Below are 144,179 nucleotides of genomic sequence, written 5' to 3' on the forward strand. Positions count from 1 at the left end.
ATTTAGATTGTCAGCTCTTCAGATGAAGGACTGTCTTTTGTTGTGTGTTTGTACAGCCTCTATTACAACTGGGTCCTGATCCTTGACTGGGGTTCTTAGGTACTATCACAAAACAAATAATATAATATCAGCAATGCAAAAATAAATCCTAATTTTTCTGTTTTAAAAATTTAGCCTAAGGAAAGGCTGCAGCCTGCCAGTTACAAACCCCAGCTTTGCCTCATTCCAGATACTTTCTTATCTGAGATTTCAGCATGACTTGTTCCTTACAATGTTTATTTTTGCTCATCTCCTCTCTACAACAATTTTGGCATATGCAAGCAATTCCTACAAAAAAACAGGTGCATGCACTGGCGGCTTTCCTGCTAAAAGGGATTCAGTCAGATGTTTCTCCCACCTGTGAAAAGGCTGCCCAATCTCAGCCAGTTCCCATGAATGTAATTATCATGCTCTATTTCAAAAAGCCAAAACACAATAGTTCAAACTGATTGTGTCTAAAATTCTGATGCCATCATTTTTCTTCCCCTGCAAGGCATCATTATGAATGACATAATTTCTCTAGTTCTCTATTTTACATTGACTCAAGGGGCTAGATTCAGATCTTAGTTACTTTGGTGTAAATTTGGGGTAACTCCTTTAATCTTATTCTTCAGAAACTGAGATTAACATCTGTCCCATAAAGTCTGAAATGCAAATAGGTAATTATTAACTTACGTTTTTGTATCTTTGACCTACTATATTTCTTACTCACTGAAGTTCTCCTCTTGCTCCTTGAGGTGCATTTCAGAGGCAGCCACTTATGGAGAGCACATGGATGTATAGCTTCTGCCATGTGCCATGGGAGAAGGTTTACGGGATGAACTGACCCAGTCCTCCATGGATCAGTCTGAGAGGCCCTCCTCAGTTGTGAAGAGAGAAAACATTTCCTGTAGCAGAGATGGTTACCAGCTATAGCACCGTCTGAAATTGGAAATTGGCGATGAGATGACGGTTATCAGTCCTTTTGTACTGTCTGCAGTTGGAAATTGGTGATGAGATGACCATTATCAGTCCGTCTGCTGCTGTACATGTACCGTCTGCTGCTGTCATGGGTGCTCCTGGCTAGCCTCACTGAGGTCGGCCGGGAGTGCATGGACAAAAAGGGGAATGACTCCCCAGGTCATTTCCTTCTTTATGTTTTGTCTAAAAATAGAGTCAGTCCTGACTAGAATATGGGGCAAGTGTACTAGAGAACCAAAGAGCACAGCCGCTCCAGGTCAGAGCCCCAGAGATCCCGCAGAAATGATGAGCTGCATGCCATTCTAGGGGGTGTTCCTGCAACAACCCCACCCATTGCTTCCCTCTTCTCCCAACCCTCCTGGGCTACCATGGCAGTGTTCCCCCCATTTGTGTGATGAAGTAATAAAGAATGCAGGAATAAGAAACACTGACTTTTTAGTGAGATAAAATGAGGGGGAGGCAGTCTTCCGCTGCTATGATAGTCCAGAATCTTCATTAGACATGAAATAGGGAGTGCTGATGGAGCTCAGCTTTCAGCTGCTATGATGAGGACGGTTACCAAGCCTTTTGTACAGTCTGCTGGGAATGACCTGGAGTCATTCCCATTTTTGCCCAAGCGCCCTCGGCCGACCTCACCGAGGCCAGCCAGGAGCACTCACGGGATGATGATGACAACAGATATCAGTTATTTTGCACCTTCTGCCACCAGGGAGGAGAGGGGAGAGGATACTGCCATTCAGCGCTGCAGCACCCCGTCTACCAGCAGCATGCAGTAGACATAGAGTGACATTGAAAAAAGGCGAGAAACAATTTTTTCCCCATTTCTTTCGGGGGGGGAGGGGGTAAATTGATGATATATACCCTGAACCAGCCAGGAAAATGTTTTTGACCCTTCAGGCATTGGGAGCTCAGCCAAGAATGCAAATGCTTTTCAGAGACTGCAGGGACTGTGGGATAGCTAGAGTCCTCAGTACCCCCCCTTCCTCCCTCCCTGAGCTTCCATTTGATTCTTTGAGTTTCCTTTACGCTTGTCATGCAGCACTGAGGGAGGGTGCCAGTCCAGCCCCAGGACCACAGGGTAAGCCAACCCCTCTATTATCCCCCACCCGCTTCCAGGTAAACTGCCCTTGCACTTCAAGGGGTACTTGGGCCATGGGACAATGTTTCCTATCCCCATGGATGCATTCTATTAACATCTGTTCTCCAGGGATAAGTCAATGCTACTTCACTAATCGCTGCTGTATAAGGGAGCGAGCAGAGGCCGTGTCCACTAGACTCCTCTGGGGCCTTTTTCCCACCTGCACCGGGATAGTGCCCAACCCGCGCCTCTTTTTCTGCCCGCCAATCTTAGTCCATCCACAAAATTCAGCTGCCCCACACTCCATCACTGGGCAGTCCTGGCTTTTATGTCCCATTTGTCCACACTGCCAGCATACGAGCTGCCCCGGGCGGTTAGGGGTCCCTGTGGGTTCTTCCTGTCGCATGTCTACCAGCTTCACCCCAGTGTCGTCACAGGGTTTCCTGCCCCACTCTGTGTCCTGCGGGGCTCGATGCTCCCTTGGTGGGAAGTCAGCCTCTGCATATTCCTCCGTTCTCTGCACAGCGGCTTCTAGGGTGGCCGGCTAATGTCGCCGCGCCCAAACCCACACGCGGTCGGGGAGGCATTGTATAAACTGTTCAAAGATCACTTTGAACAGTCTTAACCACCGTGTTTTCCAGTCTGTTAATTTTTGAGCAAAGGCTTGGGGTCGCACACCCCCTGCACATCAGGCTGCCCGAAACTTTTGCCGATACTTCTCAGCCAAAAGCCCGAGGCAGTTCAAAATTGCTGTCTTCACTGCATCATAGTCCCTGGCTTGGGCATCCATCAGGGCCATATAAGCTGCCTGTGCCTCCCCAGCGAGATAGGGGGCCAGCCGCAGGGCCCAGATTGTCTGGTTCCATCCCGCGCCCAGGGCCATCATCTCGAAGGTACCCAAAAAGGCATCGGGGTCATTGGCTGGGGCCATCTTACAGAGGCTGAGGCCTGGAGCCCAAGTGCCATCTCCCCCAGCAGGACTCACCAGCTTTTGCAGGAGCTGCTGCTGCACTGTCGACTTCTCCTTGATGAAGTCCTGTATGGCCTTCTGCTGCTCTGCCTGCCAAGTGAGTAGGGCCTGCCTCTCTACTTGATGGAACTGCTGGAAGGACTGAAGTGCCTTCTGCATTTCAGTCTGTTGCTCGGTGAGCCACTACAGGGTGTTCTCCATTGCCGGGTCACCAAACTGTGTCTTTGGCGCTAGGATCCTGGATAAGCCCCACTTGTAACAGATCTTATGCCCACCCCTCTTCCTGGGGCCCACTGGATGCCTCAATAAAGCACAGAGAGGTTTCTTCTTCTGCAGCACCCGTGGCTTTATTTACACATGTTCTCCCACCACCAGTCATATACTATATACAAAGCAGGCCTTACAGTCTCCTCTTCTACCCAGAGTCTGCCCTCAGCCTGGAAACTGACCTTCCCCTGGCCATTCCCCCTTCTTCTGGCTGCCAGCCAGTCTTTATAGCCATTCAACCCTCAGGCCCGCAGGTGAAGCCATTTCTAAAGGCCAGGCACCAGACTTCTCCCCAGCCCCAGTCTATTTCCTCTGATTGGGGCTGGTTGAGCAGGGGCTAATTAGGTGCCTTTGCACCAGCACCCTGCTACATGCCCTTTCACAGGACAAAATAAAGAAGACTCATGGAGTTTGTAGGAATAGTCCTGATCCATAGGTTCCTCCAGAGAAAAGGACCATAGTCTGATGAGAAAAAAACCTTTAAAAATGTGAAAAGATTCAAAAATGAAATAAAATGCCATACTGAATGAAATCAGAAAGCTAAAGATGAGATTCATCACATTTCATCTTTATTTCCTCGCCATCTAAACTTAATTGGACACATTTTGTGTTAATGGACTGGAGCTCACAATTTCACGCATTTAACAACTAGACAAATATCACTCAATCCTAATGCACTGAATGAAAGCACATGAGTACAAGATGGAAAGAGTCAAGTGTGGCATTCGCAGCAGTCTGCATACAAAGGCATTCACATACAGATCAGTGTAGTTACAAACTGGGAGGAGAGAAAAACCACGTGAGCACAGTCAGACCCTATAGACTGCATTTCTGGACTGATTAGGTGAGATCAGGTTCTTCTAAATTCATAGCTTGAGATTCCAAAGCTAGAAGGGACCATTGTGATCATCTAGTCTGACCGCCTGTGTAATACAAGCCACAGAACTTCTCCCAAATAATTCATAGACCATATTTTTAAAAAAAACATCCATTCTTGATTTTTAAAATTGCCAGTAACAGAGAATCTACCTTGGTAAATTGTTCTCATGGTTAATTAACCTCATACATTTAAAAATGTATGTCTTTTTCAGACTGAATTTGCCTAGCTTCAACTTCCAGCCATTGGATTGTATTATACCTTTCTCTGTTAGTTTGAAAGCCAATTACCAAATATTCGTTCCCCATGTAGGTACTTATAGACTGTAATGAAGTCATCCCTGAAGCTTGGTTTTGTTAAGCAAAATAATGAGCTCCCTGAATCTGTGACTGTAAGGCAGTGGTTTTCAAACAGTGAGTCAGGACTCAGTTCTGGGTAGTGGAATGTAATGCACTGGGTTGCAGTGGCTGTGGTCAGCACCGCTGACTGGGCCATTAAAAGTCCTGTAGGCAGTGCTGCCTGGCTAATGGAGACGAGTCCCTACCTGTTCCTACACCATGCTGTGCCCCAGGAGCTCCCTTAGGCGGGGAAGGACATGGGGCTCTGCGTGCTGCCCCTACCAATGGCACCAGCTGGGTGGCGGTGCCTGCGCGCGAGAACCATGCGAAGCCATTTCCACACCTTTGCCTAGGAGCCAGACCTGCTGCTGGCTGTTTCCAGGGCACAGCACAGTCTGTGGTGCCAGGAAAGGCAAGAAGCCTGCCTTAGCACCCCTGCTGCACCGCTGACTGGGAGCTGCCTGACTTAAGCCTGTGTCCCAGTCCCCTACCCCAGCCCCGATTCCCCCCAACCCGGATTCCCCTCCTGCAGCCCAAATCCCTCATCCCCACCCCCACCCCAGAACCTGTACCCCCAGCACAGAGCTCTTCCCCCACCCCCTTCCCCCTCGCACACCCCAATCTCCTGTCCCAACCCAGAGTCCCCTACCACACCCTCAACCCTCATTCCCGACCGTAACCTGCAGCCCTCACCCCTGCTCCCTAATCCCCTGCCCCAGCCCTGAGCCCCTCCCATACTCCAAACTCCTCATCCCCAGCTCCTTTGGGTCACAGGCATCAACAATTTTGTTCAACTGTGTCACCAGAAAAAAGTTTGAAAACCACTGCTGTAAGGCATGTTTTCTAATCCTTTGAGCATTCTTGTGGTTCTTCTCTGAACCCTTTCCAGTTTTTCAGCATCTTTCTTGAATTGTGGACATCAAAACTAGACACAGTATTCCATTCCTATAAGTATGGACTACATGACATGGATTAGATTATCCTACTTTAATTGTTTTATGTCGAGGCTGATATGTGACAATAAACAGTAAAACAGTAAAGTGTCCAGGATTGAACACAGACTGTCAGGCCTATGATTACCTGGGTCATCTCCTTTACCCTTTTTAAATATTGGCACAGTGTTAGCCTTCTTCCAGTCTACTGAAATTTCCTCAGCCTTCCAAGCCTTATTGAAAATCAACCTTAACAGTCCAGTGAGTCTGTCAGCCAGCTCTTTTAAAATTCTTGTATTCAAGTTAACTAGACCTGCTGATTTTAATGTGACTACTAGTGGAATGGAAAGAGTGTCATCTTCAAATCATGAGATAACTACATCATTTGTTTTCCCCAAATATAGAACAGACATATTTATTGAACACTTGTGCCATTTCTGCATTTTTACTGGTAATTCTACAATTTCCATCTAATAATAGACAAATAAAGCTTTTGGTATTCAGTTTGTTCCTAATATACTTTTAAAAATCCTCTTTATAGTCCTTACAACTATATATATTTTTCCTTGTGTCCCTTTGCTTCTTAGCTTCATTATTATAATTGCCTTATATCTGATAGTATATATAGCTTCTTTCACTTCCCTTTCTAAATCAGGTCATTCTTTTAACAGGGCAACCCAGAGGATTCAGGGGTCCTGGGGTCTTCAGCAGCGGGGGCTCCCCCCGCTTTGGCTGTAATTTGGTGGCAGGGGGTCCTTCCACTCCAGGACCCACTGCCGAAGTGCCCTGAAGACCCAAGGCAGGAGCCCCCCGCCGCCGAATTACCGCCAAAAACCCTGCACTTCGGGAGTTTTCCGGGGGGCCCCGGAGCGAGTGAAGGACCCCACTCCAGGGGCCCTGAAAAACTCTTGTGGGGGCCCCTGAAGGGCCTGGGACCTGGGGCAAATTGCCCCACTTCCACCCCCCCCCCCCGGGGCGGCCCTGTCTTTTAACCAAGATAGCCTTCATCCTCAGTTGTGAGATTGTGGCTTTTAGGGCATCTATTAAGTGTTCTTAAACCATTTCCAATTATCATTCACATTTTTCTTATTAAATTCTTCCTCCTGCCTGATTTGGCTTATTGTTGTTTACAGCTTTGTGAAACTGAACTTTATAAGGAAACTAAAAGTATTGAGCTTCTTGAGTCTTTCACTGTAAGGCTTGTTTTCCAATCCTTTAATCATTCTTTTGGCTCTTCGCTGAACTTTCTCTAATTTTTCAACATCCTTCTTGAACTGTGGACATCAAGACTGGATATAATATTCCAGGAACAGTCATAGCAGTGCCGATATAACCTTCCTAGTCCTACATGATATTTCCTGTTTATACATCCAAAGTTCATATTAACCCTTTGGGTAACAGTGTTGCACTGGGAGCTCATGTTCAGCTGATTCTTTGCCATAACCCCAAAGTCTTTTGCAGAGTCCCTGCTTCCTAGAATAGAGTCCCCCATCCTGCAGGCGTTGCCTACATTCTTTGTTCCTTAATGTATGATTTTACATTTAGTTGTATTAGAAGCCATAACCTTTACTTGTGTCCTGTTTACCAAGCAATCCAGATCACTCTGTAACAGTGATCTGTCCTCTTCCTTTTTACCACTTCCTCAAATTATGTGTCATATGCAAGCTTTATCAGTAATGATTTTATGTTTTATTTCAGGTATTTGATAAAAATATTAATTAGCATATAACCAAGAACAAATCCCTATATGGGATTCCACCAGAAACACACCCACTTGGACAATTCCCTGTTTACCATTATATTTTTGAGACAATATTTGAGACAATTTTTATTGTTCTAGTTTCTCAATCAAAGTGTCATATGATACCAAGTCAAATGCCTTACAGACGTTTAAGTATATTACGTCACCACTATTACCTTTATTAATGGACCTTGTAATCTCACCAAAATAAAATTGTTAGTTTAACAAGATCTATTTTCTATAAACCAATGTTGATTATACCTTGATTACAGGTTATGCAGACATCACTAATAGAGCAACACAGAAGCAGTCCATGTGGAGAAAAGCAGGGTATATCATTATCGTGGGTGTAGCATACCTTTTATGTGGTAGCGGTGGCAAAGTGATATGGTCCTAGGTGAGCAGAAGAGGAAAATGGACTTAACTGCAAAGTGACATCACTTGAGAAATATTAGTTGTAGCCTGTGCCCGTGATCCAGCATGGAATGGAGAGAAGACAACAATGACTTTATTTCCCAGAAAGGCTGAATCTGTTCTGTGCACTCTGCTCTTTGCTGTGAACCAGCAGGTCAGTGAAATCTCTGTGATTACAGTTCAGGACAGAGAAATAGTCTAAAGAAACTAATGAAGTACTAAGGCTATGTTGCTGCCTCATCTCCAGTGCAACAAAAGAAGGTTGAGGGTAGCAGCAGATGTTATTGCACTGGAAATAAGGATTGTGATTGTGATTACAGCATCAGACTTGGAACAGAGATCAAATGCCTTCCCAATTCTGACACACATTTTGTGACCTTGGACAAGCATGTAACCTCCCAGTGCTTCAGTTTCCTCATGCATAAAATGAGGCTTATAATATTTAACTATATCACAGGGACGTTGTGGTACAACACTGATAATTTGTCTTAAATCACATTGGTATTCTTTGATGGTACCTACTAAACAGCTGCAAAAATATTATGTTCATCTGGTCAACTGAGAGTATTCCTAGTTAAACCACCTTTTTCCTCCCCCACAAAGAGAAATTAAAAAATTAAAGAGGTTACAGGCTTATTAACAGTGACTCATCCTCTGTGGAGAAAAAACAGCAGAAGCAGCAAAACTGAAAAGACTAGTAACAGAGCTGGTTGAATAACTCTTGAGTTTTTTCTTGTCATGAAACATTTGCTAATTCACCCATGTTTCTGCTAATATATTTGTTATTCATAAGTATTCAGCCAATAATTGGCATGAACAAATGTCTTATTGGTGAACTGTTCACTTTGACCATTCACTGTGTGACTGGTTACCCAATCACTTGGTATCACTCTCTGACTGAATGATTTAAATCTTTTAATCAGATGATTAACCAATCATGAATAATAAATAGAGAATAATGCACATGCTGGTATGAATTATTTCAATCATGATGCTAAACCTTGTGAAAGTTTTGGAAATATCTAACATGTCTATGAATACTGTATGGCCATCCCAATCCTTGTAGACAACAAATAATATCGCACCATAAATTATTGTGAGCCCAACATACTGCTTTTATTCAACAAAATATTCACAAATATCTTGTTGTTATTATTCAAGCAGCTCCAGTTAGTAGCGTACTACTGTTGAATTACCAGTGCTCCTGTCTGAAGTTTTCCTATATACTAGTGCTTACAGCTGAGGGAGATTCTCTTGCAATCTAAGTGGTAGGGCAGTTGCTTTTGAGTCCCTTGTTCAGGCCTCAGCAGCTAGTATCAACTGAAGTAGGGTCTTTCCAAATTGCCAAGGAATAAAGACCAGAGGCAATATTCTGGGTCCATTGAAATTAATAGCAAAACTGCCATTGATTTCAATGGGACCAGGATTTCACCCCAAAAGTTATTCAGCCCACCAGGAGTTTGGCTTGTCATATTAATACAAAGGGCATAAGCAAACAATGTCATTTTTGCCATTATCTTATCTGGGTTGGTGGAATTTATCCTGTCTGAGAATCAAAAAGGACTAATATAATAGCACGTATGAAAATAAAAATAACCACAGCTTTAACATTAAAAATAGAATAATAGAAATGTAGGGCTGGAAGGGACCTCGAGAAGGCATAAAGTCCAACCCCCACTCTACAGAGGCAGTCAAGTATACTGATCAAGTATACCTAGACCAGTCCTGACAGGTGTTTGTCCAACCCGTTCTTATAAACCTCCAATGATGGGGATTCCACAACCTTCTTTGGAAGCCTATCCCAGAGTTTAAGTACCCTTATAGTTAGAATTTTTTTTCCTAATATCTAATCTAAATCTCCCTTGCTGCAGATTAAGCCCATTACTTCTTGTCCTACTTTCAGTGGACATAGAGAACAAATGATCAACATCCTCTTTATAAGGCATAAAGTCCAACCCCCACTCTACAGAGGCAGTCAAGTATACTGGTCAAGTATACCTAGACCAGTCCTGACAGGTGTTTGTCCAACCCGTTCTTAAAAACCTCCAATGATGGGGATTCCACAACCTTCTTTGGAAGCCTATCCCAGAGTTTAAGTACCCTTATAGTTAGAATTTTTTTTCCTAATATCTAATCTAAATCTCCCTTGCTGCAGATTAAGCCCATTACTTCTTGTCCTACTTTCAGTGGACATAGAGAACAAATGATCAACATCCTCTTTATAACGGCTCTTAACATATTTGAAAACATTACCAGGGACATTACCAGGGGGGGACATTACCAGGTCCCCCCTCAGTCTTCTCTTCATGAGACCAAATATGCCCAGGTTTTTTCACTTTTCCTCGTAGGTCAAATAATTATATATGATTTGTAATGGATATTTGCAAGTGCTTTCCAGTCTGAAAAGAGGGGATTTATAAGAGCACTCAAGCTTAAAATCATTATAATTTACAGTAAAACATGTTTCTTTATTATAGCCTACAGAAACTCTCTTGCAAGTTATTGTCATAAATTTTCACTGTACTAAATTGATATTGTCTGCTCTTGACTTTTTTATATATAATAAAAGAGGAAGAAAACACATTTGGAAACATTTGATGGCTCTTATTAGATACTAAACCAGTTCCTCAGCTCATGTAAATCAGCCTAACTTGACTTGAATCAATGTAATTGAATTTATTTATGCCAGTTGAGCATCTATGATATTCCAGGGTGCAATCCAGACCAGTGAGGGATTTTCATCCCTGCCCAGCACCCTTGGGTGCCTCTTAAGCTTTGCTGCTATAGCGCCCACCTGGTCTACTCACAAACAAATGCCCAGCATGCAGGTCACACCTTGCATATCTGTGTATAGCCAAAGCCCTGGTCCAGCAACTTTGACCACACATCCTGTCAGCAACATACCATCACACTCTGATTTCCAGAAGCCTTGGTAACTACTTGCAGGGTGACCCCAACACACTCTCAGCCATAAATTTCCCCCCAAAAAATTTGTGTTCTGCACTGTCCAGCCCTCTCCTGCACAGTTCAGGTATTTTAGGTCTGATGCCCTATAAGGAAACAATATCCCAAAAGTTTGCCACTTTAAATGGAGTTTCCATGCAGCCCAGTTCAACCACAGCACTAGATTAGTTTTAATTAAAAAACAAAGTAAATTTATTTAACCACAAAGAGATTTTAAGTGAGTACAAGTATAAGACAAAGTCAGAAATGCAAGAGAAATAAAGATAAAACACTTGTTAGTATGGAAACTTAACAAACTAGACTTGGTTCAAGGTAAAATCCTTACCATGTGTTCCCAGTCACATAGCTGACCAAATTCTCAGACCGGGATCTGTTCCTGAAGTCCAAAGGCTGTTTTTGTTTGGTTGGTTGGTTGGTTTTGTTAGGTTAGGTGAAAGAGAGAGAGATAGATAGGGCTTCCCTTCACTTTTTAAATTCAGTCTCCCTTTGAAATGGGTTCTCCTAAGGCTTACCTATCACAGCAAAGTTTATTCAATCAGTAAAGAAAGTGTCATGTAGTCTGGAGGTGAAGGTTCCCCCATTGTCTGTCTTCTCCTCTGTGTATATTTTCATCAACTGAGCATGCAAAAACCATAGCATAGGATGATGAGGAATCACAAAGGTAGGTACATAGCTAAACATTTCCATGACACCCTGACACAGATTTAGCTATAGGCTCCGAAGCGTCTTGTCTCCCTCTTGCTGTCTCAAGGACCTTGTTTGCTCCATATATGTAAATGGAGATAAACGTTGTTTAAGATAGACCTGCTTGACCACTCGTACCTAATCAGGGCTATGTGGGTTACAACATGTGCTACCAACATCATTCATGGTAAATTCACAGCTTTACATATAATGTTGCTATATACATTTCACCACGATATAGTTGTGAGTCATTAGTTTTCAAATGATACCTCATGACATATTTTGTACAAAGATTATTACAATAGTGTGTAGGATGTGAAGACAGAGGTGCATATTGTCACACTAACTGAATAATGTGTTTTCACCAGCAGAACATTGGAACCTCTTTTTTCCCTAAAGTCTGTTTTGAAGATGGGCTAATGTCAAGTTTAATCTACTGATTGCCAAAAATATCCTGCACAGCAGCCCATAATACATGAAATACTTTGCACTAAGCTGAATTGCACTGTAGTCTATCAGTGTATTAATACCTGCGTTTGTCCATTCTATCCTCTTTGTGCAAAAACAAACAGAATTTATGGTCTGTAGTTTCTTATTTTTAATTGGTTGGTATTAACAATGTGTTCCATTGAATACATGTGAAATGTAAGTAGACATTTATGAGTTTTGTTTTAAAATTCATTTAAAACTGTAGACTAATTTAAACAGCACTTGTAATCATAGAATCATAGAATATTAGGGCTGAAAGAGACCTCAGGAGGTCATCTAGTCCAATTCCCTGCTCAGAGCAGGACCAACACCAACTAAATCATCCCAGCCAGGGCTTTGTCAATCTGAGCCTTATAAACCTCTAAGGATGGAGATTCCACCAACCCATTCCAATGCTTCACCACCCTCCTAGTGAAATAGTTTTTCCTAGTATCCAACTTAGACCTCCCCCACTGCAACCTGAGACCATTGCTTCTTGTTCTGTCATCCGCTACCACTGAGAACAGCTGAGCTCCATCTTCTTTGGAATCCCCCTTCAGGTAGGTTGAAGGCTGCTATCAGCCTCCCCCCCTCACTCTACTCTTCTGCAGACTAAACAAGCCTAGTTCCTTCAGCCTCTCCCCATAAGTCATGTGTGCCAGCCCCCTGATAATTTTTGTTGCCCTCTGCTGGATTCTATCCAATTTGTCCACATCCCTTCTGTAGTGGGGGGACTAAAACTGGACACAAAACTCAAGGTGTGGTCTCACCAATGCCAAATAGAGGGGAATAATCACTTCCCTTGATCTACCGGCAATGCTCCTACTAATACAGCCCAATATGCTGTTGGCCTTCTTGGCAACGAGGGTACACTGCTGACTTATATCCAACTTCTCATCCACTGTAATCCCCAAGTCTTTTTCTGCAGAACTGCTGCTTAGCCAGTAGGTCCCCAACCTGTAGTGATGCATGCGATTCTTCCTTCCTAAATGCAGGACTCTGTACTTGTCCTTGTTGAACCTCATCAGAGAACTTAACCATAGAGAGCCCAAACGTTTCCCCTCTAGATTATGAGTATTGTTAAGTAGGAATGTTCAAGATACAAATAATATGTCTATATCTATCAATGATATTTGCACCCCTCTAAGATCACCTATCTGAAGATCTTGATGTCTTTTACAATCCTTAATTAATTTAGTTTCACAATACCTCTAAGAGAGGCTAGGTATAATTTAGCTCCATTTTACAAATAGAGAAATGAAGATAGAGTGGGCAAGATTATGTATCTGGCTATGCAGCAATGCCAGAGTGGAAGACACTGTCCATGGCTGCATTAGATGTGTCAAGATTGTGGCACCAGGCACAGAGGAGAGTGCAGAGGCTTCCTGCCTAATACACTTCCCTGTGAGCTAGTGGGCACTAACCATGGCAAGGTTATGTAGCCATTCCCAGAGTAAGAAAGAATCAGGAAAGAAATTGTACCTCCTGTGTTGCAGTTTGTAAATCAGACAAACTTAGGTATCATGGCTTAATTTTGTCTGAGCCTAATGACTCGGTCAAACCCAGAGAGATTAAAATATTTGCTTAAAGTTACAGAGAGAGTTTGTGTCAAAAATAGAACCTATGTCCCTTCTATGCAGGATCTATTAACCACAGTCCTCACCAAAATATATCTAACCAGCTTTGATTCCTGGTCCTCTGATCTAACCATCTTTCTTTCTCACTGTAACCACCCTCACGTTTTGATTTCATGGAACTATCATTGATGACTCCTCTACAGACAACAAACCATAACATCAGTAAAAATTAAACAGCAAGCAAACTGTTCATGTAGTTATTTTTTAAATTGATTTTGCTAGTATAAGGGAAGAGCAAATGATTAGGACAGATGGCAGCAAATAAACAGTCCCCCTATAAAATAAAGTAAATAAGACATTCTAGGCTCTGTCTCCTTTCTCTGTGCTGAAGGTCTACAACTTCTTTTCTGGTGCAATGAAGCTGTCTTGACTGAGCAAGTCCAGCTTCTTGTGGTACAAATAACTAAGAAGGAGTTTTGACCTCTCAGTCTGTCTTCCCAGCCTTGAGGTATTCAGACATTATAGGGCTTAGGGCCTTAAAATACCCAGATAGAATCAAAGCTCCCAATCCTGAAATCCACATGCAATCAAAACACTCAATAAAGACAACACTAGTTTTGCTTGTGGAAGGCATAGAGCTGGGCAAATCATTTTTGATATAATTTTTCTGTTTATGAATTGTTGACAAATGTGAATTTTTTAGGTTTTGAGAGCTTAAAAATTATTTGCCAATCAGTTTCTTAGTTTGCAGCTTGTTTGTAAGCAGTTTACTGAATTATTTGATATTTGAAATTCAAGCAGTGTTTATTAGACCAATATCAGTTTGTCACATGGTATGTATCTCTTCTCTGATTGGATGAGCATAATTATTAGAATCAGGTGTCTGGAGCAAATACTCATCATTACATATGCTTTCTGTTCATATTCTGCAATGTTTGCTTAAAATTCAGTATTTCAACAAACATTACATCCAGCAATCTCATTCACTAGTATACACAGATAATTAACTGAAAGGTTGAAGACCTAAAGAAAGTGAATTCATTTTAAAATCTGAACCATAGACAAATATTGTTTGCCATATCCACCCAGCTCTAGAAATGAGTATGGAATTGGAGCCCAAGTCAGTACAGTGAATTGATCAGAAATCAGTCAGTCTTGGCTTTTCCAATATGAAAATATTCAGTCATCTTATACCCACTCAAAAATCATCTTTGCTTCTTCTACGTTCTTTTATGGATTCTGATTGAAACTAGATAGAATCATTATTACCCAATATGTACATTCCTCTTCTTTGAACTAGGTAGTTATCTGGAACATCAGCTAAAATCCTTGGTCTTTCACTTTTGATATTTACCACCCACTTTCGGTCAGTAATTGAGACCAGTCTGTTTCCAGCATGAATAAACTTTTATAAATGAAATAAAGATGTATTGATATTTGTTCATGTTTCATTTGATGGCATGGAGCCATAGAAACCAAGGAAAACAAGACTGAATCCAGCTTCTGATTGTATTTATTTGACACACAGCTCAAAAGGGCCATCCTGAAAAAATAAGCAACAAGGCAGTGCAAGGACTGTGCTTTGGTTGATGGCTATGAAGATAATAGGTTTCCCAAATGTTTCAGACCAGAATGTAAATGTAAAAAGAAAAAGCTATCAATCTCCATCCCTGTGTACCTGTCATAAATTAAAGAACAAACAGCACATCTGCACCTGGCATATTAGGTGATATCTTTTCAAGTGCCAGGCACCTACTGGAGCTAGCCATTTATGTGATGTTACTCAGGTAGGAAGAAGCTCTGGATGCTGCAATTTTGGGCAGTTGTGCTCCAGACCACTTATAGCTAACCAGTCATCCCCTACTCCATTTTACCTGATATATTATGTATACTGATAAGCTAACATTACTGTGATATGTTACCACCACTACCACCTGAAATAAATTTTAGTCAGTTTAATAAATTCAAGTTAACAAGGCAGAAACCACTGCCCAGCAATGTTTTTTTTTCCCCCAGGAATGCAGCCTTTTAGAGCTATTCAGAATATTCCACACTGAAAGAAATAACTGTTGAATTTTACCTTGATGATTTTAAGCCAGGCCAACCCACTGTGGAGGAAGAGGGTTCTGGATCATTACTGGCAGTGTGTAAATCATAGCTCATATTTTGCTTTCTTCAGACCTGACTTGAAGATTGTGATCTGTTAATTTTGTTACTTCGGTGTTTGGCTAAGGTTCAGCTAATAGTCTATTGATTCTATTACATGTGCAGCATTTGGAATGGGTTATTACATGGTGTTTGGTCTTTGATATGCTAGTTCATCATCAGGATTTACTTCTGATTGACAGGATCACTGAATACAGTATTCATCCTTGGGCTTTCAAGTCTTGTTTTTATCAGCCTGGAGTGGCAAAAGTGACGTATGAAATATAAATAAACTATTGTCAGTTGTGTGCTGTTTTTTTCCTACTCATTAAACTCTCCACATTTTAATTTGTTTATTAAGTCTGCAGCCAACAGTAACAAAATTCACATTGCACTCTTACTTAAAGATGGCCTTGTCCACAGACATTGGGCCAAATTCTGCTTTCACTTATACCAATATAAATCAAGAGTAACTCCCTTGGCCCACTCCCTTTTAAAAATTGCACCACAGGCTTAAATGGAGTTACTCCACATATACTCTGATGTACCTGTGTGTAGAATTTGGCTCCAGAGATTAAATTATGCTGTGGTGTAAATAATGATGTAATTTTGTAATTTCCATGTTTGGTGTAAATTAGAAAATAGGATATAGTTCCAAAATAGTTGCACCAATTTGGAATGGTGCAGTAGTGTCTACTCTATTTTGGTGTGTGACATTGCACTCCATATGTTTGTAAATATATGCTTATGAGTGTAAATATAATGTAACTGGAATATGCTTTATGCAAAAGGTCTCTTGTAAAGTATCATTACAAAGGTTATAATCTACTGTGTTCATCCTATTCGTATGAATGTATCATTCTTGTATCTGAAACTAGAAATATGAAGTATTACTCTGAAGTCCTATTGTAACTATGCAAATGTGGGCCATTAAGAGTAGCTTGGAATCTTGATGGCTCCCATTAACTAGGACAATTGGTTATTAATAGCTCTGTTTACTTGTAAGCCTTCCTGTATATCAGGTGCCAGCCAATGAAGTCTCACAGGACACGTGAACATGTCATGATACTGGAATCCACCTTAAACCTGGAGCTTTTCCATTTAGAAGAAAGGGTGGGAACCCAGAGAGAGTCAAAGGATTCTCACTTTGTGCCAAAGATATAAAAGGAGATGGAACAGAACAAATGGGGAAGCCAGTCATGAGAAATCCCCTAGTTACCACCTGAGCTGGAACTAACAAGAACTGTACCAGGGGAAAGGATTGGGCCCAGACTAAGTAGGAGTCTAGTCTGTGAATGAAGCTTATTGGAACATCTCTGAGAGGAAGAGTTACTTGTATTCAGTTTCTTAAAGGTATTAGAATTAGACTTGCATGTTTTGTTTAATTTGCCTGGTAACTTACTTTGTTCTGTCTGTTATTACTTGAAACCACTTAAATCCTGCTTTTTATACTTAATAAAATCACTTTTGTTTATTAGTAAACCCGGGGTAAGTGATTAATACCTGGTGGAGCAAACAGCTGTGCATATCTCTCTATCAGTGTTATAGAAAGCAGACAATTTATGAGTTTACCCTGTATAAGCTTTATACAGAGTAAAATGGATTTATTTGGGGTTTGGATCCCATTGGGAACTGGGTGTCTGGGTCCTGGAGATAAGTGATTTGCTGAGCAGTTTTTGGTTAAAGTCTCCAGCTTTGGGGGCATGGACCAGACTTGGGTCTGTGTTCCAGCAGGCTAGCGTGTCTGGCTCAACAAGGCAGGGTTCCGGAGTCCCAAGCTGTCAGTGGAAAATGGGCTCAGAGGTAAATTCCATGTCAGGTTATGGCCTCAAAGGGGTCTCTGTGACTGAACCTATCACAAGGTGTTCAAAAGCTGTTAGGGAGACACAGCTGCAAATCATGGTGCAAGCTATCAAAAAGAGGTCCTACCATTGGCTTATCAGTGGAATCCTGCAGTGATGCAACCTATCAAAAAGTGACTAACAGGAGGGAGTAAAATAAAGCAACCTTGACACACATACTTTGGGGACAATTCTGCCATTTGTTTCAGAGGAGTAACTCATACTTGGTCTGAATCTCTAGATTTTACACAGATGTAACTCCACTGCCTTACTGGGAGGAATGAGCCTATTGACATCATTGGATAATGCAACTCAGGGAGGAACTGGGCCCTTGTAGTTAAATCTGAATTGTAGCAGCATACCAGCGCTTCCAACAGTGCACATAAAGTATTACATTGGTCCCCAGTGATCCTATGTAACCCAGTTTTGTTCTCTAAGGGGTTTATTTAAATGGTAGCTTGAATAGTTGTAATAGTTGATTTTTTCTTTCTCTGTTTTTAGCTTCTTTCCTCTGGTTTCAGCTGCTTTGCCATGAGTACCATGAACTGTGTCATTTTTGTTGCTGTTATGGGTTGTTGTTTTGCAGATAAGCAATTATTCAGCCAACTCATATCCACAAATAGAAAATTTGTTTCCTGTCTATTCTTTCATGGATTCCACTCATTGACCTTAGACAATATCACACTTATGAATGTGTACATGCCTTTCCTTTTGAGTATGTAGTTATTTGGAATGTTAGTTGGTTGCCTTGGCTTTTCATCTCCAATGCTTGCTGTCCACTTTCTCTTAGTAATTGAACCTTGTCTGTTTCCAGTGTAAATTAGCTTTTAAAAATGAAAGAGTAGAGAGGCATTGATATTTGTGCATGGACTATTTGATGGCATGTGAGGAGGTGAATCATAGCTTTTGAGGAAAGCAAAATTGATGGCCAATCCCGGGGCATAAAGAGAGTTCTTGGCCACGTATCCCAAGTAATATCCCTTAAAGATATCCCAGAATGCATTATTCTGTGCCGTCACTGATAACATAGTTTGCAGAGTTTACATTTCACAAAATATAATATGGATAGAAATATTTTCATTATTTTTGTAATTGAAATAAAAATGATGATGATGATGATGATGTAAAGCTTAAACTGCAAAATTGGAAACCTGAACACAACAGCCTTATGTTAGCCAAGAAATTGTAAGGTGAAATGTGAAAATTATAATATAACAGCAAGAGAAATGTTTAATTTTTATGTTAAACATTTGAAGTTAATTGCTGGTTACGAATCTTTTGTATTTGATGGGAGTTAATTATTACTATATTGTTAATTATTAGTATACTAGACTTGGGGGAGTGTATTTGTGTTCCACACACCTCAAGGCTAGCATACTAATTTTATATATATGAAAATAAAGTTATTTTGCTGATGGGGCTGATTAGCTGTAGCATATTGTGCACTATTTCTTCAGATAAAGTTACCAATTTAACCTACTTCTGAGTTCTTGTTTAGGTAAGTAGTATGTTAATTGAATTGCTGTAGTTTAATGATGTCCCCTGTTGGGATGAGAGAAACCACAGTAAGGTCTCCAGCAGCTGTAGGTTTTTCTTTACATGTGTCTACTCCATACTGTAGGAACATCTACTCTAGAATTGTAATCTCATTCTTTCCCACAGAAAAGAAGAAGACTTGAACACTGGGGACATAAAATATCAGGAAAAGGCTTTTTAAACTGGCTTTGTGGATATGGGGAAAGAAGTGGACATGATATATCTTGTCTTTAGCAAACTTTTGATATGGTCTCCCACAGTATTCTTGCCAACAAGTTAAAGTATGGATTGGATGAATGGACTATAAGGTGGATAGAAAGCTGGCTAGATTGTCAGGCTCATAGACTCATAGACTCTAGGACTGGAAGGGACCTCGAGAGGTCATCGAGTCCAGTCCCCTGCCCTCATGGCAGGACCAAATACTGTCTAGACCATCCCTAATAGACATTTATCTAATCTACTCTTAAATATCTCCAGAGATGGAGATTCCACAACTTCCCTAGGCAATCTATTCCAGTGTTTAACTACCCTGACAGTTAGGAACTTTTTCCTAATGTCCAACCTAAATCTCCCTTGCTGCAGTTTAAGCCCATTGCTTCTTGTTCTATCATTGGAGGCTAAGGTGAATAAGTTTTCTCCCTCCTCCTGATGACACCCTTTTAGATACCTGAAAACTGCTATCATGTCCCCTCTCAGTCTTCTCTTTTCCAAACTAAACAAACCCAATTCCTTCAGCCTTCCTTCATAGGTCATGTTCTCAAGACCTTTAATCATTCTTGTTGTTCTTCTCTGGACCCTCTCCAATTTCTCCACATCTTTCTTGAAATGCGGTGCCCAGAACTGGACACAATACTCCAGTTGAGGCCTAACCAGCGCAGAGTAAAGCAGAAGAATGACTTCTCGTGTCTTGTTTACAACACACCTGTTAATGCATCCCAGATTCATGTTTGCTTTTTTTGCAACAGTATCACACTGTTGACTCATATTAAGCTTGTGGTCTACTATGACCCCTAGAGCTCTTTCTGCCATACTCCTTCCTAGACAGTCTCTTCCCATTCTGTATGTGTGAAACTGATTGTTCCTTCCTAGGTGGAGCACTTTGCATTTATCTTTATTGAACTTCATCCTGTTTACCTCAGACCATTTCTCCAATTTGTCCAGATCATTTTGAATTTTGACCCTGTCCTCCAAAGCAGTTGCAATCCCTCCCAGTTTGGTATCATCCGCAAACTTAATAAGCGTACTTTCTATGCCAACATCTAAATTGTTGATGAAGATATTGAACAGAACCGGTCCCAAAAGAGACCACTACAGAACCCCACTTGTTATACCTTTCCAGCAGGATTGGGAGCAATTAACAACTACTTTCTGAGTACGGTTATCCAGCCAGTTATGCACCCACCTTATAGTAGTCCCATCTAAATTGTACTTTCCTAGTTTATCTAGAAGAATATCATGCGAGACCGTATCAAATGCCTTACTAAAGTCTAGGTATATCACATCCACCGCTTTTCCCTTATCCACAAGGCTCGTTATCCTATCAAAGAACGCTTTCAGATTAGTTTGACACAATTTGTTCTTTACAAATCCATGCTGGCTATTCCCTATCACCTTACCACCTTCCAAGTGTTTGCAGATGATTTCTTTGATTACCTGCTCCATTATCTTCCCTGGCACAGAAGTTAAACTAACCGGTCTGTAGTTTCCTGGGTTGTTTTTATTTCCCTTTTTATAGATGGGCACTATATTTGCCCCCTTCCAGTCTTCTGGAATCTCCCCCGTCTCCCATGATTTCCCAAAGATAATAGCTAGAGGCTCAGATACCTCTTCTATTAACTCCTTGAGTATTCTAGGATGCATTTCATCAGGCCCTGGTGACTTGCAGGCATCTAACTTTTCTAAGTGATTTTTTACTTGCTCTTTTTTTATTTTATCTTCTAAACCTACCCTCTTCCCGTAAGCATTCACTATACTAGACATTCCTTCAGACTTCTCAGTGAAGACCGAAACAAAGAAGTCATTAAGCATCTCTGCCATTTCCAAGTCTCCCGTTACTGTTTCCCCCTCCTCACTGAGCAGTGGGCCTACCCTGTCCTTAGTCTTCCTCTTGCTTCTAATGTATTGATAAAAAGTCTTCTTGTTTCCCTTTATTCCCATAGCTAGTTTGAGTTCATTCTGTGCCTTTGCTTTTCTAATCTTGCCTCTGCATTCCTGTGTTATTTGCCTATATTCATCCTTCGTGATCTGACCTAGTTTCCATTTTTTATATGACTCCTTTTTATTTTGTAGGTCACGCAAGATCTCGTGGTTAAGCCAAGGTGGTCTTTTGCCACATTTTCTATCTTTCCTAACCATCGGAATAACTTGCTTTTGGGCCCTTAATAGTGTCCCTTTGAAAAACTGCCAACTTTCCTCAGTTGTTTTTCCCCTCAGTCTTAATTCCCATGGGACCTTACCTATCAGCTCTCTGAGCTTACCAAAATCCGCCTTCCTGAAATCCATTGTCTCTATTCTGCTGTACTCCCTTCTACCCTTCCTTAGAATTGCAAATTCTATGATTTCATGATCACTTTCACCCAAGCTTCCTTCTACTTTCAAATTCTCAACAAGTTCCTCCCTATTTGTTAAAATCAAGTCTAGAACAGCTTCCCCCCTAGTAGCTTTTTCAACTTTCTGAAATAAAAAGTTGTCTGCTATGCAGTCCAGGAACTTATTGGATAGTCTGTGCCCCGCAGTGTTATTTTCCCAACATATATCTGGATAGTTGAAGTCCCCCATCATCACCAAATCTTGGGCTTTGGATGATTTTGTTAGTTGTTTGAAAAAAGCCTCATCCACCTCTTCCACCTGATTAGGTGGCCTGTAGTAGACTTCCAGCACGACATCACCTGTGTTTTTTACCACTTTTAGCCTAACCCAGAGACTCTCCACACTTCCGTCTCCTATGTCCATCTCCACCTCAGTCCAAGTGTGTACATTTTTAATATAGAAGGCAACACCTCCTCCCTTTTTCCCCTGTCTATCCTTCCTGAGCAAACTGTACCCATCCACACCAACATTCCAGTCGTGTGTATTATCCCACCAAGTTTCAGTAATGCCAATAATGTCATAATTGTATTTATTTATTAGCACTTCCAGTTCCTCCTGCTTATTACCCATACTTCTTGCATTTGTATATAGGCATCTAAGATTCTGGTTTGATCTTGCCTCCCAGCTTTGCTCTGACCCTCCTTTCTCTCTGCCATTATAGCCCGTGCTCCCTCCTGTTTCCAACCCATCTCCCAGGTCTTGTTCCCCACTTACTTGTGGGGTTTGCTCACCTGTCCCCATCGAACCTAGTTTAAAGCCCTTCTTACTAGGTTAGCCAGTCTGTGGGCAAATAAGGCCTTTCCCCTCTTCGAAAGGTGAACGCCATCTGTTCCTAGCAGTCCTTCCTCGAATAGCATCCCGTGGTCGAGGAAGCCAAAGCCCTCCTGGCGACACCATCTTCACAGCCAGGCATTCACCTCCACGATGCATCTGTCTCTGCCCGGACCCCTACCTTCAACAGGAAGAATCGAAGAGAATACCACCTGCGCTTCAAACTCCTTAACCCATACTCCCAGAGCCCTGTAGTCACTCTTGATCTGCTCAGTGTCACACCTCGCAGTATCATTTTTGCCCACATGGATGAGTAGCATGGGGTAGTAGTCAGAAGGCCGGATAATCCTCGACAATGCCTCTGTAACATCTCGGATACGGGCCCCTGGCAGGCAGCATACCTCCCGGGATGAACGGTCAGGGCGATAGATGGGTGTCTCCGTCCCCCTCAGCAGAGAGTCTCCAACCACCACTACCCTATGTTTCTTATGAGTGGTGGCAGCAGACCTCCCAGCCTTAGGGGTACGAGGCTTCACCTCCTTAACTGTTGGGGGTGATTCCTTCTCTCCTGTATCAAGAAGAGCATAACGGTTATCTTTTACCACAGCAGGAGGGTTCGCAGCAGCTGTGGAGCACTGCCTGCTGCTAGAAGTAACCAGCTGGCTGTGTCCACCCTGAGCCTCCTCCTCCACTGGTGTGTCAGACACACCCTGAGGCATCTCCTCCTCCACTGGTGTTTCAGTAGTCCTGTCAACTGGGACAGCTACGTCAGCTGTCTCCACATGGATACTGTCCAGGAATTGCTCATGGATATGGATGTTTCTCAGCCTAGCCATTTCCTCCTGTAGCTCTCCCACCTGCTGCCTGAGAGATTCCACCAGTATGCACCTTTCACATTGGATGCCACCCCCAGCCTGGATATCAGTAAGTGGAAATTGCAAATTACAGTCTTTGCAAGCCCACACCAGAATCTGGGTAAAAGCATCCATACTTTGGTGCTCTGTCTGGCTACAGGCGCAGGTGGAGGAGACAGAAGCAGTGCTGGCACAGGTGTTGCGGGTCCTCCTCACCATTGTAAGCCTCCCTCTGTCAAACTCTGTCAAATTCCCATCTACAGCTCCCTGTCGGCTCTGCTCTGCTGTAAACAGAAAGGTTTTGGATGTGGCTCAGTTTATAGGTTCAGGGGACCAATGGGTCACAGATGAGACCGACAAGGGACCCCCCCTCCCTTCCAAACTCCCTTGCAAAACTCCCTGTTAGCAGCTCCTATTCGCTAATCTCCCTGGTCGCTTGTGCGCAGCTTTATAAAGCCCTGGCCTGAGTGAATGCCCCACCCACTGGTTAAGGCTCAGCCAATTACCAGAGGCTTCTAGCTTTCAAACCTTCCTAGTAGCTCCACCTCCAACTGCCAGCTACAGCACACGGTCCTTCAAACAAACCAACCAAACAGACTGACAAACACAAGCTCAGCACACAGCAAGTAACCCCCAAACACAAACACTGCAGACAGTCACTTACCCCACAGATGCTGTATGTGCTCCTCCTTCACCTGGAGAACTCCCTTGCAAAACTCCCTGTTAGCAGCTCCTGGTCGCTAAGCTCCTGTTTGCTCAATGGGTAGTGATCAATGGCTCGATGTCTAGTTGGCAGTCGGTATCAAGAGGAGTGCTCCAGGGGTCGGTCCTGGGGCCGCTTTTGTTCAACAGCTTTATTAATTATCTAGATGATGGGATGGATTGCACCCTCAGTAAGTTTACAGATAACACTAAACTTGGGGGAGAGGTAGATACACTGGAGGGTAGGGTTAGGGTCCAGAGTGACCTAGACAAATTGGAGGATTGGGCCAAAAGAAATCTGATGAGGTTCAACAAGGGCAAGTGTAGAGTCCTGCACCTATGACAGAAGAATCCCATGCACTGCTACACACTGGGGACTGACTGGCTAAGCAGCAGTTCTGCAGAAAAGGACTTGGGGATTACAGTGGATGAAAAGTTGGATATGAGTCAGCAGTGTGCCCTTGTTGCCAAGAAGGCTAACAGTATATTGGGCTGCATTAGTAGGAGCATTGCCAGCAGATCAAGGGAAGTGATTATTCCACTCTATTTGGCACTGGTGAGACCACACCTGGAATATTGCGTCCAATTTTGGGCCTCTCACTACAGAAAGGAGGTGGACAAATTAGAGACAGTCCAGAGGAGGGCAACGAAAATGATCAAGGGACTGGGGCACATGACTTGTGGGGAGAGGCTGAAGGAACTGGGCTTGTTTATTCCGCAGAAAAGAAGAGTGAGGGGGGATTTGATAGCAGCCTTCAACCTACCTGAAGGGGGATTCCAAAGAGGATGGAGCTCAGCTGTTCTCAGTGGTAGCAGATGACAAAACAAGGAGCAATGGTCTGAAGTTGCAGTGGGGGAAGTCTAGGTTGGATTTTAGGAAACATTATTTCATTAGAAGGGTGATGAAGCACTGGAATGCGTTACCTATGGAGGTAGCAGAATCTTCATCCTTAGAGGTTTTTAAGGCCCGGCTTGACAAAGCCCTGGCTGGGATGCTTTATTTGGTGCTGGTCTGCTTTAAGCAGGGGATTGGACTAGATGAACTCCTGAGGTCTCTTCCAACCCTAATCTTCTATGATTCTAAAGGAAAGGGCCAATATTTTCAAGGGTCACTAGTAAATTTGAATGTTGAATGTAAATGACACATCTGAAAGGGATCTGATTTTCAGAGAGTGTTAATCAACCATCTTCTGAAAAACTGGCTCATTATACATTGGCATCAGACCACTTTAGTGTAGTGCTAAAATATACTCTAGGCAACAATCCTGTACTGTCAATAAGAGCAAGGTATTTGTCCTGATACATCTTTCCCTCTCTTACTTCTGTGACAGAAAACACCAACTGAAGAGTTTCTGGGCCTTATGGTTGTGGAGGAAAATGTGACTCGAGTGCTTCCTGAAAACTCAAAAGCAAACACAAATTTAAAAACCCCAAATATATATTTTTTTAAAATACAATTACACAATTTTATTTTTTTTGTGAGGCTGATCAATTTTTGAAAGGTTGTAGTTGGCAAGATTGAAAACCACTGTTTCTTCCCCTGCTGAGTGTAATTTTAAGATAGAAATATACATTGAGGTACGTACCTAGTAGAAGAGTATATTAGGATGGCTCACCGTGTGGGCTGGAGAGCTTGGGGCTAAAACGAGCCTGATTACTGGATTAGCCCCACCTGAGAGGAATCAGGTGATTTCAGGGTGAAAAGGAGCAGGAAGTTGCAGCGAAAGGGGGAAAGGTCAGGAAGTTGTGGCAGAGTTTGCAGACAGTAAAGAAAGTTCTCTAGACGGAGAAGCCTTGGAGAGAGCCTGACGAAGCAGCAGAGGGACTGCAAAGGTTCCAGGCAGAAGGGCCTGGGAGGAGGAGGAGAAACTTTCTGTTTTGTGGACTTATGAATGGACTTTGCTTTGGTGTTTTAGTGACAGTTTATTTTATATTAATAAACTAGTCCTTATGGAGGGGTATTTTTTGACCAAGAAAAAGTCTGAAGTGAAGCTTATTTTAATGGTCCAAGAGGGGAAACTGAGGGATGCTACCTGTAGCATGACCCTATACAACAGGAACGGTGCATGGGAGATAGCTGGGCCAGTTACAAAGAACATAAGTAGAAAGTGCTTTGCCTGTTCGTTCTCATGCTGTATTGTTTCACAGTACATTCAGAAATCCTTTTTCAATCACTGGGGGCCAGTGCTTTGCATGAGTCACTTTTCCTATGAATTTATTAGTCTGTACTACTTTGATTTGCCATGTGAGTCAGCATGTGTTTATATAAGCAGAGAGCTTTTCCATTATACCCCTTCCAGCGTGTAATGTGCTTCTTAAAGAACAAAGATTGTAGAATCATAGGGAAGGGACCTTGAGAGGTCATCTAGTCCAGCTACCCAGGCTGAGGCAGTACCACGTATACTTAGACCATCTCTGACAGGTGTTTGTCTAACCTGTTCCTTAAAAACCTCTAATGAGAGGGATTCCACAGTCTCCCTTGCAAACCTATTCCAGTACTTAACTATCCCTTTGGTTAGAAGGTTTATCTTAATATCTAATTTAAATCCCTTTGCTGCAGATTAAGTCAATTACTTCTTGTCCTACCTTCAGGGGATGTGGAGAACAATTGATCACTGTCCTTTTATAATAGTTGTAAACATACCTGAAGACTGTAATCAGGTCCTCCCTCTATTTTCTTTTCTAAAGATTAAACATGCCCATTTTTTTTAACCTTTCCTGAGAGATCAGGTTTTCTAAACTTTTTATCATTCTGGTTGCTCTCCTCTGAACTTTCTACAATTTATACATGTCTTTTTGACCCAGTACTCCATCTGAACCCTCACCAGTGCTAAATAGAGTGGGACAATTACATCCTGTGCTTTACATGTGACAGTCCTGTTAATACACTCCAGAATATTGGCTGTTTTCACAACTGCACCACATAGTTCACTCATATCTAACTTGTGATAGTTATAATCTCCAGATCTTTATCAGCCATATTACTGCTGAGACACCTACCCTCCATTTTGTAGTTGTGTATTTGATTTTTTCCTTCCTAAGTTTATTACTTTGTATTTATCTATATAGATGACTTATTGTTTATCATCTGCAATGCTAATATGGAACAAAACTAGGATGTTCATTTCACTGATAACTTTCAAAAAAAAACAAAATATTCACTATTAATATCTGCACCTCTTCTTACCACTGTATATTTCATTCCATTCCTAAATACATTTGTCCTTATATATTTCCCCATGGGAAATGTCATACTAGTTTGAGAGAAGAGTTTGCTGAAAATTTCTATACTAAGTTTTTATTCATTGGAACTGAAATGTTTCATACAAATGTGGCAGTTTCAATGGAATTTTCCTCCAGAAGGTTTCTCAGGTCCAGGATGAGAGAGAGAGAGAGAGACTAGAATAGCCAATAGTGCAGTGATTAGGGCATTGACTGGAGATCTGGGAGACCCAGTTCAAATCCCTTCTCCTAATCAAGGAACCTCCCAGACTAGCACCCTCCCACCAGACCAATGGCTATTCTCAGGCGGTGATGGGGAGTTGTTGTTTTTTTACTCTCCATCCCTGGTTTTTACAAAAACATTCAACAGATCTTGGCTTCCTTCTGTACCAGAATGAACCCAAATTCTGAAACTTGAAATTTTTCACCAAACTCAATTGTTGTTTTCCATTGAGCACTGCAGTCCTACTTGATAGGCCAGTGCAATATATCAGATTGTTACAGGAATGCTGTGTATATTTGAAATGCATACATATGTAAAAAGTTAGATAATAGATAAGGTGCCAGTAGATGATACTCAAGAATATGTGGCATATCTTCTGGGTTTTATAGGACTAATAGAACTTGGTTTTGTGCCCTGCAAAAAGCTTATTTTGTGTAGCTATTTAGATGGAGCTCTTAACACAGATAAGTTAGCTTAAGTCATGTAATACTGCTGTTCTAACTTTTCTAATCTTGTGTATGCAATAAACTGACTATTGTTTCATGCTCTGTTTGGCAATTTCATCCAGAGTAACTCCTATTCATAGACAAGAGTTACTCCACACTCAAGGTAGATCTTGTGGTGCTTTCTACTGGAACATCCAGTTAACTTTTCTAACTGCTTGATAATAACTTCAATGTTCCTATTTATTAATTCCATTTTAACAGGGGAAAATATTATAGCTCAAAACTTTGACGGCTCCCATAATTTTATCATTTATTGGATTGCCAGATATGGTTAACACAAACAAGTGAAGCCACGCATGTCAGCCACCTTCTAGAGATTCTCCAAAGACCAATTCTATACCCGGCTTTATTTCAACATGCAGGAAAGCAAGGAAGTTTTTTAATGCTTCAGTTGGCAGCAGACTAACTGCTTAGAGTAACCAATAACTTATTATTTGTGTATGATGATGAAAGAAAATATTATTTAACAAATGGATACAATTAAGCTTCAGGTTTTGCAACCTTTCAAAAGGATTCAAAAAGTCATTTTCATTTACAAGTCTTATGTCCCTCCCTGAAACTTAAACCTCTATGATTAATAAGGGTGATTTGAAGCCACACCCAAGGTTACAATGTGCTAATTTATACTGGCTCCCAGTAGCACTAAAGCAGCCATTACAGCAGTTTGGGGTTCAGAGGAGTATAAGGGAGCACCAACCATGCCCATACATTAGCTGTTGGAAGGAAGGATGACATGGGAGCTGCTCTGGTGGCTTGATGCCATTCAGGGATTCTCCTATGGTAGGGAAATGTTCCGGGGTTCAGATATAACAGTGTTTGACACAAAGCTACTCCAGTGTATAAAAGAATCAGGCCCATTTATTCTAAAATTGTTTTAGAATATTTTCAATTGCCTTGTGTTTTAATTTGTAGAACAATCAAGTTTGAGCATGATCCCTCTCCCACTGGAGTCAATGGGAGTCTTGCCATAGACTTCATGGAAGTTTTCAGTGTCAGACTTTGTGTTCCAATATTCATCAAGGATTCAACACATGATAAATCTGTCTACTTATAGTATAACAGGAGTAGCTGCCTTTTCTTATTCAGGCTGATAAAATCCAGCACAATGCAAAGCTGCTGAAGTATCAGTCTTATTTTTTCCACTACAAAGAAATAAATTTCAGCCAAAGCAGGCATCAAAAAGTAATTCTTTTTGTATTTCTTGAATAAAAGCCCATTTTTAATCAGAGGAAAGTGCAATCATCCATTATACATGTGCAGGGTGAGACGACCATGGAATTAAATTAAAAGTGGCTTAACATGCAAATGTTTTTCCCTTTAGCCAGTGTTGTCGTATCCTATGGGGAGAAAGTGTGAGACACAGATCCACATGAAAGTAAAGGACATTTCTGATATGCAGCTATAAATCTTCAATAGTTATATAAAATATGTAAGATCTGTAAACACAAGCACATCAGAAGAATAGGAAAAAACCCCTACTAGATCCATTCAAATTTGAGGATTTTTAGACTATGCATTTAATAAATCAATGTGCAGCTTTGGTTAATAGCCAGTATTATGGAGTGTTGGTGATTAATATGGGGACTGTCTGCCTGTTGCCATTTCTTAGCAGTTCATTATTAATGTGTGTTTTTAAAACAATTGTAAATGTGCCCAGAGGCTTATGCACATATTTTGTAGATGTAAGTATAATAAAAAATAATGATAATTTTTCATAATAATACATTTTAGTGCACTACTGTAAAAAGACTTTACTTTGGTCATTGGCTAAACATGTACTGAACAACAAATATTAGTTTCTGCAGCACCTGCATTTTCCTTGAAGGCCTCCCACTCAAGAACTGACCAGTCTACTTCCCACTTAGAGATCAATTAGAATTCAGGTAACTAATACAACCCACTTAGTAACATGATGGTTCTAAGGCAATATTTCAGATGACTGGGTACATTAAATACTATGCTGTGCTTATTCCTCAGGTAGGTACAAAGAAAATCCTTAGGAAAATTTTATTTCATTTTATAGTTGTATTAGTATTTATTAGCTTAGTCACATCATGGATCACATTTCTGTGGCAAAGACCGGGTCTATCTAGGTGTTTGTATAGCGCCTAGCGCAATGAGTTCCTTATCCCCACTCGGGCTTTTTAGCACAACTGCAATACAAACAATAAATATTAACAGTGAATCAATCACTTGCTGAATGTAAATCTTTAAATACAAACTTTTTTGGTGTTAATATATATGCCTAAACTCCCCATCAACTGAATATTTTTAGAATAAGTAACAAATATTGGATTAGGCAAATCAGTCAGGACTGCGCACAGGAGTTAGAGTTTGTGGATCAGGATGCTAAGTATTTTCACACTAAGAAATAGAGTCAGTTTTATAAAACATATGCACACTCTATTTTATTTGCTTGTCCATATGTTTTGTTTCGTTTTTCTTCTGTACTAACTGCAATAATATTCTTTATGTTAAATACATCCATGTGTTTGCTTTCTATTTCTCCACCTACTACTGCAATAGGAAGGCATTTTTTTAGCTCATCAGACTTCTGGTTAGTTATACTGTTCGGTTTTCTTGTTTAATTTTATTGTAACTTTAACTTTTATTTCAACTATTAGAAGCTTAACTACGCCTTGCCCTCTGCAAGCATTTAGAGGGACGAGAGAAGGTGTGTGGAATCTTCCTCCCTTACACCCCGCACATTGGTGGGTCACAGTTGTAATCCTTGAAGTCAGAGAGCACAGTGTCTGTCCTCATCTGGTGCTGCTTCTTGTGTTAGGGGAGACCATATACTTGTTATTCATAAGAAGCACATGGGATCTTTTTCAGGGGAAAGGGCAATATGCTGCATTTATTGGAAATGCAACAATTAGCATATGATTTCAATCACAGACATACACACTGTCCCACCAGTCAATGTTATAGTTACCAGTCCAGAGTCCGGATCAATCTGGTGGCCAGCTAGGCTGATCATGGGTAGGTAGGAGCTAGGTTCTGTCCATCACAACATGATGCTCTGGGGAAGTCTTGGCAGGACAAACCAAAAGTTTCATGGCAAAGCACCCTGTTTATATAGTGATCTTCCTGCAATGGGACTAATGAGTTTTGCACCATCATGCTGCAGTCAATTGCTGTTTGGCGAGTGCTTGTTTTCTTAGATTGTTCTTCTTATCCTTTATCTTGTTCTTTCATCAGTCTCTCAGGGAGTTACGCCATGCTGGTTTTGATTACAGCTATCTTGTCCCCGTTGATGGGTGCCTGCCACACCTTTTAGAGTCGTCAATCTGCCCTCCTCTGACAACTCAATAGGGGCCTGTTGCAATTTCCTGGCACCTTTATGTCCATCTTCAATTCCTCCGTGGAACATCCGGTCCAGTGATAGCCATCACACTTATCTTCTAACACACACATTCCTCATTCACACACAAAACAGGATTGATTTAAGCATTTGAACAGGAACATGAAATTGCAATGCAGGAGAAAACAATCATTCGATTCCCTTACTTATTTCAAAAATATTAAACCTATGACAAAGTGGTGACCCTAAAGGTCTGTCACTGCCTTGAAATCAGCTTCAGACACAATATTCTGGCTGATGCATCTTTACCAATAGCACACTAGGCCATTCCTTTCTGCTTTCAGAAAGGGTGGCTGGCAGGAATTAATTAAATCATACATTGATACATTTAATGCATGCTATTATTCTTTATCCTTCATTCTAAATTATACAAAATACAAACATTAAATCCTACTACTACATACTGACCCATATCAAATAGAGACTCTATAGCCATGCTCACCTTGTGCCTCTGGAGGTACTGGAACAGACTCTCCTCTCATTTGTACTGGAGAAACCACACTGAAATCAGTGACATTCCACTGCTGAAAAAGTGGTCTGAGATCAGAATCCATGTGGTACAATGGGCCAGATTTTTTCCTGTGCTGGCATTGAGACTGGCAAAAAGACTGAGAAGGGAGACAGTGCGCCTCTCCTATTCCAAGCCTGTTTGGCTGCGCCAGCACAGATTAAAGGAGCCTGGAAAGCTGCCCTAAATATCTCCCAAACTGTAAAACTCTCCATAGGCAGTTGCACCACTGCAGAAGAGTAGAGTAAAATCCTTTCAATGTCCACTCCCTCCCAGCATGCCCCCTATGCAGGGGATATTTCGTGAAGACCAACAACTGCTTCATGGCCCCTTTTCACTAGTGCATAGAGGAGAGGGGCTGAATTCCCCCAATGCCTCTGGGATATTCCTGGGGATGGTGTTACACCACAGCCCTGCATTCCCACCCGGGGTTATTCCTTAAAGAGATGAAATAGCTGCATGGCTTTCCTACTTTCTCATGCTCTCTCTCACGCTCTCTCTCTCTCTCTCTCTCTCTCATCTATGTAAGATAAAATCAATCTCAAGCACCTAACCAGAAATTTCTACCTATTGCTCTGATGACAAATACTTCACAAATAAACACCCTAGTCTTGCATTGCTGCTCGGTGTTAGCTATTATGGGATCAGCGTTAAATGTTAACAACAGCTAGAAAATATATATCCTTGGCTTTGTGGGGAATAACAGAGGTTAAAGGACTGTAGTAATTATGGACAGGGAGAAGGAAGTCTAAATTATAAGTTCCTGTAAATCACCTCTGTGAAATATTGTTTTAGTGCACACAGTCACCTAATAACATATCCATTGACATTGCCAACCTGTGTAAAGCTCTGGGCCCTAATTTTTCTTGACTACAAGATTATCTGCAGTAAATTGCAAGAATCATTGTATGACCATTTAGATGATAAATCTTTTTCAAGGTTTATAGATTAATCACAATCCTTTTCAGCGTTGGGATCAAATGGGGTTTGTAATATGGGAAGAAATGTAATGATGATGATTTATTGTTAAGTATTATTTGAAATGCATCACAGTTTGTTAAAAGCAGGTATATCCCCAGGTCCGTTCACACCTCTGCATGAAAACTTGTGGGAGGAGTACATTTAGGAGGAATGCTCAGAGGTTGTCACGGTTGATGGTGCAGATTTGCATCCGCTCTAGATCAAACTCAATCCCCCTTACCCTTTGCTCATCCCTCCTTACACATAGATCTTCATGGGTCTACAGATTGGGGCACATCCACATGAAGGAAGCAAACCTGTGCATGCAGACCTATGGGGCAAGATATGGTCCTTTACTAAGGCTTGATCCAACATCCACTAAAGTCCATACAAGGTTTTCCATTGATTTCAATAGCCTTTGGATCAGTCCCTTAGGGTATGTCCACACATCAAAGAAAAACTTGCAGCTGGCCCATGCTAACCGACTTGGGCTTACAGGTTCACTGGCTGTGGGGACGTTTCATTGCTGTGTAGACTTCCAAGCTGGAGCCTGGGCTCTAAGGCCCTGAAGAGTGGGAGGGTTTTTGCTATATAGACATAAACTTAGTCACCAGTCACCCTGTTCACTAGCATTGGGTAAAATGGGCATTATCTCCTCCCATTAAGCCTATGGAAGTTTAGCATTTGTGTTCCATGGTAGTAGGACTTGACACTGGATGACTAGTGTCATAAACAGATAGCTAAGGGTTAATGTCTCTTTCACCTGAAACACCTGACCAGAGAACCAATCAGGAAACTGGATTTTTTCAACTTTGGGTGGAGGGAAGTGTGTCTCTGAGTCTTTTGGCTGCCTGCCTGCTTCTCTGAGCTTTGGAGAAGTACTTTCTATTTTCTAGTCTTCTGTTTCTAAGTGTAAGGACAAAGAGATCAGATAGTAAGTTCTATGGTTTCTTTTCTTTGGTATTTGCATAAATATAAGTGCTGGAGTGCTTTGATTTGTATTCTTTTTGAATAAGGCTGTTTATTCAATATTCTTAAGCAATTGACCCTGTGTTGTATCATCTTACTACAGAGAGACCATTTGTATTTTTCTTTCTTTTTATATAAAGCTTTCTTTTAAGACCTGTTGGAGTTTTTCTTTACTTCAGGGAAATTGAGTCTGTACTCACCAGGGAATTGGTGGGAGGAAGAAATCAGGGGAGAGCTGTGTGTTGGATTGCTAGCCTGATTTTGCATTTCCTCTGGGTGAATAGGAAAGTCCTTTGTGTTCCCAGGACTGGGGAACGGAGAGGGGGAATCACTCTGTGTAGTTTCACAGAGCTTGTGTCTGTGCATCTCTCCAGGAGCACCTGGAGGGGGGAAGGGAAATAGGATTATTTCCCTTTGTTGTGAGACTCAAGGGATTTGGGTCTTGGGGTCCCCAGGGAAGGTTTTTCAGGGGGACCAGAGTGCCCCAAAACACTCTAATTTTTTGGGTGGTGGCAGCAGGTACCAGGTCCAAGCTGGTGACTAAGCTTGGAGGTTTTCATGCTAACCCCCATATTTTGGACGCTAAGGTCCAGATCTGGGAATAAGGTTATAACTGGTGTGCAGCGTTATTGTGGGGAAAGATACAATCCAGAAGCCAGTAGGAATATTATATTTTTCTTTTCTCTGCTAGGGGCTTTTTAGCAGAGAGAAACAGTTTGGTTTTAAAAGGGAACCAGAGAGAATTTTTTTTTTCTGCTCTCTAGCAGTTTGTGGTTTGCATGTTAAGCGAGAAGCCATTACCAAACTGTTAAGGGTCTTTTGTCATGCAATAGCCCTCCCATTAGGTGGCAAGTACCAGCACTTATATTGCATGCAAATTAACGTGGTTTTCTGGTTTCCCTTATTGACATTAGCTAGAGAGAGAAAGGAAAAAAGCACTGTTGCTAGGCAGACTTCAGGAGGGCAACAGAGCCTGCAGTGCAGAAAGATGAAACACGGAGGCACCCCAACACAAGAAAAACAGGAACCATGTCTACCGGACAAAAATGGAGGCCGAAGCCCAATTCAAAGAAGCTGAACACAGGCGAGAGATGGAAAAACACCAACAGGAACTAGAAATAAAACAAAAAGAGATGGAGATAAAGAAAACGAAGAAGAGAAGCCTCAAACTGGCAGCCTTCCAAAGAGAACAGGCAGCCCAAGAGGCAGCACACAAAAGAAAACTAGAAGAAGAAGAGGTGGCCCACCGCCTGGAGAAAATGGAAAAGCACTCAAAAATAAATGGAAAAACACCATATAAAACAAAAAACACAAAAGAAATGGAAAAAAACAACAAAAAGAGAATGAAGAGAAGGAAAAACAGAGAAAACATGAACTGGAGTGGCAAAAAGCTGGGCTTGCATGTGCCAGCCAACCCTAACAACCCGGCGCCAATTATTACTCCACAGCACAGGAAATTTCCCACCTACAAGGGCAGGTGATGACACCGAGGCCTTCTTGGAAAATTTTGAAAGAGCCTTGTCTTGGGTCTACAGCATCCCCCGAAGACCAGTACATGGTAGAATTAAGGCCACACCTCCGTGGACCTTTAGCAGAGGTGCAGCTGAAATGCCCCAAGCCGCAAATGAAGGACTATAAACTTTTTCAAACCAAGGCCAGATACCGGATGGGGATAACCCAGATCATGCCCCGGTCGGCGCTTCAGAACCCAAAAGTGGAAACCAGAGGTGTCATTTCCCAAACACGCCTACTACATTGCAAAAAACTATGAGGCCTGGTTAACAGGAAACAACATTCAAACCTTGGAAAAAGTGAACTCCTCACTACCAATGGAGCGAGTTTCTTGGATGGTGTTCCTAGGCAATCTAAATGCTAATAATACAGACCCTATTCTGTTGGGACAGGAATCCAAACATTCTGATGCTTATCTGAACTATCCAAATGACTTGGAGCTGCACAATTGAACTGGGAGTCTCATGAGAACAGTCTTTTTGCAGTCTTTTTGCTCTTCTGCTTATGATCCCAACATTTATCCAAGACGGGGAGATTTCGAGAAAAACAAAATTTAAAATGTTCATTTTTTTCAAACTGCAAAAAATGTTCAATTTGGTTTGTGTTTAGGGCAAAAGTTTAAGATGGTTCTCATTTTATTTGAACTTAGGTCTAATCCTGTACCTCTTTACTTAGCTCAATGATTCACCTAAGTCTGGGATGCAGGATCAAGTTGATTCATCCCTTGCTGCTGCTTTATACAAAATGGTCTGGATTTGAAATTTGCAGAAAGAATGGGTTGCCACTCTGTTGCTTCCCATTGCTTGTTATTTGTGTCACAAAAAACAAGATATAAAATGAGTTGGTGATACATTGATTAAGTTCTTTGTTTTGAAAGCTACAGTGGGTTTTATATATACACACACAGAGAGAAAAAGAGAAAAGTATAGATGAGGCAAATAATCAATTGAAAGCAGACACCAGGAGAATTCAAATTTAAAAGTCTTAGTCTCCAGTATTAAACTAGTTTTATGCCAGTGCAACTCCACTTATTTCAGTAACACTGGTGTAAAATTGGGGTAATAGAGAAGACAAGCAGTCTTTGCACCTGATTTTGCACTGCTCCAAATTTTGTGTTATCACTTACACTAGTGCAAAATAAATGTAAAATCACTGTTAAGTGTTAGCATTGTATAAATCACAAGCTACCTGATCAGAATGGTAGCTCTTTTCCCTGTGTACGGGTGTAAATGATGACATAAAGTGCAAGGTAATGAAAAATCAGGCTCATAGACACTAGAAAATTCTGTATTTATTTAATTTCTTTTAACCTAATGCTTCTTTCCCTTGAGCTGAAAGGTAATATATTTCACATATTGTGAATTACAGCAACATTGCTGTAGTGAAATTCACACAACATTAATCCATTCCTTGACAACAATCACAGCAAGAATGAGAAACAGTGCGGTAAACATATGTAACTCATTCGTGTTACAAACTGAAGAATGTCTCCTCAGGGTCCTCCTCAGGTGGCGCAATCCAAAGACACTTCAGTGGTTCTGTTTTATGAAAGACTGCAGGATAAAAAAACTCAACCAAAGTATTTCCATATTTAACTTTAAATGATACCAGTTATTGTATTGCTACAGTTACTCCAAATGATTTGACTAGTAGGAGAACAACAAAGCTTAGTTTAGGCATGCAGCCTGGAAATATCTCTACAATTGCACACAATGCGGTATATCAGAAGATTGTTTTCAAAATGAAGTACTATCCTTGATTATTTTGTTTTTACTTCAGTACCTATAAGGAGACACTGGCTTGGACAGAGGACTGGGAATCAAGACTCCGTCATTCTATTTCCAACTCTGCACTATCTACCTGTGTTATGCTATCTCTCTGTGTGACCGTGGCAAGACACAGAAGGTGAAATCCTTGTGTCAATAATAAAGCTCCCATTGATTTCAATGGGGCCAGATTTTCACCCAACCTCTGTTTACATAGGGATCACAATATTTATGGGTTGATACCTTTTCAGCAAATACTTCTGAGTAGCAAACACTGAATCACAGACATCAGGATTGATCCAAGAATGATTTTCTAACAAATGCATATACTTCACTTTAAGCATGTAAGTTGTCCCACTGACTTCACTGGACTATTCAGTTGCTTATGGTTACACATATGTTTAAGTGTTGTGTTGGCTAGGGCCTAAATACCTCTACCATTTTAAATATCTTTTATGTTACAAACCCAATATATTAAACTTATTTAGCTCAGTTTATTTTTTTAAAGTTAAGCCATGTTACCTACAGTTGAACTTTAACATTAAAAGCATCTAAATATATGTCCATATTATACTGCTATTCTCTTTTTAAGACAGTGGATTTAAACACTTTAGAAAAATTCTAATTAAAATAATTCACATTTGGCTGATGTGAATAACAAGTGCAAGCCTAATTTAATTTAACTTAATTCATGGAAAAGCCAGCTAAACCTTCATTATAATGTTTTTTAGAGTATTCCAAAACATAGATTAAGTGCTATTAATGATAACAATATAGTACAAGTTTGTTTATTACATTTTCCTTATTTCAATCTTCTTTTAAGTGGCATTTAATTTTATTTTTAACAATATAGATAACTTTGTTTTTTCAAATAAATATCCCCTTTAAGAACAAAAACTTTTAAATTACTAATTCACTGGCAGTATTCTTTTTTGACAGATCCCGGAATTAAGACTGGAAGACAATGGAGAATTCTACCTGCATTAGCAGGGAGTCTAATTATCCTGTCTAGATTTTTGAGATTCTAAATGATCAGACAGCAGTTGTTCATTGCAAGTGACTCTGACTAATGCCAGCCTTGGAACATACTTCTTCACCACTGTTATGTATGAATAGTGTCCCTTATTTCTCAGAGGTTTTGTTGCTATTCCAAGTTCTGCTACTTGCTGCTCTAAAAGTGTCAAGGCAGGTAAATGTGACCCTCATAATGACAAGGCAATTTCTATACTACTGCCGGTGGTTATCTTCTTTTGCATACTGGTATGTTTTCCTAAGTTAGGGAGGGAGAATCTGTCTTCCTTTTAATGAAGAAAAGACTTACATATAAATCCCTGTTCACACAAGTGGAAGGATTGCATATAAATGTTCTGAAGAGAGATGTGAACCATTTAGAGACTTATGACTTAGCATTATTATTTGTATTATGGTAGAGTTAGGGGTCCCAGATGAGATCAAGGACCTATTATGCTAGACACTGTAAAAAACAAATGCTGCCACAAAGAATTTACAGTCTAAATAAATGAGACAGACAAAGGGTTAGAGGGGAAACCGAGGCACAGAGAGGTGAAGAGATTTGCCCAGGGTCACATACTAGATCAGTGACTGACTCAGTAATAGAATGCAAGTCACCTGACCCCTAAGCCAGCACCCAATCCACTACTAGACCTTGTTGCCCTTGAAATCCTGTACTCATTAAAATCAGTGGCACTTACTATGGATTTACCCTGGTGCAACTGGAAGAATTTAGCCTCTCCATTAAAATATTATTCTAATGTTATTTAGCTCTTGATAATACCTAAAGGCAGCAGTAAAGTAAACTGCATATCTTGTATATGACATTTCTTGAGTATCATATAAAATATTGTACATGCAACATTTTCCTGATGAATTAAAGAGTTTTTTGTTTACTAAATTTCATTTAAAATTAGGATAAGAGATTTTGAGGACTCTAACCTAGTACATATTATTCCACAGGTAATGAGATCCCATAACTCGCTGATAACAGAGGATGGTGAGGTAATTCCTGTATGAAATCAAATAGACTATTAAGGTAGTATTTTCTAAAAGTGCCTGGTGATTTGAGCACAAATCTCATTGGAATTTATGGGTAAATCCATCCATGCTAGTGTAAATTGGGAGTAACTCCATTTATTCAAGCCAGTGAAGTTACAGCCATATGAAGTTTCTGTAAAATCAGAATCTGGCATCTAACCTTTTGATATTAACCTAGTCCATGAAGCCTGCAGAACAAGTGTCAATTATTAGTGAATATAATTCTGTTTTCAATGGACACTGTAGTGGGATTTTTATATCCTATTAGTCCCACCCATGTGCAAATACACACACTTTGCATTTCTCACCTCACATTTTTGTTTCAGGAGAAGGAAGGTGAAGAAAGGTAGTCTTTCTAAAAGACCTGGCAAGTTCAACCACAAGTGTTTAGGCATGATGTAGAAGTCACTGGATAAAATCTTATGGCCTGTGATATACACAAGGTCAAACTAGTGATCTCAGTTGGTCCCTTGTGTCCTTAAACTCTACAAATCTATTAACCCATTGTGTGTGGGTCTCAGTTTGTGGCTCACAGACAGATTCTTTTCTCACATGATGTACATGAGATCAGAACAGTGCTCTTAGAGTTTGGGTAGCAGTGGGTTAGCAGTCTATTAGCCTTCTGTCTTTGTTCAGAGTCATGAAGAGCAGAGTTTTGATAAGTGGGTGGGTAAAGAATGCCTGATATGGGAAAATCTTCTGAAGTTATTTCAGGATGAAATGGCACTTAAATAGGTCACCTTCTGCCAGCTGAGGCTGTTGTCATTCGGTTTTTGGATTCTGCCTGCAAGGTTATTTCTTGAGGCAGATGGAAACAGCTGGCAGGAACTGGAATATTGCATCTTTTTATTTTTCTGTGACTGCAGGCAAACCATGAGAGAGACCTCGAGGTATGGAAAGTGTTCCCAGAGCAATACAATCGAATATCATCATAAGGATACAGCATACACAGAAGGAAGGGGATTTTAGCATCTGTTTCAGAGGCTCACAGTATACAAGCCAAGAGTCTTAGATTCTGGAAATCAAGTATAAAAGTGGATATCAGTTGCTAGCATCAGTTTTGATTGGAGGACACCATCTGACTAGTAATCAAGTTTTGTTTCCTTCCAGCACTGTAGTGGTGTAAAACACCAATGAATTGGCAGTTATTACAATTGAGTTTGGTGCATGAAATAATGAGGGCTCTTTCACTTTGTTTAACTTGAAAAGTTCACACAAAAGTGTGGTGTAGAGGTTAACTCTGCAATGTGAGCTAGGAGACCTGTATTCTATCATCTGATTTCATCTTTCTGTGCCTCAGTTCCCTATTCATGTTTGTGAGGCACAAAGATACTATGGAATCAGTACCATATAAACATATAAATAAACCTGAATTCATCTCAAACTGGTGTAAACCAGAAGTGACTCAATTGAAGTCAATGGAGTTGTACTAGTGTCAAACCAGTGTGACAACAGAATCACATCCTTTTGTTTGTAATGTTATTTAAGATCCTCAGATGGAAGTCTTTACAAAAGCACATTAAGACACATATATAGAAGGATTATATGGGTATTAATATTTTGGTATAAGTTAGTGAATTTTCCTCTGTTTTACACCAAGTTGTCACTGCATTGAAATCCATGGGATGGCACCAGTGCACAGTGAATTACCTCTGAGGAGCATTTGACCCATTGTACTTACATACCAAACTCATGGAGTGGAAAGGAGTGGACAGTGTCAATTCCAGGCTACATGGGAGTTTGCATGCAGTGTTATAGCTGTATTGGTCCCATGATATTACAGATACAAGGTGAATGAAGTAATATCTTTTATTGGATCAACTTCTGTTGGTGAGGGAGCTCTCACCAACAGAAGCTGGTCCAACAAAAGCTATTACCTCACCCACCTCGTCTCTGTACATGGGAGTTTGGCAGTTAAGTTCCCTTAGAAGTCTGTGATTCACAGCAGTTTTCAGGTACATAAAAATAGTTCAGAAACATTTGCTAGAAGGGCAGATTGTGTGGATTTTGGAGACTGAACAAGCAAGGGTCCTTTTAACTAGCGCTGCTTCATTAATAGGTATTAAAGGCTATTGGCACTTAAGTAATTCATTATTGAGTTTTGAATGAGATAAAGGTCAGACGAATAGGAACAAGGAAGGAGTTGAGCTGAGATGTCTTCCAATATCCATTGTGCTGCAGGAAAATTATCCTGGCTTCTAGCAAGATGCACTTTGTGCTCAAAGTGCTATGAAGTGGAGATTATCCATCCTGATGCTGGAATGGTAAAGACATGTTGAGTTCATCAGTGCATATGCAGACCGGTGTGTTGGCAGAAAGAGGCTACAGTAAGGAGAGATGCTTGCTTGCATATTTCAAACTACAGCTAGAAATTCTCCACAGCATGCAGTTTTAATTATTATATGCTTTATTAATTATTACTTATTAATCAAGTTGTTGCCTGTAAATCTGACTGCTTTACAAAGTACCAACCTTCTGCAGTTGAGATGTGTTGGCGTCAATTAATGGATGTCTGGGGTAAAGATGTAATTTTACAAGAGATGTCGCTTACCTGGACTGACTGCATATGGTTATCTCCTGCTGCTCTTCAGTTCAAAAATAGCAAAGAAAGGCTGATTTGCTTACAACATTCAGAGATGTGTTGTTATCAGCTAATGATTCAGAATTCAATAGAACCCATTGTGTTCCTCCAAGAGACATTAAGAATGCAAAGATGAATTCTATTCTTGCATCAATTTTCTGATAAAAGGCAGATTCAGAAACCAAATAAAAATAACAAATGAATGTAAAGAAAAAATGAAAGAAAATTGAGTGATTAACACATAGCTGCAGATCTAGTAACTTCAAAAGAGGATTAGAGATTTTTATCAGATCTATGATTTTCAAGAAAATAATTAGCAATTAGACAATGCCGCAAGTTGTCAAATTAATCCAGTTATTTCACTGCTTTAGACATTACATTAAAAATAAACAAACAGGATTTACAATTTAGTTGGACAACAATTAATTTATAACATTCAAAATAAGAGAATTTTTGAGATACCCACAGATCCCAGAAAGAATCAATCTATCATCTTTTAGCACTCTGTCACTGCCTGAGCTTCTTAATTCTCTTGTGTCAAATTTTTATTTTGTTTCAATACTGCAGGAATCGTGACTATTGAGTTATATCTTTGACTCTGCTATTGTCTTGCTTAGAGGTCTTCTCCCACTTAATTTCTCTCTGAGTCAATTTCCCTGTCTATAACATACATATAATCCTTACCTATATAAAATAAATGAGTTTTTGTAAGGTGCTTTGAGATCCTCAGATGAAAGGCGCTATAGAAGTGCAAAATATTATTAGTGAAGGATAGAATTTCCACAATGTCCCCAGGCATCATATCAGAGCATCCCAAATGGATGAAATTCTTCCAACATGAACCTCACCCCACTCAAGCTACAGTAGGTACATTTAAAATATTTATTTCGGTTGCAGAGATCTTATTGTTCTAGTGGTATTCCACATTCAAGTATATGGACTATTGCTGAAATAGGAAACATCTCTAACACAGGAATTAATTTCTTAAGTGTGCCCATTGTAAATACAGTATCCAGCTCCCACAATATTACCCAAGCTTCCATACTTTATCTAAAAAAGCCCAAGCCTGCATCTTGTCAACAGGCGAGAGAGAGAGAGAGAGATCATTGCTGTCATTTCTACTTGTGGGAGATGCTCAGCTACTACAGTGATTGATCCATAAGAACCTAGAGAAAGACTAGGCCAAAGAAAACATCAAATAAAATATTACATTTCAAAGTGAAACACAGTGTACAGCTGAAAGACCAGATGATGAAAACACCAATACAGTCTCAAAAGTACTATAGCTGTCATGTTGGATAAAGACCATCATAATTCAGAATAACTGGGCTACATCAACAATGGGCCATATAAATGCTCAGAGAAAACATAGGAATCCTAAACCCTTAACAAACCACAACAATGGTAACTGCAATACTATGGAGTCCATCTGAAACTAGATTCTGTTACCTTTCAAAACTTACATCCCACTCACAAAGTTGGTAATGTATTTTGAATGGTAGGAAAATAACTCAAATGATATGTCCTTGCATGGTAAGGGCCTGATTGTAAACTCCTTATTTTCATTGATGAGATGTTTCTTACATGAGTCATCACACTGATTTCAAGTGAATGGAGGTTAAGAGGGTTTAGCTACCTGACAAGTGTGTGTTAGGATGCATTCACTAATGCAGTGTTTCCCAAACTTTGGACGCCGCTTGTGTGGGGAAAGCCCCTGGTGGGCCGGGCCAATCTGTGTACCTGCTGTGTTCGCAGGTCCAGCCAACAGCGACTTCCACTGGCCATGGATCACTGCTCCAGGACAATGGGGGCAACGGGAACTGGAGGCCAGTACATCCCTCTGCCTGCAGCCCCCATACGCCTAGCACAGCGAACCGCGGCCAGTGGGAGCCGCAATCAGCCGAACCTGCGGATGCGGCAGGCAAACAAACCGGCTCAGCCTGCCAGGGACTTTCCCTACACAAGCAGCGTCCCAAGTTTGGGAAACACTGCACTAATGCAAGGAAAGCGTTAACAAATTGTGCTATATAGTCCACATTCTTATTTGTGTCTTTCTGATCTACCGTATTGCCTGCTACATACTTTTGTGAAGGATTAAATCATGGTTGTACTTAGTTGTAAGTATAGCAACAGAAAACTGCTTGGCTCCAAATCCCCAAATCCAACCCCTACCCCTGAGTGTTTTGTTTCTAGATCGATCCAAATCCAGGAGAATCTAATTTCTAGTTCCTGTTTGATGTAGACAAGATATTATGAGAACAGCACTTGTGACAGAATTTCATCATTAAAAATTACAGAAATAACCCAAACAGCAGTGAGCACTGAAATCTCATGAGCAAAGTTCATGAGATTTCAGTACAACTGAATTTGATCCCATATTCAGTCTGATTTGGTTTCATATCTGAACTTCAAAACCAATCTGAAAATCGCTTCAGCCTATTTCCACTTTTAAGTATTTTCCTTATCAGAATAATCAGAGAGGAAGAAAGAAGAGATTGAAAACATGCACTAACACACCCTAGAATGTGATACTAGAGCAATAAACCTCAGTTATTGCTTGGCTCTCAGGAACTTTTTCCAGCATACTTTTGTTGCCCATTGGATGCTCTCCTATCATGTATAGAAACCCCTGCATACCCTAAAACCTAACATATGCAACAGTGATAACCGACAACAAACTCATCACAACTTCATGCTTAAGTTGATCTTCTTTACACAAGAAAGCTGAGTCCTAAAGACTGGCTGCTTTTGTTTTCTTAAATACTGAGGGTTGATGTCAGTGTTGCTGCACCAATTTACATCAGCAGAAAATGTAGCCCTTTTTTTTATTAATTAACATTTGAAACTGAAGATGTTAGCCTGGTCACATTTTTTTTTTCATTTACAATTGTGTGCCCAAAATTAATTGTACTCATATGTTTTTGTGGTTAATCAATTGGCAGAGATTTTATTGGATGCTGAAGAACTTGTTTTATGCATTTTGCTCTAGTAATTGAAACAATGCAGTCAGCTAGCAGAATGAAGACATTATAGTGTATATACTGTACTATAGTTATCATTAATTGTACCTTACATCAGATGGTTCACTGAGATCCTGACTCACAAAGGCAGATGCTTTCTTTCTATCTTTGAAAATGTTGTCTTGTGTCAGAATCCAAATAATTTCTCACTTGTTACTGGAAATTTCAGAATTTCTTTTCTTACTTTTCTATAGATTGAAGAATGCAGTTGCTGACATAGGGAACATGCAAAGCATTTATTCACAGAGCTCAGGATTAATTTTATGTGTGTTATGCAAAGTCCCTTCTTTTGCAATTTAGCATTTTTGACTGTGTGGCCTACATAAACAAATGTGTCATTTGTTACATTGTCATATGTATTAACTACTGAAGATCCAGATTAGAGGAAAAACAAGAATATCATGTAGGTCTTAGTCAAGACCTCCCTCACATTGGCAGTTTACATCCAGACAATGGCCAAATTTTGTTGGGTTTTCTTTCCCAACATTTTGAAGATCCAAACCTTCTATTCTATCCTGATAGATAACAGTCTTGCACACTTTGATCATCTCCAATCTTGATAACGACAACCACCTTTCTCTCTGACCTCCCTGATGCACATAATGCTTGATTGCTTCTAAATCCCTCTAATCCATCCAAACTGTGGCTGCTAAAACCATCTTCTTAGTCTGCTGATCTGACTACATCAACTCCCCTTTGTATATCTCCACTAGGACTGATTGTGAGACCTGTGAGTAGCTACAACTCCAATGTACTTCATTGGCAGTCACAAGAGGCTCAGCAACTCTGCAGATCAGGCCCAAGGTGCCTCATAGCGGACATCCAAAAACTGAGAAATCCAATGTTAGAGGATGCTTATGAAATTGTATGTCTTATCCTTTCTATATCTCAATTTCACTTTCTGTGAAATTGGTAGTATAATATTTTCATACCTCACAGTCATATTCCAACTCAGAATTAGTATCTGTTAAGTGTTTTGGCATCTTTGGATGCAAAGTATTATTCGCAAAGTATTTAAGTCAAGAATCAGCTATACCCAAACTGTATGTAAAAGTGAGGTGTAACGTTAAAGACTCTCTCCACACTGAGATAGTCTAGTCTTATATAATGAGCAGTGGCACATAGTTCCACAAGGATAATTGGCTGTACTATTCAAAAACAAATACTGAATGCAGCTTCACATAACATATACCCTTATTCATCTCTTATGAAAGCACCAGAGCAAATCCTTCATGTTTAACATTAATATTATTCACAAGAGTTTAATAAGTTAGCAAAGAACATAATGAGAAGCATAACCCAGAAGTGGAACAGGAAACAGCATGGGGTTAGGGTGGGCTAGATAAACTGCAGTAGAACTGGGTCTCTTATTTTTATTTCTCTCTCTCCCCCTCTCTGGGATGTTTTTAGAACAGATAATTCATTAAACTTTCCCTCTTATAACTCTCATCACAGTTAATACACCAGCAACCTCAAAGCAAAGAAATGCACTATATAGCATAAGTGTACACATGCCGTCAAGGTCAAAGCTGTTTAAAATCACTATTCGGTACATTCTTTGGAGCTTGCTTTGTTCTCAGAATTCAAAGGTATTCCAACTCCAGCTTAGGGTTGGCCAGAAAACAAGAATTCTGATTCGTGAAAAATGTTGAGGTGTAGAGATTTGATTTCATTCCACATCAGAATGAAAATTTGATCTTTTGAAATTTTTTATGAGAGAGTCCCTACTCAGAATAGCCTGATTGGGAGTAGATATTCGAGCCTGGGTCTCTGACATCCGAGGTGAGTGCCCTAACCACCAGGCTATTAGATATTCTTGCATAACTTGCTCTTTCTCCCTCCATCCTGTACCCGAGAAAACTTCCTAATGAAAATGATTTTCATAAAAAGTTTCAGTTTTGACAAACTGGCATTTTCTGATTGAAAACAAGTTTTATCAAAAAAATTCCCAACCAGCTCTACTCCAGATGCTTCTTATTTATCCATTTTAGACTCCCGCCTTCCTCTTTATTGAGTAATGCTGCTGTTTTAATATTGATCCTATTCCTGTGAAAAGATCTTCTGTCTAAACTACATATGTCTGACCTGTAGTTGTGGTCAAACCTAAAAAGGAGGGTGAAATGATGACCTGTTAAAATCAATGGGATCAGGATAGGATTTCACCTGAGGTGAATATTTGGCCAGATGCTCAGCTGGTCTATATTTCTGTAGCTCCATTTGCTGAGGATCTGTCCCAATGTTGTTTGCTGAATAGAAAGTCAAGCAACCAGGCTGTCTTTGGTCAACAGTATTTAAGGGCAAATAGGAGCTTGTTGTCATAGCCAGTATCTGGGGTATGACACGTGTGAAACAGTATCAGATAGCACGTGTGAAAAATCGGAACCGGGGAAAAGTAATAGGCACCTATATAAGACAAAATCCTGATTAGCCCTATAAAATCAGAACATCTAGTCACCCTACCAGTATCACAACAGTCAATCAAGACAATTAGCATGAGTCACATTCCTTTTTATTATATGCCTTGATCTTTACCTCTAGAAAATATAGACATGTTTTTGCATTGTTCCCTTTTTATGCATGTATGTGATTTTCCACATATGGTACTAGAAGCTAAAATGTATCAAAGATAACCTTTAATCTCTGACATAAACCTATCCTAATAAGATGGAGGGATGGTCTTCTGGTTTTGACATAAGACCAGGAAGTCAGGAGATCTAGGGTCTATATCTGACTCTGCCACACACACTACCTGTGTGATCTTGCTCAGATTATTTCATCTCTTTGTGAACATAAGGCTAATAATCTCCCACTTAACAGGCCTATTGTGAGGCTTAATACATCAGTCTTTTCAGGGTGTTGCTATCCAATGGAGATGAGTCTCATAGGAAATGAAGTGGATTGAATGCACTGAAAATAAATAATTATCCATGCGCGAAAAACCAAACAAATGCTTCTAGCAGAGATAATTGGAAGCCACAAAGTATGTATCCAGGTCCAATTTTTCCCAGAGTTGAGGGAGTTCATTCAGGTCTGATTTTCAATTTTAATGTTCCAGCAGCACTGAGGTTCTCTTCCTTTGTATGTCTTATGCACCTAAAAGCTCATGCTACAGGGTTTCGGCCTGCCATATGAAGGGTTTGTGAAGGGATTCCCCTCTCCCCCCAATGTATTCTAGGGTTTCTTCATTTGATTGCTTTTGATCTCCTTTGTGTGAAGCATAAGTGGTCGCAGCTGGAGATGGGACATTGGGTTTGGAAGGCCAGGGCTCTGCAGTGGCACTGAACTTTCTCTCTCTCAGGTGGTTGGCTGCTGGTTCTTGCTCACATGCTAAGGGCCTAACTGATCACCATATGTGGCATAGAGAAGGAATTCCGCCCCTCCACCCAGTCCGATTGGCAGGGACTTTGGGCTTTTTTAAAATCTTCCTCTACAATGGGTGCATCCAAGTGACTTGCCAAGATTATCTGTGTATATCTCTCTCAATCATTTCCCTGCTGTTCTGAGGCCTTGGCACCAGTGCACCATAGTCCCACCAGTTCTCTGCCTGTGGAACATAATAGTCTAGTCTCCGAAGGGCTGTAATAATTAGGTCTAATTTTAGTTGTGGGGCTTAGTATTGATGTGCTAGGTGGTGTTTTTGGCCTGTATGCCAAGTCAGACTAGACAATCTGGTAATCCCTTCTGCCCTTAAACTCTATGACCCTCTTACTATGACAATGGATGAAATCCTGGTCACACTGAAATCAATAGCAACTTTTGTCATCAGTGGAGCCAGGATTTCACCCAGTGTCTCTTCTTCTCCCCATTCCTGTATTCTCCAGAAGTGTTGGTTTAACTTGAGTTCCTTCTTTACCTTAAAAACTCCTCTTACTCCTGCTCATAATCATTTTTAATTCCATAGACTGCAGAATTATATCCTTATGATATGGGGCAATGTTCCTGTCATGCCTATGTTAAATTCTATGCAACATTTCATAACAGCATGTCTTTTACCCATTCGTCTGTTTCATTTTGGTCTTTTATCTTCACTTTGTGAATTATGATAATATTACTATTGTGACGGGTTCCCCCTGGAGTGCCACTTGGAACTGGGGTACCACTAAGCCCCCCTGACCCACCAGCCTGGGGTCCCTTAACACTGTACTGCTGTGACCAGCTGCCAAGCTCTCTCCAGACTCCAGCCTTCACTTTTACTGGCACTCATACTGCTAGGGACACACCCAGCTGCAGTTACATACAGACGCTGTGATCAACTCTGCATGGGGAGGCTTCAGCTAAGGCACTTTCCAGCTACTTGGGTACACGCCTCCCTCTGGGGTGTAAACCCAAATTATACCATTTTGCACTGCACAGAGAATTGTACAGCATAAGCTCATGAAATTTGCCCCCTCCCTTAATGTGGAGAGGAATATACGACAGCTTTTTGCCCCAAGTTATGAATCCCACACACATTGGTATTGAACAAAGCAAAAACAAGTTTATTAACTACAAAATATAGATTTTAAGCGACAAGGGACAGCGAACAGATCAAATTCAGATCAATTCTCACCTTAAGAGATGATATAAGCAGGTTGCAGTTTCTAAAGGACAAGCTGCACTAATTTACAGCTTAAAATCCCCAGGTGTTTCATCCACAGGCTTAAAATCCCTTTAGTCTGGGTCCAGCACTTCCCCCCAGTTCAGTCTTTGTTCCTCAGGTATTTCCAGGTGTCTTCTTGGGTGGGGAATCAGTGAAGAAGAACCACGATGATGTCGCTCCCTTGCCTTATACAGCTTTTGCATATGATAGGAACCCTTTGTTTCAAAGCTTGGATCCCATGCCAGCCAGTGGAAAAAACACTGGTACCCCAGCTGGAGTCCAGCACCAGGTGACCTGGTCACATGTCCTTGTAGTGTCACATCAGCCATGAGTCAGAGGCTGTTCCTAGCATCCTCAGGAAGCCCCCACTCTCCCTGGAGATAAGCTTCTTTTAAGGCCTATTGTTTTCTCCTAATGGGTCATTAACCTGAAGGGGCCCTTCCCAGCCAGCCATCTACACTGACAGTCTTTTGTTTAGTAGGCGTTTCCCATGTGTAAACACATTTATTATAGATACATAGACAATATTCCTAACTTCAGAATACAACCTTTCCAATGATATCTTACATGATCTATCTTGCATAAAATAAATCATAGTTGTGCGATAATCAGATAATAATAATATCTCTATGAAGAATGTGGGGTGAGGTGTCACAGCCATGGTGAAAATTCAGTGTTACAGACAAGTTGTATTAATAAACAGACAGTTAAAGGAAAAAAAAAAGTATATGCAGTCTGGTCATATGTAGAATATTAAAACCCTAAGCAGTGAGGAAATGTTAGGAGATAGGGTTATTTTTGCATTTTTTCACCATATCTATATTTTATGAATCTTCAGTTACCATCAGCATTCAGAAATAGTGCCACAGACATGCATTTGCAGGTTGAATGAGATATTCCAACTAAATTAGAATTAGGAGACATATCTAAGAGTGAAAGTATGCATTGAAGTAGTGCTTACATTATAAGATTCAGTTAATTACATATTGTCCAGTGCTTAAGAAGGTAGTATTTGGGAGAGGCTTCTTAGGTCTTTCAAATTATGCTACAGGAATTCAGTGCTGACGCTTTCACTGGATTTCTGACAGGTAGATATTAAGTTCTACGTTAAATCAACTGATGAATCCACATTTGTAATTCATTCACTACTAGTTTTGGTTGCTATATCTGATTTCCTAGCCATTCAAATGGAATCAGAAAAACATCTAAAAGAACAGTGTGAAAGAAAGTATGTGGTTGTTACTGTTCGCCGACAGCAATATCAACTTTTGGGCCATTTCTATAAAATTAAAGATGATTTTTTTTAATAGACAAAACTGGTAGTTTGCTCTCTCTATCCTCACAGACCAAATGTAAACAATGCCCAGTTCCTTTCACAATGAAATTTCACTGCTCTCATTATACAGACAAACAATAGACTCACACAAATAACCCCAAACTGTGGGTCAGATCCCTGAGTGGTGTAAATCAGCATAACTCCATTGGAGCCAAATTTTATTTTTCCATTTTACTCCACTTGAATAAGATGTAGCCTGGAGTTTACTGAAGGCAACAACAAAAATATTCATCCTTTACTAAACTGGTGAATTTCTGTTAAAATTTCTGAAAAAAATATTTGTTTATGTTAAAAATCTCCGGGTGAATAATCGTGCATAGCTCATTACTGACTCTTCTTTGCCAGATGCCATCTCTCCCTTGAGTAATAATTTGCTTTACAAAATACAAGTGAATGAAGAATTTGGGACCCTGGGAGGGAAATTCAAAGCACTGAATTCAATGTCATTTCCAGTTGTTTTACAAGCTCTTCAAAGCATATCTGGCTGCATTTTTTTCTATTTCTTTTCCAAGTCCATTCTGATCACTTTAAAAATAGTGGCCTAGATGCCAATTTGTGCCTGAGTAGTATAAAAGGGGGGCTTCAATCTAATGAAATTATACTCTCCTAATTCTCCATCAATCTGTTTTGGGAAGCAGCAAGCTTCTTACTCTGAAAAAGATGTGGGTGTTGTAGTGAATAATCAGCTGAACATGAGCTCCCAGGATGACACTGTGACCAAAAGTGTTAAGGAGGTCAACACAGGAATATCAAGTATTTATTATTTGTATTATTGTAGTGCCTGTGCACCCCAGCCATGTTATTGGTGATTGTTCTTTAGGAAGTTTCAGTCATCCATCAGAGAGCAAATGTAACCCACACACCTTCTGGGTGTGGTGTTCTGTCCCATCTAGTGACACAGAGACCACTTAGCCAGAGAGTTAAATGAGTCTGCTCTACAGCCTTAGCTAATGGCCAGTTGGCTTTTAGCTCATGTGGTAGAGGCTCATGCACCAGGCTCCAGAGGCCCCAGGTTCCATCCTGCCAGCCAATGAACAGGGTCTGTTGGCATTACACAAACACAATGTCATGTTACTTTAGGTGGCCAATTACGTGCCATGAATTACAAAGTACAAAGAAGTAAAATGAATATACACACCCTTTATGTTGAAATTGTTTACATAAATTTACCGTGAATATCTAGGAATATTTCTGCAAATGTAAGGGCTGCTTCAGAAACAAATAACTGACCAACTCCAGAATTAGTATTTGCAGGTAGCAGCACAACAATAAGGAATGAGCTACAAGATGCAGTTTTCCAATGTGGAGGCTTTATGGGGAATTTATATTTACATATCATAATCACTCCTAATATAGTCCCTATTCTAGCTTCCTCTTTTGAAAGCCTCCCACGAAAAATAACTTGATGCTCTTTTTGTAAAAGTAAACTGCTTCAGAGGCAGAGGCCAACAGTCAGGATAGGTATGTGGATTTACATATTCTGCTTACTTTGATCCAGCAACTACAAAGAAATTCAGCAGACAGGCATGGTGTCTCTTTTTTCTCACATGCCTATCTGTCTCTGCTTGACCTGGGTTTGACTTTGGAGCTGCAGCAGGCCAAAGTAAAGAGATATTAACAGCTGGAACAGGTAGTGCAGAAAGAATTAGAAACAAAATGATTGATTAAACTATTGATCAGCCTCCCTGTTTAAACTAACATACTGTTCCATTTAGAATTAAACCACAGAAACTGCATTCCAGTGAGGTGAAAAGTCTAATTCAAACACACAGTAGCCAAGGAGATTTAGAGTTCAGGAAGAGCTAGGTCAGGGAAGAGAAACTTGAGGCCAAGCCTGGAAGTACGAGATTGTGAAATTGGAGAAGGATCTGTTTGGTCTGGGAGGAGATGAGGTATGTAAAATGTTCAGACACATTTCTGATATATCTTTTATATATTCTGGAGTTCTCCCTTCACTAGAAAACATAAGCAGATTCAGTAGAATTAGGAGTGCTGTGACACCTAGCATTTCCACTGTGGCTTGTACTTATAAAGCAAGATATGTTGATGGTTCCAAGCCTTTATATAGTTAATCCCCTTTCTGGTTCCCCAGCTCATCTTTCCTGTCTATATTCAAATACTTCTTAAAGACTCACTTATTCTGTGATGCCCACAAGAAATGAGTTAATGTTCTTTCTTAAAATGCCAAGTTACCACTACTATTGGGTTTCCCACTGTGTCCTGTCTTTTCTGCATCTGTCTTTTAGACAGTAAGCTCTTTAAGCCTGGGGCTCCCTTGAATCTTGTACAGGGTAAAGCACATTGTTGTCACTTAAAGAAATAATAAGACTTAATAATCACTCCCTGCTGACAACCATTACAGTGCTGAGTTCTGCTATTCCACAGGCTCTCAAACTTTTTCAGTGTGCACCACATCTTAAACATAGAAATCCCATTCACGGTTGTGAAGATCATCTCTTCCAATCGTGTTCAAATGATGCAACTGCTTATATGGAAAAGTAACATTAGGAAAACATTAAATTTACTCTAGCTAGCTTTTAAGATACTTCAGCAGCTGAAATTGGAATAGACCTAGCAACACATGACTAGTGAGTTCACCACAGACTCCCAGGAAGGGGTCCATGGACTACAGTTGGCAACCAGTGTACTATTGCATGTGATTAATAATTTATCTGAGAAGAGTTCTGAGACAGGCTCTTTATTTTCTCTCCACCTCCACACATTATCTGTCCATCAAGGCTACAGAGCTGAACACTGCAGGATACTCTGGAAATCACAAAAATAAATAAATAAATAAATAAATAAATTGCTGCTGTAGCACATGGATGTTGTTCATCTTTGTAATTATGCTAATCAGTTAATGCTGAAGTTGGTCCTCATTAGATGGAAAAATTCAGGAAGAATCACTTTCTATGAATATGAACCTAACCTTACTGAATACATTTCTTAATTAATGTTCCATTAACAGGTTGATGATAACTTGTAAACTAAATTGGCTGATCTGAATGTAATTAAAACTTCAGTAAGTGGTGGGCTCCCATTTACTGTCATGACCTGTGTCCTATGGAGAAAAACAACAACAATGCAAAACAAAATATATTTCAGTCTTACCTCTGTGTTCTCTCAATTGGTGCTCACTTTAATTAATGGAAGGTTAAAATAATGCAGTAATAATCAGTTTATTTGATTTTTAAGCATGTAGCATAGAGGCTTTGTTCATTATGAGGATACTTACTAAAGCAGTTTGATAATAATCTTTTTTGTGCAGAGGACTTAGCAGAGCACTCTATCATCTATAGCATGAAAGACAGAACAAACAGGAACCAGGAATTTTGGGAGAGGAGAGGAACTTTGTTTAGATTCCAGGGGCTTCTTGTTTTTTGGGGGGTCATAAATATGGTGATAAGAGCCACTCTCAAGCCCCATTTGTGTGAAACTCTCAGTACAAACAACTAAAGCAAAGATATTCAAACTTTTTTGGAAGCAAGCATAATTTTGGTTTGGTTCTTAGTGTTTTATCTAACTAATTTAACAAATTCATCCTCTCTGTTTTAAACACCACTGGCATTTTGTCCTTGTTGACTTTGTGGATCTAACTCTTTCACTATTTGACATTAAAAGTTCCATTTGTAACAGAAGTAAGATTCACACCAGAATCTGGAGGTGATTACTGCATTTTGTGTGATCACAGTGATGCAGAAACACTCTGCTTGTCTTGTCTTGTCTTGTCACATCTGATCTGTTTAGTGTCATATGATCTAAATGCAATGCAGAACAAAATGGAGACATAGGCCCTGCCCTCAAGAATTTACAATCTAAACAACAAATGAAATAACAGTTTATCGAGGGCAATATCAAGGGCCTGATGCAAAGTTTACCAAAGTCAGTGGAAAGACTCCCATTAACTTTAGTGAGCATTGGACAGTTCTACACTAGAAGCGCTACAGCGGTGCAGCTGCTCTGCATCTGGTGAAGACACTATGCCAACAGGAGAGCGTTCTCCTATCAGCATAATTATGCCACCTCCAAGAAAGGGAGAAGCTATGTTGCTGGGAGATCACCCATGTGGACAGCCCTTAGATTGCTTTAACTTGGGGGCTGGGGTGTCTTTTTCACACTCTAACATAAGTTAGATCAACTTAAGTGGTAGTGTAGATCTGCTCTTTGACTCAGGGTTTAAGGTGAATGCTGCAAACAACTTTCTGTGAATATTAACTTGATTTTTTTAAGTAAATTTGTTCCAAATATTTATTCCCTTTTAGTGGTTACTGTCTGCAACTATGTAGCCAATATGGTTACAACACAAAGTTTTCAGCAAATACTGAGGAATATTCACAGAAGGCAAATTTTGAACTCATCATAAGAATGAGGACTTGCACCAGGAATCTGACACTCACAGATTCACCCCTCCAATCAGGAAAAAGAAACATACCATCTATACCATGTGTCCAATCAAACAGCTTGCATTTTGAATATCGAATGTTCATGCTCATCTGCTTTAATAAGCTACAGATCAACAATTCTTTGCAGAAATTATTTGGTGAATCATTTTAAATAATAAGTCTGTGAACAATCACGATCTGTCTGTGTATAATTTGCAAATAAAAAAGGAGGGGATATTTGCTGAGAACATAATTTGTTGTGTAAATTATTTGTTTATTTACCCTACTTTACTTAGGACTTTGTTAAATAGGGTCTGCTCCTGTCAAGTACTATAAGTAAGTTGCTGAGAACCCTCTAGCTGTTGAGAATTGAATGGTTTTGGTGTACGTCTATTTATCTATAGTGTTTAAGGAGTGTTATTCTCCCTGGCATCCAGTTGTCATCTAAAATATGGGTCCCTAATTTGCTTGTATTTGGTGCATATAACTGGGCTATATGGTTGCAAGAGACATTGTTTTCTTTCTTTTTCTTGGTGGGAGAAGGGCACAAAAGAACCTATGTCCTGATCCAACATCCACTGAAGCCAGTGGAAAGACTTCCATTGACTTCAGTGAGTGTTGGACCAGGATCCTGGCCATAAAGTGGCTGGATATGGAAACATTTTGGTGACTCCAGACATCTTAATGCCTCCAGAATTACTAACCTCTTCAAAAGTGATGGGATGATGTGGTCTGAGGGTAAGGTGCAGTGATGCCAGGGGAGCTAGGGAAGCTTGGGAAAGGAGAGCAAGGGCTACCCTTCCTTAAAGTGACAGGGCTCTTGCTAAAGCACATCTCATCTGCATATGCCACAGGCCTGATCCTAAGCTCATTAAGGTAAATGGATAGGCTCCTATTTCATTAAGTGGGTTTTGGATCAAACTTATAATGTGGAATTGTTCTGTAAAGCATAATGTTGTCCTGTGTCTGTCCTGTAACTGGATCCACATGTTCTCAAACTCCCAGAGAAACTGGACAGTATTTCATGTAGAAGACAATAAGTCTGTACTAGCTTCTAGCATCAGAACCCCTGGTCTTTAGCTTATTAACTAGCCCATCATTAAACAAAATTAAACATCTTTTTCTCCAAGATCATTGTGTGAATCTCTAACATAAAATTGATGCCTTTTTATTCCAATGCACTAAATTATAAGATCAGTTTAAAGTGTGATGCTCATTCATTGTGTCTTGTGGGACAGAAGTTTATTATTAAAATATTATCCCAAAAGAAGAATATATATTTTCATTTATAAATGGTATTTCCAGCTAAAGGTAATTTTAAATGTGTCTGTGAGTGAGTTAGAAAAGAAAGAGAATGCAAAAACAGTTTGTTTAAGAAACATGGGTAAAATTCTTTGTCACTTTCTTAATTAACATTATTTCCAGACAACAATCATAATTTGGCTGACCATAGCACACCATATTGCCATGTGTTTGTCTCTTCAAGAACATGTAGGTTAGGCCAGAGATCTCAAAAATACTAGGTTATGGGACAGTAGTTCTCAAAATTATATCTTTTTTAATTAACATTTCTATAGCCTTAAAATTCCATTTGCTGCCCTGCAAGATGAACACAATTGAATTACATTCAGTTCCTGCAGCAAAGACAATCTTTTTCTGTACGACTGGTGGAATTTTAAGGCTCCCAGATTATAACTAAGAAAATAAATCATGCATAAATGTTCCATTTTGTAATGTTCGTTCTAAGGCTGGCTGCATACTCAGCGATTGGTCAATATGTGTAGATCATAGCAGGTTCTATTATTAATTGAAAATACAGAGTGTGTGTAACAGGATGGCCTGCCTCTATCATGGTCTGGGGCCAGTCAGCCCTGTTCAATTATCAGACCCAACTGGGAAAGGGGCAGATGTTTTCTATAAAGGACTGACAGAGCACTGTTAGGAGGATAGCTGCAGGAGAGAGGTTGATTCATGTGACTGCCCTTGAGTAAAAAGAAAGGTGCAGAGTGAAAGGCCCCGTGTCCCTATGGCCTGTGGAATAAGCAGTCAGATATTGCTACTCCACCTGAAATAGCACCCCAATTTTGCATATTCATCCCATTAACAAGGCTATTTAAACATAGAATATTAACATTTCTGTACAATGAAAACAATCTGGACCCTGTTTCCATGGAAGATGTAGGTATTGCAACTTTTGGGGGCTTGCCACCTCAAAATCCTGTCTTTTATAGTGAGTTGTAGCATTGATCACCTTAGCAATGATAGTTTAGTTTGAGTTATAGGTTATCTTCCACACACACAAACAAACAAACAAACAAAAAAGGAACTTAGTGTAATAAACTGACTAATGTGAAAGGCCACTGCCCTTTACTGGAAAAATTATGAACTACTTGGTTGTGTTTCACAGAACCTGTATTGCTAGTTGCCGACGGTTTCTCCTTTAGCTAGACCAATAAGGATCCATCCTTTCATTGCAGTAAGATCTGAGTTCCATCCCTTCTGCTGTCATGAAGTTCTGAGTAACTATATTGTGCAGCAGAGCGACAACTATGAAGTGGTAGAGGGCCACGGACTTGTTACAATATGCTGGATGGCAGACTACAAACACATTTATACAAAATAGTAAACTTATGTCAGCAACTGAATGTTGCTGCCTTTGTTTCACAGAACCTCAAGTCATTTGTCCTGCTGTAAGGGTCACAGCACAGTGCTATGAATTTACAAGGGAATACAAACCTACACAATTTCTCACAATGACAGAAGGAATTGTTACACCGTAAGGATTAAGTGCTGGAGTTTTGCAACTGTCTACAGAAAGAGGAAAATGGAGTCACTGGATTGTTCCCTGTATGCACTTTATGATAACTTATTTGTAGGTACCTGATAACGAAAAATATAAATACATTAGCCATTTCTTCATATTAAATCATTTTAAAACCACTATACACTATGTGGCTTTTCAAATGAATCATCCTGGACCATGGCCATCATGTTCTAAGAGTCACAGATTTCTGAGTTTACACCAGGGAGACTCATAGACTCATAGACTCTAGGACTGGAAGGGACCTCGAGAGATCATCGAGTCCAATCCCCTGCTCTCATGGCAGGACCAAATACTGTCTAGACCATCCCTAATAGACATTTATCTAATCTACTCTTAAATATCTCCAGAGATGGAGATTCCACAACTTCCCTAGGCAATCTATTCCAGTGTTTAACTACCCTGACAGTTAGGAACTTTTTCCTAATGTCCAACCTAAATCTCCCTTGCTGCAGTTTAAGCCCATTGCTTCTTGTTCTATCATTGGAGGCTAAGGTGAACAAGTTTTCTCCCTCCTCCTGATGACACCCTTTAGATACCTGAAAACTGCTATCATGTCCCCTTACAGTCTTCTCTTTCCAAACTAAACAAACCCAATTCCTTCAGCCTTCCTTTCATAGGTCATGTTCTCAAGACCTTTAATCATTCTTGTTGCTCTTCTCTGGACCCTTTCCAATTTCTCCACATCTTTCTTGAAATGCGGTGCCCAGAAACTGGACACAATACTCCAGTTGAGGCCTAACCAGCGCAGAGTAAAGCGGAAGAATGACTTCTCGTGTCTTGTTTACAACACACCTGTTAATGCATCCCAGAATCACGTTTGCTTTTTTTGCAACAGTATCACACTGTTGACTCATATTAAGCTTGTGGTCTACTATGACCCCTAGATCTCTTTCTGCCATACTCCTTCCTAGACAGTCTCTTCCCATTCTGTATGGGTGAAACTGATTGTTCCTTCCTAAGTGGAGCACTTTGCATTTATCTTTATTGAACTTCATCCTGTTTACCTCAGACCATTTCTCCAATTTGTCCAGATCATTTTGAATTTTGACCCTGTCCTCCAAAGCAGTTGCAATCCCTCCCAGTTTGGTATCGTCCGCAAACTTAATAAGCGTTCTTTCTATGCCAACATCTAAATTGTTGATGAAGATATTGAACAAAGCCGGTCCCAAAGAGGAACCCTGCGGAACACACTGTATACCTTCCAGAGGATTGGGAGCCATTAATAACTGCTCTCTGAGTACGGTTATCCAGCCAGTTATGCACCCACCTTATAGTAGCCCCATCTAAATTGTACTTTCCTAGTTATCTATAAGAATATCAAGCGAGACCGTATCAAATGCCTTACTAAAGTCTAGGTATATCACATCCACCGCTTCTCCCTTATCCACAAGGCTCGTTATCCTATCAAAGAATGTTATCAGATTAGTTTGACACGATTTGTTCTTTACAAATCCATGCTGGCTATTCCCTATCACCTTACCACCTTCCAAGTGTTTGCAGATGATTTCTTTAATTACCTGCTCCATTATCTTCCCTGGCACAGAAGTTAAACTAACTGGTCTGTAGTTCCTGGGTTGTTTTATTTCCCTTTTTATAGATAGGCACTATATTTGTCCTTTTCCAGTCTTCTGGAATCTCCCCCATCTCCCATGATTTCCCAAAGATAATAGCTAGAGGCTCAGATACCTCTTCTATTAACTCCTTGAGTATTCTAGGATGCATTTCATCAGGCCCTGTTGACTTGCAGGCATCTAACTTTTCTAAGTGATTTTTTACTTGCTCTTTTTTTATTTATCTTCTAAACCTACCCTCTTCCCGTAAGCATTCACTATACTAGACATTCCTTCAGACTTCTCAGTGAAGACTGAAACAAAGAAGTCATTAAGCATCTCTGCCATTTCCAAGTCTCCCGTTACTGTTTCCCCCTCCTCACTGAGCAGTGGGCCTACCCTGTCCTTGGTCTTCCTCTTGCTTCTAATGTATTGATAAAAAAGTCTTCTTGTTTCCCTTTATTCCCATAGCTAGTTTGAGCTCATTTTGTGCCTTTGCCTTTCTAATCTTGCCTCTGCATTCCTGTGTTATTTGCCTATATTCGTCCTTTGTGATCTGACCTAGTTTCCATTTTTGATATGACACCTTTTTATTTTGTATGTCACGCAAGATCTCGTGGTTAAGCCAAGGTGGTCTTTTGCCACATTTTCTATCTTTCCTAACCATCAGAATAGCTTGCTTTTGGGCCCTTAATAGTGTCCCTTTGAAAAACTGCCAACTCTCCTCAGTTGTTTTTCCCCTCAGTCTTGATTCCCATGGGACCTTACCTATCAGCTCTCTGAGCTTACCAAAATCCTCCTTCCTGAAATCCATTGTCTCTATTTTGCTGTACTCCCTTCTACCATTCCTTAGAATTGCAAACTCTATGATTTCATGATCACTTTCACCCAAGCTTCCTTCTACTTTCAAATTCTCAACAAGTTCCTCCCTATTTGTTAAAGTCAAGTCTAGAACAGCTTCCCCCCTAGTAGCTTTTTCAACTTTCTGAAATAAAAAGTTGTGTGCAATGCAATCCAGGAACTTATTGGATAGTCTGTGCCCCGCAGTGTTATTTTCCCAACATATATCTGGATAGTTGAAGTCCCCCATCACCACCAAATCTTGGGCTTTGGATGATTTTGTTAGTTGTTTGAAAAAAGCCTCATCTACCTCTTCCACCTGATTAGGTGGCCTGTAGTAGACTCCGAGAACGACATCACCCATGTTTTTTACCCCTTTTAGCCTAACCCAGAGACTCTCAACACTTCCATCTCCTATGTCCATCTCCACCTCAGTCCAAGTGTGTACATTTTTAATATAGAAGGCAACACCTCCTCCCTTTTTCCCCTGTCTATCCTTCCTGAGCAAACTTTACCCATCCACACCAACATTCCAGTCGTGTGTATTATCCCACCAAGTTTCAGTAATGCCAACATAGTTGTATTTATTTATTAGCACTTCCAGTTCTTCCTGCTTATTACCCATACTTCTTGCATTTGTATACAGGCATCTAAGATACTGGTTTGATCTTGCCTCCCAGCTTTGCCCTGACCCTTCTTTCTCTCTGCCATTATAGATCAGGCTCCCTCCTGTTTCCAACCCATCTCCCAGGTCTTGTTCCCCACTTACCTGTGGGGTTTGCTCACCTGTCCCCGTCGAACCTAGTTTAAAGCCCTCCTTACTAGGTTAGCCAGTCTGTGCACAAATAAGGCTGGCAAATTAGAGCTACTTGCTGGCAAATTAGAAGCATTCTTATGTGTTTTCCCTTTCGTCTTTCTTTTTCTGTGTGGGCACAATGTCTTCTCAGCATTATTGATGGGCTGTGTGACTGACATCTGCTGAGGAAATCAATAGAGACTTGCTTCCTATAAATGACAGGTAAGCACATCAAAAGCTCTGATTGGGCCAAACTCAGCTGTCAGAGGGAAACAAACTCCCATAGTGAATTGTAAACTAAACATGATAGATTTCTGCAGACACTTTTAAGCCAAACTGCTACTACTTTAACATACTAAACAGATTCAGATTTTGATATGAAAACCAGAAACAACTAGGTGTGTGTGTGTGTGTGTGTGTGTGTGTGTGTGTGTGTGTCTTTCTCTTCCACTGACATTGTCAAGCTATATAAAAATTATGAGCCATATTGTGGAATGCACAGGGCAGGGATGGTATATGCAAAAACTGGCTTAAAACTCTTCTTTGTGCTCCATCAATCTCAGAACAACCTCTATTGAAACCTGTCCTCCCTCCCTCCCTGTGTAATTAAAGCAGATGAATTACACTAACAACAAAAAGCCACAAGAAACTGAAAACACATCTGAAGTTTGTCAAGGTAAACAGGCATTCTGGCCACCTTCCCTTTTCTCCAGCCACAATCCCCTTCCTCTGCTATAGCAAGAGGGAGATAGAGTTGCATAAAAGCCTGTATACTGGGCTGTATGTCACCAAAGGATCACACTTTATCCTGGGATGGGTTGATCTCATAACAAACATTCAAAAATCATGACTCAGGGTCTCCAAGTTAATGAAACTACTTTAAAAAAATAACAAGAGTTTTTTAAAAAAAATATGCTTTAGTTTTTTGTTATTATTTATTATTTAAGCCCCTTGTTTCTGGAAGTTCATGGTGCCCTCAGGTTTTTCTCTGCATCCAGGAGGACTAGAAACTCACTTTAAAACAATGTAAGTTAAGATTCTCATGCAATAAATTGCCTCCAGGAGCTGAGGCTTTAAGAAAAATACTGACTAGCATAAGACATGATAAAATCATAAGAGTTGCCCACACTGCTGTTCCAGAACCAATCAAGCCAACTTTAAGACTACCTGAATGTGGTCTGCTGCAAATCAGCCTCCCCGCACCAGAGGTTCTGAGCTTTGGTTTCTTCATTATGTTTACTTCCTCTGTTCCATAAATTTGCAGGCAATGACTAGGTCAGAGACTGACAGATTCCTCAAGACCTTGATACAATAGTCACACAACAGTGTGAGAGATAGAAGCAAGTTGCAAACAGATGTACTGGCATTGTTATTCAACAGAAAATGAGCCAAATTCATCCTTGTTGGTAACTCCATTGGGAGGATCATTTTGAAGAGGAGTAGATATGTTGTTTTCTTACCCTTGTAGTCCTCCTGCTTTTTGAAGAATGGAGGATGATTTCCAAGTTGCCGTGTATTCTTGCAGCTGGTATGTGCTGTGCTCTTAGGAAGTTATTCTAAGATGTATGGAGTTTATTGTATTAGAAAGCAAGCAAGTTATGACAGTTGCCAAATGAAAATGTTCTCTGGGGCTCACAGGGTTCACATGTCCAGTTAGTTTCATACACTGTTTCACACAACAGCGAAGCCCAGCAAGGCAGAGAATATCTGAAAATCACTTACCATCTCTCCCAGACATGGATTTAGATTTCCTGCGAAACACGACATCTTTGCTTGGGAAAGAAAGTCTGAAAATAAAATGGCAATTTTCAGTATAGGCTAAGGGTCTGATTCTGTAAACACTTAATAATAGATATTGAGCCAGATCCTCAGTTGGTGTAAATTGCTGTAGTTCCATTGAGTAAATAGAGCTATGACAATTTACACCAGCTGAGGATTTGGCCCAGAATGCTTGCTACTGCAAATAGTCTACATTGAGGCCAATCGGAGCTATGGGTTCTCAGCACCTCTGAAAATCAGTCATCTCCATTCATACCTAAGAGCTCAACAATATCTTAAATGACCACATTTGAAGATGTGTCTTTGGTGACTAGACAGTGGTCCCTGAGTAATGAGGGCCCTAACTGGACTAACACCTACCTGTTAAATCTCCTCTCCTTTACTTCTTTAAACAAACAAAACCTCAGCTTGACAGCTGCCTTTCTTTCCCTTCTTCTCTCCAGCTCCACAATGGAGAAAACAGCAGGGGTGAGAGGAAGGAAGGGGCAGAGGCATCTAGTTTCTTCAGACTGCAGTCAAGAGAGGGAGAGAGCAGAAGTGTCTGGCACCTTCAGTACAGCAGCATCACAGAGTGCAGGCAGGGGAAAGGAGCAGGTGAGCTTGGTAGCCTTCAGCCCATAAGAAAACTTCTTTTGCTGAAAGTATACAGCAGCCCTGAGATCAGTGCATACTCACAGGCTGCCTTTTCAGTCCTCTTTGAAGCTAAAGAAAGTTAACTCCATAGAGTATGAGCACAGGAGCAGCCTCAGTGCAGAATTCAGTCCCCTCCTCAAGTAGAACCCAACTGGGGGATAGTGAAGGCAGAGGAGTGAGAAGCTGGCCAGGGAGGCAGCAGTTACAGGTCTGTGACCTGGAGAAAGGATGGGAAATGAGGAGGGGGAAGCAGAGCTCACGGGCAGCTGCCTTCTGCTTTTTGGAGAAGCAGAGGGAGCAATGTGGAAGCCACAGAAGAGGAGTATTGTGGGGATGGCCCCAGATCAGCTAGCGTGATGGCTGATTTTATTGGAAGATCTTTTTGTGTGAGAAGGAGCATCAAAAAAAGCATTGTGGTGGAGTATCTAAATATCTATTTGCTAATCCCAGGCCCAACACTTATTTGGGGCATCAGCCATTGCTGTGATCAGGATCCATTTAGCAAATTCAAGAAAGCAGGCAAAGATTTACTGAAGTGTCACAGGGGAACTGTTCAAAACTAAGTCTATGAAACTAATGTCAGGCAGACGTAGGGAAACCCAGCACCAGCTCCAAATAAATTATTAGGTGAGCATTCTGCAATTTGACCAGTTGGTGCTCAGAGCATGATTGGAAGCAGGATCAGATTAAGATGCTCTAGCCTTGTGTATTTCAAGGACCCCAGCTTCTGGAGATATGATTATTTTACATTAAAATCTCAACTTTCATTTTTTAAAAGTAGGTTTCTATGCCTGATCTTTGGGAAGAAAAGCCTTAAAATATGACCCATGTGTACCACCATCAGTGACGGTTGCCTGATACAATAGCTCTGAGGGGAACTGCCCCATACATCTCAATGGGGTGTTAACTCTAAGACCCACTACTTTGGGATCTTCACCAGTACCACCCAGCAGAGGATTCTATGTAGCAAGAGGAGAAGAGAGCAGTGGGTCTGTCCCACCCACCCAAACAGACACAGTCTAGCTACCTGGAAGTGGGGAGGAGGCAAAACCACCCCTGCCTTTCTGAGGCTCTCTGTTGCCACCTCTGCTACTCCTGATGGGAAGAGATGCCCCTGATTTCACTTCTAGGGGAAGAAAAGGGCCTTTTCCTCCACCTCTGCTTCTCTTTCAAGAGAAAGCAGGCCCATTGCCACGACCTCTTCAAATAGTACATGGGGTCGTGGAGCAGTAGGGCACCCTGTGTCTTGGTGTGCACAGGGCCTCAGATTGCCTTCATAGTAGGGGAGAAATGATTCTAGTATGCCTTTGTAGACTCCTGTTCTTCATCTGACTCAATACCAACTGGGTCTTCTCTCACAGATAATAACAGCTTTAAGGTTGCTCTAAACTGCACCATCTACAACTGTCCCATGACCCATTCTAATGGCTTGAGTCACTGGGGCACAGGAAAGTACCTGACTTTTCTCCAGACAATACCCCTTTCATGTTGGGCAAAGAGGAGAGGTTGTGTAGGAGTCCTAAACCTAAATCCCCAGTGATTCTCCTACCCAGGAAGTTTCCTTCATCAGCTGGACCACAACAAGAGACCTAACATCTGTCCAATAGAGAAAGGAATCTGGCCTTTGATTTTCAGTATGTTTGGGGTGGACTGTTAAAAAATGAGGTTGCTTTCTTAAAGCTCTCTCATACAATTGTTATGAAATGTATTATAAATAGAAGATATAGGGACAGATCCTTAGCTGGGGAAAACCAACTGGGTGAAGCTGTGCCAGTGTGCAACATCAGACCTATATTCCCATCTTGGGAGACAAGAAAAGACGTTTTACCAGTTAAAAAGCCATCTCAAAATAGCAGATATTCTTCTTGGCTTTCTAAATGGATTGCAGTCACTCCTCAGCTTGTATTTAGGTAGCACACTCCCTCTCTGTTAATGGCAATCTTGGTTCCTCAACTCCATGCTATGGATGTTCAGTACAAGAGTACACCAAAATAATCCACTTAGTATTCACCAGCCCACTGCAATTATGCCATTGCTTTGCTAATTATGCTGGCAGAGTGCTTGCTAATGTCTCCTCCATCTCTATTTGAGTATTTAAACATTTTAATGAATATGTTATGTACTATAATAAAGCCAGAGTCTGCTATTAAATTAATAGAGCAGTGCAACCAAGAATCCCATAAAAGCAATTTATTCTTGCTTTCCATGCAACTGATCTCCAAGTACCACCAGTCTGGCCATTTGAATTCCATACTGTCCCATGGATACTGTATACCTACTATTCAGTTACAAATGATTATCATATTAAAGTTAATTTGATTGTTTTTCTTCTTTCAACCAATCACTTCAAACAACAGTTGGTAATTGGATGTCTGTTGATTTCATTCCTGGATTTATTTTCCTTGAGGTTATTACTTTTCATTTTTTAATACAGACGTGAGATGTGTCAATGTGTTTTCAGTGCCGCTGTAAATAATCTTATCAGGGAGCCAAGTTCTTTCCCAAATGCTAAGCTTGAGTAAACAGGCTTACAGTGTTTCTCCAATGGGCATGGAATCCTCCCCACTGGGCTGTGAAGAGTCTAAAATTCAGCTGTTAATACAGTAGCCTCCCCTGCACCTGCTCCAACCACCATAACATTCCTCTGAGCTGATGCAAATAGAATCCTGGGTGTGATCCTGCAAGTTGCTGAGAATCTGAGTGAAGTCAATGGGAATGGTAGGTATTGATCCTCTCCCAGGAGATGATGCACACTTTGCAGCATCAGGTCTCTGCATAGCACATGTGTGAACTCACTATATGGACCCCTGCATACTGTCCTCTACCCTATCCCAGTGGAATTGCACCATTTCACTGCTTGTTTGGTATTCTCACGTATGCAAGAAGAGACATAAGTTTCCACCATAGGAAAAGAAAGAAAACAACTCCCTCCTCCCCCAGTGTTGTGTATAACTGGTGTAAAATTTCCATCAAAATTTGTACTATTTTGTTTCTGTGTTGATTTTGTGCCCCTTAGATTTCATTTTTCACTATAAAATGAAATGGCTATTTTCAAACTGCAAAGATGGACAAATGCAAATGCTGAATTTCAAATGAGAGATTCTGAAGCCCTCATTTGCTCATAATGGGCTGGTTTTCACTGGGAAAGATGTGTGTGTGGAAAAGGAGGGGTCATCTTCAAGCAAAGAATTTAAGAAACCTAGCAAAATTCTCAGAAAAACAGACTCATATTTGAGTTTGTAAATAATGAAAAATGCCTCCACTTTTGGGGGGTAATTTCTATGTTTAAACACTTACTGCGTCTCAGCTGAGAACTAATAATACCAACTCTGCAATAACTTTCAAAGCTTCCTCCTGCTTTGTGGTGAAATAAAAATGAATATTATGAATGTTATGTCTGGAGTCTAGGGATCTGAAGTCTTTGGCCCAGACGCACCTTCAAGTCTGGCTTTTGCCTAAACAGATCCTGCTGGGAAATCAGCTGGAGTGAGGAAGATGCTGTGAAGAAAGGCAAACACACCCTCTTTTATGGCACTTACAGGAGGGTCCAAACTACATCTAAGGTGAGTGGTGTAATTGTTGGTATCTTATCATTGAAAGTTGCTTCACCAGTGGAAATCCTAATGGAGATCAGGTGGCTGCAACAGCCCTTTTGTGTGTATCTGAAAAGCAGACTACTTCTATTTTGGTGATTAAATATGGATATTGGTACCTAACTTTAGATCCAAATTTGGAAATTGTTGGCCTTATTTGATTCTATTCACTATGGTGTCATGAGTGTTTTTCTACCTACAACACCGCTGGACTAGTTTTGTGATCTGGAGACATTATCCCTAGGGTCTAGGCTGAGAACAAGTGTTTAATTCTCTGCCCTGTGCAAAGCTCTGAGAACATGGTCTATTTTCCAGGGAATTCCACAGAAAGGGATGGACAGAATCCTACTCTCCTCTAAGCTATAGGCTGCTGTCAGAACCGATCCATGGCAGTGGTAACCTCCACAGATGCCACACACCTCTAATCCAGGAAAGTGTTTGTCTAGTGGATATGCTGTGTTCCAGCTCCACTGGCTATGTCCCCACCTTATCACTGACATTCTGGTCCTCAGCATGCGGATAGTTCAACTACCTCAGAAGTGGGTTTTCCACACCTTGTTGTTCATATGCAGCAGAAATGCTCCAGCTCCTCTGCTTTCAGGCCATTCTACAGACCTCATTTTGTGCTGGAAGATTTCTCCCCAAGATTGGACCTAACTTCATTGTGCTGCAGATCAGATTTGAATGCTTAGTGCTACTCTCTGAGAAGAAGGTAGAACCCAGAGGCAGTTTCCACTTCAAATTAAATTTGTTATCTTCCATTGTTGGGTACAGTATTAGCTATCATAAATGGAAACTCCGCGACATGAAAAAAAAAGGAAGCAAAATTTAAAGCAACATCTACTTTCTGAGCCAATGCAAGAAACAAAAAACTATATGTTCCACCTTGCATATTGCTGTTGCATTGGGAGTACCTTTCCCAGGCCTGAATAAGAGTTCTGTGTGGCTCGAAAGCTTGTCTTGCTCACCAACAGAAGTTGGTCCAATAAAAAAGATCTGTCTCCCAAGATCTGTGAGAGTGAGGGATCATCTTTCAGGGTAGGTTGTAGATCTTTGATGATGCGCTGGAGAGGTTTTAGTTGGGGGCTGATGGTAACAGCTGGTGGCATTCTGTTATTTTCTTTGTTGGGCCTGTCTTGTAGTAGGTGACTTCTGGGTACTCTTCTGGCTCTGTCAATCTGTTTTTTCACTTCAGCAGGTGGGTATTGTAGTTTTAAGAATGCTTGACAGAGATCTTGTAGGTGTTTATCTGAGGGATTGGAGCAAATGTGGTTGTATCTTGGAGCTTGGCTATAGACAATGGATCATGTGGTGTGTCCTGAATGGAAACTGGAGGCATGTAGGTAAGTATAGCGGTCAGTAGTTTCTGGTATAGGGCAGTGTTTATGTGACCATTGCTTATTAGCACAATAATGTCAAGGAAATGGGCCATTTGTGTGGATTGGTCTAGGCTGAGGTTGATGGTGGGATGGAAATTGTTGAAATCGTGGTGGAATTCCTCAAGGGCTTCTTTTTCATGGGTCCAGATGATGAAGATGTCATGAATGTAGCGCAAGTAGAGCAGGGGTATTAGGGGACGAGAGCTAAGGAAGCGTTGTTCTAAGTCAGCCATAAAAATATTGGCATACTGTAGGGCCATGCAGGTACTCATAGAAGTGCCACTGGCTTGAAGGTATATATTGTCCCTAAATGTGAAATAGTTGTGGGTGAGAACAAAGTCGCAACATTCAGCCACCAGGTTCCATTCTATGCGTCCGATGAAGTGGGCTGTAGCCCACGAAAGCTTATGCTCAAATAAATTTGTTAGTCTCTAAGATGCCACAAGTACTCCTGTTCTTTTTGTGGATACAGACTAACACGGCTGCTACTCTGAAACCTGTCATTAAAATTCTTGTTTCTATCATTCCAGCTTTCTATCCTGAATGAACAAATGCAATGAACAAAACTCTGAGTTAAACCCTCATTTACTCACTGATATATTTGTGAAGCGTGTGTCTATGCACATTTGAAATAGAGCCCCTAGTGGATGATTTACAACCAGTGTGTCCATATACATAAATTTTACTATCATCTGAATCAATACGCAATCCAGTCTACTGCTAAATCCTTTCCACTTTTATTTTGTCTAAGTTTATTACTCTTCACACAGTGCTCTGAAGTGTAAGTCAGGGGCTGCATCTTGATTACTCTAATTACTCTGCATTCTGATAGTGGTATGTTTGCACCAACAGAGCTAAACGTGCATCAGAGTTACTATTTTAAATCCCCCTACTTTAAGGGGTTTACAGGCACTATCCCATTATAACCTGCTCCTAGCTGATTTTCAATAAACAGGGAGCCTGCTTTTCTACCTAATTTTTCATCTATTAATACTCAGTGACTTCAATGGGAATATTAGACATGCAAGGAATGCAGGCATCAACCTGAGAATGATTTTTTTTTCCAGTGGGTTTGAAGGTTTTTGTTTTGTTGTTTTTCCTTTGCTTTTTTAAGTTACAAGACTGCAAATAAAACCAGATGTTTAGATGTTTTCTCCACCACTCTGGAGACGAAGGCAAGTGATTAATTCAAAACATGACAATATCTTATATTTCTATAGTCCACGTTTCATCTCAGAAAGCACCTATCCCAAAGCACTTTATAACCTAAATAAAGTAGACATCATTATAATTCAGCATTTGCCATTCATCAGGGATTGTAATACTATAGCTCCAGTTTTAAGAATAGGATAATTATTGCAGATACCTAAAATGATGAATGTTGAGTTTTCACTGACTGAAACATAGCCACCTGGGGTGGAACACATCATCTGTTCAACAGCAGACAGGAAAACTATGCAGCAGTTTAAAAGAGGCATTGAAAATTACCACATTCATTTGAAACTGAAAGATAAATTTTAAGTAAGTCTGAACTGGAACTAGGCCAGAAATGCTGACATTAACAACCTCTCCTCTAATGAAAAGCCATATGGCTTCTTTAATAGTTGCAAGTAATCAGGATTTTGTTTTAAATATTATCTGAAAAAATTATTTTGTCCAATGCCCCTTCTGGTGCCCTACTAAGGCACTGACTCCAATCTGAGTCAGTGGATGAAGTGCCCCTTAATAAGTCACTAAAGCAACACCCTCAGTTATCTTTAGAGATTTCCATCTCCTAGTAGTGACAGGTCAGCTCCTGCTTAGCTTGGGAGATCTAACGAGACTACAGTCCATGGTATGGCTGCCAAATATATTAGAATCATTTGATGTTTTTATAAAAAGTGAGCGTGCTGAGGTAGGCAATGTTTCTTAAAAGTTACAGTGAGTTCTTGTCAAAGACATTTATCAGCACTTGTAAAAATGGATAAATGTGCATTTACACGATGGAGTGAAATATAGTAGCTTCAGAAAGAATAATTGTCTTGAACAGTGCCTTAAAAATTGTCTGAAAATGCATATACTTACCTGAGAGACTAGAATAACATTTTAGAAATCTGCAGCAATATATCTATGCTTTAAATGCTCAAACGTAAAGGGGGAGTACGTTGAACCTGAGTGTGAGTCTAGCACAATGATGCTCGATGGGTCCATGATAAAAACCATAAGAGCTAGTTTACCAAAACTTCTGAATCATCCTCCTCTTTCTCTCATTGCTGGAGCTTGGAGAAGCAAGAACAATAGCTACCTGAATGATCAACTAGCATCAGCAGTGAAAGATAAAAATCTGGTATCTATTTTAACTACAAGAGATTCAGGAGAGAGATTCCATGAGTCACTATGATAATGTTTAGGATGGGATTACAATGCAGAACAAAAAGATGGAAGAAGAGGTGCAATTTCAGCTATCTTGCCAGTATTATCAAGTATCAAATATTCATGCTAGCTGTCCTGTATTTTTCTGTAGGCTGCAAGTGGGTGCTGTCATGTAGCATCCCTACTCATAGAACATTTGATCCTTACATCAGGCTACTCTAAATGGCTGCTAACTTCTGCTGTTTGTTCTGCAGGACAAATTTACTGTGATGTAAGTCTCTGGGTCAGATCCTTAGGTACACACACAATTCAGGTCAGGAAGTGCCATGATAATGGTGCTGCTTGGTTACTTCCATCATGCACAATGCATTAGAACAGTTTCAGGGCTCCTTCGAATTCACATCACAAGACACTGAATAACCAGACCAGGATCAGGGAAGCACAATGCCATCTCAACCACACCAGCTTCCCTTCTACACTGGCAGCAAAGATGTAGGTGACATATGACTCCTTGTATGTCACTGAATGATCGCACTTCTTGAGTGATCTTTCCAAGACCTCTTAGCAAGTGTTTGTAGCCAGAAAACACTGGCAGTGTGGCACATAGTGATTATGGTATGACACCACATGACACCAATGTGATGCTGTAGCATATTATTTTATTTAAAGTGGATTTAGTAATGTTGTATTACTAACACTTCAGCTCTGGTGGCTGCAGTTTAAAGCTCAACAGAATTAAAGTCACCTCCCCTACTTGCTTCAGATTTAGAGCCTCTAGGAACACACAGAGACCAAGGATATTGACACACATACATTTACAAGTACAAGATCCAGTCTGTTTTACAAGTTTTATTAAAGTTACAATTAAAGTTATGGTTACCCATGCATACAGAAATCCTATAAAGACCTACGCACAAGTTACAAATATAGTCATACTCACATTCTTAATGATATTATTAGGATCTGATGGATGCATTGCCAAATGGTCATCAGTAGAGGGTGGGTTCCTGCTGAAGCTTTCCCATAGGGAACTCATTTTACTTAATTTGAGAGCCCTCTTTTATTTTGTGATTCTGACTACACCTAACACTTTGCACATGTGTGGGAAGGTGTACACCCTCTTTTTCCTTATTTGTATTGTGTTTGGCAAGAATATTGAGGTACCCTGTTTTTCTTAAGTTGTGTATAGTTTTTTATTCTCATTAACATTGACACACAACCTGTACCCTGTGGTTAAGGTGTGTGTTAAAAAAAAAAAGTGCCCCTAGGGCATTTTGTGATAAAAAATTAATCTTTCACAATACCACCCATTGGTATATCTTTTCCCATAATCTTGTGGTATGAAGTTATTCTTTGGTCACTTACTAATTTCAAGCATTTCTTAACTCTAAGGCCTAGTATGACTAAATTAAAATCTTACGGGCCTCAGCCTGTGAGATATTTAATGCATACTTCAGTATTTGCTTACTTATTCCTTCTAACTACTGATCAATCTCATATTTTGATAATCCTACAATTTAAATCTATTCAACACACAATGATTATATCTGACATGACATATTAGTTAATAATAACATCACACAATAAATGAATTATAAAATGAAATTATTGGCTACATGCCAACACTTTCTGGTCATGACTCCACATCAAGTTGTGGTGGCAATGCACAAGCCTCAAGTAATTTTGGGGATACCAATGTCCCTGAAAACCAAACAATAATGCAAGTTGAAAACTGGAATTTCTTTCTGGGAAAAAGTTATCTTGTTTTTCATGAAAATTTTGAAATTCAGAAAATTTCTGAGAGCTTTAAAGCTGGTTGAAAAACACCCTTTAGTTTTAATTAAGTCAACCTATCAATGATGTATTTAACACTGAAAATATGGCATACTTTGGTTGCCCAGCTCTTATATTAATTTCTGCCCTGTAACAAATTTTAATAGGCTTGAGGGTAAAATGGGTGGGAATTAGAGAAAGGATAGTGCTTCAGAAATGAATAATGCAATTTACACAAAGTACCAACTTTGGCCAAAATAGAGAAGAGAAATGGAAGGAAAAAAATAGCAATTAGCAGTCCAATTAATACTCATAACTATATTAATCATCCTTCCAATAGAGCAAGCAAGAAATGAATAAGATGAATTACTGTTTGTAACATATGAAATGTGTTAATATCTGTTTTGGCTGAGTTTGGAGCTTAAGCCTTAATTCCACCAGTCAGGCCAAATTCTGACAGTCATCGGTGTAATGAATTATCATGCAGATTGGCTGTTATAATTCTTGCTCGGTATTCAGTAGATGTTTCAATAAAGGATGGAAAACTGCCAAAAATTCTCTGGAGTTGGGTTTTAAAAAAATTCTGAATCTACAAGCAATTATTTTAAATACATTTGAATTGAAATACTGCAGCTTGTTGGAAGAACATGCTTTGCTCACACCTAAACTCAATGACAACAGACCCACAGCCTAGAAAGAAATCTGTTTAGCTGGCGTTCTCTAAGCACTTGAAAACCTCTTTGCTCTTTGCTCTGTTGTCTTGACTCTTGTTTTCAGAAATGAGGTTAGCAAGAAGAAAGATTATTACTTTCACATGATCTTTGGCTCTGGTTTTAGAGAACTCAAAAAAGAATAAATCTTTGTCATTAATAGAGCAAACAAAAGATTAAAGGTAAGCTGATTACTGCTGCTGCCAATGAGATATTGTTAAATTCTTAAAGGAGCACAGATAAGCTTCTTCCTGCGCTGAAAGGTCATTGTTTGGCTATGCCGAAAGAATGACAGAAGACCTTAGATATGGGTTTATCAGGCCGCAACTTTATTATTAAATAGATGTTTGGGACTAAACCAGCAGATAAAATGTGCAGTGCAGGTGCAAAATTTATGTCCCTCCAGCAGATCCACAGCCAGGACCCTCCAATTCCAGCCAATCTGGGGGGGAGGCCTTCCACCAGTTCCACCCCCCTTCCTTTTCATCCACATCCCTCCAGCAATTCCCTTGCCAGGACTTTACTAATTCCAGCCAATTTGGGGAGGTAGGGGTTCCATAACTCCCTCACTATTCATCCAGGTCCCTCCAGCTATTCCTTGCTGGGACCTTACGACCACATCCCCTCATAGGAGGGGTTCAGGTGGACTATAATGATGAGGGTTTGGCTCCCTGCTGTACAAATCATAGAAGTCCCCAACTGCCCCCAGCTTGCTCAGTTACCAAGCACTTCTCCTTAATTCCTTTTCCAAGCCATTTTTTCTGTTCTTTTGTGCCTTAATTTATGGAATACCTGCACTGAACGTCCCCCACAAGCAGGCGCGAGCCATTAGCTTGGCTGCCTCCTCCCCATACCCAGCTGGATTCCCAGACATCTCCCAATTCCCTTTTTATATCAGCCAAAAATATGGCAGCACCTGAGTCTGACAGGTGCATCCCAGCCTCCTGAAATAATTCCAGTGCCCCATAGAATATACCAGGATGTGAAATTACTTCTGCCCCACCGCCCCTGCTGCCCCCCTAAGGGCAACAAGAATGTAGCTACTTCCCTATTTACATACTTTCTGGTTTTGTCCACTCTGGCAAGGTTCATGGCTCCCTGCCAGACCCTGTGCTGAAACATATCCAACCAGACAACATTAACACCTGGAAAAATTGCCAGGATGAGCATCAGGTTCCTCCTAATTCAAAGCATAACTCCATCCCTTTAAGTGTTCCCAGATCATTTTCTCCCAGGTGTATCACCAATATATCTGATGGCCGCTACTGTGCCAGTACAGCATACAACAGCAGTATCAGTTGATCCCATAACATGCCCCTCCGTGCATGCCAGCTGAGTAACGCTTCACCACCGAATCCCAGCTGGGAGCCCTTGGGCAACCTGGGTGTGTGCCTATGCACTCAAAACACAATACTATGCCTTCATGTGCATAGCCAGCTGTCCCATATCTGAAATGAGAACACAACCAATTATTGTTGATTTTGGTCTTACACCTGTGGTCTTACACACGTTCGGTATGCATTAGACTGCCAGTGCCCAATTGCCTGAATAGCCTCTGCTTCCATACCTATCTGCACTGCTGCCATAGCCGCCCTTAGTCTGAATGAGTGTGAACCAAATTCATAGGCTGGCAGCCCCAACCTCATTAGTCCCTGTCTTAAGATGGTAATCAATTGATATGCCGTGAGGGGACTCCCATCTCCATGTACAAAAGGGGGGCCTTCTCCCTTCCATGGTATTGCCAAGTAGGGCCTCAATACCCGAATGGGGAAGACCCCAGGCTCGCCACTCTCCCATAGGGTAACGAATGCACCCCAGCCGACTTGATCAGTCTTTGACCTTCACAAGTGTAATATCACTGTAGGTTTGTGTCAGCTTATGTCACAAAATTGTAAAGCCTTTCCTGTAGAATCTCTGACACCAGCTCATTGGTCCTGAAAGCACCAAAAAATACTGTGAAGAATGCTGCCCTGAATAGGGACACCTCCAGTGCACTATTACATATGACACCGAGGAAGTGAAGGAAGTCCCTGAGCGTGAAAACCCTGATGGGATGACAGGAGTCCTCCCTAGGTCCACCTCTACGTAGCCATCTCACCAAAAAACCTTTGAACTAAGAAACTCTTGCAAGGATCTGGGTAGCCATTTAGCCTACTGATAAATGTAATGGCCGAAAGGTGATTCAAAACTGTGGAGGACACCAGTTGATAGGTTGCCAATGACAGTATGTACCGCAGCACCTGTTCCTACAGTGTGAACTGGCCCTCCTGCTTCTGAAATTGTATGAATTCATAAAAAATTTTCTCATAGCTATGCCACGGGCATGGTGCCACCAATCTGTGGACACATTGACAACTGTCCTATGCCAAGGTTCCCTACCGTGAACAGCATTTGTCTGGGTTCATGGATGGCAATCCCTGCCCTGTGTATCTACCGTTGCTCCTGAAATCATCTGAGTGGGATGTCCTGGATCTGCCTAACCTGTTCTGCTTTGTACAGTCTGTAGTGGTGTGGAAACAACCTCATATGCAATACCCTTAATTAATGGTATCAGCTCCATGCTAACTGCCCCCTCATCAGAAGCCACTAGGTCAGTTGGGTGAGCGAGAGCTGCACCTGGATCCCCCACTTCCCCAAGCCCCATAGACTGGCTTTGACACTCTGGTGCACTATCCCAGGCTCTCCCAGTCGCTTGCCTTTGCTGTGTGGACTCTGCCCCTGGCTTGCCCTGGGGCCAACAAACTGCACTGGGTCCATCCTGTGTGTGATCTGATTGCTTTCTGGGTTCCTGTGGTAACAAAAATAACTGAGAGGGTGATGCAAATTCCCTCCCGCCTCCATCCCATTGTGTTCTGGCTCCAGCAGGGAAAAACTGCACCATGATTCCCTAAACATTCATGTACACTGCAGCTGTTATGAGAGGGGCCCCCTCCCTCCCTCCTTTTCCTTCCTGTACCTATATCCCCGTGCCTGTACCTATACACCCTGTACCTATACCCCCTGTAAAGAACTCTACTTCCCTTTGTGAATCTGTTCTCCTATTGCTATCTCTCTCCACTGGTGCCAGAGAAAAAGGAGAATGAAGCCTTCCCTTTTGTGCACTCCTTTTTCCCCCTTTTTGTGTTCCCCTGGAGCCATGCAGAGACTGCTTACCAGGTTTTGTCCCTTCTGCCTCCTTGACTTAAACAGGGAATGGCTTGTCGCCCCCTATGCACTTCCTATTCCCCAGTGCAGCCCAACCTCTGCTTTCCCAGAGAGTGGGTGCCCCCCACCACCATCACTGTATGGACTATATGCGGTTCCTGCCTTTCCCTACCCAACACTGTCTGACTGTATGTGAGAGTGGCCTGAGCACTATTTTGCCCCTCCCTACTGCCTCACATGGAGTTTCTGCTGCCCCTTGCCACCGTATCCCTACTAAACTCTGTTTATATGGCCTGAACTGGGAAAGGGGCTACTCCCCACTTGCTGTTCATGTTCACCATCCGGACTGAGTGCCTGCTCTCCCTCCCCCCCCCCCCGCCATGTTCCGAATTGCTGCCCGCTTTTATGCCCTGCAATGGGGGAAGGTCTTGTTTCCCCCACCTCATGCCCCGCTGATCATCTGGACTGCTTCTACCTGCGGGGTTCTATGGAGCACTTGCTACCTGTTCTTATGTCCTGAAATGCCCCCTGGCTATCCCTGTTCACCATTTAACTGCACGTGGTCCTGCAGCAAGCCATGCACTGGAGTCTGCTGCCCAACCTGTTCCTAGTGAATGAGGGGAATGGCCAAGCCCAGGCTGACTTCTTTAAACCCCTTATTCCTAGATGGTGAGTCATCCACCACACTGACTGCTCTTCCAGCAGTTTTACGTCTCCCCTTCTCCTCCAAGCCAGAAAGCATTGCCCTCTTCTCCCAGCCAGTCAGACAAACCCCTCCCTGCTTAAAGTACAGGGCTGTGAGTGTAACAAGATATCTTGTTTACCTCCCAGAGTGGTGGAAGCTGGTGCTTGGCTGTAGTCATTTGTCTTGAGAAAGATGATGTGTACTGGTATTCAAAACATAATTCAGAATTTTAATAGTGCACCAAGCACCGGACTTCTCTCTTAATAAAAAATCAGATTGCTTCTTAAATTATGAGTACAAAAGGAAATGTGCCACCTTCTAATGACACCCCTGCTTGTCTAATTACTCCTTGGTTACCCAGTCTGCAAAATTAACACTGATATGCGTCATGCCTCCGGGCAAACGTAGTACACTCCATCAACTATTCTTCACAAGAGTATAGTACTTAAGTGGATGTATCATGCTGGGCACCCTTCTGAGTTCTGCAAATCGTAGAGAGGTTTCTAATTTGGTTTCCTTGGATTCCTTTAGGCTATAGCCCTTTTCAGTTTTATTTTGTGAAGTACTTCACAAGGTTGTTTGCTCTGCTTTCCTTATAAATAGAAAACAATTTGTTAGAATATAGATGTCAGGCCTGTCTGTAACTGCTTATACTTTAAGATTTAGGTATATGTTTATCACTTAGCTAGGTTACAGAGGTATAAAACAAAGAATCAAATCCCAGTCCACTTGTGTATGGGTCTTCTCCCACTGGGATAGTCTGAGGCCTGGTTCTTAGATTAAGGCCTTTGGCTAAGCAGCAGAGGCAACCACAAACTGGGAAGCGTATGGTCACATCCTCACAATCCAAACCAGTCACATTGAAATAAGGTGGTGTGGGGCTGTTAGGAATACAATCCTGTCCTGATAATGCCTATCACCACCAGATAAAGATTGTTAAAGAAAACTTAGTTTGATAGCATCCTGTCTGGCAAGAAATCATTTCTCAATGGTTGTGGATGTGAAACCCTCATTTCTGTATGCTTTATCTTTATGGCCCCCACTTTCCTATAGTTAATCTGTCTGGTTCTCTATTGTTTCTGTCTGCTGTATAAGTAATTTTGGAAGGTGTAAGTTAGTTAGGGTAGTGGAATATAATTGGTAAAGAATTATATTACATATGTTAGGATTGGTGGATAGACTTCAGTAAAATGATTGATTGAGGTATAGCTGAGAATATTACTATATAAATTAGGGGCAAACAGGAAGTAAGCTGGGATTTGAAAATAGAAAAAAGGAACTTGGATTTAAGCTGTACGTTTACCCCAATAAACATCTAATTGTTTGCACCTTTGGACTTTGGGATTTTTGCTCTCTGTTCATGTGAAAAGAACCAGGGAAGTGGGAGGGTGAAGGAATAAGCCTTCTAACACAATTGTTTCCCTGTCAGTGGCTAGAGTAGAGAATGTTGCCACAATATTCACACAGACACACATTTATAGTTTCATTAAATTTTGAGAATGTTCATTTTTCCAACTTCTACAGTGTCTGGATTTGTGTGTTTTAAATAACAGCTTGTCAGTTATACTTCCCTGAATAAAAAACAGATAACACGGTATTTATTTGAGATGTTAATTGGACCCTGCCAAATAGGTGGGCTTGAAATTTGATCTATTGTACCATAAGGCTCAATCCTGTACTGATTTACACTTACTGCACACATGGTGTATAAAGGATGGAAAAAATAGGCCATAACTGTTAAAATTATGTGAGACATGTCTCTGGGATTCTAACATCTTTTTTAATTGACCCTTTTTCTACTTAGAAATGTTTTAAACTTAGCAACAACTGGCACTTTGCAATCCAGAACTACAACCTTGCAATATTTTTTGTCATTAGGATTGGAATATAGCTAGTGAGCAGAAGGAGCAGAAGTTGACTAAAAAAACACAACCTCCAGATATGTGTTGATACAACTAATAATGACATTTTAAGAGGTGATTCATAGATGTAAGGCAAGAAGAACTATCATCTATTTATTAAATCATCTATTCTGAGCTCTGTATAATACAGCTTATTGAATTTCAGCCTTGCTGAACTGAGCCGAATAACTTGGCTGAAGCATATCATCCATGGAGACATCTATCTGCACAAAGGTACAAATCGTATAGTAAAGATGTATCCTTACCCTGTGAATAATTGCTCTGTGAATAAATAACAATTAAAGAAATTTTAAAATTTTTCTAAACCATGCTTTGTGCTGATTCTTTGCTGCACTTCACTCAACTTGGACAGTTAAGTAGATTGATTAGTTTTGCTTTTATTTCCAGTCAGCTTCACTTTCTCAATATCATTAGTTGGACCATGTTATTGTGTTGGGTTGCAGAGACTGAAGAGAAATCTTTATTATTTAAATCTATTAAAATTTTAAAAACATTCATGAAAACCTCCTTTTTTTTTTACTAGATTGTAAAATTATTTCTAACAAAAACAAACAAACTTGCGCTACATTTTGGATTCAGTGTAATTTGACATTTGTCCCTTTAATGAAGCTTTTCTGAAACAAGGCAATAAATAGTCTTTTGCCAGGTTGACATTTTCCCAGAATAGAAAGTGTGGAGGGAAATAAGGTGTTTTGCAAATACAAAGGCCAAAACTGGTTTGGAAAGAAATGTACTTCCACGATTTTTAGAGAGTGTTATAAATAATAGAGACCAAAAAATATATTGTATTCAAAATGTTCTTAACAATGTCCTATTACACTGGCTCATGCTGAAGACAATTAGAGACACCTTTGGCCTGGCCATTACCTGCATACAGCAGGGTGGGTTGTCCATGTGGCTTTGTTCAACTCCTGGGCCCAGTCTCCTACTCATCAAGACAGCAAGGCCAAAGAGCGGTAAGGAAACAATGGGGAGATTCTGCTTTTAGCTACGCAAGTGTAAATCTGGAATAACTGGACTGAATTTGTTGGATTTACTCACATTTAGCCTGATGTCACTGAGTTTGGATTTTATCCAATTAGGTCCGGCGCTTCCATTTAGGCAACCTAGGCAGTCACCTAGGGCTCCAGGATTTGGGAGGGCGGCATTTTGCCACCACTCCACTGCAATTCGGCGGCAGGGGTCCTTCCACGCTCTGGATAGGTGGCGGCAATTTTGCAGTGGGTCCTTCACTCTCTCCGGGGACCCATTGCCAAAGACTGGGAGTGGGGAAGGACCCCCCAGCAGCAGAATTGCCGCCAACGACAGGGAGCACGGAAGAACCCCCGCCTGAGGCACCAAAAACCCTGGCGCCGCTCCTGGGTCCAATGTACTCAGCCTGTAGGAGGCAAAGAGCAAAAGGCTTGCCTTCAAGGTCCAGGCAGAGGTGGGCGTAAGGTTTTCCCTAGGTACTACTTGGCTATTTGAAGGTCTATGGTTTTTGATGGCCTGACAAGATGTGTCCTTTCTGAGAGGGTCTGCCTAGGACAGGGATTATAGAGCAATGAACTACAAGTCCTGAGTATACACTGGTAACTTCTCTGCAATCAGAATCCTTACGTCAACAAAGCATTAAGCACATGCTTAATTCCTCTCCCGCTCCCCTACACCTTCATGGACTGCCCTGGGTGACTGCATAGGGGAAGGCTGCCATGCTTGTGTGTGGTGCTCACTAGACTCAGGCGGAAGCAGTCAAACTGCTGTCGTTTTTGCCCATGTGGCAGGGAAACCAGCAAAGGAGTAACTGGAGCTACTCTATCCTCCCGCCCTGTGTTGCAGCAGGCAACCAGTAGAGTTGCTGATGATGAGGCTGCAGAAGGGAAGGAACAGCGGCAGCTTCTCAAAGCATTCCTGGCTCAGACCAAAGCCTGTGGCTTTCTGGGGAAGCTGTGGGAAGTATTGGGTAGGAAGTGCCCTTTACCTCCTCCTCCTTGTAGACAATGAGGCTGAATCAAATACTCTGTTTAAAAAACTGCCGAAGTAGGTTCAGGGGAGTTCATTTTCAATTCATAATCAAATACAGATGTTCTTAAATGATTTGCCCCTGAGGGCCACCATTTAAAGCGTTGAGGGCCACAAGTGGCCTCCGAGCAGCAGATTGGACACCACTGTTTTATTCATTGCTGTGTTATGCTACACGGTTCTAAATCATCATCACAAACTGAGATCTCTTGGCAGGATACAAATTCCCAAATGTCCACTACTTTAAATTCAGCACATGAATAGCCTTAGTGCTAAACCAATTTTTAAAAAAGAGAGAGAAAAGCAACACTTATATCCCATTCCTCCTCTGACCACTTCTGGCAGGTTGTTTATATTGCTTCACGGTGTTCAATACTGATCACAACATAGACCTGTAGGAAATATCTGTCTGTCTGTCTGATTCTATCTGTGTGTGTTTATGTTGCATTAATCACTGTTGCAATGCACATACAGCTGCATGCCACAGCCACATCCACATGGACTAGCAGAGGGATGCAGCTCAATCCATCAGAACATACCAATGCAATATTGAAAGCTATTGTATAGTAAATTGGTATCACATATAAAATGAATTAAACCTTTAAGCAGGGTCTGCTGTTACTGATCTATAAGATGTTGCAAATACTGACAGACAACTTTGCTGCAACAAAAGCCTCTGCTACTAAGGTACTTACTGATCATGGAAACTCTATATCTAAGAGCCAGATTGTCAGCCTCTTTCACCACTTCAGCAAATGAAAAATTCCTCCCACAGCAGGGGAATTCTCAAATCTCCTCAACTGCCCCTACCTCGCAGCATACAGGTAAAAACAAGTGGAAAAGGAGCTCTGCTCTGCTCCAATACGCCAGTTTTCATCCGAAGTGTGGTCTCAAGAGACCATAGCCAGCTCTCATAAATTAGAGCAGCCTTGTGTTTATGGATGTCAATAAACTGCATTTCTAAACACAGACAATGAGATTGTCAGTGGTCACACTACTATGCTGGGGAATGTCTGTCTGGTCAAGAATGTAAACATTTGAAAGGAAGTTAATTTAACACCCAAAGACCAGTTTTCCCACAGTGGACAATCACGGAGAATGTCACCAAGGCACATTTACTGACACTTGGGACCAAATTCTCTTTGGGTTTAAAGGGGAGCAACACCATTTCAGTTAAGTATTTTCTATTTATAGTAACAAAGAATTTGGCCTATATTATGTTTTTATACTTTCAAAGACTAGTTGGGGGGCTAGAGTGAGGAGGAGGAAAGTTCTAGAAATGGGGGATAATTATCACCGTATATAGAAGAGGAACTATTTTAGATAGATCCAGCGGTATTTGTTGAAAAGCAGATGTAACTTCCTCCCGTGTAACAATGGACTCTCATACCTTCAAGATGAAACAAAGTAGAGAGAATAGTTTAGGATAGGAGTGGAAGTTCCTTGGGCCCAAATTTTTGGGCACCTAACTCCCATTGAAATCCATGGGAGTTAGGCACCCGATACCTTTGAGAATCTGGGCCAAGATCCTTGAAGAAACAAAGGGAAATAGGTGTTTCGGGCTTCTTAGCAAAGAGGGTAAGGGAGGAATCCTGGATTTTCTAGAAATGGAAAGTATTTTTTATTTTTATTTTACACTGGAATTAAGCAGCGGTTCTTTATCTAGATTAGTTTCCACAGTGTTTAAAAGTAGATACTTTATTCAAACCATTTCTTTGTTTAAATCATCTTTAATGAGACTGTTGAATTCTTAAAACTATTGTTTGGACTGTTTCTCAAATGACACTCCAAAGAGAGAAAATAACTCTCAAACATTAGAACCCCATGAATGGTATTCTCCCAGAAGTGTGTCGTGTATAGGATTATGGTTTGAATAATTGCATGAGAGATACATAAGGGCCATATAGGAGACATGAATTTAAGGGGGAAACAGATGATACCAATGTCATCCTACATTATCATGCACAAACTATCATCGAAAAGGCATATTGGGTACATAGATACCTCATTGTAGCTGTAATTATCCAGAGGTTGGCTACATATGGGTATTTTGACATTTTAATATTACTGGTTGTGATGGGGGTCTATCAGGCCTTCTCTACACCCTGCTGGAGGTGTTAACCCCCAGACACCCCATCTTGAGGGAAACCTCTTTAAGACCAGGATACCAACAAAATTAGTTCTCCAAGAAGGGAAGGGACAACCAACCAGATTCAGAGCCAGTAGGCCAGTTGAAAAGAGTTGCCTGCTTCATCTCTGAGGGAGCACTGGGTGAAAACTGGGTCAGAAGAACCTAGCCCAGAACCTTGGGGCTGGGTCAAGGCTTGTGCTTAGGTACTGCAATCATGTAGGTTCCTTTGTTTTGTGTTTATTTGCAAATTTCAAGGCACAGAGAGCCAAATTTTGAGTTCAACCTTAATCAACCCTTAAAGAACTGGCAGTGCTTGCTGCAAGACTTGCCTTTCTGTGGACAGGTTATCATACTGATATTTAAAAATTCCCCTTCAAGGATTTCAAATGTTTTGTAAATAATTAATTAACATTCTCTGTGAAGTAGACAAGTTCCCATATTACAAATGAGAAATCTCAGAAATGGGCGAGTAAAAGTGATTTACTCAAAGTTACTTAGGAAGTTTGGGCAGAGCCAGGAATAGAACCCAAATCACCTATGTTTGTATCAATGGGAATTACAGACATGTAACAATGAGTCAATTCCATTGGTATATCAATGTTCCTAAAGTGCATGGACATTGTAATAGCTAATTGGTATGATTCGCTAGTAAGAAGAGTAGTTAAATCTACTATCATGAGAGACTTAGTTGACATTTCACATCATATACACACTTTTCACATCTCAAAATGATGAAATTAGCATGCAGAGTGGATGATTAATATTTTCTGCAGTGACACAACCATCAGGACCCTGAAATAGTCACCTAACTGGATTTCCTCAAATGGCTCTGCAGCGACTGCATTAAAAATGCAAGTTATTAAAACACACATGCATTAATGGAGACCACTGTGTAAACTGCAAAGCTACATTTACCGCAGAGTACAATTAGACTCCTATTTAATTCATTTACATCTCCCTTGTTCTGCACATCAAGCATTTTTGGAATTAATTGGCATGAAAGGCAGAGTAAACTATGCACAACAAATTGAGTGTGAAACAATGTTAATTAGATAATGCCCATTCTGCAAAAGTGCTATTTCAGCAATACAGTATTTGCAAAGTGACAAGAAGAGAAGTCGCTGGCTTTATTTTAATGTCATTGACTGTGCTGCATCATAGCTGAGTTTTCATGAGTTTATCATGTTAGCGTTTGGCATTTTAACACCAGCTTTGTTTGCATTTATTTCCAGTAGGGGCCAGTTCCAGTGCATCATGATATCAAAAGTCATAGGTTAAGCTACAAAATATAATGTATCTATTCCAAAATTACCCTTGCCTGGAAAGAACAAGGTTTGTATAGTCATACTGGTCCTCATTACAGTGAGTTGTCAATAACACAGTGACTGAGTATTAGAAAAACCTCAAAGCAGATGGTTTGCACTTAGCCCAAAAAAGTAGAGGGGCTGATTCTGATAATAAATAACAAATGGCAAATGTTAAAATGGCTTTTTTGAGAAAGAAATTTAAAATGGATGGTAAATCTTGGCTTGGTTCAAAATCTGTAACATTGGTTCCCATTGATTTCAATGGAACTTAGGAGCCTCGCTATCTTTTTTTTGGCTCTGGGCCTATATGCCTAAATGGATAAATAACCACCTTTTAATGCAGAGTAGTACACACTTAATGCATAGGAGTATAGGAAACATCTTAACATAGAAATAACAAGTAATTTTATGTTCTTTTGCAAATATTTTACATGAGATCTAAACTAATTCATTTGAACGAACTTCTAAAAAACTAATCTCAAAGCAGCATTGTTGAAATCCTGGCCCTACGGACATCAATGACAATTTTGCCATTGACTTTTATGGGGCCAATATTTCATCCCGGATATTTTAACATAACATTGTCTGGAAAAGACGCTCTAGAGAACTGGAGACAATGCAACACAGGGTGCTGAAAATGGGAACTGAGATAAACTTTTTAATGTCATATGGAAGAAAGTCCTGAAAGCACCAGTGACTTGAGCAGAGTGGGAAGGCAACAGATTCTGTAAATAATGTCACACGTGGTAATAATGTAAGACGTACACTTATTTACACATTATTATAGAATAGAGGGAACTGGTTCAGAAACAGTTAAGATATATAAGCTAGATTCTCATTAGAAGGTTGGGTGAGAGAAGTAAATTGGAAAGGATGCTAGTGAGAGATGAAGGATTACATGGCAATAGAGAACCAGCTGGACCCCATAACTTCATTTTTAGTGATTTTACAGTTTCTTTTAAGGTACAGAATTTTGTAAAGAAAGTAAAATATTGTGGTTTGGATGTTAGCTGGAATCCATGTAAACACACTTCCAACTGTAACATATATATACCTTTCACCATATTATTCAGAGAGCAAAATATGAAAATCAGGAAAGCTAACTTTTATGCATGACTATTGGAAATGTATCCAAATGTACTTAGACTAAAATTGATACTAACATAGGCAAAATATTTGATATTGTCCTTCCAATAGATTTGAAGATATGCTTATTAGAAATAAAAATGGATAAGAAGATTACCAAAGTTAGCCTGAAATGAACTACATTTATGTTAGTCATAGATAAAATTGTATTTTAAACTACTGGACTGCAAAAGTTAACTCTACATACACTATGTGGATCGTCATTATTAAAAACCAACTTCTACTAGAATAAATTATAGTATACACTGGATTTCATAAGGCAAAGACATATTTGATAGTAAATCAGTGCACATAATGATACTGAAGAAATTTTTGTCTTTACACTATAGGAAAGAGAGAAAGGAAACGCGTTCATGTTGTACACTATTTTATAGTTATTAATGCACTGAAATGTATGGGGTCAGATCAACTGTTATGCTCTAGCTGCTTTGTACTGTCCTGGTGATTTTTTTGCAGCTGGATGATGGATCTCAAGTACAACACCGCATCTCTGAGAAACTAAGTGAAAATGGGTAAAGACATTGCAAAAAAACCCACGTGACTGTGAATGTCAAATCCTGGGTCAACTGGGTTGGGCTCATGCTATGAGACTAAAAATAGCAGTATAGATATTCTGGCTTGAGCTGGACCCTGGGCTCCAAGACCCTCCCACCTCACCAGATTTCAAAGCTCAGGCTAAATACCCTGAGCTGGCATGATTCTCCTTTATCATATGAGATCAAGTTAGCCAATCTGAGACACAGAAGAAATATCATGCACCTTCCATTATATGATTTACTACATATAATTTCTCCTAGTTAATTAGGTATTAGCTTGAACCACCATCTGATGAATGGCCAGATCCTGTGAGATACAGAACACTTCCTGAAAGGCACTAAGAGCTCATATCACCGCAGAGAATCAGGCCCAAAATTCCTGGATATCCAGATAACGTCAAATGTTCTCAAAAAGCTACTAAAGTTGGTTCATAGACCCTAACAATGAATGAGCAAATTACAGCTGGTTCACACATACAGGTTGAACTCAAACCAAAGCTGATTTTGAGTATTTTAATGCTTTGAGTCAGTTTACACATTTCTTCTCAATCTCTTCATTCAGTAGTTGGTAGAATTCTGAAGGATTTCGGTTGGTAGAAATTAAGTTCCTCTCATCTGTTACTGAAAGATTGCTTATCAAGATGCTGCAGATGAATTAATGTAATCCTTATCTCCTAACGTAGCCTGGCTTGATACCTTTACTGAAATTAGTTCTCAGAATTAAGAAGCTTAAGAAATGTTAAAGAAGAGAAATGTGAGCTATTAATTTGCAGTTGCAAAAAAAAAAATCACATCTAACAGAGAAAAAATATGAAGGAAATAGCTTCTGTGTACAAATAGAATCCTATGATTCCTGTCTGCAAAGCAAATGTCAGCCTCCAAATTTTAAATATAATGCAGAAGGTATATGAACTGGATTGTTTTCAACCATGGTTTTGCTTTGGTATAAGGTAATATGTTGTGGCAGAACCTTTTGTGTGTGTGTGTGAGAGAGAGAGAGGGAGAGAGAGAGAGAGAGGGAGAGAGAGAGAGAGCTTTGGACTATGCCCCGTGCCTTCTGCTTTGAAACACTGATACTCTTTTTGAAGAAGTTGTGGTAAATCAGACTATCCAGAAAGGTATTAACTTCAAATGTTTGGATTTCATTAAACTTTTAGACAAACTACAAAGTAGCAGCCTCTGGTTCCAGTGGAGTTTTAAATTGTGCCATATTTCATCTGCTGGAGATACGGGTTTGAGTGTGTCACACTGCTTATGCGCCTTCAAAAGATTTTGCTAATGTATTTTCCAAAAGATTACTTTTCAATTCAGAAATGTGCTGGGATGTAAAGAACAGCCATGTCAAACTCATAATCAGAATCAAGAGTGGAGAAGGAGTGAAATGGGGTAGAAACAGATGTTTATAAAACTTTCCCTTTTTAGCTCACTGCTAAACAGAGCAGCTAATTCACAACTTTACTGTACTGAAAGAAAGAATAATATTAATTAATATTCAGGCTTTTGCTTTCTCTCTCCTCATATTTTGCACTTTGAAATCTCCCCCCACCCTCCTTTTTAATACCAGCATGAAAAGACGCATGCCAAAAGTGAACCTGATTTGTATATTGCTGGTGAAACTTGAAGGTTCATTGAAGGACTGAATCACAGCCCATTGAGAGTTTTTGAATTGACTATCGTAAGAGAGGAGATAGCTGAAAGGCCTCAGTATCATATAAACAAGCCATACCAGTTCAGACTTGCCATCTAGTTCATTGAGTTTCCTGTCTTTGATCAGCTGCTTCAGAGAAATGTGCAGGAAACCCTGCTGTAGGCAGTTTTGGAATAACCTAATATGGGGAAAAATTCCTCCTACCTCCATCACTTTGCAATTGATTTATGCCCTGAAGCCTAAGGTTTACATACTTGTCTGAACTCATGCATTAGTTTTGTTTCTTTGTTTTTAACCCTTATTATTCTTACTATTGAATATTCAGTATCCATATAAACATCCATTTGTATTTTTTAATCCAGTTAAACTCTTGTTACTTTTTCAGACAACTACCAAACTGGTAGTACCTGAGTCTCCTTTTACAGACACCAGGTTTACCCAGATGTAACTCCAGTGACAGTGGAGGAGGAAGAACTTCTGATTTACCCTGAGTGGGGAGTTAGGCCCCACCCTTTTATAGTGTACTTGATTAAAAATATGATCAAACTGTTCCAGGCAAGCACACCTGTATGTTGTTTCTTGCCTCCATAACTATTCACTGTCCTATATGCACCCACTTAACCTTGTGGCTGAGATTTTCAAAGCCATCTAAAGTATTAGGACATCCTAATCCTATTAAACATAATTGGAACTGGGCATCCAAATTCCCTGGGCAGTTTTAAAAATCTCAGCCTATATAGATATATGTATATATATATATATAACAATTAATAATAATGTTAATTTTGGTAGTGCCTAAAGACTAAAAAAGAATGAGGCTCCATCTTTCAGTAGAAAGACCCTGAACTAAAACCCTAAGTCCAAACATTGGCATGTTCTGAGAGAGTTCAGATCTGGAGCACCATCCATCCTCTTTTATAAGGGGGAGGAACAAAACCCCAGATGCAAACACCCTTACATTTGTGGAAGTTTGGATCTAAAATATGAAATATGTGGCTCAGGTCCATCTATGGAGTTGAATTTTCAAAAGCACTCAGCATAGGGAGTTACTGTTGACTTTAATGGAAGCAGAATTAAAACCAATAATGATTATTTTTGAAAAATCACACCCTGAATTTTTAGTATAATTAATTACCTATTATTTTCTATGTTTTCACTTGTATATTTGAATAGTCACTTTAAACTGATTCCTTGCTGTATTTATTTTGTCACTGTGTTATTTCATTCACATTTTCTCAGTACACTTGTGGCCATTAAAAGTTATACCAACCTGTTTTTGTGGTATCCTAGCAGGAACTCAGCTAGTGCAGACCTACTACCCAGCTGGATAATAGACAGCCATGTGGAATCGGTGTTCTTCTCCTGGAAGGAGTGGTTCTAGCTGCACACAGGGCAGGGACAGAGGTGAATCAAGTAAGAATGGAGATAGCTGAGGGCCTCCTTTTCATGTTCAAAGGCAAGCTGCAATAGTAGGAGAAAATCCACCCGCAGTAAGCTTTGAGCTCAAGTTGCATCACTGTATTTACGCAGCTGGCCGAGTTAGTGTATAGAAAAGTTGTATGCCAGTGTCGTTGTAGCTGTGTTTGGTCCTCTCTGTAGAAAGTTGTGATGTATTAATTTTGAAGTACTGGTAGAACACAAAGCTCTTTATCAAGAGTAGAGGGATAGCCACAGTAATGAAATGTTCTTAAACAGATTCATTTCCCTTCCACGTCCAATCCCCAGATAGAATCTCTTGGAGTTTTGTCCCAGCAAGATGAGGACAGAAAAATACCAGCAATAATGTCTTAGTGATACATAGTGAAAGCGTCTCTATTTTCTCAAATTAACAATCAGACCGATGAGTGCAGCATTAACAAAGAAGTTTATTTGCCCCCTGTCCAATCCACTGTACCTGTAATTTCTGAAGGACACCTCAAGATGATTTTCCCCCTATCCTGTTAACCCAGTGTAATATGACTATATATCTGACCTAGTGTAGTCTGCCTGTATTAGCAGTCATTGTGTCCTCAATTTAGTGAAATGATTTTAATCATCCTGTGGTATGTTTACTTGGAGACATAGAAATAGAAGAGCAGGAGAAATTCTAGCAAATATTTGAGCTCAACTATTTTCCTCCTCTGTTTTTAGAGATGTGTCCACTTGCCTATGGGAGGCTTAGTACATACTGTCCAGAATGAAAAAGAAGCACTGCAGTAAGTAGGGCATCCAGTCCGTCTCCCTTCTGGTGCAAGATTGTTCCCTCTTATACACCTAGCAGTATTTTGACCAGCCCAGTTTTAAACCTGCCAGGCTATGGAGTTTGCATTCCTTCCTGTGGGAGACTATTGCACAGGCTAATATATTTCAGTATCAGGAGGGTATGAACACACCATAACCATTTTTGTAGCTCTTCTGTGAACTCCTTTCAGTTTGTCAATAGCCTCCTGCTAATGAAATATTCAGAAAATAAACACAATATTCTAAGTGAGCTCACACTAGAGAGAAAGTGAATTCAGCGCTAACTGTGTTAGCATTTTTTTTACTGAATGATCATATTTTAAATACGTGGTCAGAACTAGCATTCAGAATTACTTTTAGTTCTTTCAGCATTTCTTTGTCCATTTCTCCATCCCAGTCTATTGGAAAACTCAAGATCTCTCAAAGTAGATCTGATTATGGGGTACTTGAGCTATTAGTTATCATGATTTTTTTTACGAGTGTGGTAGACATTTCTTTAAGTAATTATCAAGTACACAGCAAAACAAAATTATGTAATCTGGAATTTGGTCAAGTCATCTGCTTGATTGACTTAGGTGTTGAGAAAAATTTCATGAGATACTTCATAATTATATGTCCATCAGCGTCTTTGGTGTTGCTTCAGAAGCAGACCCATTCCACTAACACCAACTGAGGGCAAAGTTTCAATACTGACTCAGTGGGTTTTCATTTTTCTCATGGTGGTATGCACTACCTCTTGTTTATAGCCACCAATGATACATTAAGTTACTTTCAAAACCTTAGTGCCTTACAGTTCAATTTCTCCATATGCTTGCAGATTTGGGACTCAGAAAATTAACAGAAATGTTAAGATTGCATAATATAATTCATTATTTATATATTGGATTTTGTATGCTGTACCTTAAAAAGACAATCATAATATTTTTTAACTTTCAAATTATCCTACACTGAAACATATGCTATTTGCCTGGTGATTCCAACTTCCTGCTGCCATAATATAGGGGGAGATTTTGGCAACCAGTAAAATTACTGAAACCGCTATGGCTTTTGCTAAAAGCACCTAGTCAGCAGTCTCAGCTTGACCAAGGCAGGAGGTGAGGGGAGGTTAGTGCCACAGAAAGGGCAGCTTGACCCCACGTCCCTTCTGATAAGAACTGTGTTGAAGGTGCTGATACTTGCATTTTAGAATATCAGGATGGCCCCAGGAGTGTCTATTGGGGCCTCAAGGCTGCAAACTCTGAAAAAAACCCACACTTGATTAATCAATAATCAGAAGAAACCTCTTGCTTGACCGTTGAAACTGCTTACTTAACAAAAGCAACAAAGAGTCCTGTGGCACCTTATAGACTAACAGATGTATTAGAGCATAAGCTTTCATGGGTGAATACCCACTTTATCAGATGTCATATGCATCTGACAAAGAGGGTATTCACCCATGAAAGTTTATGCTCCAATACCTCTGTTAGTCTATAAGGTGCCACAGGACTCTTTGTCACTTTTTACAGATCCAGACTAACATGGCTACCTCTCTGATACTTACTTAACAAGTTCTCTTTAAGGAACATGTCATTCTATTACTAATGTATAAATAAGGGGGAAAAGCTTGAGATAGCTGGACTCGTTTGGGGACTCTTTTGGACTCTCCCTCTGGATACATCCCAGTCCCCACCGGCAGTTGGAAGATTTGGCCACCGGAAGCCTGCTGCTGTGTCACTCAAGAGCCACACTCAGCTTTGGTAATTATCAAGGGTTGGGGGTGTTTTACTAATCTGTTGCGGATGTGTGTAAGTGCTTGAGGACTAAGTAAAGTTAGTTGTTAAGTGAAAGCACTCTTGTGTTGTTTTGTTTGTGCCAGCCATCTATCGGTCGGACGGGCCGTGTCTCCCGATTTATTTCCTGACATCACTAGCACAGAGTAAAAGTTACCAAGAACTTTGGGTTGAAAGAACCCCGGGTAACAATAAGAGTTAATAAATGATTGGGCATATTGTATTTTGGCTTCAGGGGTTGTTTTCTCAGTTTGATTAAAAAGTCCTATTGGAAGTTTTATAATTTTATCTGTAAATTACAAGATTTAGGCAGATAATATATGTTGACTGTATGCGGTCATAAGGATATGCAAATCACAAAAGGATTTATGTGGCACATAACACATCTCTGCTTGGAATAATTTTCCAAATGAAACAAGCTCTGACCATCAATTAATGACTTCAGAGACACCTTCAGTACCTGCATAATCTCTCTGTGACTCTGAGTGAGGCATTAATTCTGAATGATGCTGCCAAGGCTTTGAATTGCTGGCATCAGAATAAGTAGAATCCCTGAGAGAGAAAAAAAGGTGGAAGTTGCTCCAAAATAGGGATGCTAGATTTCTGAGACCTTTCAAAGTGGAATATTGATACCATCAGAATAAGAGAGTTTGACAGCCAATCTTATTTTTTGCATTTATTTATTTATACTGTCCTTAATGTTTCTTATGTCAAGGTAACAATAATAATGAACCTGATCCTTAGCTGGTATAAATCAGCTTAGCTTCGTTGACTAATCTAAAGCTAAATCAAGTGATCCACTAATTGGAACAACCACGTATATCATTCCTTTCTTCCAAGGACTTGCCAAAGCACAATAGATTGTGCATGTATTTTGTACACATGAGCAAAAGACAGCCACCAATTAACAGCACACAGCGACATTATATAGCAATTGACAAATACCTAATTGATTAACAGGTATAAATTTTGGTCAACAGCATAAATTATCCACTTGAAATTTGGTCAAGATGTTGGGGACCATCTATAATTTGTATAAAGTGCCTTCTGATCTTTAATAACCACAAGTAGTCCGGACTTAATTTTCCATTTCAGGTGAAAGACAGTACCTCCAAAGTCTCTAGTGCTACAGTACAATGTTGGTTCACTGCTAGCTCAGAAAGAAGAATGGCACTTATATTAATTTATTGACCACAATTCCTGGGAATATCTGGGTTTGCCTCAAAGCTCTCTCATGAAAGTACCAGCAACTACTATTTTTCACTGATGAAATCACCAGCGCCATATCAGCATACACTGTTCTGAGTCCTAAAGAATAAAGTAAAGAATGGAAGGAGATATAGAATTTCACTGTGTTTTGTGGGTTTGTCAAAAAAAAGCAAATTAAAATCCCTATCAGTCTGATGCTGTTTTCAAGACCCACTGATTTACTGTGGCTCTTGTTGGCATCTGAAATTAACTTCTATTCAGTCAGGTTCACAGCTTTGCCCTCACTAGACCAGATAACACCAAGTTCACATTAGAGTATCACTCATAAATCCTAACCTTAACCTCTCTTTGATCCTCTGTTTGCACTGCAAATATCCCTTTGGCAGCATATTCTATTCTGTGCTTGTAATTACGGTGTCATAGCAGCCAGCTACTATAGTCTACCCAGAGTGTATGTTGTTATTCAGTGGGTCTGACTTATGTACAGTGACCTGCACTGAAAGGGCATACCCCACGTCAATTCAATGTTCCATCAATTTTCTGTTCAATTTCTCCAGTTTAATTCCCTCGCTGTTGCACATTTGCCTTAATTCAATTGGATGCATGATCTCTCCATCGCAGGATGCCACTGAATGACCGTGAGCCCCATTGCAATTATAAGTAATCCTAGAAAGAAATGAATAAAGACTCAATTATGGAGTGTGTTAAATGCAGGCTGCACTGTGACTCTGTTAATACATTACCCCCTACCAGCTCTATTCAATGAGAATGGAGATTGGGTCTCTAATATGAATTAGATTTCCACAAGCTCACTTCAGAGTCCATTCCCTCCTCCCCTCAAACCCACTCCAGAGGCAATTATCTGTTTTTTCCCCCATTTAATTTAATTTACTATAAATTCCTAGGTGTCTTTGCAAGTTTCCGTAGATTGCTCCTTGACAAACTGAAGAGGTCATTTTAGTTTCTGGCTGACTTATATTAGTAACATTTCATTATTAAAGAAAATAAAATCCTGTCCATTGGTCTGAACTATACTCACTGGTAATTTGGATAGCAATAACCATGATAGGGACTGAAATGTTGCAGCAGTTATTTTGGTTGGGACCAGTATGTGGATATCCCTATGTACCACATAAACTGGAGGAAAGGACTCAGGTGCCACCCTCCTCTGCCTGCCCTGGCTTCCCTGTCTGGGAAGGAAGGATGTTCTTGGGTTAAGACATTAGTCTAGATCTGTGTTCAATTCCTTGTTCCAACATACATTTTTTGTGTGAACTGGGATCAACAAATCTATATAATGTGGACCAGAGGAGCATAGAGCAACACAATGACTTGTGAATCTTGAGATGCACTCCCAGATAGCTTGTAGCAATCCCTCCCTCTCCAGTGGGGAGGAAGGCCACTCTGCCTCGTTGTATGGGGCAGTAGTCCTCAGGCTTGGGTCACTCTGGCAGGGCAGAGCCATAAGTACAGTAGTTTATAGTTCTGGGCCCATCTAACAGAGACAAACAAACAACAATAATCTGGTGCTCTTGTCCTCACTCTTGGGCAGGGCAGCACACTGATTAGTCTTTAGCTTGCAACTGTCAAGCTGGGGCTGACAGTAATTAACAGTCGGGGTCCTCGCCTCTAGGCAGGGCCAAGCTGGGAGCAGGCTGTAGCCTAAGCCTACTGGCCAAGGCAGCCAGCAACACACACAGTCTATGGCTCTAGCACTTGGGGCAGGGCAGAGCAGGCTTTAGCGTAAGTTTGTGGGCCAAGGCAGCCAGAAAACACACAATCTTGATGTTCATGCAGGGATGAGCACTCACACAGTCTAGGGGCTCTGGAAGGGGTGAGCACCCACACAGTCTAGCGTCCTAGTTTGATGGACAGCAGATCCACAGCCCTCCTGGCCTATAGTGGGAGTTCAGCCACCCCAGGAATGGGTGTTAGGGTTAGGAGGACACGGGCCCATCCATCTCCACCATGTCCCAGCCCAGGATCCTAACAGCAGCTGAGTGCGCCACCACTGGGTCAGCGGGGATCCAGCCACAACATGCTGACCTAGAAGTAGCCCACCATATAGCCATACCGTCATTGGCAGCCCTTAGGCTACTTGCTACCTCCCTGAGGTTTGGTATTGCTGGAATCCACAGGTCCTTTTGCTCCTCTGGATACACAGTGGACAGTAGTGCCAGCAATTTCCCTTCTGGGTCCATCTCCTCCATGGGCAGGGTGCTGCAGGGTGCATATTCAGCTCCTGGTTGCCGCAGCAGCAGCATGGAGGCATCCATTTCCTTCCCTTCCTCCCACTCAGCTGAGCTTCAGAACTCTCCCTTTATACTTCCTGTCTCGCGCTGGTTCTTCTGGCAAGGGAGGGTGGGCAGGTTTGGCTCCACCCACCAGGGGGAGTGTAGTGATCCCTCACTCTTCCATCAGGAGGGAGGCCACTCTGCCATAGCTGTATTGAACTATTGTAATGTAAACAATCAGGGTAGCACAGCTATTGCACTAAATTAGAGCCGCTGGCAACAACAGCCTCGTCAACAAAGGGTGGAGAAAAACTGTAAAAAAAACAATTTTTTTTCGTTACTGTTTTTTTTCAAAATCAAAATGAAAAGTGTTTTTTAGGTGAAGATACTGCTACTATGGCTGATATCACCTACCATATTTCAGCCGCATTCCAACTGAGCTGGGTGATTAATTCCACATGAATAATATACTCACCAAACATCACATCTTTTCCTGTTCATAAATTATCTATGAACATGGCACAATTTATTTAAACTTGTTTATTATTTAAAAGTAGTTGCTGCTAATTTGTATTGGTCTGTAGCTCATTTGCAAGGTATGTATCTGATATTTGAATTACAAAATTTTCAGCTGTTTTGACTGAACACATAGATCACATGTCAAATTTATCTTTTCTGATTGGTCATTTGTTTATGTTCTCAGTTTACTTTCATTAGAAGTAAGTTTCCAGTGCAAATACTCATTATCGCAAAACTGAAATTGAATTTCGGTGAATTTTCTGCAGTATTCACTTATAACTCGTTGTTGCAATGAACAGTCTGGCCACTTAATTTGTGAACACAAACTAACCACAAAATCAGTTAAGATTAACTTGTTTTAAAATCCAAATCAATATTAGTTCACATTTTTATGTATTTTATTTTTTATGCATTTGGTTTTTAAAAATGTGTTTGTCCTATTATATTTGCCAACAGTGTAGTTTTTTAAATGGTAAAGCTTTTTTAAGTATTAAGTTTAAAAAATGGATGAGCTAGACACTGAACTGGTGTAAATCAAAATAGTTTCATTGACATCAGTGGAGCTACATCAGTTTACACAGCTGAGTACTCATCCCACAGTTCCATTCCACTTTTCTGTCCCCAGTTCATCTAGACTGAGCTTACAAACGTTTGAGGTTAGGTTTCACTGGAAATATTGCAGATCGCTGGGATTAAAAGTGATTTATGAGTAGTATTTTTAATACAAATGTGTTCTAGTCCTTTCCTTTATCCAATTCCAATATCGCTGCTCTATTTACAGAAGTAGACAATTAATAGTGTGACAGAAATTTCTACGCAAATGAGAAAAAATGTTTATTACATCTTATATTATAATCATGCTGAGATATGGGATAACAACTCCCTGGCAAGAAGTGTTTCATTATTTTCTGCCTAGAGTGCCCCCATCCCTGATGAACTTGTCTTCAACTCCGAAAGAAACAAATGCAATTAGTCCTTTACAGATGTAGATCAAGTGACAGATATAATTTGTTTAAAAAGATCCAAAATGCAGGGCCGGCTCCAAGTTTTTTGCTGCCTCAAGCAAAAAAATTTCCCACCCCCCCCAGCCCCACCCCATTCCAACCCCTTCACCAAATCCCGACCCCACCTCCTGCCCCAGGCGCACTGCATTTCCCCTCCTACTCCTCCCTTCCTCCCAGGAAAGCCTGGGAGGGAGAAGGGAGAAGCAGAGTGGCAGCACACTCGGGGGAGGAGGCAGAGGTGAGCTGTAGGGGGAACGGTTCCTTTTTCATCCCAGGTTACTTCCTGTGGCCCTCCCCACGCCCCCACCACTGCAGCTCACCTCTGCTCCGCTTGCTCCCCTGAGTGCGCCTCTCTGCTTCTTCCCCCTCCCTCCCAGGCTTGCCACAAAACAGCTGATTCATGCAGCAACCCTGGGAAGGATAGAGGAGAAGTGGAGAGGCGGCATGCTTGGGGGAGCAGGCGGCAGTGGAGTGGAGGTGAGCTGGGGGAGGGACCTGTTCCCCTGCCCCCCCTGGGTTTCTTCCTGTGGCCCTCCCCATGCCCCCACCGCCTCAGCTCACCTCCACTCAGGGCCGACTCCTGACTTTTTGTGCCCCAAGCAAAAAAATATAAAAATGGACCCAGAGTGCCATCCCTTGGAAAGTACCACCCCAAGCACATGCGTTAAGTGCTGGTGCCTAGAGCCGGCCCTGCAAAATGGAATTGAATTTCTATATGATTTCCAAAGCTTTCTGGCTAAAACTTACTTCTTTACCTTGGCACAAACCCTCCAGTAAGTTTATCTAGTAAAAAGGTTCACAACTATTTTTTCTAGTGGATCTCCCTCTTGCGATGGACTGCTAGATGAGTACTTTTCTACTATGTTGCCTCATATAATGTCCCAGAGCAATGGCCACCACCTTCTTTTTTACAGCCATTCTCTTTTTGCTTTCCTTTTCTGCCTTTCATTTTTCTCCTTCTCACTTATTTTTCTTTTTTTTTTCCTATTTCTTTTGCTATTTTTGTTAGGATGTATAAGGAATAGAAAGGAATATAATATTGAAAATACTATTATTATCTAAATCGATAGCATGCCCTCACCTGGGGTACTGTTTTTCAAGTCTTTATTTCTGCCTTAAAAAAAAAAAAGAAAGAAAGAAAAGAAAAGAAAAAAGGAAGGTATCAGAGTTGGGAGACAAAAATTATTAGAGGAATAGAAAGATTTCTGGATGAGGTGAGAGTGAAAGATTAGTTTAGTGTGGAGAAAAATAAGATGGGACATGAGAAAGGTATAACAAATAACCAGTGACATAGGGACAGTAGATAAGGCGCTCCTACTTACAATACAAGAACAGAAGGACATTCACTGGGGTGACCAGATGTCCCGATTTTATAGGGACAACCGCATCTGCTCTAACCCCTCAGACAGAGATCAACACCTACAAAATCTCCACCAAGCATTCTCAAAACTACAATACCCGCACGAGGAAATAAGGAAACAGATCAACAGAGCCAGACGTGTACCCAGAAGCCTCCTACTGCAAGACAAACCCAAGAAAGAAACCAACAGGACTCCACTGGCCATCACATACAGCCCCCAGCTAAAACCCCTCCAACGCATCATCAAGGATCTACAACCCATCCTGGACAATGATCCCACACTTTCACAGGCCTTGGGTGGCAGGCCAGTCCTTGCCCACAGACAACCTGCCAACTTGAAACATATTCTCACCAGTAACTGCACACCGCACCATAATAACTCTAGCTCAGGAACCAATCCATGCAACAAACCTCGATGCCAACTCTGCCCACATATCTACACACAGCGACACCTAACCAGATCAGCCACACCATCACTGGTTCATTCACCCACACATCCACCAATGTAATATACGCCATCATATGCCAGCAATGCCCCTCTGCTATGTACATCGGCCAAACTGGACAGTCTCTACTGAAAAGGATAAATGGACACAAATCAGACATTAGGAATGGCAATATACAAAAACCTGTAGGAGAGCACTTCAACCTCCCTGGCCACACTATAGCAGACTTTAAGGTGGCCATCCTGCAGCAAAAAAACTTCAGGACCAGACTTCAAAGAGAAACTGCTGAGCTTCAGTTCATCTGCAAATTTGACACCATCAGCTCAGGATTGAACAAAGACTGTGAATGGCTTGCCAACTACAGAACCAGTTTCTCCTCTCTTGGTTTTCACACCTCAACTGCTAGAACAGGGCCTCATCCTCCCTGATTGAACTGACCTCGTTATCTCTAACTTGCTTGCTAGCATATATATACCTGCCCCTGGATATTTCCACCACATGCATCTGAAGAAGTGGATATTCACCCACGAAAGCTCATGCTCCAAAACGCCTGTTAGTCTATAAGGTGCCACAGGATTCTTTGCTGCTTTTACAGATCCAGACTAACACGGCTACCCCTCTGATATGATTTTATAGGGACAGTCTCAATTTTGAGGTCTTTTTCTTATACAAGCTACTATTATCCTCCACTCCCTGTCCTGATTTTTACATTTGCTGTCTGGTCACCCTAACATTCATTAAAATGAAAGGCAACACATTTAAAACTGATAAGATGCACTACTTATGTACACAATACATAAGGAGTCACAGTTACAAGGAAACTATTAAACTAAGATTATAAAAAAAGATTTTTTTAAAAAGGATTAGACATGTATATGTGTAATGAGAACATCCACAGTTGCATTACATAGAAGGGTTATAATTAGAAGGGGTAGAAAACCTCAGGATAGAGTATGTAAGCCAGTATCTAATTGACAGGGGCTAGGAACAAACTTTCTTTATGGGCAGATTATTCTATAATTGTCTAAAACTAGGTTTGTCTCATCTTTCTCTGAAGCATCTGATACTGGCCACTGCAAGAGACAAGATCCTGGACTTCACAGAATGTTAGTCCGATTTCTATGTTCAAAACACTAGACTCGACTTCCTTCACCTTCCTTTTGCCCTTCTGTAAAAATAGGCATAACACCATTTTCTTCTTGTGTTGTTATGCTTATTATTGGCTTCACTGAAATCTTGGCTCCACTGAAGTCAATGGGAGCATTGTCATTAACTTCAGTGAAGCCAGGATTTCAGCTCTGAGATGAAAGATTGTATGGGGAGAATGTTTTATGAAATTGCCACTGAACACTAATATTTAAGCAATGAATAATCGTTAAGATGGGAATAAGGGACAATACCAGCAATTGAGAAACTTTAGCCACCTCCTGGTGGAGAATACTTAATTCCATAAATGGAGAATATTATTAAGGAAGATATAAATACTGTCATTATAGTAAGTAAGTGCTTTTCATTGCCATATTTAATCTATGCAGCAGAAATACCCCTTTTCAGATCTCTTTCTCATGCTGTATGTATTTTAAATATCAAAATTAATTATTGCCATCCAGGTAAACTAAATTTTGTCATTATTTTTAAAAAAGTAATTAACCTGAAACAGCCTCTGAAGCAAACATCCTAATTATTAATCAAGAATAAAATAGGTTAGCAAAATAAATCCACAGAAACAGAAACTGGGATTGGACACAGTGTTTAGGCCATAAGTCTTTCTGTGGGCTGAGGAAGAAAGAACAAGACTATGTACTGCTAATTTTCTTCTACCGCCAGAAGAAGCCCTGACAGCTAAACATCAGCTTTAATCTTTTATTTCTTGTGTTAACTTTAGTTAACCTCCTTTTAACTTTCAGCCCATGCATTCAAAGAGAATTAGCCAATTTTTCCAGCCACAGCCATCCAACAAAAGCTGGTAAAGCATAGGTGGAGTGGCTGTTCCATTGCCAGGGTTCTTGATTAGCTGCTGTTCCCACACTCTAATGCTCGGGATTTTTATCATACTTTTTGCTACCTTTGGAACTTTCTACCTCATCTTGGGCATCAAATGTCCTTCATACCCACTGTCAAATCTCTTCCGAAGACACATTTTTGTATAAGATCCTGATCTTGCTGTGCCTCTTTCTGATTTAAGTAGTGTGTTCCAGCCAATCGGGGAGGATGAATATCTCCCCCAGTCAGGAGCTTCATGAGGAAGGCCCTTTCTGAGCTTTAGTTTTGTTAATGCCCTTCTCCAGCAGTTTAGGTGAGTTGCTGGGTAGCAGCCATGGTCTGAACACCGCCTAGAGACCTACAGTCCTGGATTCTCATATTATCAGGCCTGACTGACTACAGCTTTGCTCCTTTCATTGTCTGTGTATTCTGTCCAACTAGCTGAAATTGTAAACTACCTGAGTGGAGATTTATCCATTCTAAACTAAGGCCTAAAGCTCTTTTCACTTACAATACACTGGTGTAAATGAGGAATAACACCAATGCAGATACACCGTAAAATTGGTGTGAGTTGACAATTGGGCTCCTTCACATTTTGAGGAGTCCTTTGCACATCTTGCTGGCATATGAATAATAAATAATATATATTCAGACCTGCGCAAAGGTAAAAACAAATTTCCACAAAATATTAGTTCCATGAATATGAAATAGTTTAATTTCATCTGTCCATAAGTGGCCACTCATTCAAAGCCCCATTGAAGTTAATGATGCTCTGCCCAGGCTCAGAGGCCCATTCACACAGATCAGATTGCAGGAATAGGACCTACATGCACAGTATTTTCATAAAAGCAGCAAAGAATCCTGTGGCACCTTATAGACTAACAGACATTTTGGAGCATGAGCTTTCGTGGGTGAATACCCACTTCGTCGGATGCATGACACCTTTGAATGACATGCATCTGACGAAGTGGGTATTCACCCACAAAAGCTCATGCTTCAAAACCTCTGTTAGTCTATAACGTGCCACAGGACTCTTTGCTGCTTTTACAGATCCAGACTAACTCGGCTACCCTTCTGATACAGTATTTTCATAGCAGATTTATATATTTGTATACCAAATATCATTCAGAATTTTCTGAATAGTGTTAGAGCCTTCATAAAGTTATTTCAACAGAGTTCAGAAATTTCCATTTAACTATACAACCTTAAGTAACGAGGATAATGGACCAAATTCTCTGCTAGTGTAAGTTAATGGAGGTAATATCAGCTGAGAATTTGGACCAGTGCTGACTCACTTTAATGCCTTGCCCTATTGTATCTCCTAGAGCTCTCAGAGGTGCAGTCTTCATGAATCTTCATGCATTTGTTATTTAGTGTCCTCCTTTTATTAATGCTGATTTTGTACATGCTTTGTCATCAATAAAATGTTCTCCTCTTTCAAGTAGTTCCAATCTTTGCACATTTGCGCATTTAGTAAGACTTTCATTAAAGGCAAAATGGCGGAAGCAGATGTTAAAAGGTGTCTGTGAATAAATTTTAGTTCTTTTCATCACATCTCTTGGACTCGCTTAGGCTATGTCTACACTATGCAGCTTTTAGCACAAGGGCTGTTTTGCTGCATCCGTGTCACTAAAAAGTGCGCAGTGCGTCTGCTGTTATCGGCTCTCCTGCCAATAAAAAACTTCCACCCCCAACGAGAGGCATTAGCATTGTCATTAGGAGTGCACTCCTGCCAACAAAGAGCTGTTCACACCAGCACTTGTCGTCAGCAAAACTTTTGTCTTTTGGAGTATGTGTATATGTGTGTGTTTTAACTCCTCTGAAAGACGAAAGTTTTGTCATTCAGCTACCAGTGTAGATATAGCCCTAGAATCTCATTGCTAAACAAGCCTTTCATTTTTCTTCCTTCAACCCCTGCACTTTTCAACAACTGTTCACCTAGGATCACAAGGGCTCCAAATGTGGCCTGGCAGTTCACTCTCCTTTTGTGCAGCTATGCTGCAACACAAAGGAATTTAAACAGAAAGGATTTAGCTGTCCATCTAGAGAGCACTCTACCCTCTAAATGTCCCTTTAATGATTGCCTGGATATGGGGACTGTATGGTTACTTTAACACTTTTTATAGAGAGGTTTATCCTACATCAGTGGCCTATAATGTGCATCATTATCACCTGCTGCCATAACAATGTAAAGAAAATACTATATTTACCAAATGTCCTATTTCCACTCAGCCCCCATTTGATCCTGAAACCAACTCACTTACAGGAATAAGCTCTATTTATGTTAGCAAGGCTTTGCAGCTTCCAGGATCCTAACTTTATAAATTTTAGGGCCCGATCCGGATGCTGTCAGTTTCTGTTCTTTTCAATGGATGCTGAAGTTAAGGGAGCACTGCCTCGGCAGTGAAGCTAAGTGTTCAGCATCTTGCAGAATCAGTTCTTTAGTAAATGAAGGCCAATTCAGTGAACAGAAATAGAATCAGATAAAAGAAATTGTGGTGTGGGAACAGGAAGTAGATTACAGGGGAACCAGTCAGACTTTAGGTTGACTGACTTGTACCCATTCCAGGCCCTGGAAGTTTTGGGAACATTGTTGTTTACTGAGTGGTTCACATAACCATGTGGTCATTCTCATCACTTTGGACCTACTTTCCACTCGCTGGACCAGAGCCTCAATGCACTAGAGGTCTGCTCAGCAAAACTGAGACTAGTGAAAAACAAAAAGGCAGGAAGGCTTGCTCAGTGGTTTGAGCATTGGTCTGCTTAAACCCAGGCTTGTGAGTTCAGTCCTTGAGGGGGCTATTTAGGGAACTAGGGTAAAAATCTGTCTGGGAATTGGTCCTGCTTTGAGCAGGGGGTTGAACTAGATGACCTTCCAACCCTAATCTTCTATGAAAGATGGCTTCACCATCTTTTGACTCTACTGATTTGGCTGTCTTCCAGAGGCTGGGTTGGAAGCCCTAGGATTACTCCAAGTTTAGGTCCCAGGAGGGAATTGAAGTAGCTGGAGTCACCAGAGCGTAACAGTGCTCTAACTATGCCTCCTTCCATTGACCTGCCTCTGACATTTCCCCAGTGCCAGAAGTGCTTAGATTGTAGAGCACAGAGTCTTCTATGGCCCTGTATCAGCCAGTGAAGCTCCACAGAAGAGTAATTCTCAGCTGTAGGTCAACTGTCTAATCCCTTTGGACCACCAGAGTGGCGAAAGTGGCTGGAATGGCAGTCAGACTCTAATCTTTTGAAAAATCTATGAAACTCTAATATGATATGTTGGGTCTTTCTCCTAAGCAAACCCCTTTGTTTAGAATTTTATGCTTTTAGAGTGACCAGACAGCAAGTATGAAAAATCAGGACAGAAGGTGGGGGGTAATAGGAGCCTATATAAGAAAAAGACCCCAAAATCGGGACTGTCCCTATAAAATCGGGACATCAGGTCACTCTGTTTGCTTTGTGCCTCGAGATGTGAAAGATTTAGCATTTAGCTTCTGTGAGTTGTGTTGGGTAAGTGGATTACAATACCTCACACACCACCTACTATGATACTTCATGATTCTTCACAACAGACAGGGAGTTTGGAGAGCATAACAACCCAATAGTTTGCCAAAAAATGTTGATGGAGAAGTTTCAGAACTGAAGAAATCTTGGAAGAATTTAGTTTTGTTTTACTCATAAAACTGAAAAGCCTAATTTCCTTGCAAAAATCTTTAGGACAGGAAGACTGATAATAGCTACTAAATAGAATGAATAATAATAAAAAAGAAGCTGTAATAATATAGCATCTTCCAAATGAGGATCTTACAAAACTCTACAGACTTTGAATGAAGCCTTACCCAATATACATTGTAGCCAATAACTTATTTTTGTTTAACTATTGATCTAGGTGATTTCTATTTGGTATTTTATAACTCAGTTCAACTTTCATTAAAGTCAACAGGAGTTTTTTTCATTTACTTCAGTGGGAGCTGTACTGGCTCCTTAATACCATACATTGCATATGTCATGCCAAATTGGGTCCTAACTCCTGGAATCTAGAAAGCAAACATTCTACTAAATCTAGAAGGACATTCTCCTGAGGAAAGTGCAGGAACAAGACCAAAGAGGATAAAGAATTGCAAAGAATAAGAATTTCAAAACTGGTCTCAGGAGAGGCTCAATGTCCTTGTTTATTTAGTTTTGCTTGGTGACTTTTGATAACCCTGCAATTGGCACAGACATATCCACAGAGATGTGCTGGGGCTATCACAGTCTGGGTGGAGCTATCTAATTTAATAGCCACAATTTCTATACGATAAATTTTGCTTTTGCATTAAATTCTTGCAGGGTGCATTGTGATATGCTCCATTTAGCACCACATCACACAATTTCAGCTAATTGGACTTCATTTCTGACATAATAAGGCTGCTCTGTTATAAATTATTACTGCAGGCATTTTTGCTATTTAAAACATCTAAGATCCTCTAATGATTTTCATTATTTAGAAACCTGGTGGTTCAAAATAGAGACGGTGCGGTTATTGTTCTTGAAGATGCATTGGAATAAATCCAGTTATTACCATCTGATACATGCTTCAGACATTTATACAATCTCAGTTATCCAGAATTGGTAACGGTATATTAAAAAAAAACAAAAATGGCTCTGATCTTTCTTACTGAGGATTGATAAGACAAAGAGGGCCTGATCAAATCATTACTTCTTCTAAAGTTATTGAATTGCATGGATAAAAGATAGAAAACAATGGGCTATATCCTCAGCTGTGGCCAAAATAGGCTTAACACATCTGAGGAAAGGCCAAGGTGCCTTAAAACACCCATGGCTGGTCCATCTCTGCTGACTTCGACTTGCAAGGCTCAGGCTCTGGGACTAATATTGTGGTGTAAATTTTGGGGCTCAGGCTGGAGCCCAGGATCTGAAATCAGGCCAAAGTGGGTGAATCTCAGGCACAGGCTTACTGCAGTGTAGATGTACCCTAAATCATCTTTGTTGTTCTCAACCTCTGGGGCTCAGTCTAGTTCCCAGTGTAATTCAGAGCAGCAATTCAGGGTTGATTTAAATTATGCACTGCTGTCTATCAGCTGGGGATTGCCAGCACATAGGAAAGTCTTTCTCCTAGCAGCAGGCTAAGAAGGGAGATAGCTTTAAGTTCCTTCAGTATTCCACTTGAATATATATAAATTAAGTAGGCAGTTGTCTACTCAAAGTACACTGGCAGTTATACATGCTATTGCTATCATAGTCACACTATATTGTTTTCTAATTATACTTTTATTATTCTATTCAGAAGGTCTGATTCAATTCATAGTAATAATTAGTTAGTATGTGATTTGTTTGTAACAGTCTCCTCTTTTACAATCAACAAGCCATATGCACAAGTAGAAACTACACTTTTAAAGGTGACTGTCACTCTGGATTTGATTCACCACTCTCCTTGTACCTTGTATGGTCATTTATACTTGTGTAAAATGGGCCAAATGTTATCATTCTGAATTGTGGAGGTGGTCAAAATATTGGGGGCAAAAATGTTTTCCTACTGAAAAACGGGATTTATTCAAAAATCATCTTTTTTCACTGGGGAAATTGTGATTTTTGAGTTAATGTTTCAATTTTTTAATGAGAAATGCCAAAATGAAACCAAATAACACATTTCTTTAGTTTCACTTAGGTCTATATTTTCATTTTATTTTTCTAATCCCAAATTGGATCAACATTAAAATTTCATTTCAAACTAAAATGAAATGAAACATTTTGATTTGATTCATTTTGAAATTTTCCTACAAAAAATATGGTATTGTAGCCCAGTCAGTCCCAGGATCTTAGAGAGACAAAGAGAGTGAGGCAATATCTTTTATTAGACCAATTTCTGTTGGTGAGAAAGACACGTTTTCGAACTTACACAGAGCTCTTCTTCAGGTCACAAGCTCTAACATTTGTTTCTATCACCAACAGAAGTTGGTCCAATAAAAGATATTAAGTCACCCACCTTCATGCTCTACAAAAAAAGAATATTGATAAAGGAACAATTTTTGTTTATAATTTTTTTAAGCATCTATGCTGATTTTGGGAGATTCTAAGCCACTTTGCACTTACTTTGCTCGGGTGTAAATGACTGCAAGGTTCAAGACAGGAGAGAATTAGGTTCACTGTCAGGTATGAAGCTCTTGTCTTTTGCTGTGATGAATGAGGTGTGAAGGATCTATGATATGGTGTCTATGGCAGATCACATGCCCACAAATGTATACAGAAGGGTAGATCATGACTCAGGTCTTGTCTACACTGCCACTTTCCAGTGCTGAAATGTTCTTGCTCAGGGGTGTGTTTTTTCACACTGCAAGTTTCAGAGTTGTAAAGTGGCAGTGTAGACAGTGCACCAGCATTGAGAGCTGCACTCCTGGTGCTGGTTGCTACTCCTCTTGTGGGGTGCTCTCCCAGCGCTGGTGCTGCAACTACACAGCCACTTTAAAGCACTGCCGCAGTTGCGCTTTAAAGTTGCTGGTGAAGACATACCCTAACACTGCACAGGTGTATGAGCTGAGGTAAAGACCACCTTCCCTCTCACAGAGGAGCTAGTCAAATTCACAGTCCTTGTGCTCCCTGAAAACTTTCAAAGGGTACAACAGAGGATGCAACTCCCAAAGCCCCAAGAGGCATTATTCCTGAAACAGGCACATTACCTCTGTGTATTTTATCAGAGCAGGAGAAAGTTGGCTTTATTAAAGAAATGGTGAATCGTAGTGTCTTGGATGAAGGATTCCTGTGCATATGATTTTTTTAACATAGTGTGCAATATGCTTCAGATGACGCAGAAAGGAAAAGGCAAAGACTGCATACTGAGGGAATGCATCAAACAAACAATGATTTCCAAATCTGTCAGGAATAACCTCATGTAAGCATAGATGCTGCTTCCTCTCTTTCCCCTGGTGCTCAGCCCCCTCTTCTGCCCCTGCTCCCACTCCATCTCTTCCATGAGGCCCCCCTACCCCACCCCCATTCCAACCCCTTTCTCAAAGTCCCCGCCCTAACTCCGCTCCCTCCCTGATAGTATTCCAACTCCTTCCCCAAATTCCCACTCTGGCCTCACCTCTTCCTCTCCTCCTCCCCCAAGCACGCCACATTCCTCCTCCTCCGCCCTCTCCCAGAGCATTCTTAGTGCCACCAAACAGCCTGGCAGGAAGCGCTAGAAGGTAGGCAGAGGAGCGGGGATGCGGCGCACTCAGGGGAGGATGAAGAGGAGGAGGTGAGGTAGAGGATGAGGGGAGCTTGGCTCCAGCCCCAGAACACTTACGGAGTCAATGCCTATACATGTAAGAACAGTTACCCTCATCAAGATTCCAGCTTATGGAAATGCTCAGGGAATGTAATAGATATTGTTATACTGTAAGCCCTGCCACATACTCTACACAGAACAAGAAAGACCTGGGACCGACATGGCTACAACAACACTTCATATACAGTACACAGAACTATCATTCTCTGTGACTGTTTTATGGGTAAAAGCTAGATTTAAGTACAAAATTGAGCTTTAACCAAGGAGTCACAACCAGTATCATAATGCATGTGACACATTTAAATTCAAAGGGGGATTGCCTTGCCCAAAACATTGGTAATAGAACATACACACTTAAGCTGCCTCTTAAAATTTAGCCCAGACGTGTACTGACTGAAGCTGTCACTATGTGATGGCTATTCAGCAGCCTGCTGCATGTGAGATGAGGTTTGCTCTTGTCCCTAGTGGGCAGGTGCCCATCTAACAAAAAAAAGAAACACCTCAGTTGGCATTAAGTGGCACGCTGGTCAAGAATGGAGATGAAGGGCATGGACATTCACTCCCTTCTCATATCTACAGGCAGTTCCTTCAGGACAGAGTTGACCTTGAGAAATATGAGTGCAGCAGTGTGAGGATGCTGTCAATGCTACTACCTGTTTTGTGAATAAAGGATTTCAGTCTCCAGGGCTGTCAACTCGATACTGTTCACAAACAGTAAATTCACTGAAAGAATAAACAATAGGTGGAAAATCTTTAGAGTACTGAGTTCTTCAGTCTTATGTTATTTTCTTTCCTGTTCCCTTGTAACATTACAAGCCCCTCAAACCTACTGACAAAGAGTTCACTGACATGTAACAGCAACTCTAATCAGCCCGACAAACTCACTACTCCTAACACATTGCTGTCATGGCTTTTGTACAAGAAAGTAGTGTAAGATATCAAATGAAAACTTACAATACACTGGCCATTAATATCATTATGAAATGTATGTATTACCACGACAGGAGGAATTATGGACACTCACTGGTATCATGCATTAAACTCTGTAACCAAACAAAAGGAGAACAGGTTTTCTTCCAGACAGGAGGGGAGGCAGTTATCTCCTTGTCTCTATTGTAACTTAATTAGGGTTAGCCAAAGACAATGGGGACTATATTTGCATACTGAGGCAACAGGAAAAGAAATTAACAGAAGAACAATATAGACAGCATGTTGGCTACACCCCAAAGAACAAACAATGTGGGAGACGAACTTTGGCTGCTGGTACTCATCAAAGGATAAGTTTCAAAGATGTGCTGGGCTATAAAGGGGATGTGGGGGGGACATGATGTTTATCGATTTACTGCAGAAATCCTTTGTAGGGTGTGGGGATGAAAATCTGGATCCCGGTAGGACTGAATACCAGCAAGCTCTACAGAAAAGCTTTTAGGTGAAAAACTGTTTTAAATAAGATTAACTTGTTAGAGTTAAGTTCTGGTCTTGTAGCAGTGTGTTATCTTTTTGTTTTATTTGTAATCCTATCTGTTTCTTAGCTTCTTCTATTATCTTTGCTTAGTATCACTTAATTCTCTATTCTTCATTAATAATCTTATTCTTGATTTTACTATAAATTCTTTTTGGTCTTATAATACTAAAGTATGACTCCTCTGCTGATTGTGTATGCTGGTGTGCATACAATTTCTTTGGAGAAAGCAGACATGGTAATTTCTGTGAGTGTCCAATGACAGGGGCTGGATATGCAGGGGAATGATCTTCCAGGGGATTTGGGGATTGGGATATATCAAGTGTTATCTGCAAGGCAAACCTGGCAGAGCTTTGGAGGAGATTGTTTGGCTAACAGATTGAGGTCACAGGGAGCTGTCACCTAGGTTAGCTCTAGCACATCTCTCATTTGCTATAATAGAGGGGTTGCAAGGTCGTTTTGGGTTCCCTGAAAGTGTCACATCTTGTGGCATGTTTTTTTTTATTATTATTATTCAGTAATGGAGATGGCATCAACAGCTACACTTTCTATTGTTGCCATAGATTTGTACAGCCTGTCACAATAACTCAGACATAGGTTAGGGGTTTGTTATAGAAGTGGATGGGTAGGGTTCTGTGGCCTGCTTTGTGCAGGGGGTCAGACTAGATGATCACATTGGTCCCTTCTGACCCTAGAATCTCTGAATCTATTGTATGGTCCCAATACAAGGCTGCACAGTCCTTCCTAAACTAACTCTGTGGTCTGCCAGGACTTGAAGTAGTTTGCTTTCAAGCCAACATCATTATGTTACCGTGACCACCACTACTCACACTTTTCCAAACAGCGAGAAATGCTGTTGAATTATCCCATTGATATTATGCTCCATAGAGCAGCTGGAGCATAGAGCCATGCCATAAAATTGTCAAATTATGTCTTGCAGGTGCTGGAAAATGGTAGGCACAGAGTGAGCCTCTGACTCTACTAGAAAACCTTTAAACTGCAGACATGGTTAGTGTGGGAGGGTGAGGGGGGCAGTAAAGCAACAGGATGGTCAGTTTATAAGTTGAATTATAAGGAATATAATTCACCTCCTTACTGAGAACACAGACAAAGCAATGCATGCCAGCAAACCACTGTAGTACTCCTGCATAGGGGACAGGCCAGGATACCAGCTGCACTGGAAGGATTGTGCACCATGGAGGTGTGGTGAATGTCAGCCCTGAAGGAATGCAGAATGGAGTACTGGAGGGCGTGAACTAGGGAAGAGGTAATTGAATCCTTCTATTTACACAAACCGAGTGGCTGGGAATTCCCATACAGAGGGTGAAAATGGTAACAATGCCTGAGCTCCATGACCTGGCACAGCCTGGGAAGCTGGATTTTGTTCCCTTCAGCATAATTTGGATTGCAATATGACTCTACTAATTATTTCTTTGTGCATGCAACGGCAAAGTGAGTACAAATGAATAAAGCATTTGTCCTTGATGAATTAACATAATCATAAAAATACAGGGCTGGAAGGAATTTCAAGATGTCACATAATGCATCCAGTATATTTAGACCATCCCTGATTGGTGTTTGTTTAACCTGTTCTTAAAAACCTCCAATCTGAAGATTCCACAACCTCACTTGTAAACCTGTTCCAGAGCTTAACTATTCTTATACTTAGAATGTTTTTTCTTAATAGCTAACCTAAATCTCCCTTGCTGCATAGTATCTCATTACTTCTTCTCCTACTTTCAGTGGACATGGAGAACAACTGATCACCATCCTCTTTATAATAGCCCTTAACATATTTAAACGATGTTTTCAGGTTCCTCCCTCACCTCCATTCTTGCTTTCTCAACACTAAACATATTCGGTTTTCTTACCCTTTCCTAACAACTCAGATTTTCTAAACCTATTATCATTTTGATTGCTCTGTGTTGAGACACTCCAATTTATCCATATCTTTCTAAAAGGGTGGTATCCAAAACTGGACACACTATTCCTACTGAGGCCTCACCAGTACTCAGTAGAGTGAAACTCTACTAGCTATGTTGTCTGTAAATATACCTCAGAATTTTACGTATCTTTTTTGAAGCTTCATCACATTGTTGGCTCATGTTCAATTAGTGATCCACTACAACCCCCAGAACTTTTTCAGCAGTAATATCCCCTAGGCAGTTATTTCCCATTTTGTAGTAATGCATTTGATTTTTTCCTTTCTCAATGAAGAAAGTTCCGCTTTTCTTTATTAAATGTCATCTTGTTGATTTAATACCAATTCTCCAATTTATCAAGGTCATTCTGAATTCTAAACCAAAGTCCCTGCAGCCTCTCCCAGCTTGGTGTCATCCACAAATTTTATAAGCATGCTCTCATTTCTGTTATCCAAGTCACCAGTGAAAATATTGAATAGTACTGGATCCAAGACAGACCCTGTGGGACTCCACTAGATACATCCTTCCTAATTGACAGGGAACCACTGATAACTACTCTTTGAGTACAGTTTTTCAATCGGTTGTGTATCCACCTTATAGTAATTTACTGTACACCACATTTCCCTAGTTTGCTTATGAGAATATCATGTGGGACAGTGTCAAAAGCTTTACTGAAATCAAGATAAATCATGCCTACAGCTTTCTCCCTGTCAGAGAAGGAATTAGGTTCATTTGGCAAATCCATGTTGGCTATTCTTTATAACACTATTATCCTATCCTAAACAGAGCATTTAATGCTTTGTTCTAGTATCTTCCAGGTATCAGAGTTAGGCTGACTGGTCCATCTAGTCTGGTGTTCTGTCTTCTGTCAATGCCAAAACTCAAAGGCAGGGAAATCCCACTGTGGAGCCCACACTCCACAGTTCAGCAATAGTCCTGTGAAGGTTGGCCCTGTCCCTGGACCCTTGATTGGCTGAAGATGGGCAAACAGGGCCTATCCATCCCACTAGAGCCCTTTTTAGCTACAGAATTGGCAGGAAATCCCACCTCTACTTCCTACTGTCAGCTCTCCTTTGATTGGAATAGGAAGGGAATGCACAGGCTGCAGCAGATAGGGCACATGCTGCTGCTGCAGAGCCACAATGCATTCAAATGGAGTCAGAGTTCAGGTTGGGGGTGCAGCCTGAGTGTGTTTCCCTGTGACAGGTATGGTAAAAGCGTTCAATATCTTTGGGGACTATGTTCTATTAAGTTTATGAATGGCTTAGGTGTCACCATTGGCCAGGGATTTTATGCAACTCCTGCAGGGGAGGGATACCACAGCTCCACCAGGAATTAGGTACAGTGTGGAATGATTAAGGTGAATCACCCAGGTTGTAAATACTCCAGAGAGGCACTACCCCCTAGGAAGGTTTGAATGTACTGGACAGACAGAAAAAGGGCTATTGGCATAAAGGGATTTCATTTAAACTGAGTCAGAGTCTTCTGTCTCATACAAGACAAACAAGAAACAGATAAAACCTTGTGTCCAAGAGCCCCTACCCTTGCAGAAGAGATGGAAAAACTTTGGCTTAGTAAGGCCTGATAAGACTGATGGGTGACCTCTGCTAAGCAATCAGTAGGTATAAAGGAACTTTTATTATTTTTTATATGTTTGTTCTCTCTAATGCTTTTGCCATAAGAATAAATGCAGTTTCCTGGGTGAAGACTAGTTGATAACTGGTGTGCAGTGTTGTCAGGGTTCCTTCCCCACTCTGAATTCTGGGGTACAGATGTGGGGACCCACATGAAAACCCCCCTAAGCTTATTTTTACCAGCTTAGGTTAAAACTTTCCCAAGGCACAAGTTCCCCCTTGTCCTTGATCGCTGCCACCACCAAGTGATTTAAACAAACATTCAGGGAGGGCCACTTGGAGCCCTACCTCCCCCCAAAATATCCCCCTAAACCCCTACACCCCCTTTCCTGGGTAGGCTTGAGAATAATATCCTAACAAATTGGTTACAAAGTGAGCACAGATCAACCTCTCTGGATCTTTAGGACATTGAAAAACAATCAGGTTGTTCGAAAGAATATGAGTACTTGTGGCACTTCATCGGATGCATAGAATGGAACATATAGTGAAGATATATATACACATACAGAGAACATGAAAAGGTAGGAATTCCCCTACAAACTCCAAGAGGATAATTAATTAAGAGGAGCTATTGTCAGCAGGAGAAAAAAACTTCTGTAGTGATAATCAAGATGGCCCATTTAAGACAGCTTTACAAGAAGGTGTGAGGATACTTAACGTGGGGGAAATAGATTCAATGTGTGTAATGGCTCAGCATTCCCACTCCCTATTTAAGCCCAAATTGATAGTATCTAGTTTGCATATTAATTCGAGTTCAGCAGTTTCTCATTGGAGTCTGTTTTTAAAGCTTTTCTGTTGCAAAATTGTCACCTTTAAACTGTTACTGAGTGGTTAGAGAAGTTGAAGTGTTCTCCTACTGGTTTTTGAATATTATGATTCCTGATTTCAGATTTGTGTCCATTTATTCTTTTGCGTAGAGACTGTCCAGTTTGGCCAATGTACATGGCAGAGGGGCATTGCTGGCACATGATGGCATATATCACATTGGTAGATGTGCAGGTGAATGAGCTCCTGATGGCATGGCTGATGTGATTAGGTCCTATGATGGTGTCACTTGAATAGATATGTGGACAGAGTTGGCATTGGGCTTTGTTGCAAAGATAGGTTCGTGGGTTAGTGTTTTTGTTCTGTGGTGTGTGGTTGCTGGTGAGTATTTGCTTCAGGTTGGGAGGCTGTCTGTAAGCAAAGATAAGTCTGTCTCCCAAGATCTGTGCCACAAGTACTCCTGTCCTTTTTGCGGATTTAGACTAACATAGCTGTGACTCTGAAACCTATCAGTTTCTTAAAAGAAGTTTAGTTTAAAAAAAGATAAAAGAATCACCTCTATAAAATCAGGATGGAAGATAACTTTACAGGGTAACAAAAAAATTCCAAACACAGAGGATTTCCCCTCTAGGCAAAACTTTAAAGTTACAAAAACAGGGATAAACCTCACTCTTAGCACAGGGAAAATTCACAAGCTAAAACAAAAGATAATCTAATGCATATCTTTGCTATTATTTACTATTTCTGCAATACTAGATGCTTAGTCCAGATATGGCTTAGGGAGATGTATTTACCCTGCCCCGGTTCCTTTGCTGACTCCGAGAGAACAAAATAAAGATACAAACAAGAACCTTCTCCACAGATTTGAAAGTATCTTCTCCCCTTATTGGTCCTTCTGGTCAGGTGCCAACCATGTTATCTGAGCTTCTTAACCCTTTACAGGTAAAAGAGGAATTAACCCTTTACAGGGTAAAGAGGGATTGTATGCTACCCTTAGCTATAAGTTTATGACAATTGTTCTGGCTCCAAGAGAAAGAGTTAACCACAGATGCTGGACTATGGTCAGACCTGTTGGGAAATCACAGTGCAGAGGGACTGCAAACATAAATCCCTGGCCTGAAGGAAGAGAGATGTGAGTCTGTGCTCCAAGAGAAGTGACAGGAAAGAGGCCTAAAACCTTAAGTGGGTGCTCTCAAGGAGGCAGGTCAAAGATGCAGTTATCCCTGAAAATGTGACAGTCCTTAAGAGCCATCACTGCATATAAAAATAGACGATTTTTCAAAAGGAAGGAAATGCCTTAATCAGAATCCAAGAATTCTTCTGTAAACCTAGCATTGTCTATATGGAAAACTTAGATCAGCTTTACTAAGCCACTCAGGGGTATGGATTTTTCAACCCCTTGACCAAAGTAATTAAACTGAGCTAATTTTCTAGTGTAGACCAGGCCCAAGGAGCCAAGGCTGGAGGGGCCACCAAAACTGTGACTGGTGCAGGCAGAGTTCCTTTTAGACATTTTGCATTTACGTCATGTTCGCACTGCCTGGCCATTCTTTTCAATGACATGGGAGTTCTTTCAATGCTAATAAAGGCATTGGGATAGATCTGTGTATAGGAGTGATTCCTGGGTGAATTCCTATTTCCTCAAAGGTTGTAAGATTTTGGAACACGTAGCAGGAAGAAGAGCCACCCCAGAGATAATTCACTTAACTGTCCCCTGAGGAAGAAACATTTGTTCCTGACTCCATCTGGTTATTGGCTTATGCTCTGAAACCTGATAGCTCTTGTTATCTGAATCTTACCTCTTGTAACTGCAGATGCGGTATCATTTTGAATATAAAGTTCTCTATAAAATGGTATCAATAAATTCCATAGTGATTTCCAGATGGCCTTTCACTTATTCATTGTTAGTGTCTGAATACATACTAATATCATCCTTATTTTGTTTTATATAGCTCAGTTTATGAGCAATGTGCTATCCCAATTAAACTTACATACAGCAAAGCTATTGTAAAGATGAGCCAACAATGAAGACATAGTAATGAAGGCAGCACTATAAATAAGGTCTTGGGTCTTCAGCTAAAGATGATTCTTGCAGTCTGGATTGCCTGAGTGAGTTTAGGAGCAGGACAGTGAAAACTCACTTATAGCATTTTAAATCGAGAGGAGGCAGCACAAGAGAATCCAAACTGGATGACTTGAGAGAAAGATATGGAGAACATGCAGTGTTTTTACAATTCAGTCAGAATAAAGTGGAAGCAAGACCAGGTAGACTTTGAAATGTCCAAGTGAGAATTGTAAAATCGGTGCAATGTTGCACAAATATCCAATGTAATGAATAAAGAGAAGAGGAAATATGATCCCAGAGTTTGCAACAAAGACCCAGCAATAAGGGCCGGTGAACATGCTACATTCTTGCAGTATGAATTTAAAAGGGATTATATTAGACCATGCTAGTCAAAACTGGAAGGATACCAATGCATATCTCAGCCTCTCTATTATATTGGAGAGATATCAACAGCTCCAGCCATGAGCGTTATTAGTTACATACATGCAGAATGACTGTCCTGACAGTGTGATTGATGTAAGCACCAAGAAGGGAATCAAATAAATAAAAAACTGTGTTATGTACAGCTAACTTGGAGACAAAAGTAATACAATCAAAGTTTAAAGTAGTGTGTGGACAAAGATGAACAATTTTTGAAGAACAATCCTCCTGGAAATCAGCCAGACATAAAGGGCCAGAGCCTCAGCTTATGTAAATCAAACTAGCTTAATTGACTTGAATGAATCTATGCTGATTTATAGCACCCAAGGATCTGGCCCTCTAGTTTGGTCTACAACACCTACTAAGGGGTTTTTTATTGTTTTATTTTGCTGTTTCTCTAGCCAGGGCAGAATGCTTTCCTCCATTGAAAATATCTCTTCAAAATTAGTATGCCCAACATCATAGCTAAAAAAAATAGAGCTAGTCAAAAACTTTCTGACAGAAAAATGCCATTTCATTGAAACTGAAACTTCCTGCAGGAATGTATAGATTCTGAGAAAAAAAATGTTTAAAAAACATTGGGGGAGAGCGAGGTTTCCAAGAGGGTCAAAATGTTCCATTTTGATATCTTTGGAATGGAAAATGTTTTTTTTGTTTCAGAATGAGGACAGAACTACACACTGTCAATAAGGTTTGTAAAATCTGGCCCTGAATGTTTCTAAAGAATTAAACCCTGCCCCTTTCACCACACACCTAGATTGGTTGCTGGAACTGAACTTCAAAATTAAGGCAGCCAATGGACTTCCAAGATTGGCCTTTTTTCAGTGTAGTATCACACCAATGGGACGGTTAGAGGATTTTTAGGTTATTCCCTTCCAAAACTCTACTCACAAATTCTCTCTGAGCTACAAGATAGAGATGAGTGTATACACTGGATTAAGATGGATATTTGGTCAAACTGCTACATAAATTCACTTTGACTGTTTTTGCACACCTTTTGTGCTTGCTTTTGGCAGGTATTTGTGCACTTGAACTTCACTAGTAATCATATTCAAAGAAAGTAATTATTAAATTAAAGTCAATGAAGTTATGGGTGAGATGACTTTGGCCCTACATGTTTAATTAGGTCAGACTTGCACTGCTGCAATTTTAAACACAAAGTGAACCTAATGACCATTGCGTTACAGAAATGTGGTGGATTTATCTCTTGGCATTTTCCTTGAGAATCTTTTTGAGTGGAGTCGGAGCTATAATGCTAATATGTCATCAAGGAAGAGGACAGAAGTCAGGAAGAAAGAATGGGCACTTAAAATGGAGTAGTAGTACATTTAGAATTAATAAAAGGAAATACTTCTGTATGCAGTATGTAGACAACCTTTGGAATACTACACATCAGGTGATTCAGTTTTATTACTTTTAATATGAATGGTAGCTACTGAAGCTAAAGCCAGGACATAAACAGTCAAATCCCATGCTTCAGGGGTTAGCTAATGAGTCAGGAAGGAAACATCCATACTCTTGTACCAGGTACAGTGCTCAATATTTCATCTTCTCTGAATCATCAGGTGCTTGCTGCCTGAGACAGCTACCTCCCAATATGAAAGTATTGGTTCCTCTACTCTGGTATCCTATTACAAATATCCTTAGGACATTTTTTATCCACTGAGGTACTAAATTGCCACCTGATTGCCAAATTTACTGTGTTTCATGAATACCCTTCCCTTAATCATAATGGGCCCAGTTCAACTCCAGTTGACAGCCATGAAAATTACCATTCACTGCAAGGGAAGTTGAATCAGGCCAACAGAAAGAAATAGAGATGCCACTTCATTAACTTTGTGTGGAGAATTGCAATCATCCTTTAAAAATGAATGGTATCCCATCTCCTAACCGATAAGATGTCAGTTAATTTCTGTTGGCATTCCTACTTGTCCTGAAGATATTGTAGAGACAATATCTTCAGGAATGAATAATATTTAGAATAAAGACAAAGGCAGAATACTGGTAAGAAAATTGATATGGGTCTCATACTGACTGGAGTAATTTGGGTGAGCACTGCTGTGAATTAGATGAATGATGGCTGGAAAAGGAGAATCCTTGCAGCAACAAAAAAAAAAATCTATTTGTGATGGGCTGGACCCCCGGGGGTGTCACCTGGTGTGCTGGGACGCCACTGATCAGACTATTCTGCCTGCCTGTGCTCCTTTTGACCTGACGTTGCTTGGCTAGGCTCCCCATCCTTTTCCAATCAAGTACACAGGCAGGGCCACATCCAGATGCACAGCGAGACAGAAATCCACTCTGTGAAGGCTCAAGTTAAAGGGCTTGTCACAGCCCCCAGATGTCCATCCCTCCCCCCCTTGGGGTACAAACCCAAAATTAAATGAAATTTGCATCTTCCCTCAATACGGAGAAGGGTGTACACAACTTGTCTCCCTCCCCTGCTCCAGTTAGTAATCACATAAACTGGGTTATATAATAAACCAGAAATAAAGACAGACAGAGCAAGGTAGATTACTAAGGGTATGTCTACACTACCTGCCGGATCGGTGGGACAGCAATCGATCTAGCTGGGATAAATTTATTGAATCTAGTCTAAATCAACCCCTGAGCACTCGCCCATCGACTCCTGTATTCCAGCGCCCCAAGAGGCGCAGGCGGAGTCAACGGGGGGAACGGCAGCGTTGACTCACCATGGTGAAGACACCACAGTAAGTCGATCCAAGTATGTTGACTTCAGCTTTGTTATTCACGTAATGGAAGTTGCATAACTTAGATCCAACCACCCTCCCCAGTGTAGACCAGGGCTAAGAAAATAAAACAGAGCATGCAACTAAGCTAGAATCACTAAAGAAACTGGTTACAAATAATAATTCCTCACCCTAGATATTGGTTCAGGTAGAGTCCTTCAGAGCCCTTTTCTAGCCTAGGTCCAGCAGTTCTTCCCCTAATGCAGTCTTAGCTGTTTCCAGCAGTCATCTTGGGTGGGGAAGCAGGGGAGAACTGACCGTCCGGATTATCTCACTCCCCACCCTTAAATTAGATTTGCATAAGGCAGGAGTCCTTTGTTTCCTAGTCTGATCCCCCCTCCCCAGCTTCTCATGGAAAAGTACAGAATTCACTATGGGTTCCAGTATCAGGTGACATGGTTACATGTCTCTGTAGGGCCCTTGTAGCCATTCTTCACAGGCTGACACACATGTTCACAGGAGGATTAAGCTCTTTTACAGTTCATTGTCCTTGTTGATGGGCCATCTGCCCTGTCTGGCTTTTACATTGTTGTACCTGAACTGTTAGCAGTCGGCATCACTATAAGAAGCATAGTTGAAATACAGATACATAGTCAATATTCCTAATTTCAGATATAGAAATGACACATGCATACAAATAAGATAATCACATTCAGTTAATCATAACCTTTCCAATGATATCTCGCATGAGCCATCTCACATAAAGTATATCTCAGTTATGCCATATTCATATCATAAGCATATTTTCACAAAGAATATGGAATAACATGTCACACTATCTGAGAATCATGTATAAAGAAAAAAAAATTAAAGTATGATTAGCTTTCTGTGGTTACCTGTGTAGCAAGATCTCCCATACAAAGAACACACTAAAAAATTTCCAGGGAATATACCTGAACCTGTTATGTTTCCCTTTTTCTAGCTGCAGTACATGTACCACCAAATACACCACAAGCACAAGCAGGTGAAACTCTAACGGCAGGTTCATTGATTGGCTGTGAGCCAGTCATCAATGAAACATAGAAAGAGAAAAATACAGTTCCTCAGCTTGGTATGCTGCCTGAAACTCAAGGCTCAGGAAAACAAGCTTGATCAAAAGAATTTTTTTGGAACAGGCAACATTTATTATATTAGCCACCTTCATTTCCCCCCGGATTTTTACATAGAATGGAAAGCACATTTTGGGCACCCAGTGGTGGAAATTTGACCTGATAGGAGCACAATGGTGTATGCTCTGCCTTATCCTCATTCTGCTAGATGCCCAGAGATAACCAGTGCTGCCCAGAAAGTGGTTGGGGCAGGGATGGGACCAAGTCACCTGGGAGATGTGCTTGTGTATCTCCTATGGAACCCAGGTCATAAATTAAAGTGATTTCCTCCAATGGAATTATCCAAGGGAAGGTGGTATAGTGGTGGAAATACCAAAGTAGACTTTACCTAGGGGTGAATCCTCCTCCAAACCAGTAGCCCTGTGCTTTGGGAAGCACCCACTTGAGTCTGAGTCTACAGAGTGAATCACATCCTTTCTCGGGGGAAAAAAAAATCTCTTCATATTTAGCTGGATTTCAAGCTAGGTTTCTGTAACAAGAGGAAGATTTGAGCAAGAGGAAGAACTACCTCAGTTCAGTTTGTAAAAGCAGCAAAGAATCCTGTGGCACCTTATAGACTAACAGACATTTTGGATCATGAGCTTTTGTGGGTGAATACCCACTTCGTCGGATGCATGTAGTGGAAATTTCAGGGGCAGGTATATATATATGCAAGCAAGAAGCAAGCTAGAGATAATGAGGTTAGTTCAATCAGGGAGGATGAGGCCCTGTTCTAGCAGTTGAGGTGTGAAAATCAAGGGAGGAGAAACTGGTTTTGTAGTTGGCAAGCCATTCACAGTCTTTGTTTAATCCTTAGCCGATGGTGTCAAATTTGGAGATGAACTGAAGCTCAGCAGTTTCTCTTTGAAGTCTGGTCCTGAAGTTTTTTTGCTGCAGGATGGCCACCTTAAGATCTGCTATTGTGTGGCCAGGGAGGTTTGAAGTGTTCTCCTACAGGTTTTTGTATATTGCTGTTCCTAATATCTGATTTGTGTCCATTTATCCTTTTCCGTAGAGACTATCCAGTTTGGCTGATGTACATAGCAGAGGGGCATTGCTGGCATATGATGGCGTATATTACATTGGTGGACATGCAAGTGAATGAACTGGTGATTGTGTGTCTGATCTGGTTAGGTCCTGTAATGGTATCGCTGGTGTAGATATGTGGGCATTAAGATTTGTTGCATGGATTGGTTCCTGAGCTACAGTTACTATGGTGCAGTGTGCAGTTACTGGTGAGAATATGCTTCAGGTTGGCAGGTTGTCTGTGGGCGAGGACTGGCCTGCCACCCAAGGCCTGTGAAAGTGTGGGATCGTTGTCCAGGATGGGTTGTAGATCCCTGATGATGTGTTGGAGGGGTTTTAGCTGGGGACTGTATGTGATGGCCAGTGGAGTCCTGTTGGTTTCTTTCTTGGGTTTGTCTTGCAGTAGAAGGCTTCTGGGTACATGTCTGGCTCTGTTGATCTGTTTCCTTATTTCCTTGTGCGGGTATTGTAGTTTTGAGAATGCTTGGTGGAGATTTTGTAGGTGTTGATCTCTGTCTGAGGGGTTAGAGCAGATGCGGTTGTACCTCAGTGCTTGGCTCTAGACAATGGATATTGTGGTGTGCTCAGTTCAGTTTGATATTTATGAAGCTCTGGCTTTCTACAAATATAGAAATCCTCATTCCAGATAGTGATGAGCTGGGGCCCATGTGCAAGTCTCAAAAATCATCAGTGTAGTGGTTGCCTCTCTTATGAGTCTAGAGACTGAGAACTATACCTCTCATACACATAAAGTGGTCACTCCCAGTCACATGGTAGGGTGATCCAAAGCAAGCTGTCATTGTTGCTTCATGTGCCGTATCTGGGGTGACCTAGTGAATCAGCAGCAAAACTTCCATTGATTTCAAGGGGGTCAGGATTTCACCCTGATCTGTAGTTCCCTGTCCCCATGTTGCCAATCTTGTTCTTTTCAAGGACATGAATTTAAAATACATTTGTTAATTTGCAGTGCAATAGTCTGACCAAAAATACCCTTTTTTTAAAATCTCTCTGCATTCAGCCCAGCCATTCAACATTTGAAATAAAAAAGACAAATATTATTAAATGTGATTTACTTAAATCAGGAAATGGATGAAATATCACTCTTTCTAGCCCTAATTCAGGACAGCACCTCTTTGGGACATCCTTAAGCACATTCTGAATACAGAAGGACTTCAGCAGCATGCTTTCCTGAATCAGGGCCCCATTGAGAGGAAGTGTCATCTAGTCTAGTTGCTAGAACAATTAACTTGGAGTCAGGTCACCTGGGTTCTATCCTCTGCTTTTTTATAGATTTTTTATATGACATTGGGAAGGCCACTTAACTTCTCAGGGCCTCGCCTCTCATCTGTAAAATGAATAGAGCTGATCATTTTGGCATAATGTTTCTTCATTAGATATCACTAATTCAACAAAACTGGAACATTATGTAGAGATGAATCAATTCTATAGAAGATTTTCAAAGAAAAATTTCATAAATGTTTCATATTGACAAGGTCAAAACATTTTGTTTCAGCCTTTGTAAAATATTTTGTTTCACAAATGCTGAAGCATTTCATTTTCGTAAGGTTAAAGCTGTTCATTTAAGCTTTGCTTTTTGACATTTATATTATCATTATATTATTTATAAAAAATAATTGAATATAAAAGTCAGAATGATATAGTCTAAAAGGAAGCACTTTGACCTTACCAAAACAAAATGTTTCAATAAGGTCATTTCAATATTTCTGAAATATTTTTTTTTTCAGAAATTTTATTTTATGAGAAATTTTGAAAAATTGCTCTTTGGTTCTGATTTGGGCCGAATGGATAATTTGAAATGTTGGAATATCCCATGGAATAGAAATTCTGTGTTTGAACCAGCTCTAAAAATGAGTTTAATACTCCTGTTTACCTGCTGTGAGATTTTATTAGATAATGTTTTTAAAGTGCTTTGAGACTGCCTAATGAAAGGTGATCTGTTATGTCAGTATGAAGAGTTATTATTGTATTGGCTCATAGAGCTAACACTGAGAGCAACTCCCATTCCAACAGAGGCAATTTGTGATCTTCATCTAGGCAACCAACTTACATACATAGTTCTCCACTTCAGGGAATATATTTTCTCTAAGTATTTTACTGCAGTTAGATTTTTGTTTAGTTTTGTTCTGTTTCTTGCCAGTAAAAGGTAAAGTGCTTCTGTGCAACAAGAAGTAAGAATGACACTTGAAAAAGTCTGAATTGTTCAAGCTTCACTCAGTTTCTTCAAAAACAAAGCACTCACAATGGTACATAATGAGTTTTCATCTCTGGGGGTCAAAAGTTGCCATGTTATTTACTTCAGTATTTGGAGAGTAGGGGAGTGTTTTATTCCAAGTATATAGATAGAATCAGTAAAGCTGGATTCACCCAATTGCAAGTAACAAAGGACAAGATCCCCTCTTCTTTGATTCTGCATCCCAGTGCTACTCTCCAAGCTGCCTCATTACAGTGAGGACAAAATATCAAGTAAATAGATCTTCCTTTTTTAATATAATTTCATTGGCTGCACTCATGGGAATGGGCAGATGGGTCAATTGCAATTCTTGAATGAGAAGAAGCAGAGAAAAGGTACGGATTTTATATATATATATATATAGGGGTGACTTTATCACTAATTAAAATAAGGAACTGAAAGCACAGGTTACTGTCAGCAGCAGACCACGGGATGATTACATTTAAGCTTCCTATGTATAGCTCTGCCAATGTATTTCAGTCCTGCACTTACCTTCACATTTCCAATCTGTGCTGGGTCTACCTCATGTTATCAGCCCCCAATTTACATCTGGACTAGAACCATATACATCAGTGTACAGTGAGGCAGACTTTTAAAAGACATCAGTTCCTGTTTAGGCATCTATAAAGTGGATAGTTTTCCAAAAATGCTGAGCATCCAGCAACTCCCAAAATTTGGGCCAATATGCAAGGCTAGTAGTTTTAAGCAGGACTCTGGTCTGTGTATTTCAACTCCAACCTTTCTCCAGTATCTCTGTCTCTAATCTAAGAGTAGAGATAATTGGATGTTCCACTGCAAGTGGGTGTTCCGCTATTCATTACTTATACTGTTCAACAAAAAAAAAAATGTCAATTATTCATGAATACATTTTTCCATTATTTGACCAGGTCTACATTCTCTGATACTAAGGATATTTATTCATATTCCTTCTTTCCACTTCCACCAGAACTTTTAACCTAATGAAAAACAAACTAACAAACAAACAAAACCCAAACAGGTGAAACATCCCAGACAGTTATTTTCTCTAGAACACAGCGGAGATAATGGTATCATTCTGATACATGACCAGGAATGGATATAGTGTATTATTTTCTGGAAAGCAATGTCCACCCCCATGTAACTTGAATGGCATACAGATAAAGTAATAAACAGCAAGCTAAAAAAATGTACAGAATGCTTTTCTTCTAAGAATGGTTAGTTGGGGACCTATCAGTACCATTAGTGTTGGTCCTATGGTGATAAAAAGTGTATGTATGCCAAAGTCATCTTCCTTCATACTCTTTTCAGAAACAATTGGATGGAAATGGAAAAAGTGGATGAGGATGCCAATATCTTGGTCTAGACCAAGAATAGCTCCAATCTGGGCTGACATAAAGTAGGAAGATTTGAAAGACGCTTCCAAGCCCCTTAGGATTAGATCATCATTTGTTGTAAAACAAACATACAACACAAGGCATTTATTTGCTAAAATGACACAATCAAAAAAGCACAGAGAAAAAATTGTGCATGGAATTTCAAACAACTCCACAAAAAAGCTGTTCAGCACTCTTTCCAGAGCTGCACTAATGGGGAGGATTTGTTGATTGCAGATGATAAAACAGGTTATTCTTTTTCACTGTATTGTCAAAAGAAAGAGTTCTCATCCTGAAAGAAAGAGTTCTCATCCTGTTCCTCAACATCCAACAATTCTTAAAATACCCAGGGAATAAGGGCTGGTACAGAGGAAAAAGCTATTGGTTTTCTTTTTATCTTTTTGCAATAATAGGTGATTATATACCTAACAGAAGGAAAACAACTGTACTCAAGTACTGCAGCACTTAGTGGGTTTTATGTTGACCTTTTTTGTATAATATCACTTTGCCTTCAGAATGATATAGCTCAAGCAAGAGTAATAGTGGACTCAGTTGGATAGGGTAATTATCTACATGTCCAGGATTTGAAAGTGGGTGAGGAAATATTCTGAGGAATGATCTTGTTTACATTCAGTGTTTCAACTACAAACACATTCTGTAAAACAAGTGTAGAGTTGCTGAAGGACCTGATCCTGTGAAATACTGCTTGCTTCCTGTGAAATGCTGAGAAACCTCAACTCCCACTGATTTGAATGGGAGTCAAGGGCAACATAGCAGCTGGCATGATGGGTTAAACCTGAGCTTTGACGTGATTCAGTCAGACTATATTTCATATCAGAAAGGTGTTTTTCAACAAGAGATTTTCTTGCCTGCGAAGGCAGAGGTGATTGGTCCCACAAGGTTTTGGAAATCAAACCTACCAGCCAACCAACCAAAAACAGATGCTGACTGGTTATATTACAAGATAAAGAAAAACTCTGCTCACACTGATGTTAGTGGAGCAGTTTTCAATTTCACACTCCCTCTGAGAAGGGATTGCAATCATCAGCATTTAGTCAACTGCCCCAAACAAATGTTTAGTATATAGAAGATGATGGCAATCCCTTGCAATGCAAATCTTACAGAAAGGCAAAAAAAAAAAATGAAAGTTTTGTAAATCACAAGCTTTCTGGAAGATAGGACCTGAGTATGTATTCACACATAATTAACTGCTTTGTCTTTCATTTGAAGATCCCAAGACACTTCATAAGCATTGATTAATTCTCACAGCTTCACCCCTTTAATATGGGAAGTATTATCCCTATTTTAAAGATGTACAACAGAAAGGTTAAGTGATTTGTAAACTTTCACATAGTGAAGCAGTGGCAGGACTAGGAATGACACCTAGTTCTCCTGACTGCCACTGGTATCTCTTAACCACCAAGGGTAACATGTGGATCTTTTTAACCTTGTCGTTTCTGCTCCTTTCCTTGTGGGTTGTAATCATATCGGTAAGAAAAAGTCCAGTGTTTGAGGTAACCAAATAGTCTCTGGTCATTTCTGCTTCTTACAGAGGAATGCACTGCAGAGAAACATGATTTGTTCATTCTGGACTTGCAGGTTGCACCTCATGCAGCTCTTTCAATTAAACTAATCTGTGCTTTAAATAATATCCTGAAAGAAGAGAAATTAAGAGAGATAGAGGTCTCTTTCCTATAGTCATAACTAGCATCATCTGGAAGCAATGCCTAATAAAATCTCCAGGAAGATGTACAGTAATATTTCTACCCACACAATATATTTTAATTTGTTTTTAAAAAATTGTTATTACTACTATACAAAGAAAGGACCAGATATTGCCACTTAAGGGAGGAATAATGTTGTCTGAATGTCTGCCTGTCTGTTAGATCCATTCAGGTAGATAGATAAATAATCTGTTCATAAGATAGATAGCCAGTCAGTCAGTGGATGGAGGAAGAATGTTCTTTGTCTCTGTCTTCCTATCAAGTGGATAGAATAGACTATCAATTTAATCATTTCAAATTTATTTGCACTCAGAATGGGAAGGGCTTGTGAATCCATTTTATGCGTATTTTGATCTCCTGCTTAACAATCCACCTGAGGCTTGTATGTGTGCACTGTTTTTTCCCTACACACCATATAGGGTGTACCACTAACACTCTATGTAGTTTGCTCATTTGGTACATATTTTTAAAAATATCTGGGTGGGCACCATAACTGCTTTATAAAATTGTAGATTAAAATGGAGCTAGTGTTTTGCAATACAAATGAAATCATTAGAATGCAGCATTCTCATTTCATGTCAAATGATGTGACTCAATGATGCTTTCAGCTCACTGTAGGCTGGAATCTTGCACAGAAACGTAGCAGAAAGGCTAACTCATTTGGGTTGCATTGTCACAGTTTAAAAGCTAAAACCTTGTAATATTATTTCAATGAGACCTGAAGAAAACAATAAAGAGTTTTAATGTAATTTAAATTAACTGGACACATGCTTGCACTGACAATTATGCAAACATGCTCAAGACCCCGTGGAGCTAACAAGGAAATTAGGGCTCTGAATGAGCAGTGCCTGAAATCCCTTGAAAAATTACATGTTCTGCAAACAAGTAGTCATTTGCTTCCTAATCTGTTTTAACAGTAATATCAAAAGGGAAGATTTTCCAAAAACAGTGATGCAAATTTATCCCGGTGTAACTCCACTTACTTCAGTGGAGATATCTCAGTGATGTATTTGACTAACATGCTTAAGATATTTTCCTTGCAAATTGTCTTGTTTAGTAAATAATTTTAGATCTAATCCTAAATATCGATCCTAATATTGAGAGCCTTCTGCTGGCTATGATCTGATGCTGAGTATTTTGATTCCTGAATTTGGACCCTAAATATTCTAGAGCTTAGCCCAGTGTAAACAAATGGCCATATAAATACTGTACACTATTAGAAAAAATGAAAAGTATCTTATTCTCCAATGATGCGCTCAGTCCACATTAAACACTTCGTTAGCCATTGATTAGTGTTTGCATTGTATATTCTTTACACTGGTTTGTTTCATGTTGTAGAATTTTCTGCCTAGTTATAATGCCATTTGTTCTAATCCTGTAGTCACTACACAAGCAAAACTCCATTGGGGTTCATGGATGATAAATTACTTTGAAAATACACAAAAGCCACATGAAGGCTGAGAAATCAAAGAAGGTCACACTCAAGAATGAAAGTATAAGGATAGTTTTGAGGTTCCAAGCTTCTCTGAACTTCTTTGAATTAATTCTTCTTATGTACAAGGATTCATCCATACCGTCTTGTTAGTTTAGAAATATACTGCAGGGGGGCACTGGTACTATTATACAGAACTGAACAAAGAATTGCCATCTAAGATAGATACAGATAGATATATTAATTAAAGAAAGAACCTGGGCTGTTCACTGTATAAGTGAAGTCTTTTTCTAAAACTCAAGATGAACTTTATAGATCGCTATAGACCTCTATGAATATTACACCCTGTGTCTGATCAAATACTTTAAAAAATAAGTCTTTGGGATAACAAAGAATGTAGTTCAAAAAAAGAACTAGATAAATTCATGGAAGATAGGTCCATCAATGGCTATTAGCCAGGATGGGCAGGGATGGTGTCCCTAGCCTCTGTTTGCTAGAAGCTGGGAATGGGCAACAAGGAATGGGTCACTTGATGATTACCTGCTCTGTTCATTCCCTCTGGGGCACCTGGGATTGACCACTGTTGGAAGACAGGCTACTGGGCTAGATGGACCTTTGATCTAACCCAGTATAGCCTTTCTTATGTAGGCAATTTTTATCCTTTAGCCAGAGTGTTCTGTAGTTGGTGATAAAAACACAACAACCCACAACATCACCACCTACCTGAAATGGGCAGGTCGCCCAAATCACCAAGAGTTAATAATATCCATACATATTTTCAAAGAACCCAATTCAAGTATGTATTACAGTACATATATGGTTATTTTTCATTATTCACTATCTCCCATGTACCCATCACCATGGAATCCAGGTGCCAAGTACAAGAATTAAAATCTTATCATTATTCAAATATGGATCAGTTCCTCCCTTGATGAGAGTCCCTTTATAAATATTATAGGTAGATCATATTATTCCAAAGACAATCCTATGAGGAGGTTGTCTAGGAGCGGGAAGGGAACTTCCTGACCTTACACTGCTGTCTTTATTGAAGAAATGTCTTTACTATGAGGTGTGGCTTGCACTGTGCTCTAAAGAGGCAAGACAGGAATACAATCTGATCTTTCAACAAGGCAAAATCTCTGCTGTAGCTCCCAGCATGCAAGGTCTGCATACCCACCATACCACCCTGTATGAAAATGAGGCATAACCCCTCCTACATGTCTACCCATTCTCTAATGGTAGGTGTAGAAGTCATCCTCCTAGAATGCTAGGAGGGACCAGTCCCTGCTTTGAGGAGACCTCAGCATCTGTAGTTGGGCCTGGCCCTTTACAGGGAATACAAACTGGGGTGAAGCCTCCTGTCACCCTCCTCTTGCTCTGCAAAGCCATTCATGGACCAGACTTAATCTTGCCATAATCAGTTAATTCCACATTTCTTAATTTATTCCTTGATGCAGGGCTCTGTTGCTTTTGGTTTTATCCTTATTTCAATGACATACATGCAATCTGCCACAGGCATTTGGAACAGGCCTGGCTATCATCGATATAAATAGGATTAGAGAGCATAACGTTACTGATGTAAAGGCAAAAAAGGGGTCATATGGCAACTTGTGAAAACATCTGTCTTACTAGTTTGGGAAAGCTGTGTCTTTCACAGACAGCCAAGCTCTTCTCCTTTTGGTCTTCTCAAAAGTGATACCATTCAGAATCAGAGCATTACATTAAGAAGTCAACTGGCAGGCAAACAATGCAGGAACTCATGCCAAGAGAAGAAGTGCAGCACATTATTTCTAGGACAACTACAGTAGCAGAAATGTTGTCTGAGCAAAAATAACAAAAAACTCTAAACTAGTGGGGAGAGGAGCAGAGAACAAAATAAAAGACGCTGGAGAGAATCTGACACAGTTGTTTCTTTTTTCTAACTTCTTTGTGGTGTGCATTAGGGCATCTCCAGAAACAGTTAAAAGAACTCTTTCTGATTTGAATAGGATTTCAACCAGAGAATTACTGATGTCGACAGATACTAAATTGAATTACTAACAGACAAGAAGGATAAATTCATCAGACAAGTTTCTTTTTGGTTGATTCACTGCTGGCAGTCTATTAGGCATTATCAAGTACATCTCAGAAGCTGTCTTATTTCCATGGCTACTGACTTACCAATCTCCCTGAATTTCCAGTGTCCCGTCGTATTAGTGAAAGAAAGCATGTCATAAATAGGCTTAGAAGAATTACTTTTGTTTCTGTAAATGTTGTTTTCAATGTACACACACAAACCAATGAAAAAATATTTCTATAGAAAATAATTGAACAGGCAATGTAAGAAAAATGCTCCTTGAGAACTAGAGTTTGATTTAAGGATATTTATTTTATATTTTGACATGTCCGGTTGATTATAATAGTTATAAAGCTTAACTTCTTAAATTTCAACACCTACTGTCATTAAATTATTATTGTTTCACCTTCCCCCATAATTTACCTCAACTGTAAACATTGAAATCAATGAAAATTGAAAAAAATGCTTAAAACCCATTATGTCACACAGCTGTCAAAATTTAGATCAATAAAAAATACTTTAAAATAACCATTGATATTAGTCATCAAAATTCTGTCAAGCATAACTGTACCAATGCCGCAGGTTGATGGCGCCAGAGGCACTGTGCTGCTTTTTGCATGAGATATAAAAGAGAAGTGGGGTTATTGACAATCCCATGGCACTTTTCAGAACAGTGAGGGTGTGTTTACCCTAGTTTACTGGCTGAACTCCAAGTTGCTTAATTATATTCTGCCTCCCTAAAGTTCACCCTCCAGTTTCAATTAAGGAAGTTATTAATTATTTCCTCTCCTAAAAACTGTTAGTAGCACTGCTGACCCAGAAAGACTGCTACATTCCAGCAGTGCTGTGTTTACACAGCAAAGTGTTTTAGGATCCTTATGATGAAAGTCTCTATATAAGTGTAAAGTATTATTAGTTTTATTATTACCAGTGTGTCAACAGCAATGCTACAGGATTGTTGTTTCTTTTAGCAATTAATAGATTTTATTTTTATGGCAACCTGGGCACCTTACAATCAAAGAATGCAGCTCATATTCTAATTAAAAGTCCACATCTTAAACATAATAGGTAATATTATTAACTATCAGGCTGAAATACCAAGGTTTGTTGTTGTTTTTTGTTTTGTTGTTGTTTGTTTTGTTGTTGTTTTTGTTTTGTTGTTGTTTGCTTTGGGTTTGGGGTTTTGTTGTTTTGTCAAATTAAAGAGTCTGGATTTAAAAGTTCTAAACAATGGACTTGAAATCACTTGCTTGTGGAGACTATTCTGAAATCTAACACATTCCACTGGCTGTAATTCTGCAGTGAGCTCTGAACTCTTCGTGAAGAGGTAATTTCAGGATCAGACACATTGTTAGGAAATTTCCCCTTTTAAATTATTTTTAATTACTCTTAGTCATACCTCCTTGTATCACATTAAAGGCTTGTATACACGGCGAAGTAATGAACTCTACACAGGTGTTATTTCTAAAGCACACTAATGTGTTGTGCATTCATTGGTCCATGTAGACCCTGCTGGTGAGAACCAAAGGTTGCCTAGAGTGCTGTGATGTACTACTGTTTCAAACAGCACTACATTAAAGTGCACCAGAGGGATCATCACTCAGGCATAGGTTAGCTCTTTAATTGTTTCTCCTAACGTGATCCCTGCAGGACCTTATCATTTCTTCTGTTCTTCTCTCTGTCAGGATAAAGGCCTCTCAGCCCTGAAATCCCACCACCCTCTGACCTGAGAAAACACAATAGCAAAGGGTACTTGAAGTCAGTGAGGTACTTGGCAGGAATTCAAGTATGCCAGTTGACATATTCAATCAAACCATTGGGAACAGGGAGTTTGGAACTCATGCAGTTAATACATAATATGTTAGACATAGTAACTGGAACCTTATTGGTTCAGCATGGAGTCCCTACTAGTAACTGAGTAAATTGGTTCCATAAAGTTTAAAGCTCACTGTAGCAAAGTCCCTCCTTTTCTGCCTTATAAGTTTCATAAATAAGTAAATGTTCAGATCACTATAGCTCTATTCTTTCTTTCCAAAGAAATAATCAATATAATATTTTAGAATTATTGTGCAACTTTTTTTTCTCCCTGAATATAGATAGAGCAAACTAAAGAAGCTCAGAGATTTGGGTAAATATATGGAACTAACTGTAGCTAAATAAGCACTCAATCCCATACAAATGATCTGGACTTCCTGCTAATGGCCTAGAAATGTAACTAGAAAATGCTTCCTCAGAGTTCCTAGGCATACTGTTCCTGGTGATGCTTGAAAATACTAGTGTGAGACAGCAAATATGCAATGAAAAATAATTTCAAGGAAAAGAGAAATATTTAAGAATTTTGTGGAAAATGTTCACATTTTCTAATCAACCTTAGAAAACACTATGGGCCAAACATAGAAGCATGTGCCACAAAATAAAACAAAACAAATGGTTATAAAACCCATAATCTATCCAAGCAGTTTTCTCCTATCCACAGGAAAGTAAGAAAAATAAATATTGTTATTGTCCCTAAACACTCAGTAAATGGCTCAGGGTGTAATATAAATAAGGAATATATTTTTCAGGGTTATTAATTTTGTTTTGGGGTTTTCTTTTTCGTAATTGTTAAGCTTTGTGTAGATGACAAAAAAATCAACATTTCTGGATGACTTTCTACATACTGTAATGACTAATGTATACTATATCTGCTTCTTATTATATGACATCTCCACTACTGAAGATTTGCAACCATGGTAGCTCATTCTGTACAATCCTCTGCTAATCTCTTTGTAGACGAATAGTCCATTTGATCCACCCAGGATACTACCTTGTCCATCCAAGATCTTCTTTTTTCTGCCTCATGTTCTTCTGCCATCAGCTTTCCCTTCCAATGCCTGTAAACATGCAGAATACCATTAAAAATGCCCTGTAAATCAAATCTTTGTTTTCATAAGATTTCTGACTAGCATTTGCTGAGGTCCCATATTTTTTTTCACTGGTTATGAAGTCTACACAGGATATTTTCAGAATTCTTCTATAACACCATAATTTGAAGGATTGTCGTTTCTTTATTATTGATTGCTTGAATGTCAGTGTTTCACAACCGCAATTTAACACAGACCAAATATAAGTTTTTAAGAGTTGGAATTTAGTCATCAGATTTATGTCCTTTCACATTGGATGTTTATTCTTCCATTCCCTGGGGTTAAGTCTATGACTACAGTGTATTAGGTGTTGGGATTCCTTCCAGGACTTCTTTCCACTTGGATTCCCAAGAAGTCAGTTTGACTCAAGACTTCATCAATCAGGCATCTTTATCTGGCATATAGTATATGCTATGCTGAGTTGATCAGATTCAAACACAGATTCCATTTACTATATCAGGGGTCGGCAACCTTTCAGAAGTGCTGTGCCAAGTCTTCATTTATTCACTCTAATTTAAGGTTTCATGTACCAGTAATACATTTTAACGTTTTTAGAAGGTCTCTTTCTATAAGTGTATAATATATAACTAAACGATTGTTGTATGTAAAGTAAATAAGGTTTATAAAATGTTTAAGAAGCTTCATTTAAAATTAAATTAAAATGTAGAGCCCCCCGGACCGGTGGCCAGGATCTGGGCAATGTGAGTGCCACAGAAAACCAGCTCGCGTGCCACCTTCGGCACCCATGCCATAGGTTGCCTACCCCTGTACTATATATTACGTCACAAGTTTTTTGGATTGGGTTGGTTACTTTGCAGGAACCAATCCTTGTGCAGCATGCTCTGTCCACAAATTGTCCATGTTTTATTTACTCTTCAGCCCATCTTTACATTCCTAACTTATTTTATCCGTTGTTATCTTGTTCATAGTGATTGATTCCCTGGGTTTTCTCCCTCTTATCTTAGCTGGCTTAGACATTCTGTCTCTTTACCCTACTAACCTACTTACTTATTTTTGCTAGCACAAATGTTCTGTTTTCAGTCTGATGATTTATTTACCTCCCTAATTCTATCTTTCAAGGAATAAGGCCGCCCGTCACGTGTTTAATTATTCATGTCAAGCCAGGCAACCTATCTTCCATTGATTTTCCTTTTTTTTTTTTAATGTTACCATTACTTTCAATTGCTTCATATTCCTGTCTTTCTGTGCTTTCTTTTTCAAGTTTATTACCCAGCAACACATCTCCAAGCCCACAGTAGTTGTAATCCTTTGAACCACCATTAAAATTAAGCTCAAAGTACAAAGAGAGTGCAGGCTCACTTCTCTTGGTATAGGTTGCTAAGGTGTCTCCACTGCCTGTACAATACTGTCCGCCATTTCCTGTTGCTCAGCTATTAGTTGGGCAATGGGCTCCAATTGCTCTAGTTTTCTTTGTACCAAATCAATGATATTAATGGACAAGGGAGGTATGGGCGCAGAGAGACTGGCACCAGTAACTCCCATTCATTGTTATCTGTCACAGCCTCTGTCACATTCTTCTTCCTCTGTTCACTTGGCCAGAGGAAAGAGGTCCTGATCTGAGTCAGAGAGCTGAGGTTCAGACAAAATCTATCCAGGCACCCTTGGTATGTTGTTATCCCACCAAAAAGTTGTGGTGTCCCAGAGCAGATAGTGTGTCTGTGAGCCATACCACCTCCTTCATAAAATCATAGAATATCAGGTTGGAAGGGACCTCAGGAGGTCATCTAATCCAAGCCCCTGCTCAAAGCAGGACCAATCCCAGACAGATTTTTGCCCCTGATCCCTAGCTGACCCCTTCAAGAAGTGAACTCACAACCCTGAGTTTAGCAGTCTAATGCCTAACCACTGAGCTATCCCTCCCCCATGCTTTCTTTAATGACTAGTTAGGCCTGAACCTCCCTCACTTGTGCTCAGGTTTCTTCATGCTGAGCACTCACAGAACCATCTATTCTTTGAAAGAGCAGCAGAGAGTCCTGTGGCACCTTATAGACTAACAGACGTATTGGAGCATGAGCTCTCATGGGTGAATATCCACTTTGTCAGATGCATCTAGTCTTTGATTTATTTACATTAGGCTGTGTTGATTTCTAATTTTTTCCAAATGGAATCTGGCCCCAGGCTCAAAAGATTCTGGTAGAAAGGACAGGAAGATCAGGAATGAGAAAAACTGTAAAGGCTGTTTTAGCAGCTTTAGAAAAAAAAGAAAAAATGGAAGAAAAAGCACTGCAGGAGGGCCAGCCCAATGAGTACACTCACCCAGTAAACTCCCAATAGGACTGCCAGACCCCCTCACCACAGCTCTCTTTTGTAGTGCCCCTTTCACAGGACAGCTGGGGAAACTCCATGACAAAAACCACAATAGCAGGGGTGGTAAATAAAAAGTATTTAGACAGCAGGGCAGCAACAACTATGACAGGATGCTTGTCAAAAGGGACAAGGGAGGACAGAACATGCCTGCATGGGTACCCCAACTAATGAAGACTTTTTCGAAGGTGTGGGCAAAGTCCAAATTGAAATGTGGTCAGATGGACACCAAAATTTTACTTGAAGGAGAGGAACCACCCGCTCCAGCAGCTTGTAGCTGAAGTCACAGAATGAGTTATCTTAGATTCTTTATGGTAACAACATAGTCACAGATGAAGCACCTAGTCCAACTCACATTGAATTTAATTAAAGTTAGATATTGACTTCACTGGGAGAAGAATTGAACCCTAATTTTTATTTGATTTTTGGAGGTGCTGAGCATCTATAGCTCCCACAGATTTCAATCAGAATTACAGGTGCTCAGCACCTTAGAAATCAGCATGAGGCTCTTTGGATTCAGTACATGATGACATTGCAACCATGATCACTAGGGGAATCTGTCTGTACAATTTATTAATTCTATTTGAGATTATAAACTCTGTATATGTAATGCAAATTCCATGGACAAACAAGATAAATGATCTGAAGTTAATAGGATAAAATTCAATACCGACAAATGAAAAGTATAAACTTAGGAAGGAACAATTGGTTGGATGCATACAAAATGGGAAATGACTGCCTAGGTAGGAGTACTGTGGAAAGGGATCTGGGGGTCATAGTGAATCACAAGCTAAATATTAGCCAACTGCCGTAACACTGTTGCAAAAAAAAAAAAGCAAACATCATTCTGGACTATATTAGCAGGAGTGTTGTAAGCAAGACACGAAAAGTAATTCTTCCACTCCATTCCACAGTGATTAGGCCTACAGTGAAGTATTGTGTCCAGTTCTGGGCACCACATTTCAGGAAAGATGTGTACAAATTGGAGAAAGTCCAGAGGAGAGCAACAAAAATTATTTAAGGTCTAGAAAACATAACCTATGAGGAAAGATTGACAAAATTGGGTTTGTTCAGTCTGGAGAAGAGACTAGTGAAGAGGGACTTGATAATTGTTTTCAAGTACGTAAAAGGATGTTACAAGGAGGAGGGAGAAAAATTATTCTTGTTAACCTCTGAGAATAGGACAAGAAGCAATGGCCTTAAATTGCAGCAAGGGCAGTTTAGATTGGACATTAGGAAAAGCTTCCTGTCAGGGTGGTTAAGCACTGGAATAAATTGTTTAGGGTGGTTGTGGAATCTCCATCATTCAAGGTTTTTAGGAGCAGGTTAGACAAACACCTGTCAGGGATAGTCTAGAAGATAATACTTAATCCTACCCTAGGTGCAGAGAACTGGACTAGATAACCTCTTGAGTCCTATGATTCTGTGATTCTTATTGTGAGTCTGGTCTTCACCATCTTACTATTTTTTGACCTGCATCTCAAACTAGACTTCCAGAAGGCTCACAAAAGAGGATTGTTAAATTTTGAAGATTGGGTACCAAGTAACAAAGAGATGGCTGCTACCCAGGACAAACCAGGAACAATCTCAGTTCTTATATTCCACACTGAGAAGAACTCTAACACCAAAACTGATACTAGGAATCATAGGTGATCAGAAGGAAAAAGAGCATGCCCCTTCCCCTGCTCCCTCTCCATTGGTCCAGAGTGAAGGGAGAACATTCTTCACCCTGTAAAAGGGAGTAACAGATGCTGTAATTCTTTTTAATGCACCTGCACTCTTAGAAGCACTGAGCTTGATCCTCTGATGGCTGCCATTGAAAGTAATTCCATTAACTTCCCCTGCCTTAGACAAAAAACTGCTATCTGGGCAGTGCATCTCTGCTCTCCATCCCCTCCCCTTTGGCTTAACACTGTAGTCTAACCTGTTATATAAATGATGCATAGTTCACACCTGTATTTCTTTAGAACAGGTCCATGTTTGCTGAACTAGAAGCAGGATGGCTTTGATATGTTCTGCATTGTTAAAGCAATGTAGAATATGTGTCAAAATAATAAACCAAACAACAATGCTGGACCGTACATAAGTGGTTTTTGTCTTCCTATGAAGCTTGATTAAAGAAGAGAGGCCTAGAAATGTGCTGCTTCAAATAGATTTTAACACGATTTGTTGAACTTATGCTGGCTTTGGAAAGAAAATTCTCATCAGAATCTAAACAAGCCTCATTAGCTGCAAGGTAGTAGTAGAATTGGAGTTGGGCAGATTAGCTTTGGGTTGCTTTAAATAGTGCTGATCAAGTATAGCCAAAACCTTGCAGTTTAAATGTTAACTTTAAACTGGACATGTGGTGAAGAATTTGGTGCTATACAATGTTTAAGTTTAGATAACCCTGCACTCTGGCAGTATTATGATCCAGCTGTTGTCTCCCTCTTCCCCTTCTTCCTAATCCCAGTGTGACTTTAGGATTAAAATGCAGGGAGGTGCTAGTCAGAGACTCTAGCCAGGAGGAGGGTAGCAAAGGAAGCAGCTAAAGCAGGGACTGCTGCACTGAGAGAAGAGGGTAATAAAAAGGGTTCAGCTGGAGCTACCTTCCCTCCAGGACCTGCTTGCACCCACAGTTGTGATGTGAGATCCTGCCCTTAAGAATTTACAATCTAATTTGAGACAAGATGCAACAAAACAGTGTAACAAAAAGTAGGAGTAGAGGAAGAAATGTGGGGTCACAGACTAGAACTGTACATACTTAGATTGGGTAAAATTTCATTTCTTTCAAGATATAGTTAAACAAAGCATGTTAATGATAGCTGTAATTTCTACAGGATACCTTCCTATTTATTTCTGTTTCTCATACACTAGGTAATCCAAGTACCTTTCAAGATTCATCTAATCCCATAGCACCTCCTTCAGTTGACTAAATCTTTTGTCCTTAATTGTTGCATGGTCCATCCGATTAGACTACTTCTGCTATTATTGCAATTGGTTGGATTAAAACTCCCTTAATCTCAGTGGAATATTACTGGATAACAGAAGTAAGGCAAGATATGTTGAAAGGGAGATTGTGAAAGGGTTAACAGCATGCTGGATTGTAGCATTGCTAATCTTTCTGAATTTGAATGCCTACTGCAAGAGCACTGATAGCAAAAAGGTGAAATAAAAGGTGTTCAGAAGCTCCTGGGATCATAAAACAACAAAACTAATTTTGCCACTAAGTGATTTCTGCTCCACCAAAGATGGATTTTGGTGACTAGAAGGAAAAGGTCGAACATCCTTATAATTCTCCACATCACTATATTTATCATTTTGTTTACAATCTAAAGGACTTTACCAGCAATAATAGTTCAGACTGCTATCTTAGAAGCACATCTAATAACTTTAATGAACTTCTGCCAGATGTGAAAAAATACCCTTTTATGACTAATTTAGCCTTAAGATATAAACTCGACCAACTCTCTCCAATGAACTGCCTGGTCTAGTAACCGCCATCATCTTCAAAAATCTCCTTATAATGAGAAAAAATTGAATTAGACTTTAGAGCCTGAGGCCATTATAATAGTTAAATCCTATTTCTCTATTTTGAAGCCAAGCATCTATATTTCTGCTACATAAAGGCACCAGAATTCAATGATGAGATAGGTAATAAATGAGAGAATATTGTAAGGTAATAACTACAATTCTCTATAAAGGTCATTGATAGATGAGAAATTATTATGTTCTGTTAACGTTACTTCTCATGGTCTGACTGGGCTTCATCCCTTGTCAAAATGTACCCTGGAAAGCTGTTCATTCTCCTATTTAAAACAAAAACTAAAAAAAACTAGATTAGTATCTGACAAAACATTCATAGCAAAGAATGCCTTGCTTTGTAAAGTAGTTCTTTAAAAGGAACAGAGAAATTGCTGAGCACAGTGACATTTCTCTCCTCCAGAGGATGGAGAATGGAGTCCAACTTGAGTTTTCTTTGCATGCTCCTGGAGGGAAATCCAGAAACGCCTCCTGAGAATGCTGACCATCTTGACAATGGTGCTGTGGCACGGTTATGCTTCACTCTGTTCCTGCTCCCTAGGCCATTAGAAACTACTCAGACTTCACTGGTTAGTTATCCCACTGTGCTGTTTATTTCAGATCTCATAACCAGTGAGCTCCATGCTTCAATACTGTTTACAGTATCTCATGTAACACACTATCAGCCCTTTCCCCAGGGCTCATTAAGGGAAGAGATCTCCCTTTCTTGAAATCTTTTCATATCTGGGCTCAGTCAGCCCTGTGCCTCTCCCCTGCATGTCCTTCCTGTAACTTTTAAGCAGTCCTCAGCCAAGGGGCTAATTAATCCTTTATCTCAACCAGCTTTCTAGTTTGATTACCTCATTACACTCCATTCCCCAAACAGGCCTCTCTAGGGAAACAAATTAGTGCCAGAGTAATCAGAGTGCTGGCTCACCTGCTAGTTCCCAGCACTCTGTCACAGGTGCCCTTCATATAGGTTGTATCCTCAAAATGTTTCCTGTTAAATAGTACAGTTACAAAATTAACTAATAAAGGACAGCAGAGGGAAAGTAATTAAGAGGAATAAGCAAAGGAGGAAAGATATGTGATCAGATGTCTCCTGAAAAGCAATGGAGAATCAGTAATAATACATGCATTTTAATTTGGCAGAACTTTATTTTCCCTAACAATTGAAAAGCACTTTCCAAACATGAAATAATGAAGCAAAGAAAAATTCCTCTGAGATAGACAGGTTTTTCTGTTTTCAGTTTTACAGGGGTAGACTGAGGGACCATAAGTCACTGATGGAGTCTAAGGTCCCTGAATAGTGGATTCTTTTTTCTAACCACTAGATAACACTTCCTTCTGGAGTCTCTAGATGCTAGGAGTTGCATAGGAGAAGACTCCCATATGAACTTTGGTAATATTGTTTAGAAGGACAGAGACATGCTCAGTGCTATACAAGTATAATGCTGAAACAGTATGAGATAAGGTCCATGAGACAGGCAGGATGAATTAGAACAAGAAGAAACATTTAGGCTATAATCAGCATCTCTGAAAATCAAACCACTTATTTAGGTCCCTAACCTTTGACACACATGTTGGAAAAAAATCAGCTTAGGGACTTATGTGGCTCTTAGTGAACATGTCTAGCTCTCATGGCTGCCAGTTAAGAACTGAATGTGTGGGAAAAAGTTAAGTTTAACTCTGTGATGCTTGGAAAGTATCAAAATAATAATTAAGGTCCAGATTGTGCCTATGCCAGAAGTACGGGGTTTGTAACAATTTGGGGAATCTGTCTGCACAATTTATGAATTTTAGTTGCTATTGTGAGGTTGTTCTTATGAAAATTTCTATATCATGGAATGCCTGACAAGCCTAAAAGCATGTCTCTCCCAGTCAAGGTACAATGGAGAGTAATTAACCTTGACAAACTGTACTCTGACTGGTCAATAAGCATGATAGCGAGGCTGGCTGGAGCTGGAAGAAGCCACTTCCTTCAGCGTGTCAATAGGAGGCTGGGGTTTGGAGAGTGAAAAATTACAAAAAGCAGGACAAAGAAACCAGGTGGTGGTGATGGGACACACAGACTCAAGCAACTCACAGACAGAGACAGGAAAGTTTGGGCATGAGAGAGAGAGAGAGAGAAAAAGATGGGCACATTTTTCTAGCATGGGGGGTGGGGTCTGTGAGTTTAGCTGTGGACCAATAACATCAGAAAAAGCAAGTTGATCTAGAGTGCGAGGCTCCATGGAAGTCTCACCATGGCCTGCAGCAGAAGAGTCCTAGACACCTCCAGAGGACCCAGACCCCAGTCCAGAGTATGCTCCTGAAGAAACTGAAGTAGTAAAATGAGTGTATGGTTTTGTATAGATCTCTGCATTTCTCATGCTGTTAGAGAGCAGTGGGGTTTTAGAATGCTGTGCAAAGTCTACCTGTGTATGTGTTTTATATATTATGTCTGTCACATGCCCCTTAGCCTCATAGACTTTAAAGCCAGAAGGGACCATAGTGATCATCTAGTCTGACCTCCTGCACATTACAGGCCACAGAACCTCACCCATCCACCCCTGTAATAGACCCTTAACCTCTGGCTAAGTTATTGAAGTCCTCAATCATGATTTGAAGATGTCAAGTTATAGAGAAACCATCATTTACTCTAGTTCAAACCAGCAAATGACCTGTGCCCCACCCTGCAGATAATGTGGATAAGACCCCTGCCAATCTGACATGGGGGAAACTCCTCCTGATCCCAAATATAGCAACAGTTAGACCCTGAGTATGCTGATGTGACCTACCATCCATACACCAGGGAAATAATTTGATGTAGTAACTCAGAGCCCTCCCCATCTAGTGTCCTATCTCCAGCCATTGGAGATATTTGCTACTAGCAGTCGCAGATGGGCACATGCTATTGTAGGCAATTTCATCATACTATCTGAATTCTTACCAAACTCAGTCCTGAAACCAATTAAGTTTCAAACCCATGAATAGTGAACCTGTGGACCCAGAACACCCACAAGATGGAGTTTAAACTTCAGGGGATCCTGAGGGGTCAGCACTAGTAACACAGGCCAGTGGGGTGTACAAGACATGTTGCTCAGCCCCAAGATATGGCACAACAACAAAGGGGAACGAGTTGCCTGATGCCCTTATCCAAACTTGCAAGGGTTAACCATGACCTGGTGCTAAATAATACCTTTCACTTATATACCACTTTTCATTGGTGAGTTTCAAGGTATGTTACAAAATCGATTGGTATCATTACACTCGTAGGTACAGGTGTAACTCTGTAGGTAAGAGGAATGCCCAAGGTCACACAGTCAAGTCACAGACAGAAAGGATGGTCCAGTGATTAGGCTTCCACTCCAACTTCCTGTGTGACCCTGGGAAATCACTTAGGCTTTCTGTGCCTCAATTCCCCATCTGTGAAATGGGGTAGTAGCACTTCTCCACTTCAAAGGGGATTATGAGTAAAGGGCCAAAATCCATTTGTTGTGGACGTAAAATCTTAACTACAGTTTCTGCTAAGAGCTTTTCATATAGGCCCGTATGAGGACTAGCTAACAAAAAACAATACATAGCTAAGAGAAAGCTGGGGTAAACAGATAGCCTTGTGTGTTTCAAGACAGTGAGCGGAGTCAGCATAACTCCGAATGTAATTGGTTGTCCTTATCGCAAGTTATAGACACATGAAGCCCTGAGAAAGACCTCATGGTTACTCCCTAATGCAGGGAGGACATAGTGGTACAACACCCTTCAGATTCCAGACAGAGTTTGGGGAGAGGCCCAATATGATTGTCATGAGTTATGACACTCTTCCCTCACAGATGTTTGCCAATCCTAGCCCACAGAAATACAAGGGTAAACTTATAAACAATTGTTATTGATAAGTACTAATTAACACTTTTTGCTTAAATCTTCAGGAATGTACCTGTTGGTCACCCTGGAGAGCTGCTACCTCAGTCTCCTGGACCCCAAAATTAGGATTTAACCTATACACGTTAATAGACATCGTTTGGGGGTAATTACCTGTGTGTCAGCAATAGGTTAATTTGAGCCTTGGGAGGAGCCATTATGTAATCTTTTAGACCATTGGCTTATTGTGCTTGTCTTGTTTTGCTACTAGAACCTATCCAGGAGCTTGAGAAACCCATCTTCATTGCTATTCTCTGCCCAATGAGCACCCTATATAATCTATTGTAATTAATTGTTCTGCAGTGTCTCTAATAAGCAAAGTGATACTCTGTAAGCGCTGTGCGTAATAAACTCCTGTGCTTGGCTCTACATGGTGTGGATTACTGTTCCTTCAATGAGGGTAAAAGCATTAAAGATTATGAGTTGCTCAGACACTGGTGGTGATGGGGGCATGTAAGTACTATAGATAGGAGAGGGGATGGTCTATTCTGACTCCTATCCTTTGGATAATGCTGCTCCCCCATGAAGAAAATTCACTTTTTGCTACAAGATAGTACCATGTAGGCATGAATAGATTCAAATGAAATGATATTCAAAACACACACACAAAATAGTTAAAGATCAAGTATTCACAATCATTTCTATGTCTACCTGTTAGTACTTTCCAAGTGAAAACTTGTATATAGAGCTTTAACAATCATCGATGGAACTTTGTCCATCTCTTTACTTTATTTTCAGTCCATGCTGTGTCTTATTTACCCATGTTCTCTTTGATTTCTAAATAAAAAAACTACAGCTTCAGTCAATTAGAGTGAAATTCACCCTGTGTGACATGGCCTATGTCCCACTTCAATGCTCAAAACAGCACTTAAGCGATGTGAACGTTTTTTGCTGGCTCCTCTGTACAGGGATGAATTTCACCCTAGGAGAAGTTTCCATTTCCTGAAATTAAAGTTCCAGCCTTGTTGCATTGCCTATTTTTACTCCTTTGCTTAAGAGAGTGGCAAGTTTAACCACAAAAGACATAAAGCTGCCAGTAATGACATCTGGTTAATTACAGCCCTCAGGAAATATAGCACACCTTAACTAATTCTGTGAGAGAAGAACTATGTTTTTCTCATTTTATGTTCCAAGAGCAGAGAGATCCGGAGAAACATTTGGTATTGTGCAGCCCAAAGGGTGCTATAGGCTGAATGAGAATATATCTGCCACTTACTCAAGCAGGAACCTGGAAGCCTAAAGAACAGAAAGGATGCAATGTTGGCCTGTTTGCTCCTGTAGTGGGATTTCCAGTCCCAAAATCCACATTACATTAAAACCAGGAACAACCTTAGGGTACCCCTTGTCATTTTCTCAGTTCCTGTCCTCTCGCAAGCCCACAGTCTCTTCTCTGGCCTCGTCCAGACTAGGGGAGGAAAATCGATCTTAGATACGCAACTTCAGCTACGTGAATAACGTAGCTGAAGTCGAATATCTAAGATCGAATTACTCACCCATCCAGACGGCGCGGGATCGATGTCCGCGGCTCTCCTGTGTGATTCCGGAACTCCGTTTCGGGTTGATGGAGTTCCGGAATCGATGTAAGCGCGCTCGGGGATCGATATATGGCGTCTAGACTAGATGCGATATATCGATCCCCGAGCAATCGATTTTAACCCGCCTATACGGCGGGGTAGTCTGGACGTGGGATCTATTTCATTTCCTCTTCCAAAAGGGTACACATGTTTTTGTGGGCAGTAGGGGGTCTTTAGGTGCCCAACACCCCTTTGATTCTCTGCAACATAAGAGTGGTGATATATACCTTGAGGTAACAACACATGTATCACAGTTGCCAGGTCTTTGTCTACTCTTCCTCCCAACTGCATAGCCACAAAGGACTTGTTCAAAGTTTTGTACATGGTTGCTTCAGTATCACAGTCGAAGAACCTCTCTGTTATCTGCATCAGTAAAGTAAACTTCAGATAAGGACAATTAACTCTGCCAAGCCTTTTCATCTGTTTGTAAACTCCTTGGCTGCTAGCTACAAATTGAAAATAAGCACTACTTACATCCAATATGTTTTTCTTTTTCAGTTACTGCATGAAATATTTAATATGCAGCAGGGTTTTTTTTCTTCCATAAA

This window comes from Gopherus evgoodei, chromosome 4, assembly GCF_007399415.2.
Source record: "Gopherus evgoodei ecotype Sinaloan lineage chromosome 4, rGopEvg1_v1.p, whole genome shotgun sequence".
Lineage (NCBI taxonomy): Eukaryota > Metazoa > Chordata > Testudines > Testudinidae > Gopherus > Gopherus evgoodei.